Source organism: Ischnura elegans, chromosome 4 (genome assembly GCF_921293095.1).
Source record: "Ischnura elegans chromosome 4, ioIscEleg1.1, whole genome shotgun sequence".
NCBI lineage: Eukaryota > Metazoa > Arthropoda > Insecta > Odonata > Coenagrionidae > Ischnura > Ischnura elegans.
This window is the reverse complement of record NC_060249.1, coordinates 88,472,268-88,598,838: the sequence shown is the minus strand read 5'-3', so window position 1 is coordinate 88,598,838 and position 126,571 is coordinate 88,472,268. Positions and strand designations below refer to the sequence as shown.

The 126,571-nt window shown below is 36.7% G+C and overlaps 1 protein-coding gene across 2 annotated transcripts; it reads right to left on the bottom strand.

Moving 5' to 3' along the window:
• Nucleotides 1-5,081: 5,081 nt before the first annotated feature.
• Nucleotides 5,082-58,759, bottom strand: LOC124157749 (leucine-rich PPR motif-containing protein, mitochondrial). 2 transcript variants are annotated; one of them, XM_046532747.1, is made up of 23 exons: nucleotides 58,719-58,759; nucleotides 58,464-58,601; nucleotides 58,229-58,377; nucleotides 58,026-58,148; nucleotides 55,009-55,276; nucleotides 54,552-54,783; nucleotides 53,083-53,274; nucleotides 45,566-45,782; nucleotides 43,318-43,554; nucleotides 42,206-42,409; nucleotides 41,894-41,997; nucleotides 38,745-38,915; nucleotides 37,970-38,101; nucleotides 36,145-36,343; nucleotides 35,666-35,879; nucleotides 26,478-26,709; nucleotides 25,866-26,025; nucleotides 23,542-23,848; nucleotides 21,887-22,121; nucleotides 21,391-21,589; nucleotides 13,648-13,929; nucleotides 11,356-11,507; nucleotides 5,082-5,492 (listed from the first exon to the last, which is right to left on the bottom strand). In XM_046532747.1, exons 2-23 carry the CDS (start codon nucleotides 58,595-58,597, stop codon nucleotides 5,424-5,426), a joined length of 4,212 nt encoding a protein of 1,403 aa, XP_046388703.1. In that variant the 5' UTR covers nucleotides 58,598-58,601; nucleotides 58,719-58,759; the 3' UTR covers nucleotides 5,082-5,423. The 2 variants fall into 2 exon arrangements, with proteins under 2 accessions (XP_046388703.1, XP_046388704.1); XM_046532748.1 differs by having other exon boundaries at nucleotides 58,716-58,734.
• Between the last annotated feature and the right edge of the window lie 67,812 nt (nucleotides 58,760-126,571).

Sequence of the window (126,571 nt, the reverse complement as noted above, 5' to 3'; positions counted from 1 at the left end):
GTGAGAAAAATGCGAAATGACATTCCAGAATTAAATTTTATTGCTAGAAACAGAATTTCAGTCACATGCGAGAAAAATGCGAAACGACAACGGAGAATTAAATTTTTTTGCTAAAAAGAGAATTTCAGTCCGATGCGTGAAAAAAGCAAAATAACACTCCAGTATTAAATTGTTTTGCTAGAAACAGAATTTCAGTCCGATGTGAGAAAAATGCAAAATTACACTCTAGAATTATATTTTATTGCTAGAAAAAAAAATTTCAGTGCGATGTGAAAAAAATGCGAAATAATACTCCAGTATTAAATTTTATTGCTAGAAACAGAATTTCAGTCCGATGTGAGAAAAATGCGAAATAATACTGTAGTATTTTATTTTATTGCTAGAAACAGAATTTCAGTCTAATGCGAGAAAAATGCAAAATAACACTCCATAATTAAATTTAATTGCTAGAAACATAATTTCAGTCCGATGTAAGAAAAATTCGAAATACCATTCCAGAATTAAATTTTATTGCTAGAAACAGATTTTCAGGCCGATGTGAAAAAAATGAAAAATAACACTCCAGTATTTAATTTTATAGCTAGGATCAGAACTTCAGAGCGATTGTGAAAAAAATGCAAAATAACACATCAGTATTAAATTTTATTTTTAGAAACAGATTTTCAGTCCGATGTGAGAAAAATGCAAAATATCACTCCTTAATTAAATTTTATTCCTAGAAACAGAGTTTCAGTCCGATGCGAGAAAAATGCGAAATAACATTCAAGAATTAATTTTTATTGCTAGAAACAGAATTTCAGTCCGTTGTGAGAAAAAATCGAAATGACACAAGTATAAAATTTTATTGCTAGAAACAGAATGTCAGTCCGACCCGAGAAAAATGGAAAATAACACTCCATTTTTAAATTTTATTGCTAGAAACAGAATTTCAGTCTGATGCGAAAAAAATGAAAAATAACACTAGAATTATATTTTATTGCTAGAAACAGAATTTCAGTCCGATGCGAGAAAAATGCAAAATAGCACCTCAGTATTAAATTGTTTTGCTAGAAAAAGAATTTCAGTCTGATGCGAGATAAATGCAAAATAACACTCCTGTATTAAATTTTAATGCTAGAATCAAAATTTCAGTCCGATGTGAGAAAAATGTGAAATGATAACCCAGAATTAAATTTTATTGCTAGAAAGAGAATTTCAGTCCTATGCGAGAAAAATGCAAAATATAACTCCAGTATTTAATTTTATTCCTAGAAATAGAATTTCAGTCCGATGTGAGAAAAATGCGAAATAACATTCAAGAATTAATTTTTATTGCTAGAAACAGAATTTCAGTCTGATGCGAGAAAAATGCAAAATAACACTCTAGAATTAAATTTTATTGCTAGAAACAGAATTTCAGTCCAATGTGAAAAAAATGCAAAATAACACTCCCGTATTAAATTATATTGCTAGAAACAGAATTTCAGTCCGATGTGAGAAAAATGCGAAATAACACTCCTAAATTAAATTTTATTCCTAGAAACAGAATTACAGTCCGATGCGAGAAAAATGCAAAATTACTCTCTAGAATTATATTTTATTGCTAGAAACAGAATTTCAGTCCATTGTGAAAAAAATGCAAAATAACACTCCAGTATTAAATTTTATTGCTAGAAACAGAATTTCAGTCCGATGTGAGAAAAATGCGTACTGACATTCCAGAATTAAATTATATTGCTAGAAACAGAATTTCAGTCCGATGTGAAAAAAATGAAAAATAACACTCCAGTATTTAATTTTATTGCTAGAAACAAAATTTCAGTCCGATGTGAGAAAAATGCGAAAAAACATTGCAGAATGAAATCTTATTGCTAGAAACAGATTTTCAGTCCGATGTGAAAAAAATGAAAAATAACGCTCCAGTATTTAATTTTATTGCTAGGAACAGAATTTCAGTGCAATTGTGAAAAAAATGCAAAATAACACTCCAGTATTAAATTTTATTGCTAGAAACAGAATTTCAGTCCGTTGTGAAAAAAATGCAAAATGACAACCTAGTATTTAATTTTATTGCTTGAAAAAGAATTTCAGTCCAATGTGAAAAAAATGCAAAATAACACTCCAGCATTAAATTTTTTTGCTCGAAACAGAATTTCAGTCCGATGTGAGAAAAATGCAAAATAACACTCCATTATTAAACTTTATTGCTAGAAACAGAATTTCAGTCCGTTGTGAAAAAAATGCAAAATGACAACCTAGTATTAAATTTTATTGCTAGAAACAGAATTTCAGTCCGATGCAAGAAAAATGCAAAATAACACTCTGGAATTAAATTTTATTGCTAGAAACAAAATTTCAGTCCGATGCAAGAAAAATGCAAAATAACACTCTGGAATTAAATTTTATTGCTAGAAACAGAATTTCAGTCCGATGTGAGAAAAATGCGTAATAACACTCCTAAATTAAATTTTACTCTTAGAAACAGAATTTCAGACCGATGCGAGAAAAATGCAAAATTACACTCTAGAATTATATTTTATTGCTAGAAAAAAAAATTTCAGTCCGATGCGAAAAAAATGCAAAATAAAACTCCAGAATTAAATTTTATTGCTAGAAACAGAATTTCAGTCCGATGTGAGAAAAATGCGAAATAATACTGTAGTATTTTATTTTATTGCTAGAAACAGAATTTCAGCCTTATGTGAGAAAAATGCAAAATAACACTCTAGAATTAAATTTTATTGCTTAAATAAGAATTTCAGTCCAATGTGAAAAAAATGCAAAATAACACTTCAGTATTAAATTTTATTGCTAGAAAATAATTTTCAGTCCGATGTGAGAAAAATGTAAAATATCACTCCTTAATTAAATTTTATTCCTAGAAAGAGAATTTCAGTCCGATGCTAGAAAAATGCAAAATTACACTCTAGAATTATATTTTATTGCTAGAAAAAAATTTTCAGTCCAATGTGAGAAAAATGCTAAATGACACACAAGTATTAAATTTTATTGCTAGAAACAAAATATCAGCCTGATGCGAGAAACATGGAAATTAACACTCCTGTCTTAAATTTTATTGCTAGAAACAGAATTTCAGTCCGATGCGAGAAAAATGCAAAATAACACTCCAGTATTAAATTTTATTGCTAGAAACAGAATTTCAGTCCGATGTGAAAAACATGCGAAATGACACAAGTATTAAATTTTATTGCTAGAAACAGAATTTCAGTCACATGTGAGAAAAATGCAAAATAACACTCCTGTATTAAATTTTATTGCTAGAAACAAAATTTCAGTCCGATGTGAGAAAAATGTGAAATGACAACCCAGAATTAAATTTTATTGCTAGAAACAGAATTTCAGTCCAATTTTAGAAAAATGCGAAACGACAACCCAAAATAAAATTTTATTGCTAGAAGGAGAATTTTAGTCCTATGCGAGAAAAATGCAAAATATCACTCTTGTATTAAATTTTATTCCTAGAAATAGAATTTCAGTCCGATGTGAGAAAAATGCGAAATGACAACCTAGTATTAAATTTTATTCTAGAAATAGAATTTCAGTCCTATGCGAGAAAAATGCAAAATTACACTCTAGAATTATATTTTATTGCTAGAAACAGAATTTCAGTCCAATGTGAAAAAAATACAAAATAACACTCCAGTATTAAATTTTATTGCTAGACACAGAATTTCAGTCCGATGTGAGGAAAATGCGAAATATCACTCCTAAATTAAATTTTATTCCTAGAAACAGAATTTCAGTCCGATGTGAGAAAAATGCAAAATTACACTCTAGAATTATATTTTATTGCTAGAAACAGATTTTCAGTCTGATGTGAAAAAAATGCAAAATGACACTCCAAAAATTAGTTTTATTGCTAGGAACAGAATGTCAGGTCGATTGTGAAAAAAATGCAACATAACACTCTAGTATTAAATTTTATTGCTAGAAAAAGTACTTCAGTCCGATGTGAGAATAAATTGTAATGACACTCTTGAATTAAATGTTATTCGTATCGGTTACGCTTATTATTCTATTATTTTCAAGTAAAATAACTTTCTCACAATTTTCCTCAATTATCAATCCAAAATATTTTTTCCTCAAATCAAAAAAAATTAATAATAATCACAAGTATACCATACCTACCGGCCATGGTGATGGTGGGAATATTGGCTGCTCATCTGAACTGAAGGTCATGGGTTTGCATCCCACGGGGATAGTTGCAGTTCCAAAGATATTACATATATATATACTTGCCATAAATGTCCTAAGTCCCTCATTCCATAGCAGTTTTCTTTCAAAAGAACATTACTTTAACACATTCTACACAGAAGAATTATTAAGCAGTCAATCCACCTCCCAGTTCATGACTGCTTACACCTGGGAAAGGTGTCGTGATTTGGACTGGACATAGTGTATAATTTGATTTGAAATTCATGAATACCCTGATATTAACCCAATAATGGGAGGTTCCAGGGAAGAATATTACCTATACATTTGAAGAAAGGATAGAAAGGGGATAAAAATAATTTGGATAAAAAAAGTCGGGAAGGTAAAATAACCACAGAAGGGCAAACCCTAGAAGAAATGATTAAGAAAGGAAAAAAATTTGGATGAAAAATAATTAGCTGATTTTGCCTTCTTCCATTTTATTCCCAGGTTTTGCGACATTTTGTTATTACGTTATATTGTGGGTGAATTTCAAGTTCTCTAGTGACTAAACAATTTAATATAAAATTTCTAAGTCCTCTCTCTGTACATATGATGGATTTGCTATTAGAGTTGACTTATGACATCTTATAAACTGCAATGACTGCAATAAATCAGGGTTTTGAAGGAAATAGGATGATAGTTTTTCAAGTTAAAGTTGGAGATAAAAACTCAACTCAATCACTTTTTAAAGCATTGAATCAGTCAAATTGAGCTTTCAGATGTCTATGAGAGTTTCTGTGGAGTTGAGATTCCAATTTCTCCATCCTCCGAATACAAAAGACAGGTTTGTACTAACTTTCATAACATACCAGTGTTTGGATAGAAAAGGAAGGAGAATCTTTCAATATTTCCAAACATAAGCCATACCTTGAGTCATACCATATGAGTGAATAAGTAAAAAATATTCTTTTATTACAAAAACTACAATGCCATAATGAGAGAATCAACAATATTTTACATGCATGTGAAATATATTCATTGCTCATCCAAAACTGCTGCCATTCCATCTTAAGTAAGTGCCAACAGAGATGTGACAGGTCACGTTGAGTACTTTACACCTACACGAAATTCAAGTCCACAAATGTTTAAATGCAGCTTACAGAGCTTTCACTGAGGAAATACTTATAAAAAAACAACTCATTAACCAGCTGACTTATGACATCTTACAGACTTCCACTTTGTTCAACTGAAACTGTAATGACTAGCCTTAAATTGAAAATACATCTTCTTCACTGTTTTTTCTCCTTCTCCGGCTCGTCATCACTTGAACTTGAACTGGAACTACTGGAGGATGCTTTCTGCAAAAAGAAGAACAACATTTTAGAACAATGACTTTGATATTATACCACACACCATCCGCGTCAAAATGTCACTCTACTTCGAAAATTTATACCTGGACTTAATCCAGATTAAGTCTATATTTAAATCTATAAAAATATTGATATCTGTGAATGTTAATAACTACTATTAATGCCATGTTACCAAACGGGGTCGCGCCGATCCAGTGCCAGTTACCAGGAAGCAAAATTTTGCGAGCAAGACGTGGCATCGCAGCATTTGTTCTCTCCGGCGTATTTTTATAATGCCCATATATAATCTATACTACATAAAAATTTTATACATGTATTTTCAGATCATAGAAAAATTACTAATTAATTAAGAAGTGTTTCTATAAATTTTATTTTTTCTTTCAGGGTAAACTGTACGACTAGATAGTGTTTAAACATTTTCATTATTTTCCAACAAAATATGCATTCCAAAAATATGCAAAAGCCATTTTATTAATCTACATTAATGTTTGAAACTTATTGTGGTAGATAAATGTTGTAGACATAGCAGTTTTCCCTAGATTAAGTTACAAAGTTTATGAAGTTGACAAAACAGCTAATTTCATGGTGCGCGGACTCATTTATTGCACTTGCGTGTCTTGATTTTTAATTTTTTCATAAAACAAAAATTACATCAGTAAAGAAAATAAAATTTCCTTTAAAATGACTAATTATTTATTATTGTGGCATGCACTGAAGTCCAGATATAAATTTGCAAAGTACAGTGGCACATTTTGACGCCGACAGTAATGAACATTGCTTTAACACATTCAGTGCTGAAGACTTCTTAAGCAGTCATGCCACCTCCCAGCTCATGGCGAATGACTGCTTATACCGTCAAGGGGCCTATGACGGTTCTTTTGATTCCCCCACCCACTCACCGCTGGGTAGGGTTCTCCTTTGGCCCGTCGTCATCAATTGAATCCCTGATGTCATTAAGGAAGCAGTCGTTCTTGGATCCATCACTTTTTTTTTTGTTACATGTTTTAAAATTTAGAAGGGAACATTTCTTTACAATTTTTAATTGGCTCCAAAATACTCCATTTTTCAATTTTAATTTTCTGAGTACCTCTTAATTGCAAATTGTAATAAAATTAATATAAGTTGGTTATTAAATACGAAATTGACATTTTTAAACATATTACAAACATTGTAGCCACGGGTAAAGTGCGACTATTGTGCTGCTAAAGTTTTAGTCTTAAAGAGAAGGAAACTCATTTTCAAATAGTTGCAGATAAGCAGATGAATTTGAAGGCTTGTAGGGAGTAGGTAGTAACAAAAAATAGAGTCCATTGTAATTAAAGTTGGCCTAAGAATCTTTAGCGGTTGCTCTCAAATACTTTTTTGTAAATGAAATCAATAATATTCCACGAATAATAACTTAAGAGAAAAAAGTCTAATGGAATACATGTTGTGGGTTGCCTAAGTAATCACATAAGTTATGGTGAATGACTGCTTAAAAAGTCAAGAAATATTTTTAAAGAAAAATGTTTTTTTATGACTTATTATTTAATATATTGCAGAATATAAATGATAGAATAGAATAGAATATAAATATAAACAAGATACTTTGCATAGAATATAAATGCAGTTAAAATTTTTATGGCCCATGTGAAGATGTGATGATCATTTGGGGTCTCATTAGTAACTTGAAACTCAAGCCAAATTGGAGGAAAAAAAACTCAAGTCCATCAATTTAAAAATGCTGAGTCAGTCACTGAGATTTCAAATGCAAAACTTGATAGAAAACTTTGCATAAATAGATTATATTATGCTTAAATATCTATGAATAAATATAGAATACTCCTTAAAATTTAGCTATCCAACTAAGATATTCCTCTGTTTAGAAGGTAAATATTTTTTGACAAAATATAAAAGAAACAACAACATATACTCAAGTACAAAATGGCTAAACCCACTTGGACTTCGCCACCAGAATACTATATAAGGTACTAAATACAGGTATACAGTGGAACCTTAATCTATCATTTTTAAAGGGGATGGTTGACAAAAAACAAATGAGTGAAAGTTTGAAAAGGCCATCTATTGAGAGGAAAAACTGCATTTCAATATTTTAAACGCAATTTTCTCCATCTTTCCTCCTTCTGCTCATGCATTTGCCAGAAAAGTTATAATGAAGCATTTGTAAGCCGCCTTAAAACTAAGGTATTTTTCTGAATGGAAGGCAAATATATTTTTGGCAAAAAGAAGAATAACATTTTAGAACAACGACTTTGATATTATCATATAAATGAACTTGTAAAAAACTATATCCGTTGGAATGTGGATTTTGACAGTTATTTTGCTTTTTTTTCAACAATACATGGTGAAAGAACAGGAATTTACTTGAGAAATCCACAATTGTGAGCGATTCTAGAAGTTTCCTCAGTGGACACTATGTAGAGTAAGTCTTCACCGCCGTAATTAATTTTTTACATAACTCTTAATTTCTTCACATTAAAAAATACTAGAGATGTGCGAATAGTATCCGCGAATACTCGAATACTAGAAAGTATTCGATATTCGAGGTTTCGAATAGTTATGCGAAAAGTACCGCCTCGAATACCTCGAATACTTTGAATTTCGCGTCATACACTGTCGCACGCACGTCGTTGGTAGTTGACTCGGAAAAATGTAGAGAACTGTAGTCATTTAGTGCTCGCAGCGCCGTTTTACGCAAGTTGACGAATTACATCAAATTCGTGGATTTTAGCGAAAAGAGTTCGACGAGGGGAACCGAAAATGGTCGGGTGAAAAAATCCGAAAATCCCCGATTCCCCCCACCAGGAGAACCTCAGTGCCGTGGGATAGCAACCTTAGGGCATTTCCCACGATTCGCTATCCCCCTCCATTCAGCACTCGCCTCACCCACTCTGACGCTTTCTTCTTCTCCCAGGGATCGCATTACGAAGACCTTAGCTTCGAAAAAATACCAAGTTACACGAGAACAATAGAAACGTGTTTCGGGCCCTCCCTTTTCTCCCCCACTGACCTTTTTTTTCCTACCAGCTTCGAAGTTCCCCATTTCTGTGGGGGTCAACCGCTGCATGAGTCATCTATTAGCACAAAAGGTGTCTAAGAATGACTTTCGTCGATTGATGTTACACCTTTATTGAATTGAAATATTAGTAATGTGCGCGTAATTTCAAAAAGAATAAGACCAAACACGACGTATTTCTGAGTTTATTTAAGCATTTTACGAAAAGAAATAGATGTCAAAATACGACGGAGACTTAGCATTCTGGCGAAACTCGATATCCTCGCAACTGAGCTTCTCGGAAGTTGATGCGGTATTTTTTTTCGAAAACATATATCAAGTTACAATTTATGAGTGGTGCTATAAATCTTTATTGTTACAGTCCCAGACGAAGGGATATTTTCTCAGGATATTTGGTTTCTCCCTGATAGCAATTCCAATTTATCTTCTTATCTCGTGAGAACTCCCAAAGATGGACTGAAAATAATTGAAGAAAATCCGGTGGAAAAGAGCTTGTATTTTGCAAAATGCCTCAGATTGTCAGCTAGCACTTGGCAGCAGGAGTGGGGGTAGAGCGATGTTAGTTGAATTCATTATATGCCTAATTGTTTCCATAAAATTAAAATATTCATTAATCAGCTAAATTCCTGTTTGAATCCTTTCAAGGAAATCAAAATTACTCCCCAAAATCTTGTGTTGCCTGCTGCATAGGCAACCGAGTCAAACATTCCAGCATTCATCATTTAGTATTCGAGGTATTCGAATATTCGAGCAATGATTTAATATTCGAATTCGATATTCGAATTCGAGAAATCTGCTATTCGACCCATCTCTAAAAAATACCAGCAAACGATAAAAAATTAATACCGAAAGATAACTGGTAAACTCATTTGATCGATTCATAATGACCTTAGATAGATTCAGTATATGGATATGAAATATATGAACAAGTTTTTGAAAATCCTTCCTTGCCAAAAAGACAAAAACAAGGAGGCAGCAAATTCTGAAAAAGGATTATTGGCAGACTAGTTAAAAAAAAGACACCTCCCTGAAGAATATGATGGGCACGACGTAACAATTTCTTGTTAAAAGAAAATGCCTTTCTTTTCTGATAACATATACAAAGTCTATTTCAAACTGCAGTAGTTCATATTATCTCCTGTTTTTTATCCCAAGAGAGAAAAAAAAACAGCACAATTAAAGTAGCTTAACATCGCTAAAGTCATCAACACAGTGATTTTCTTCCTTTGACCTTATTATGCTGAAGTGAGACACTCACTGGTTTGAGGTCAACACATACTGGAAAGTACAGAACCACTCATAAGAGGTGAAGTTTGGAACTGACACCAGCATGTATGCTGAGCCACGGGTAAAGTGCGACTATTGTGCTGCTAAAGTTTTAGTCTTAAAGAGAAGGAAACTCATTTTCAAATAGTTGCAGATAAGCAGATGAATTTGAAGGCTTGTAGGGAGTAACAAAATATCCTGAGAAGATAGCCCTTAGCCAGTGACTCTAACAAGTGAGATATGCTGAATCAACTGCCAAGAAGTTCCACTGCGATAAAATCAAGTTTCTATAGAGTGCCACTCAGCATATCTCACTTGCTAGGGTATTGTGTTATATTAATTCTATCCATATCTCACTTGTATGACTAGATTTCATTTTTGTCAAAAAATGGATACAGGAAAATGATACTCAGAAGCACAGTTGATGTGGGAAAAAATTACATTGTCTGTATGGAACTTTATTTGGGACCAGGAAAGGCAAATGATAAATGCAGGAAAACAATCAATGTGGGAATGATAGATCGCCCATCCCTAGAATCTATAAAGTATGACTGTGATGTAATTCCATCCATAGGAAATATTCACTCAAACATACAATTTTCTTTGATCCCAATAACATTGTCTCTCCGCTGAAGAATAGGAAACCTACTTCTCCAATAAACTTAAGTGGCCATGAAAGTAGGCCACATATAATGCAGTTTTCGCATCAAAATCACAATCTGGACTCATACATCATACTATCCCATATACAGTAAAACCTCTATGTAGTGAACCTCTTTATATCATAAACCTCCATACATCATACCACCCCTACGGTCCCGTCTGATTTACATGTAAATTTATAGGCAAACCTCTATGTAGTGAACCTCTTTATATCGTAAAACCTCCACTTATCATGCCAAGGAGATACCCCCGAGACGGCATAACTATCTCTGCAAATCGTACCGAGACAACAAGAGGCCATTAATGCAGCCGCGATTACCTACATCGAATGACATTTTCAGCAATGAATGTTTCACTCTTTTTTTTCTTATATACCTTTAATATGCTGTAATTTTCACGTTAACCATTAGTTGTGGCCATTTTGTTCCATATGAGTTCCAAAGAGTAAATAAGAAAAAGATATCCAACTATCCTAACCATTTTAAGTGACTGTTGAATTGAGAAAGATCACATAATTTTCTCCCGAATCTTAGTAAAAATCATGCGATAGCACTCGCTTTCTGAAATTTTTAAATAGTAAATATATGTTCACTGATGTATGCATGCTTGTTTAAACACATAAATATAATGGTATAAAAGACAGTAGTGCCTTTCATTTCCAAAGGATATGAAAAAATGGTGCCTATCACTGAAACCTCTCTATAGTGAACCTCCATACATCAAATTGCTCAAATTTTGGTCCCCTCCATTACGATGTAAAGAGGTTTTACTGTATTCAATAGTGTAAATAACTTTAAGGCCTACTGAGGCTTACAGAGGCACTAACAGCAAAAATTAGCAGCAAATTGTCTTAGCATGTTTAACTAAAGCTGGAATGGAAAAAAAATTTAAATAAGTCATACCAACCTGCTTTGGAATGGTGTGAGGAAATGATTTCCCAGTTTTCTCCACTTCATTCTTCAGTTTAAACAACACACGCCTATTGATATTCACTAAACTAACATCTTTAAGGGCTTCATTAAGTGCGATGAGTCCTTCTTCATAGTTCTCATTAGCAACTGAAAATAAATTACCAATGGAGAGGTTATCTGAAGGAGAAAAACAATTCTGCCAACATAGCAAATTTGGTAAATTAAGTAAAATAGGGGGTATGTAAGCTTTTAAGTATTACTCAGTTCCACTTTTCGTCAGTTCATATTCCTGTTAAGTAGTTGATCTAAGTTCCAGTTCAAGTGATACATACAATGAATGCCAAAAGAAAAAAAGAGTGTATAGCTAGACCGACAGTATCAAGTACATATATCATTTTCATTGGTTACATTTCAAAAGCTATTCATGATTGCTCTCAGGGTATTGTGAAAACTACAAAAAATAATTGAGTTACCTCACAAAGATTGAGTCACCTTCAAATTACTCTAATTAAAGTGCGTAGTGTCACTTATGCACAAATATAGTTTTAAAACTGTTTTTTGCATAAATGTTTTCACTAACAATTTTTTTGGCATTGCTCTGACTCTGGTTCTCAGTGAAAGAATCAGTGAAACTTAAAACCAATGAACTAAACCAACTCATGCCAAGTATTTTACTAAAAACACATTTAAGATGTTACTCTCATTACTATGAACAACATTATTATTAAGTTCTTGTTTTTACAAAGAAAATCGTTGGTCCTGATAAAAAGGCTAATCCACTCTACAGTAAAAAGAGTCGTTAACACGAAATTACGAACCTCAGTTCCGGTACCGGCGGTTATAAAATGAACTTTACTATGAAGTTCCATGCGTAAGCAACGGCATTTACGTAGATATACACTACACTACGTCATTGCACAACATTTACGTTTTCCTCGCGCATTGTGCCCAAGAGCATCAATTGTGGTTCTTTCTTCAGTAGGAGATACTTCAGTATCCACACAACATCACATAATAAGCTTCATTCCTATGGAATCATGGTGACCCACTCATAAATAGGCCATATGATAAGTCCTCTTCTAACGAACATTCGCCTTCCAGAGATACGAACATTTAAAAAATTCAAGTGCCCAAAATTTCAAATTTGGTGCAATGCGACGCGGTGTGGAGTAGTGGAACTCGCATTAAGGGCATATTGTGAACAAAGTTTTAATTAATCCGTAGTGAAGTCAGCAAAATGTTCAGTGTTTTGCCCATTCTCCCTTCCCACAGACAGCAAATTTATTTCGGCTCAGCTGCGTCGCACGCACAGATCAGTTCGTCTCAATCATGGGTTTACGGAAAATTATAATGCAGCATTGCAATCTGCAGGATAAGCATACTTTTTGATGCCTTGCATAGGTTAACAGGCACGAAGTCTCGGAACGCATCTTGTTCATGCATCAAGGATTTACTGTATTTGTTCATAATAATCGCGATCATATACATGACTCTGAAGCTATTCCGAAGCGTGACCATAAGTATGGGAGATTGAAGAGACAAGGAATTTTGGCATAGTATATTTTTCTGGCAATGGTTCCAAAAAGAAACGATCCTACGAAGCTTGTTACTAATAACCTCACATTTTTTGATTCCCGTGAACTTCGTAGCATTGAGAGTTTACTGTAATACCATTTTAGGATTAACTTGGCGGAAAACCATTATTGCTTTAATGGCTATGGCATAAAAGTGCAACAAATACATATTTCTGTATGATGCAGTGTGCCATTATTTGGAAAATAAATTTTGATTAAAAGGCTAGGCAAGCCATGGCATTGTCATTTTGAATATGCTGTACAATCGTCGACATGGCAAAAATGCACTTATTAAAGACACGTTTCACCAGGCAGATACACCCAATTTTCAGTATTTCTGGATGGAAATGTATCATATATAAAATATTTGATCATGATTCCAAAAACAATCAGCATATCTGATTAAGTTTGCTTGTCCTTAGCTTATTGCATGCACATTGCAGCAATATTATGGCAGCTTTGAAAACATACATTCAATATTGCTGCACCCAGAAATTGCTACCGAGGTTTTAACTTAACATTTTAATGTACTTATCCATGTGGCCCTTGCAATGAATTGATAAACCTGATTTGAATAATTAACAATTTGTAGACCATTATTTAAGCAAATTTGTTCTTCCAAAGATTTGGTGACACTTAGCATTGAGCACTATAAACTTTTTTTTAACAAGTTACCTATAATCTAGGGCTAATATCTTACAGTAAATGCTTACCATGCACTCCAATTTTTGTGCTATAAACAGAACCCCTAGCTCCATCACTAACAGGTGAGTCCTTTATTTGGTCAAGTAACCTGTCAAGGATTGAAATGTCTTTATTGACCCTTGCAGTCTGACACACAAACTGGAACATAACCCTAGGATAGTCATGAAGATAGTCCTTCCAAAGAGTGTTTGCTTCGGTTGCTTTGGCTTCATTCAAGAAGTAAGATGCCCACAGCACATTTAGGGGAGATATAATTTTACGAGCAGCATACTTCTTAGCGATTCCTTCGTCTGAAATAAAAGAGAAATTATGAGCTCAGATATGGGATGTTTACTAAGGTAATTATAAAATATTACAGTTCAATTATTAAAGTGAGGAAAACCAAAAATAAAAAGAGAAGAGACTAAATGACACAGAAATCTGTTGGTCAAGGAATCCCTTATCAAGTTACATCATGGACAAAAGTTGAATTTTTATTGAGTTCATTTAGTGGGAAGAAACAGCAGGGTTATTACAAACTTAACATTTTCAATATCCCCGAATAATCCCAGATTTCTAGATGGAATTTATTAAATTTCCCAGACTTCATATGAATCGCAGAGTAGTTTTATAGTTGGGTATTCACACCAACCAGAGAAGTCATGATTACAAGCAAGATTGATACTTATCTGACACTGAATTGAATTACAAAAAGTGCGACTAATATTTCCGTATGAAGTAGCGTGAAATTATTTGGCCACTGCAATTTTGGTTAAAAGGTCAGGCAAGCCAGGATTGTCATTTTGAGTATGCTGCAGAATTGCCGGCAGGGCAGAAAGTCATCACATTAATTTATTTGGAAATTGAATTTGAATCCCTAGATACTTCCACCATACTGACAACTGTCTTGAATTGGAAGGCAGTGATAAATTCTGTACAAGTTATAAGTGGGGCTGTGCGAACAGGAATTTTTTTAGTCGTGCGAGACCGGGGCAGGGAAAAAAATCACCATTGGTATCATCAGGGAGTAAACAGTTCCACTGTTTACAATTTGATGCTAAAAACATTAAATGGTATGAAAAATATTCTAGTGTATCAACTTCGATCAAGAAAATAAGCTAAACAATGTCACTATGGTTAAAAATATAGATAAATAAGTTAACATAAATTTTCATGAAAAGTGGAGTCCTGCTAGTCCATACAAATTGGGACTGAACCCTGTTCACATCATTTCATTGTTTGGTCAAAATAGGAGAGAAAAATCTGTTTGAAATGAGAGAATGTATCACAAGTGTATACAAAGCACAGGGCTGAATAACTGGATAGGACTGTAATATCCCATCTTCTATGCACCACACCGCTGACCCAAAGGTGTGCCTGGCAGCAGCCTTCAGCAGTCATCATTCCACATTAATGTAATTTACCGTAAATAGAGTACATATTGAACATTGTAATTCGTTCGCAGTTTATATTATGTTCATAGTGCATACTCTGAGCAAAAAAGAATTGAGTTAAAGGCCTAAATATTAAAGAAAAGCGCTCTGTATGTACTGTAAATAACAAAGGTTAATTTTCTTTAAAAAAAATTGCCTCAGAGCTGTTCAGATTGGACGTCTTTAGATTAGCAGGACTCAACTATATTTAGGACATTCAAATAATACAACAAAATTCAAACATGATCCAACAGAACATAATTTCACAAGAAAAATTATTGTAATTGGATGTGGAATACTAATTTAGGAAGGGAAATTCAACTTCCACATTATTGGTATGAAAGGAAATAACTGTTCAATACTCCCAAAGGCTACGTGATACCAAAAATGCCCAATTAAGCCCTCTCCTTCAAGCTACTTACCTCATCCACTCTAACCCAGACCTTTTTTCTCAAAATTTTGCTTGAAACTTTGCCAAAATAAGACAAAGAATAAGGTTTTGATAAGATTTTGCCATTTCTTTGCCATTCAGACTACAGAAATTTTCCAGTAGCATTAATAGTTATATAATCCATAAGATTTTTCAAGAGAATTGAAAACTGCTTAACAAAAGGATCCTAAGGCACTCATGTGATACTTGATTGCCTGTATCTAGAAAACAAGTTGAAAACATACTGGGTTGTGGGTAAGGGTATCTCTTCGTGCTCTAGCATGTCTACTTTGTCCCCTGAATACATGTGTGCCAAAATATGCACATTGGCATTGAAATATGCAAGAGTTGGACCAGAATTTCAATCATAGAAATTGTGTTACGCAATGTTGACATTTAGATAAGGCCTAAGTTAATACATATGTGGAAATTTTGTGTGCCCATTGCTATTAGTTAGCCAAGACTCAGCCATCTTTTTGATTATAAGCCTGGAAGTAAGAAATTTTTCGATGATTTGTGGCAAGACATCATGAAATTGCCACAAAAATGTAAGGGAATTAATATTACTGTGTCACACAATAATGCAAGGCTCAGCATATTGTATTATGTGCACTTCAATGAAGATCTCAAACCATCTCAAAACAAGCTCATGGCTCAACTTTTTGAGCATATTAATCTCCAAATCAAGGGGGAGTTAAGCAGTAATTTTTTCTCGTTCAAACATCCAAAAGTCAAGAATCTCAATTCTCTATGTAGTAGGAAATGTATGGATCAAGTCATTAGGTACTCATAGAAAAATATCTTTATGGGAAGTGAAATAGGTATGTAACAAATTAGATGATTATGATTGGATTGACTTCAAGAGAATGCTTACATATTCATAAATAGGTAGAAGTAATTTAATTCAAAAAGCGTATACGTACATCAACACATACGTCTGTACAAACCATATCTGTTACTGGTATCCTGTAACTACTTGGTAGTTGCAAAAAGAGGAGAAAATAAAGAAGAAAGAACACAAAACTTTCCGGCCAAAATTGAACACGGACAACACACTGTAAGGCAGATGGGACATTAAGCCCTGGTTAACCCTATTGTTACAACTTGGCTAATTCCAACACAGGGTTTCTATCCTCCCTCCCTTATCTCATGGTGAAAATGACCTCGGCTGTCGGTTTCATCCCTCTAAATACCATGCCATAGAAAATACGGAGCACCCGGCAGTGGCGTAATTATGGTGGGGGGGATGAGGGAATAGATCCCCCTCCAAAGCCTCATAGAAATATAAAAAAACTGTCTAGCTTTGATATACAGCAACTGCATCTGCTTAAAGTTAAATTTTAGTGCCAAAATTATGTAAAACATATTTACAGGCATGCCTTTTTTTAATTTTCCGGGAATCCCAGTTGCCTCGGGGGGAGGAAAGCATATTCCTAGTTACGCCACTGGTACCCGAGATATTCTGGGACTAAGACTTTTCTGGTGCTTAGATCACTTCATTTAAGTGAGCATTTGAAATAACCACGCAACTGCCGTCAGTGATGAATGAACAAAAATAGATTGAGAGCCCGGAAAAATCTCCCCTCTCAATAATGTTAATGCACAAAAATGAATTTTCCCATGAAATTTTAGCAATAGTAGATTGAATTTACAGGGTGTGGCATTTTTTAGTGTTCCCCGCCCCCAAAATTTCTGGTACCCCCCCCACCCAGAAATTCCTCTGAACTTCTTCCTCTAAGGACTTTTCGTGCTAAGGTTTTTCGCGCAAAGGCTTTTTCGACTCAAAGGCTCGGAGACTCCTGTCTCCGGAAAATCCTGTCTCCGCAAACAGCCTCCGGAAACAGCCCCCGAAACAGCACCGAACCAGCCTACCTGCTATGCAAGACTTATATAGGACTACTGTGGAGGAATACTTACTCCTTGGCAATCAAGGGGAAATGGGTGATGAGTCTCTAGCATGCAGTTTGGAGTGAGAAGTATTACCATTGTCCTATCACAGCTCTCTCTCCCTCCAACACCTCACCCCACTATGTCTCTCCCCTCCTTGTGTTCCAATGAATATCCCTCTGATTCGACTGATGTCTCCAACCCAGAAGTTTGAGGGGAAAATTCTGGCTTGTATGCTGTTCACTCCAACCCAGGGATGATGTTTTGCAGAGCATCCTGTCAACAGGGGCAGTGATGCAGCTGATAGAACATTGCCCTCACTACCCCTCCGCTCCTTGGAAAAACCCCTCCCCTCAATCCTGTCTCGTGGTGGAATAGCCAAGCTCTCTTCTGCTTGGGCGCTCTTGTTGGACGGACGGCTAGTGGGACATGGCCGATTTTTAGAAAAAATATAGTGGGACATGGCTAGTGGGACATGGCCGATTTTTAGAAAAATTATACTGCTGGTATTTAGTTTGGTAATGTTTCCTATGGGACCATTAGTTATCATCGTCGTTTTCTGTAATAGTTCTGATTTTGAATACTCTATTTCGAATAGATATTGAACGAAAATAACTCGTAAATTATTTTTGGCAATTTTTTTCTTGTGTGCTGATTTCTTGTTTGTGGAGTTTTTCCCTGATCCAGCTTGTGACCGACGGTTGGAGTTTCCCTATGTCTGGGCTTACGTCAACAATCTCCTAGATTAAAGAAGTAATGCCACACGGGTATAGCATCTCTGTCGGCATTCTTCCCCAAATTCAGCACCAGGAACTTCGAATCACAAGCCGCCTGATTTGTCTTCACAGCATTATTTACTATCCCATTTCTGATAACAACACCGGACACTTTTTACTTTGATATAATGGTTACAAATCATTCCTGAGCTGAAAGGAACTGCCTTATCTTTTGCATTTTGAATTTGACTTTAATGATTATGATACGACTAATGACGTGAGTTATTCTCCGAGGGCATCCACACTAACTCTCGTTCAGTTAAAAAATAAACGCTTGCCACCAGGCAGACTGAAGCTAATAGCTACTCAAGGTCCAACTATGTTTCATTTAAACCCACTGAGATACAAGTTGGGTCAGTTTTGATCTGTGCGCTGTGTAAGCAACTTTGCCCTGGCTCACTTCATCCTGCGGATGTAGGATTAGCCCGCAGAATGAGACTTGTTTTTTCCATCATGTTGAATCACCATCGACTTACGTCCATACTGCAAATACGATAATCTTTTTGGATGACCTTGGAAGACAATATTTTGGTACGTGAGGATTTTTAAAAGCTCATTTTGGCGTCATTTCGCTGGGGTGACGGAAAACATAACCTTTGAAAATTCTAGACAATCTTTCGTTAGAGATAGATATGTATATATTAGTGATTCCTGATTAACGATCACCTACTGCAGTTAAAATGAATATCTAATAAACAGCATCTCTCATTATTAAAACTTATTATTCTTTAATGACATATCTATGCAATGAGCATATACTACTCCCGCTCCTGAGACTAAAATCGGCGCGCATACCGCAATCTTCTCTTAAGAGGAATTATCTGACAAGCCATATAAGTGAGGCATTTTATCTCATTGGACTGGAAAAATGCTTTCCGTAACCAAGGTCATCGTATAAGTGAAAAGTTTCATAACCGAGGTTGGAAATACATGGGTTTACATGGGATTGTTCACCGGACCAAAAAAAATTGGTGTATAAGTGAGGTCATTATATAACTGAGGGTCGCATAATTGAGGTTATACTGTATAAAGTAACAAATAAAATTTAGCTCCAGTAATCAGAAGATTGTGAGGTGAAATATAGCAGAGTATATTAAAGGACTTAAAAAATCTTAACTAGGCAAGAAGAAAGAAAAATATTGCAAAACCTTCAAAGATTAAATGTTAGACGCAGGAAAAAAGAAGGGAATTCTTAGAAGAAAGGAATAAAGGCAGGAGTAGAGATAGTAGCCCAACCTCCAGGTTGGATGCCTATTTCAAGTACAGTAAAACCTCTTTACATCGTAATGGAGGGGACCAAATTTTGGGCAATTTGATGTATGGAGGTTCACTATAGAGAGGTTTTAGTGGTAGGCACCATTTTTTCATATCCTTGGGAAATGAAAGGTGCTACTGTCTTTTAAGCCATTATATTAATATATTTAAATATATAGGTATGCATAAGTGAACATATATTTAAAATTTAATGGTTACACAAAGGTAAAAGTAAATTGTTCAAGAGGCTTTTTTAGAAAATAAATTAGTTAATGGATTTGCTTAAAATTTTTTTCAAACTCTTTCGAAATAATGTTTTCAATTCCACGAGCACTTTTTAATGCCATTTTCACTGTAAATAAATCACTGGCTGTTTTTGTTAATGCCTTTTGACCTAAGAAATAATTCCCTGGTCTAAGGATTGTAATTTACTAATAGTGTTCGGAGGAAAGAGCAATAGTTTTATATTTCTAAACATAATTTCTTCATCCTCGTATTTAACTGCCTAAGTTTATTTATTTGTGCAGCCTAGGTATACAATTTCTTCTGTTTTTCCTCGGTTGTTTAAAATAGATGTGAGGGTGAATGATGGTATTCCAAAGGTCACTGCCTTCTGCCTGTCCTCGTTGATGGCTTGGAAAATTGCTAATTATGTGGTAAAGTCAAGCAGTCGCCTTCTTTTATTTCTCGAATCCATCATCAGCCTATGATTAATTAAGTAATTTTCATATTTTTTCATATTTATGGCAAATAATTGAAAATATTACTTATTATATCTTTTAGAATTGATTTATCATTCTTATAACATGTGACTTGTTAAAGATTATAAAAAAATAAATAAACACGTGACTACCGCAAAAAAATAGACAAAAAATTGAGCGTAATTTTGAAAATTTTGTTGAATTCCCTCTCTCCAAAATACAATGCACGTAGCGTTCCGAAGAAAAACTCTGTCGAGGGCACACAGAAACGCTAGGTCTGCCAAAGGACGTGATTTCCCGGTGAGAATGCTGGGCGAACCACTTCAGAATGCGGCGGCGACGGTAAAAAATTTCTTTGCCCTACCGCATATCAGCTAATTAGCTGCCTCCTTCACCTAAAACTGCCGCGCATGGATTGATGTTCGTTCATATTGCTAGAAATTGACGTCCCGGACTCCCGATGGAATAGTCAGATTTCGCGGCATAAATACGCAGGCAAGACATATGACTGTCGCTAAGCGCAATAAATTTTAAACCACGATCGTTCACGAAAGCATCGAAAAAATTACCAAGGCGGTAGTAAGAAAGTGATACACCGGGAAATATGGGAATAAAATAATTGCGAAACTGTATTTGATTTATTTCAAGTCGCGGAAAATTCTCGAAATATTTTAATTTTAGAAGCGGAAGTAGCAATTCGGTCGAGTAATTCAGTCTCCATGGATGGGAGTGAAGTTAGTTGAAATATTTCCGTCAGCTAGTCGCTGAGCTGGTCGCCTCTTTTATTAACTGAACATAGTATGTAGGCACTTACAAGAAAATAAAGCCATCAGTAAAAGAAAGCGAGTGTTATCGCGTGATTTTGACCGTGATTCGAGAGAAAACGATGTGTTGTCTTCATTTACCGTCATTTAATATTATTAGGATAGTTGGATGCCCTAACTAATGGTTAACGTGAAAATTATTTAAGGCGTATAAGAAAAAAATAAGCGTGAAACTTTTATCGCTGAAAATGTCATTCCATGTAGGTAATCGCGGCTGCAGCTGGTCTCTAGTTGTCTCGGTACGATTTGCGGTGGTAGTTAGGCCGCCTCGGGGCTGTCTTGTTGGTACGATGTATGGAGGTTTTACGAGATAAAGAGGTTCACTATATAGAGGTTTTCCTATAAATTTACATGTAAATCTGACGGGACCAGAGGGTTGGTACGAAGTATGGAGGTTTACGATGTAAAGAGGTTCACTACATAGAGGTTTTACTGTAATATGAAAAAAATAAGCATATTCAACTCACACATTGGAACTAATTCAGGATGATTGTTCAACACTCCAAAAGCTCCACCTCTTGGAAATGCCTCCTCAATAAAGTCCAGGTCTTCATCTTTTGCCACTTCGATTTGTTTCTCAAGATTCTTCAGGTACTCTTCAGCCTTGCCAGAAACTACAAATGCATTACACAAACGATTGTCAAAAGATAACAATCGCTTTTCTTCCTGATAAAATAAGACAAAACAAGGCTTATTATAATCACTCTGAATGTATCACACAGTAGGGCTGGATTGGAACATTCAAACAAACATTTCTACAGATTTTGAACAAACATTAGTTGGCAGTGAGTTGGCCACGTATGATGCAAACTTTTAGATAAAAATAAATACAACGAGGGATCCTCAAAAAGCTTTATACAGAAAAGTATAAAATTTATTTTTCAATAAAGCTACCATGCTATTGTTCCTCAAAATGAAAAAAATAGCAAAAAAATTGTAATTGAAGGAATAGAAAAAACTTACTCGTGATATAAGATTGCCAATGTTGGTAATTGAGTCCACATCTCCCAAATTTGCTAAGCGATTCAGGAGGAAGCGAAGTACCCTTGGAGAAATCAGTCTCCCACCCTGTCTGATTTCAGGTGAAAGATAATTCTCAGTTATGGCTGTTGCTTCCCCAATCCTGTCATTTTTCACCAGTTGCTCCACAAGCAAAGACAACTCTGTGACAGGCATCTTCTTACCCTCTGCTTCAATCCTGCATTAATTACAAAAGAATGCTCTGAAATTTAAAGCATCAAAGATATTTGGAATGTATTTTTGATGGATGAAAGGATGGATGTAGGCAAGCTTAGTTTGGGGAACCAAAACAATACGCAAGAGAAACCGATTACCACATGAAAGAAATGCCCACAATCACACCTCCTTAACCCTTTCACTGCTGTGGACGTACCTAGTACGTCCGCACGGCAGACTGCGGTGGACGTACTTTTTCTTCCTCCTCGCCATGCGGTCAGCACTTTCGCCGAAGCACTTCGAAGGGACCCACTAATCAAGGACCCTTTCCTCGACGAACTCACCCACGCAGGACCGTCTCATCGGCCCTACCAGCTGGGGCCCTACCTCCGGAAAAGTGACCGCTCTGACTGCAATTTGAAAATCAATCAATCAATCCGATCATCACATAATGATTGTCTTCATCGCACTCCTGCCAATCAAGCAATCAAGTACGTCTTTGAAACGTGTTTCTGCGATGAAAAATAATGATTTTGTTAACTTTGATATAATGGCCGTTTTCCGGTGGTCCGCAGCCACGTTTTGTTGCAAAGTTAACAAAATCGTTATTTTTTATCGCAGAGACACGGTTGAAAGACGTACTTGATTGCTTGATTGGCAGGAGTGCGATAAAAACAATCATATTGTGATGATCGGATTGATTGATTGATTTTCAAATTGCAGTCAGAGCGGTCACTTTTCCGGAGGTAGGGCCCCTGCTGGTAGGGCCGATGAGACGGTCCTGCGAGGGTGAGTTCGTCGAGGATAGGGTCGGGATTAGCGACCCTTCGGCGGGTGTACCACACCCATCCTGGAAGTACCTGCTCCATGGGCCCAGGAAACGCATTTTAACATTTTCGCCGCATGTGAGGAGAAGGTTTCCGGAGATTGAACAGCAGTGAAAGGGTTAATACAAACTTATAGATAAGTTCTAATCTAATTTCTAAAATAATTTACCGTACTTCTCCAAATATATGGCCCCCCTAATTTTGAGGCCTCAGTTTTGGGAAAATATTTTTAAAAATATGCTTGAATATAGTCCCCCCTTTACTTTTACCACGGGAATTTTTGGAAAAAAGGGGGGGACTATATTCAGATAATTACGGTGACTATTATTGACCACCACGTGTACGATATGTTAAGAATGAGGGGGATTTCATGCATCAAAGATATTGAACGTGTAGATGAGGGAACGAGGAAAATCATTGATTGACTTTTGCCAAAAAATATTTTTTTCCAGACTAATTTTTCATTTTCCCTTACATTCGATACTTCCCAGAAGAGAAACCCTATCACTCCAGATTCAACAATAGAAAAGGAAAGATATCCCGAGAAATATCAGGAATGAATTCCTCTTTCTGGAACTTCTAACAGAACATTTACATGGTCGATCCCAAGCTTACTTTGCCTTGCACTGAAGAGCAGCATCTGCATCACCAATCCTGATAGCCTGACGGAATCTTTGGAGCAATGGAGATTTAGGCGTGCTACCAGCTTCAGGTTTTTGTAATTCAGGTTCTTTAGCTGGAGAAATAGCCTTGCCTCGGACAGAAAGAGTTGACTCAGCCTTAGGCTCGACAAAAGGAACCTTCATATTATTCTTCCTCAGGAGATTGGCTAGAGATTTCAGAAATTCATCAGAGGGTTGCACGTCCTCATCCTGCATCTGCATCCAGAGCCCCATTGCCTTTTCAGCATCATTAGATTTGCCTGCAAACAAATTCATTTAATGGCATAATCATATCAGATATTAACATACATATGTATTCAAGATAAATTATTTTTGTTTAAAAATGAAGATATTTGAACGTAAAAATTTCCTTTTATAACAAACTAATAGGCCACCTGGCATTACTTGGGAAATATAGTACCCAGAGAAGTGGGGAAATAGGAATTTATAGTCATATAGCAGGATTTATAGGCACGCTGAACACCAAATAAAGGAAAAAAACGATTTCCTTACAATAGGCACAGGATCAGCTTATATTGATTTCGACACCACACCACAACATTGATCGCTATATGAGCCAGTACCAGTGTAGACCAAAAATGTCTTGTGAACTAATACCCCACCAAAAAGGTTTGCACCAAGAGGAATAATAGATGAGAAAAGTATTATATGAGTTATGTTTTCCCTCTGAGCAAGTAAAGAGGTGTGCCTATGCGGTAGGATATCCAAACAGAAGTTGTTTGACGTGATGTTTGATGAAAAGGATGCATTGGACACAACCAAGAGTAGGACTTTGGGGTTTGGGAGCATTACATTCACTTATGTACCAACTACAGTGGAACCTCGTTAAAGCGAGTACGGGCTATAGCGACACCCCCGCTATTACGAGAGATAGCCGATGCACCGTCAATTGACCCTATAATAAGCGTGTTAAAGAATTCGTTTTTACGAGACCCTTTCGGTGTTGGCTCTCGCTATAGCGAGGGTTTTACCGCCGGAAGACTTTCATGAAGACTCCTTAACCTCTGTAATTGCTAGCGATCCGTTAGAAATGAAGTTAATGGAGTGCTCAGTCTCAAATTTATGTGGTAAACTGTCGTTCGATAAATATAATGATAACGAAACAATGCTTTGCATGATTTTTATTCAGTGCGGCGCTTATAAATTGTTTGAATAGTTAGTCGTTATTTGAGTAAGGAAATTTAGTGATGCAAAAAAACATCGCCTTTCGTCTGGATTTATGCTTACGTTTATCGGATAGATGTTTATCTGTCGCCGCACCACTCCTGTTCCTGTATATCTGTTCGCAACAGGTATATTGGCTACTATTTGCTCCACCTCCGGTAAAGCGACAATTCGCTATAGCGAGTGTTTATTAGTGCACCGTGGGGTGTCGTTATATCGAGGTTTTACTGTATGTGCAGTCGTATGGAAATGCATAGCGGACAGACAAACAGGCATCCCCTTTTATATTAACTCATAGACTACAACAGTTAATTTATTTTTGCTTAAAAATGAAGATATTTGACAACAAAAATCTCCTTTTATAACAAGTGGGCTATAAATATAATTCCCCACTGATATTCCCTAAGCAAGAAAGAGAGACAAAAACGTGATAAATATGTATGTATTGCACATTGAGGTTAAAGGGAGCCAAAATGAATAACACAGAGACTCGAAAAGAAATTTTTGTAAGATGATTTTTAAGTGTTCATGAGACCAAATTGGGAATGCAAAATGTATTATGACAAGAATATAACTTATAATCATGATATTACAGACAATTTAAAAAATTACTTTTAATACTCAGCATTTTTTTATGATTCCAACATAAGTACAATTAGGACATCAGATGAATAACCACAGTGCCACATCATTTAACCTATTTTCTCTACCAGTCCCACAAATGACCTAAACCACCATAATGATAAGAGATAGTTTTGAAAAGTCAAAACAGAAATACCTGCCAAAATTATTAAACAGATAGAAATTGATTTTATTTTTTACATATGATTCTGCAGATAAACAGCAGTAAGCAGGAAATCATAAAATATACTCGAGACGAAATGGATAACTCGAATATAGTATTCGGTAACTATCCCACCAAAACATACAAGTTGACATGACACCACCCTCAGGAATCATATCTCCATCCATCTCTTATTAAATGATAATGATAAAAAATTAAATAAATACCCCACTTTCCTAATAACATTAAAGTAAGGCACATGGGTGGATACAATAGCTTGTGAAAATATTAAGGAAGAATCAACTTACTGTGTAAATTCAACAGGTGAAGATAAATTTCAGCACGATCTATGTGCAAGAGATCTTTAGTTGCTTCCACCAGCCCTTCAAGAGGTGCTACCATTCCCTCTTCCAAGTATCGCCTACATGCCGCACTCAACCGAGATGGACGGCTTCGCAGTCCTGGAGTCTGGAAGGAAAAAATTCAACAGGTACATTGATTTGGTTAACTTCAGAAGGACAGCTCCAGTCTATACAGTGTGGAGAAAAATCATGTTAAGAAAATTTAACTCTGAATACCTGAAGTCAGTAGAACCTAAATTACTGATGATGTTTAGGTCAAAAACACACCATTTATTAACTACAGAAACTTTCAGTAATCAGACAAATCATGACTTCAAAAGCTTTGCTTGCCTGAGATTGCAATGCATCCAAGGCATCATGAAACAGGACAACCTCATGGCCAATAAGAGCATTTTGCTCAAAGTTTTGTAGTTTAAAAAATGGTGTTTTTTCGGCCAAACATTATCAGTAATTTCAGTTCATATTGACATCAGCTATTCAGGGTTAAAATTTCAGGACAAAATTTTTCTCCACCCTGTGCAGGGAAACATGCAAGCAATCACAGTATTTTTAACTAACCTCCAAAATTCGTCGAGCCTGTTTCAGTCGCCCACACTCAATGAAGGCAAAGACAAGATCATACAGACTGTTCACCTCACCATGGACACGGGTGCTGATGTCTGTTATTCTCTGCAAAGACACTGCATCTTCCGCTTCAATGAGTTTGCAGGCTAGCTGGTTCTTGAAGGGAGTCCCACCATACTTCTCACAACACCACTCAAACTTTTTCAATGCTCCTTCAATGTCATTTCTGCAGGAGAATAAAAGAGTTCTCAAAATACTGCACTTGTCTTAATTTATCCCTCCCCTAAATACCTATTTACTTCCATTCAATAAAAATAATTACAAGGCAGAAAGATAACCAAGAGCCTACAGCAGTTATATGTTATTTGCAAACTCATAAAGGTAGATTAATTACTGTGCAAACAGATACAAAGATGCTGGATGCCTAAAAGCATAATGTATAGCCAGGAATACCATGATTTCTCAGATTTCCTCCAAATTAATTGGCTAAAGTTACTTTGGAGTTACTTTCTGTTTCCATTACAAAGGAGCATTCAAACAACAAAATTTGTCCTAGTCAATAGCAATTAAGTTAAATGCCACTTGAGAAAAGAATAAAAGCTATACACAGCGTAAGGTAAAATTATAAACCTATATAAAGCAACTCAAGCAAGCAAGCTGACCAGGAACTTTTCCTGGGAATCATGTGCAGACGATTCCCACAAGGTGAGCTCGGCCATTTTCAGTAAATGAAATTCTCCACTTAATGAGGTCATATCAACCAGACTGATTGCATGGGAAAAATATCTCACAAAATTTCACTCTTGGATGAATTAACGAAGGTTGGACTAGTTAGGTTAGGCCCTGTCAGATTTAAAAGTCATCAGACACATGCAGTGGTAAGTATTGGCTCTCTTTCCTATTAGAGCAATGGCTTATCGAACCATGGCTGTAGCTGGCATATTATGTATACCAGCTAAAGGAGATTTCAGAACCAATTGCCCAAAAATTTGTTTTTTGAGAGCTCCCCATTCGATAGTAATGCTCTCCCATTTGGTAGACTCATTCCACAACCAGGGTTCATACCAACATTCCATTATCGATTTTCCAGACTTTTCCTTTACTTTTAGTCAGAAACTTTATATTTCCCTGACTCCATATCAATGGCAAAGCAGTCTTATAATATTTTTTTAATGCAGCAAGGTATGTTGTGAGATAAAGACAAGCAGTTAAAGTACCAGTAAAAATTAAGTAAAGTAGGGCAAAATGTACACTATCCCTTTCTGCCCAACCAGGGTGGCAACAAAAAAACCTACCTTACTCAAAAATCCTCTGTAAATTCAACCACGATTATCATATTTTTGCTTTTCTTCTGGTGTTCTACCCTGACCATAACATAATTTACACAATTTCCACAATTTTCCTGACTGGTACAAACTCTGCTCAACTCAACCACTATAAAAATACTTGACCATCCTCTGCTCAGAATCTCCTCTGGTGAGGAAACGCTTCTCTCACTTGGTCTCTCTCCTCCCAACAGCCCTCGATTCTCATCTGACCTCAGGCCTCTTCATGCCATTACTGATGGATCTTTCCACTGTTTTAATCTCCTTTCCTCCTTTAAACTCCACATGTAGAGAAGATTTGCACCAACTGAACTTCCATCATTCAATATCCTTGCACTACTAATTTCACCATTTATGTACCTTGCCTTTTAAGCACCCTCTGTCACTTCCTTCTCCTTGAAGTATCTGACTCTTGCAATAGTTTAAACTAGCAGTTACAGCACCTTTCCGTCTGACACCTTATTTTGTCCTATCATATAATATTTCCATCAAATATTGACTATTGAAGTGAAAACTTCTTTTGGCGCATTAGGCACTTTTTTCAGATGGGTAAAAAACTCTGAACTCGCGTGATCGTCACCTCAAAATCGTCATCGCCTCACTGTTAACGAAGGAGTGGGAAATAAAGAGAGAAAGATTTTTGAATTTGCTCATTCCTCATGTATAAAAATATATTCTGAAGCAGAAAGGGTCGCTACGTTTAGTGTTAACAATAGTTAGTCGATTTTATTCATAACAATAGTTATAAAAAATATTTTCTTGAATTTCAGCTAGTAACTTGGCTTTTTTGAGTTTATATTTCTAATGCGGTTGCCAGCAGACTGTTCTTAGCATTACGTTGAAACTTGCAGGAAATGCATATTTTACATTTTTTTCCATACTGGTCAACTTTAATTTGCTCTCAACTTAGTTTGAATGTTGTTATGTTTGTTTATATATACAGTAAAACCTCTATGTAGTGAACCTCTTTACATTGTAAACCTCTATACATCATACCAACCCTCTGGTCCCGTTAGATTTACATGTAAATTTATAGGCAAACCTCTCTATAGTGAACCTCTTTATATCGTAAAACCTCTATATATCATAGCAATGAGAGACCCCCGAGATGCACTAACTACCTCTGCATTTCGTACCGAGACAACTAGAGACCATTAATGCAGCCGCGATTACCTACATGGAATGACATTTTCAGAAATAAATGTTTCACGCTTATTCTTCTCTTTTACACCTTTACTTTACTGCAATTTTCATGTTAACCATTACCTAGGGCCATTTTGTTCCATACGAGAGCATACCTAACAGTAAATAAGAAAAAGGCAACGAACTATCATAATCATTTTAAGTGACAGTAAATGAAGACAGAACGCATCGTTTTCTCTCGAATCATGGTAAAAATTGCGCGATAGCACTCGCTTTCTATTACTTATGGCTTTATTTTCCTGTAAGTGCTTACATACTATGTTCAGTTAATAAAAGAGGCGATCAGCGCAGCCTATCTTGCCGGCGGAAATATTTCAACTAACTTCACTCCCATTTATGGAGACAGAATTACTCAACCGCATTGCTACTTCCGTTTCTAAAATGAAAATATTTCATGAATTTACTGCGACTCGAAATAAATCAAATACAATTTTGCAATTATTTTATTCCCATATTTCCCGGTGTAGCACTTTCTCACTGCCGCCTTTGTAATTTTTTCGATGCTTTCGTGTACGATCGTAGTGTACAATTTATTGCGCTTAGCGACGGTCATATGTCTTGCGTGCGTATTTATGCCGCGAAATCCGACTCTTCCATCGGGAGTCCGGGACGTCAATTTCTAGCAATATTGACGAACATCACTCCATGCGCGACAATGTTAGGTGAAGGAGACAGCTAATTAGTTGATACGCGGTAGAGTAATGAAATTTTTTACCGTCGCCGCCGCATTCTGAAGTAGTTCGCCCAGCATTCCCACTAGGAAATCACATAGTTTTGCAGACCTAGCGTTTCTTTGTGCCCTCAACAAAGTTTTTCTACGGAGCTCTACGAGCATTGTCTCTAAGAGAAAGGGAATTCAACGAAATTTTCAAAATTACGCTCAATTTCTTGTTTATTTTTTGCAATAGTCACGTGTTTATTTATTTTTTATAATCTTTAACAAGTCATACGTTATACGAATGATAAATCAATTTTCTAAAATATATTATAAGGAGTATTTTCAATTATTTGCCATAAAATATGAAAACATACGAAAATTACTTAATTAATTATAAGTTGATGATGGATTCGACAAATAAAACACGGCGGCTGCTTGACATTACCACATTCCGAGGAATTTTCCAAGCCATCGACAAGGGCAGGCAGAAGAAAGATGTAGCAGTGACCTTTGGAATACCATCTATTTTAAACAACCGAGGAAAAACAGAAGAAACTGTATATCTAGGCTGCACAAATAAAAAACACGGGCAGTGAAATAAGAGGATGAAGGAATTATCTTAAGAAATATAAAAGTTGTGTACTTCCCTCCAAACACTACTAGTAAATTACGACCCTTAGACCAGGGAATTATTTCTTTGGTCAAACGGCATTATCGAAAACAGCTAGTGATTTATTTTTTATGGAGAGTGAATAGAGAAAACGACATTAAAAGTGCTCATGGAACATCCTTCAGACCATGCACAGGCTGTGCCTTTCCTCAATTTTTGAGAAATGCTTCGTCAAGGCTGGGATTACGGGTGGTAGCAAACAGGAGGAAAGTGAGATATTTGAGAATGAACCTACAGAGTATGATAAAATCAACAAAATAGTTGACACAAATTCAACATTTGCAGACTTTGTAAATGTTGATAGTGATTTATTCATTTGTTCCCCGCATGAGTTGGAAGATAGTGGTGAAGGAGATGTATATATCTTGCAGGATACAGGAAGAGATGGATTTAGAGGAAGATGTTGGTAATGAGGAATCAGTTACAGTTCCCACCAAAACAGAGGTTGAGGATTTATTGAACATAATTAAATGGTTTTTATTAAGCATGGAGGAATGCGGTCATAATATGATTGTATTCAATAGAATTAAAAACATTATATCAAAAGAGTTTTAAAAAGGTTAAAGCAAACCCAATAACTAATTCCTAAAAAGCCCTCTTGAACAAGTTACTTTTACCTTTGTGTAATCATTAAATTGTTAATATATGTTCACTAATGCATGCATGTATGTTTAAATATATTAATATTATGGTTTATCAATAAAATGGTGCCTACCACTAAAACCTCTCTATAGTGAACCTCCATACATCAAAATGCCCAAATTTTGGTCCCCTTCATTACGATGTAAAGAGGTTTTACTTTTGGAATTTTGCAAGGTACAAATCAATCGCCTGCTAACTTTTGCATCTTAATTTATAGGTCCATTATGCTGTGTATGAAATTTGAAGAAAACTAAACATGTATTTTTGGTGAAAAAATTATAACTTTATCTTGAGTACAAAAGGAGTTATATATTTTTGATTTTCTCAAATATTTTTACCGCACCAGTATTTCAGCCGCTTGCAATTTCGCAGCAGTTTTCCGTGGATTTTTCATTCAACTGTTGGCTAACAGTTCTCAACATCATCCTAAAATCCGCATGGAAAGGTTTTGATGCCGAATTTCTTATAGAAGTAAACCTTTTTATGTTCTTATCTGAGTTTAGCACTTTCTTGAATAATTTATTTTCTATAAAGTTTCCAAGTAGGCATCCGCGGAGATTATGATGATATCTGGTGATTCTTCCGTGTTTATCCATTTTGTCGGACAATATTTTGCCAACGTTCAAGTTGGCTTCCTCAGGTCCACTGAAGTGTTGATGCAGAAACCCAACACCAATGGTGGCGGAACACCAATGGAGTGGACCGACACACAATATTGACTTTGACAACGCCTCTCTTCTGAACAAAGAAGGCCGCTACTACCCGAGAATAATCAGGGAGGCAATTGAAATCGTCACGACAAAGAACTTCAACCGTGAGGACAGCTACAATCTCACCAGCACGTGGAGACACGTCTTCAGAGATCCTGACCAATCAGGGCACACCTCCACAAAAAAGGCGGCAAACGGGGTGTATATAAGATGAACAACTTTCTGCATCAACACTTCGGTGGACCTGAGGAAGCCAACTGGAACGTTGGCGAAATATCGTCCTAAAAAATGGATAAACGCGGAAGAATACCCGGAAAATCACCAGATATCATTTATTTTCTATATTTTATTGGTTTGCATCCGGATTTTAATTCAATTTGAAATCCATTCCCCCCTTAAAAGGCTACTCATCATCATCACTGGTCAAAAATCCTAAGATTGGTTCGTCACATCTCTCCACTCAATTCTCCTATCAGCTAATCTTTTCACACCAACATATTTCTGCTCTTTCACATCCTTCTTCACCTGTTCCATATATTTTGTTTGAGGTCTTTCCATTCCTACCATCCACTTGTCCCTCGACGATTGTCTTCATCAGGCCATCATGTCTCAAGATGTGGCCTATAAGGTTGTTCCGTCTTCTTATTAAGGTTTTCATGAGGCTTCTCTTCTCCCCTACACTTCTTAAGACTTCCTCATTACTAGCTCGGTTGATCCATTTGATCCTCCTCATTCTTCTGTAGCACCACATTTCGAAGGCCGCTATCCTTGCTTTCTTAGTTGCTGTCATAGTCCATGCCTCACTTCCATATAGGAGCACACTCCAAATGTATGTTCTTATAAATTGTTTCCTTACTTCCATATTTAAGTTTCTCGCTGTAAGCAGGCCTCTCTTTTCATGGAACACTCTCTTTGCTTGGGCTACTCTGCTGATAATTTCTTTCTTGCTTCTCCTGTCACTAGTGATCCTGCTTCCCAAATAACAGAATTCATCCACCTTCACAGTGTTTGCTTCCCTATTTTAATGTTAGTCTTGATTTCTTCTCTTCTGCTGCAAACTAATACAGTAAAACCTCTTTACATCGTAATGGAGGTGACCAAAATTTGGGCAATTTGATGTATGGAGGTTCACTATAGAGAGGTTTTAGGGGTAGGCACCATTTTTTCATATCCTTGGGAAATGAAAGGTGCTACTGTCTTTTAAGCCATTATATTAATATATTTGAACATATAGGTATGCATAAGCAAACATATATTTACAATTTAATGATTACACAAAGGTAAAAGTAAATTGTTCAAGAGGCCTTTTTAGAAAATAAATTAGTTAATGGGTTTGCTTAAAATTTTTTTCAAACTCTTTCGAAATAATGTTTTCAATTCTATGAGCACTTTTTAATGTCATTTTCACTATAAATAAATCACTAGCTATTTTCGTTAATGCCTTTTGACCTAAGAAATAATTCGCTGGTCTACATTTTCTCCCAAAATTCGCTGGAATACATTTTATCCCAAACAAACTTTATAACCTTCTACCTGAACAGTTAAGAAATTTATCATCAATTCAACTCTTTAAATTGAATCTCAAAAGATACCTAATTAAAAATACCTTGTATAGTGTTGATGAATATATGAACTATTGTAAAGAAAACATTTGTAAACGTATTCTATGAGCAGTGCTTGTACTTAAAAATTTTATGCTGTGACAAATGTAACTTTCTAAATGTATACTTTTTTATGTGAATGTTACCCATGTTATTCATCAGTGTATTGTATTGACAAAGCCTATACCATTTACTAATCTGTATTGGTTCTCTTGGCTAATAAAACTATTATTATTATTATGAGTTGTAATTTACTAATAGTGTTCGGTGGAAAGAACAATAGTTTTATATTTCTAAACATAATTTCTTCATCCTCGTATTTAACTGCCTGAGTTTTTTTATTTGTGCAGCCTATATATACAGTTTCTTCTGTTTTTCCTCGGTTGTTTAAAATAAATGTGAGTGTGAATGAAGGTATTCGAAAGGTCACTGCCTTCTGCCTGTCCTCGTTGATGGCTAGGAAAATGGCTAATTATGTGGTAATGTCAAGCAGTCGCCTTCTTTTATTTCTCGAAACCATCATCAGCCTATGATTAATTAAGTAATTTTCATATTTTATGGCAAGCAATTGAAAATACTCATTATATCTTTAAGAATTGATTTATCATTCTTATAACATGCGACTTGTTAAAGAATATAAAAAAATAAGTAAACACGTGACTACTGCAAAAAATAGACAAAAAATTGAGCGTAAATTTGAAAATTTTGTTGCATTCCCTCTCTCCAAAATACAATGCACGTAGCGTTCCGAAGAAAAACTCTGTCGAGGGCACACAGAAACGCTAGGCCTACGAAAGGACGTAATTTCCTGGTGAGAATGCTGGGCGAACTACTTCAGAATGCGGCGGCGACGGTAAAAAATTTCATTGCCTTACCGCGTTTCAGCTAATTACCTGTCTCCTTCACCTAACACTGTCGCGCATGGATTGATGTTCGTTCAGTATTGCTAGAAATTGACGTCCCAGACTCCCGATGGAAGTCAGATTTCGCGGTATAAACACGCAGGCAAGACATATGACTGTCGCTAAGCGCAATAAATTTTAAACTACGATCGTTCACGAAAGCATCGAAAAAATTACCTATGCAGTAGTAAGAAAGTGCTACACCGGGAAATATGGGAATAAAATAATTGCGAAACTGAATTTGATTTATTTCTAGTCGCGGAAAATTCATGAAATGTTTTCATTTCAGAAGCGGAAGTAGCAATGCGGTCGAGTAATTCTGTCTCCATGGATGGAAGTGAAGTTAGTTGAAATATTTCCGTCAGTAAGTGATTATAGGCTGCGCTGGTCGCCTCTTTTATTAACTGAACATAGTATGTTGTAGGCACTTACAAGAAAATAAAGCCATCAGTAAAAGAAAGCGAGTGCTATCGCGCGATTTTGACCATGATTCGAGAGAAAACGATGTGTTCCGTCTTCATTTACCGTCACTTAATATATGATTAGGGTAGTTGGATGCCCTAACTAATGGTTAACGTGAAAATTATTAAAGGTGTATAAGAAAAAAATAAGCGTGAAACATTTATCGCTGAAAATCTCATTCCACGTAGGTAATCGCGGCTGCATTAATGGTCTCTAGTTGTCTTGGTACGATTTGCGGAGGTAGTTAGGCCGTCTCGGGGCTGTCTTGTTGGTACGATATATAGAGGTTTTACGAGATAAAGAGGTTCACTATATAGAGGTTTGCCTACAATTTACATGTAAATCTGACGGGACCGGAGGGTTGGTACGAAGTATGGAGGTTTACGATGTAAAGAGGTTCACTACATAGAGGTTTTACTGTATCTTGGTTTTCTTTGTGTTTATTTTCAGTTGATACATATTTACCCCTTACCTTATCCATATTAACCAGAATATTTTTCAAATCCTTCTGTTTCTGCTAAGATGGCTATGTAGTCAGCAAATCTTAGCATGGCAAATCATACTACCCCAGATAGAAGGAAAATGAGTCAAACATGTTCAGAAGTTCATGCTCATTCCATTTCAACATTCCCTGTTTATACCAATTTCCCATTTATTGCCTGCCTCTTCCATGCCTTGTGCTCTCTAAGGAAAACTTGGTGGACCACATTAATAAACCAATAATAATACCAATCAGGAAGAAGGAGGCCTTAAGCTCTCCTTTCATAAGCAAAGACTCTCTGACTATAAGATATGTAATGTAAGACATGCAGAGAATGCCCATATTGAATAGGAGTGTTGAGAATTGCTGACATAAGGCAAGATTTCAAAAGCGAACAAAATTAGGGTGCTTGATTTAAAGACAATCATTCTACCTCCAATTAAAATAAGTAACTTCTATTCTAAGGATTTATCAAGAAAACATTCGTATCTACTGCCTTGCAAGGCTAGAATTCTAAATATCACCAACCTTAGTAAATGAACGTTGACCAATGGACCCATAAGGATATTAGTTGGCTCAATGAAATTTTTCTGCAACAGAGCATCAAAGAGTTTATCTAACTCCTCAACATTCCCAGCTTCAGCAAGGTGATTCAAAATTCTCCAACTGGCAGAGTTATAACCAAAAGATCGCGATTCCATTTTTCTGTCAGAAGGTTGCTCAGAGATGACCTTAAGTGCATCTAAAAGGATCGACAAGAATATTTAAGGGAGCAAGATTAAATGAGTTCAGCAAAATACATTTTGACATGAGTTGTTGGGACTATAAAGTACTTCCGTATGTTTCAAAAACACTTGAGGATACTTAGGGCCACAGATGCATGAGTAAAATAACATATGAAAGTCAGAAGATAACTTGTCTCACTAGTGATTTCCTACATTTATTTTTACTTATGAAGAAATAAATATAAAGTACAGCGGGTAAGTAATATAGAAAATAATAATTACCTTCCAGTCTGTTGGCTTTAACGAGGCATTCAACCAATTTTATTAATTTAAAATCTTCAATTGCAGTCCCTGGAAATACTTCCAACAGTCTCTGATGATACATTAAAGCATCATCCGGCATACCTGATATGGCAAATAGCTCAAGTACCAGGGCATAAGTACCCTCATTGAAAACAAAATCTTTGTCTGCCTCCAGCTCCTGCCAAAGAGAAAATAAAGCTATAACTTACCTCTTCAAGTCACCCCTTTGAATGTAAGCACAAATACATATATATGTAGCTGGCATGGTTCACTGCATGTACATGAAAAGGCCACAACTCCATAACTTTCATCTTTTTGCACCTCAGATTTTTTTCATGATAATTCCCTCCTCACTTCCAGTCTCAATTTTTATTTGCCTGAATTCCCTGACTGTTATGACTAGTGAGGAAAATTAAAATCATCCTCCCCATTAACCAGTGGGTGTAGGGTGGTCTAATTAAGTGAAGGTGCACACATTTTATAAGCCATCCACTAATTTGATGAAAAATTGCTAGAAAAATATTTTTGTAAATTTTCAGATCAATATGGTCACTAGAAGCCATCCCCCATGCATTTTCATGTCTTGGCATGAATGGCCTTCGATTTTTATAGGTTGGGCAACACGAGTAGAAAGAATTTGGCAATAGAATAGCTGACAAAAATAATAGTGAAAGTGTGCACCATGTGTATTTAATTAAAATTCTGCATAGTTATGTACTATTAATACTCAGATGACCACAGCATCATCCAGTAGCTGGTACAACTATGTACCACAAGGGTTATAGTGGCATCAGAACATGATTTGGAAAAACTTTCTCTTTCCAGTTGCTTTGTTTAGCCATACTTTGCCATTATTTTTGGTGAAAGAAGAGAAATTAGGTAGATTATGACTCGAGAGGCCTACTTTACCAAATGTAATGTGGAAATTGATGAGTCTGTAACACAACTCCATATAAAAATTGAATGTATGCACTAGAAAGAAATATGTAGGTGAATTTCAGGAAAAAAATCCCGTTCAGGAAAAAAAAACATACATTGGAACTTGGTTATAACGTCATCAAAGGGACTAGAAGATTTTTAACGTTATATCCGAGTGACGTTATAAAAGAAGCAGCCTTAAATCTGTGTGACACCACAACTTGACATTGCACAAACAAAACACAACTAACGACGTAAAATACAACTGTCAACATACACGATGCTCACACGGAGGTAGGTAGTGATGTGACTGATGATCTACCGTAACTAACGAAACAAACAATACAATACAGTGTGTCTGTGTCAGTGACCTTGTAGAATGTACAGGTGGGAAGAGATAAGACCCAGGTTTGCGGGACAGCCCCCGCTCCCTCCAGACACCAATTAAACAAAAGAGTTGCATCCCGTCACCTGCTCAACGTCCAGCTTGTGATCTGTTTTTGCTTTTGATGTTTCTACACATGGTTTCTATGAACTTTGGGACAAAATACAATCATACTACCACTTTTGCAACCTAAGACCCGCAAAATTTTTGACGCTATACCCGAGCGTCGCAATATTTGTTGATGATATAAACTAGTTTTCATACAACATAAAATGTTCAATTTTGGCTGGTCTGTATAAAATGTGACATTAAACCCGAGTTGACGTTACAGCCAATGCCGTTATAACCAAGTTCCTCTGTATTCACCACCCCGTGGAAGACTGAGCAACACTAGGTTTTAAAAGTATAAACATTTAAGTCTAAAGATGATATGATTAATGATTCACCCAGCAAAATGCATATTAGTATAAAGACAACAAATCTACAGTACAACATAGTTACCTGAAGAATCTTTTTGGCCCCTTCCACATTTCGACTGCGGCAATAAGCTACCAATAACTGTCTTTTAAGCCCACGGGTAGGACTTCCTTTGGATTGTTGAACCATCAAGAGATTCTCCAGATCCTTCACCTCCTAAAATACATAATGGAGCATTAGTCAAAGGAAAATTTCATGACATACTATCCATTAAAAGCCATTAAAAAACAAAAGAATTTCAAATTAAGAAAACTTAAGCTAATAATTAGTGATGCTCAAGAAATGAAAATTTTTCTTAAGCAGCAGAGCATAATGCATATACAACAGATCAATGAAGCACCCCAAATTAACAAACATTTTTCATGCAGAGGAAACAACATAGCTGCCTTTAATGCAAAAATTAATGTTTTGGCATATTTTAACTTATTGCTGATGCAAATATGTATTAGTAGAAGACTCTACAGCATATAATGATCCTTCCAAGACTGCAATTGTCTTTCATTTAGATCACGACATCCAGGAAGGGTAACCTCCTTTTCCAAGGTAAGGCAGATCGTTTCATTATGCCTGTTAAGATTTATCAGAAATTAGGCCATAATTCTTCAATGCCATGCGGCCAGATGATGAATGTATCATTGACATAAAACAGCCATAGCTTGTGTTGTTTGTGGTAAGTAAGTGGCATACTCCATGCCCTTCTTTATTTCCTATTTTCATGTTGAATTACATACTCCTCATATCGCTAGATGATTTCATACCAGTAACATTTAAACTGAAAAATTAATGCTTCATGACTTACCATTGCTTGAGGACGAAAATCCTGCTCAGCTGAGAGATTAATAGGTGTAAGCTCCTCAGATGTAAGTTTTCCCAACAGAGTTGATATTTCTGGAGTAATCTCATTCCCAAGTCTCTCTTGGATCATTTCAGCATGACTTTTGCTGATGCCAAGCCCATAGTTCTGAAGCGCCTGAAATAGTTTTATAGCCCACAGATTGGTATTAGTCATTTTTCAGTCAATCAATATAATACAAAGAGAGCAAAACATTTTGGATACAGCGAAGAAGGAAAAAATTGTTATCCAGTGGTACAGCTCACGTGCAAAGAGATACTAATGAAGCAATTGTATTACACTAAGTCCACGTTTACTGCTTGATTCCAGTACATGAATGCACATGGGAGATACATTCGTGGTTAACTGTGGCAATCGTGAGAAACCCTTTAAATGTGAGAACATATGTATTATGCTTCATCTGTATAATTCAATGACCTAGCCCGACTCAAAGCCATCAACAGCAGGCAAACTCCAATCCCTTTAGACATAAGACGAAATAAAATAGGGCAAAAATCTCCATCTGCATCACTACTCTTGCCTATCAAGTCATCAATTTTTTACATTTTCAGCTCATGACATTATTGCATTTATATTATATATTTATATTATTACAGTGAGTCCTCGTATAACGCCACTTACCGTTCCTGAAAAATGTGACGATAAACGAAATGACGTTAATCGAAGCATAATATCCCATAAGAAACAATGTAAAATGTGAATATCGTCTCCTAGACCTCACAATTCCTACGCGAAAAAAATGTTAGCGTATCATATCTTTGGCATTTTTTACAGTGAGAATGCCAAACTATCGCATAAATACGAGTTCCTGTCTTCATCGACGACAATAGCAGCAGTGACGTAAATCCTTCTCCATTTTTGTATCTTCCAGCATTTGCTTTTCGGCTTCGCTATGGTGGTCGCCCGAGCGAGCGTCGCCTGGGCGTCATCCAAGGTTCTTAGAGTACAGTCTAAGAACCTTGGGCATCATCATCGCTGAAACATCGTTGCAGTTACAGGAACCAAAATTATTGTGAACTCGGCAAAAAAGTGACGGCAAAAACTCCGAGTTCTACACAGAAAAATGCCTTGAAATCACTTTTTATGTTCCTGAACACCATTATGTCAAGTAAAACCTTGCGCACCTACGCAAGAATTCATTTTGCAGAAATTTTTGCTAAAACCGTAATCGCAATTATCAATAAACAACACTGTTTTACACTTTGTATAGACTCTCATATTATAAGACCGAGGTATAGACTGACTATATTACCGCCCACAAAACGAACAACCTGCAACGCCCGCCGCTTCGCCTTTTTTTCGTGCGAAATTTGAAAGACGTGACGTTATCGCGAAGCGTAGGTGCGATAAACGAATGACGGTCTCAAAATTTTCGTGACGTTATCGCGAAATGACGTTAAACGGGGTGACGTAGAACGAGGACTCACTGTATATGCATTTATTTCCTCACAAATGCTAATTTTTGAAGAGAAGATAACAAAAAAGCAGATAAATAAGGCAGATGTATGGAATAAGACTGATAAATTCTATGAAAACATTTCAAATCTCTAAGGCTTCAAGCATTGAAAATCAAAATGTATCCTTTCTATATGAAAGGTTTTCTACTGGTTTTTTCATATCAATAAAAGTTCTTCCAAATACTACGGCAGTAATTGCCCAGCAGATTTAGAATTATCTTTATTGACCTAATAATGTAAATTATGGTCAGCTATACTCATGAAATACACAATAATGCACATACATAATTCATAAATCACCAAGTACACCATATTTTACCATTTACATTTCCTTCCATCACAAGTGGTTTCAAAATTTTTAACTATTACTAAGACTACTCTATACAACACATACATATAAGCAAAGATGGTTCAACATATACTGGAAGGCAACGAAAATAAAATATGGTTAAAAGATCAATACAGCAAAATTCAGTATTATAAGGATATCCCATTCTACATTGTCTCTGATACATGATGAATGAACAGCATCTTTTAATTTTTCATACTCCTTACAAGCACTAAAACAAATTGCAATTAGCACACCATATATCCACTTTCTGAAAGAATGAGTATGGCCAATGTGACATCCAGATGGGCCTTAATATGTAGGACCATGTCAAAAAATGATGACAAAGAAAAAAAAAAAATAGTCAGAGCCTGTACATCTCCAACATTGGCAACAGCTACTCCAAAGACACAACAATGAAGCCGTTCGCAAGCCTGCAACCAAGATTAAAGCCTGCATCTGAATATGAACTGGCCTTCAATGCCTCAGGAGTATACACCATCCTACATGTGGTCATGTCTATTTTGAGGAAACAGGCCATGTCATCGAAGAATGACTGACAGAGCACAAAAGATGAATCTGCTTGTTCTACCCACTGAAATCAGCAGTAGCAGAGCATTGACTGGATTTCAGGCACACAATGAATTCAAGGAACAACATATTCCTTCAGAGATAGGCTGTTAAAGAATTTATGAGGGCCATTTTAATGTAAGACTGTTCTGCTTCTCAAAGGGATTTAGTTTCCATTATTCCTTTTTTGTCTTTGGCCATCGCCATCGCACAGCACATCGCAAGCACATCGCAAAAATTTTGCATGTGCTTAAATATAAATGCACTCGATGGGAAATTTTACTTTTTAATTGCAAATACGTACATATATCATTCTGCTTCAATTTATATTGGATTTAATGATAATAATAATGAAAAATACGAAGATTCAATGCAGAATTAACAATTACTGGGATTGTATCATAAAAGAAGCAATACAAATTAGCCTAGAAGAAAAAACCATCAAAAGGGACAAGACTTCCAGTTAAGCAATAAGTGGAAGAGTATAATCAACCACAACATATGAAAACAAAACCTATCAAGAATCAACCAATCAGTGCTCAGTTGAACAGCTCTAGAGGGTATAAATATTGACAAAAACTTGACCCCATATCCCTTGATGATGATGGCAGATTTAGCCATTGAAACGCAGGAACCATGCACCCAAAAAAATACTTGGAGAGAAACCTGAGAATCATTCCTGTAAATGAAATTCGTATGCATGCAAACATAAATAGAAATAAATGAAAACTTGTACTAACCGGTAGCAGTGAAAGTAGAGTTTCAGAGCGGGTTTGGCGACTGCTAAAACATAAATCCAGTAAGAAACTTCCAACAACTTTACGTGGCAGCCCATCATCTTCACCTATGAAAATGTGAAGAGCAAGGACTTACTCACTTACTTAGGAGCAAAATAAACAAGGACTTATGTAGCAACTAAAGTACTTTTAAAAAAAATCCATAGTTGATGACTCTAATTATCATGATACATATGCTACTGTTTTACATAAATAGTGTGACAACCGAGGGATTTGAAAAATTAAAACAGTAATGACAAAACTAAGACGTTTTACCTGCATTCTCTGGAACTTGGGCAACTTCAACATCGATTTCTTCACCATCTTCATCTTGATTAGCAAATGTTCTCGACCGACCTAGTCCATTTACCACATGGCTCAAAATAGCAGCATAAGAATCATAATCCTTGGTAGAATCCAGAGCAATATTTAAAGGTCTCATCAGGGCTACAGGAGCGTATCGGGATCTATAGCGCTTGGCTGTTTACAAACAAAAAAACATGCGTGTCAGAAAAAATACAATCATATAAAATATACAATATATGGTGAGGCAAAGAAGTCCCTGTTATGGCGTGAGGCATAACTCTTCAGAGAAATGCACCACTAAATTAGGTACTGAAAAGCATTTGGCGTGAACTATTTTATCTGTGACTGCAAAGTAAAAACTGAGAAACAGGGGCCCAATTTAAGATTACCAACCCAATGAATGATGGAGCACCAGCGGAGGGGGCAGAAGGGGCACATGGGAAGATGTTTGCATACATTATTACTTATTATCTACAAAATTTATTGTTTCCTTCATAAAATGTCGGTGTGGCCCATAACTTTTACTTTCAATATTTGCATATTTAAGACTCAGATCAAACTACTTTGCCAAATGAATGCAGACATTCTAATGCAAACTTTAGCAGTAATTGAGTAGTTTTTAATCAATTTTTTTATAACAAATAGCATGGATATGTTTTCAATTTGGAAATCCAACATCCCTGAATTTTAAAGCATACCGGGACTGTGGTGATAACTTTTATGGAAGTCACCCGCAATTCGCAATCGTACCAAAGATCCACAGAGAAAAAATCATCCGCCATCCACAAATATCCACAGGGAAGAATGACGCCTTGGTAGCTTAACTGGCTAAAGCATTCACCTGGAAATCAGGGTTTAAATCCCGGTCAAGGCGGATGAGTTAAGTTAAGTGGAATTGCCAATCATCTTCAGCCTTCCCTCTGAACACAACTTCAGAATGACCAACGATTTCAGTTTTCAGAGTGAAAACAAAAATCCTTTGGAGTAAAATTCTCTCAAACGAATACAATACTGATGGAATGAAATTCAGGTTAACAAGTTTGGAAACCCAATGGTAGAGAAACTGGATGGAAGAGGCTTACCAACATCAACAGCATCTTTCAATTTCATTTTGGTAATCAGCACTCCAACTAGACCATTTGCTGATGATGCCAAGGATACACCCCACCCACGGAGAGTAGATATAATAGAATCAGCATTAAAACCTTTTCCATCCTTTTTAAGAGCATCCATTAGATATGGTATAACATAATCCCTTAAAGTTTCTGCACCAGGAACAAGCTTCATTTCCATCATCTTCATTATCACTTCCCCCATACCTGTAGGAAGCAATAACAATACAGTTTATCCTCTTCATAAAATCTGAGTAGAATATGTATATGTACTAATCAAGAAGTAATGAAAACAGAAGACTAGCAAGACCACATTAAACTATGTCGCTAGATAAGTAATTTGGGTTTGAGTACAGTACAGTATCATAAGGTGCTGCCTGTGGCAAAACTCTAAGTTTTCCTAAAAAAAAACTGCAACACTTGGCACCATGCTTTTTACTCGGAGAATTGGAGATAAAGAAAGAGAAATATTATATTATATTACTAATAAGTTAGCTCATAGAAGAGGCCATATTATTCCATAACGGGTACCAATTTATCAGTAATATACATAATGTGCTATACGTCATAGGTACATACCAACTTATTAGGCTAATTATCATGAAGCCCATTAGATAATTAGGAAGTAAGTTAAACATGAGAGTTCATGGACATTTTACAAGCTATTAATAAAGATGAAGGTCTTACACTAAATGATAAGCTTCAAGCATTAGATTCCCTGACTTTTCAGGTCTTACGAAAGACAGGTCAACCTGATTAAGCTCATGATCTAAATTATCTCTTGATCCTTTGATGGGGAAAAATTGGTTCCATTCATCAGTTCTACTAGTTCTTGAGCTCAGAACTGGTATCAAAACCAAAGCATAAACACTCAGAAGAGAACTGATTTGAGCAAAATCCAATTTCAAAACTTTTCTTGGCTATGATTTACATTTGATAATTTGGATAGAGATCTTTTATGAGATAAACTAATAAGTTTTGAATGTGGCAGAATATTACCCAAACGAAAATAATTAATTATTGTAAAAATAAAGCAATTCAAATAAAGTACTTGATACGGAACTGTAAGCAAGAACTGGAAACGAGAACCATTCTAGCAATGGATAGAGATATGGGATAGAATCAGAACTAACAGAAAAGTGGACTTTTCCAATTCTTACTTTTTGTGATCATGAGGGAGGAAAAGTATTTTCTTCACGACTTGGCATCTGAGTTCAGGAGCACATGTTCATTTAAAAACTCCATTTTGGTCAATTGACCATATTTTTACAGAAGTTGCAGAACAGTTCAAAATTCGCAGTTTGGTGATGGCTTGAAAAAGTAACTTCATTACTTTTGACAGCACAGAAATTATATGTTCATGTCTCCCAAAATATGAATCCAAAATCCAAAGGACATTTGTAAATGGATGGAAAGAAGTTTTACAGAAGAGATTGTGGCTAAATTTAACCGGTTAACATGAAATAAAGCTGCTCAAACTGGGTGTGTGGATATTCCTGAAGTGAATAAGAGAGTGAAAAAATGATACCTGAGAATATTTTAATACCTATCCAATTTCCCTCACTCACCAGAGAAAATAAAAAGCAGCCATCTACCTTCATATTCCACATAGTATGACATAAATGGCCTGATTTTTGCTTAATAAGGTATCGTTTGCATGCCAAAATAGTTTTCCAGAAACAAAAAAAAATTTTTTTAAATCCAGAAGTTAAATTCAGCTACATGTTCCGAGTAGGTCATGTCATATATGCGGCACCAAAGTAGCTGTGACCAGACCAGCTGAGTGCTTTGGGACGCTGAAAAAGTGACTCATTCTTTGTTCATAATGACTGAAGAGGTGTAAACATGAAGTACATAGTTTGGTCTTTATGGCCAAAGCGGCAGTGAATGTGTTAAATACCATTCAAAGCATTTGTCATTAGTGAATTAATCAGGGAACAAAATTGTAAACTTGTGTATTCTGCTTATTTTTTGAGCCTTAAGAGCTTGCACTTCTGATTCAACATATATTTATTTAGCTCTCATATATTTTGAAGGACAAAAGTCCAATCTTTACAATGTCAATGCAATAGTCTCTACCCATCATTTTGACAGGTCAAGTCCTTCAAGAAAGCAGAGTTTTAAAGTTGCATTTTCATTTTTTTTCAAAATTAAGAAGTGATAAAGCAAGAAATTTCAATAAATGATAAACATAACTTATGAATTGCACACTAAATACCGTTTATGTCGCCTTTTTGCCCCAAAGAGGCAAGGAGTGGCCAGTAAAAGTGAACCCTAGGAGGATATCCTTTCTTCATCAAGGCCTCCATCAATGAAAATGCTTGTCCCCGATCCTGGGTCATAGTTAGGCATGCTTCTAATGCAATAAGATGAGCCTTCGGATTCAAAGAATTTTTTTCCAACTCCTCACAGAAATACAGTATTTTTTCCTTGGGCTGAAAATTAAAAAAATACAAACTCAATGAAGTTTTCTTACAAATACCCAGCATTTAGTATCAAAATTTCTGATGCAGCAATGAATAATAAAATTATATACCCACAAAACATTTCATAAAGGGAACTTATATCCCATTCTAAATTAATGACATACATACATATTTAACATCACATAAAATATAAAATATTTTTTATTATAATACATATTATTTTTCCAAAACTTCTGAGGCCCTGAACAGAATACAGAACAATTTAATAATTTTTATACAATTCCAGCAACAAAATGTATTGCACAGCACAACAAGTAAGTTCATTCCAATTGAAAATGTTAAGTTTTTATTTTTATCGTCATTGCAAGGTAATGTAGTTCAGGTTTGTTTTATTCTTTATCAGTGCACATCCCTTCCCCTATGAAAAAATTGTATAAACCTGTATAAAATTTGTATACATTCTTATACATTGTCATTCTAAATTAATGACATACCTACATAATTACAATATAGACATATTTAACATCACATGAAAATATTTTCCAAAACTTCTGAGGCCCTGAGCAGAATACAGAACAATTTAATAATTTTTATACAATTCCAGCAACAAAATGTTTACAAGAATGTATACAAATTTTAAATAGCTTTATACAATTTTTTCATAGGGGTCAGCTGTATCAAATAACTATGCCATATACAAAATCTTACTGAATTCTATCTTATACATATGTATATGAATTTAAAAAGCAGAAGAATACATAACTAACAAGAATGTAACCACTTCAATTCAGGCCCACAAAATAATTCTAATGAGATATATAAACTTTATTTACTGTTAAAACTGAAAACCTAAATTGCTGACAGACGAAAACTTTTTTATTCATACTTAAAACATAGATGAAATTCTTAAATTTTTCATCAGCTAGCCTTCTTTTCCACCAATTTTATCCATATACTGACTCTATGATCCCAAGTAATTTGCTTTCCATGAAATTAACAAGTTCACTCATGACTTTTTTAGTTTCTCATTTGAAATATTACTCCCACCACTTTTAAAATATTGCTGAGGATAGTTTATTCACAGCATATATGAAAATGAGAAAATTAATGAGGTAGCAAAACATCATCAATTATCAACTTGAAAATTTGAATTGTTCTAAACTTTATTAAGGTTAAATGCTTAAGTGTGTCCATACAGACATGTGGAAAATACTCCACTCGACATACAAATAAATTAATAGGAAGGGAAAGAAAGGGATAGGAACACCCAATAGAAAAAGGACGAGGACAACAGTGATGTGGTAGATGGAAAAATCCTGAAATCAGCAGGTAAAAGTGTAGCCTGACTGGGGCTCGAACCCAGAACCTTTCTGTTGCCGGCTGGGTGTTCAACCAGTTGCGATACCAGGACCCTTCGATTTACCATGAAATAGATAAGAAGGCACATATCCATGCAAAGGGGAGAACATGACTGACAAATTTGTTGGAACACCACAACAGTCAATGTATAAAAGTATCAAGCACAACAGGAGTGAGCAGCAAAAGGCAATATCTATTAACTATTATAATAAACTTACTACTATACTACTTATACTACTATAACTTGTAATTTCTTTATTTTCATCTGAAATGTATAAAATATTAAATTACCATAGTTTAGTTTAAAAGCCCCTACAGTTGAAGTTGAAACTTGTAATATAAATGCTAAACTCTAAGGGCCGGTTTTATAATGTCTGGTTAAACTGGAGTTTAAGCTAAGCGTCGGTTAAGTCCCAGAATTCTGTTTTATAATCGATGGTTAAGCCAAATCTGAGCGTTAAAGTGGTAGTCAAGCTAAACCATGGATTTCCCTCGGGTAAAAAGTTAACGTGAAGTTTAAATAGTTGAAAATGGCGGATGTTTTGAAATGCTGAAGAACCCTACGATAATATACGGAAGAAATAATCGACCAAGCGCAGCATCCTCCGTTTTTATCCGTATCTACGATATCAGCAATCAATTTCCAATATTTTTAGCACCACAATAGCAATGTAATAAGTGAAATATTTCCATAAGACCGGTGATATATCCGGAACGGACCACTATTCTACGGTATTCGCTACGAAATCCTTACAAACATCTCAAGTTTGATAATAATCACCATCCAATAAATAATATTGTCTATTCTATGGACTGCAGTCGGAGATCGTGTGCTAAACCCCTGAAAATGTTGAAGTTATGCAATATTTGTGCCGGCGTAGGAGTTTGTTATGATTTGTGCCAGCCAAGTGAGTTGATGAAAAATACTAGAATTACATATCGGAGGGAAGGAAGGAGGCGTAACAGGAGTGTAGGTATAGAAATCTGTTATTACCTGGTTTTGCTGACTTCATCAACGATTTCAAAATGTGTCGGTGTTTACAAAGACAGTTTGAATTAGAAGAACAGCCAAGTTTCGTATTTGGCAATCGAAAGAGAGAAAAAGATCGTATCTACTGATTGCATTCTGATTTACTAGCATGTGATGTCACTATAGAATTCATAATTACTTCTGAGGATATATGTTATGAGGTGAAAGTATTTTCGTATTTCCTTTTCCAAAGGATGTTTGTCAAAGTACTACTATAAAAATTGTAGGTAAGTCCATTAACAATATTTGGTGTACGGCTTGGTATTTCTTGGAGATAAATATATAGGAATAAGTGAGGCAAGTGAAATATTGCGTGAAAAAGAAAGTATTTAGCACGTTTCGTACGTAATGTATACAAGATACTGTTTGAGTTTTCTTTGGAAGCTGAGAAAGGCAAATTGATACAACCAATACAGCTCGTGTGGGTAAAAAAGTAAGAATGACTGATTTGCTCATAAGATGGTATGATATATCAATGAATTTGTGAGGCAAATGAGCCTTTGGAGTGTGGAAAGGCACCTTAAGCAAGAAAAGTCTTCTCTTCTCTGAGCGTTCTAATGTGTAGCCTTCAACGGAAAAAATTGCGACTTTATTGCCTAAGTGCTGTTCGTAGCCAAACACAGGTTATGTACTATTAAAACCTCCTAGCAAATTATCTACCATCGAAAGTAGCTGCAGAGCTATAGAATCAGTGGTGCATCTGCCATCAAAAGTAGCTTCAGAGCCATAGAATCAGTGGTGCCCATCTAAATATCTCATGTTAAAATATAAGAGTGCCAATTTGGTTACCAATACTTATCTTATTTCAGGCTTGAATGTTTTAATATGGTGAAAATAAACAATTCGATACTTATCCTGAAAAAGTTTAATTTTATTCCATACATTTGAGCCTTAATTCAAGAGAATTTGGACCCTTGTACCTGAAGACTCATGGAAAATATGGAATATATGATATCAAAGCCAGATCAATCAAATAAATATTATTTTAAGGTTCTTAAGCATTGTCTGCTAAGGGAATATATTTATTGAGGTTCTCAAGCATTGTCTGCTAAGGGAATGTTTGAAACAATCAGAGTCAGTTGTATTTCTTACAATATTGAGCCAGCTGGGCTACTCTTGCTTGCTATTGGGGAAAGCTGTTGTCTGTGTACATATGTATTTGCTCATGAGGATGAATTTACAGGAAATGACTGCATTCACCACCATTCCATTCATTATTTTCTATGCTTATCAGTGACCACTGAAATTTTTTCATCGATAAGCTCTTTCAAAGTACCTTGTATGATATTGAGCAAGATATGGTGGAAGTTCTTCATATTAGTAAAATAAAACATTGCAGTATTTCCACTGATTTTTATTATAATAAAATCAGTGGAAGTATTGCAATGTCTAATTTTACTAATGACTCTATCAAAGTCTTAAGTGGGATCCTTGGTATGGTTTCTTCCTAAAATATTAACCCTCACTACTACTTGTCGACCTTTAATTAACTAATATGTTTAATAAGTCTTCAAAGGATAAGTGAAGACATATTCCTATAACAGCCAATTTACATCACATATCTGGTACACTCGTTAGTTTCTTGGGATTTCAATCCCATACGTAGCTTTTATTAATTTTTTCATGCTCCATCCATTGAACTGTCACTAATGAGTACATACGTTCAAAAAATCGATTAGGTATAACATCATCAACACTTATAATCATGCATGACTTGATATCTCATTCCATTCCTTACTGTTATAAGTGATTTACTCATTAAGGTTGACATATTTCTTAGTAACATACATGGTTATTCCATTTATTCCAGAACCATTGTCTCCCTGCCCTTGCTTGTTACTCAAAATCCTTACCTTAATCCCTGTTGTCGGCATTTCAAGCTTGATGAACACTTCACATTCATCTCCTGCATTAATTCCCTTGCCTCATTTATCTCGTCTAGCACTTCCTACTTCCTTTTCCTCTGTCAATCTTATCTATACATTCCTGTATCTATACATTCTTATCCTCCTTCTGGGTCAAAATATCCAGTTCCATAGCAAACCTTACTCCATATATCTTAACCAGACTTCTATTTGCACTTTGGTCCTGTGATTTTCCCATTAATTCTCCTCTTTTTATTTATTCCAAGGATTATCTCTGTCTCATCTGTCTCGCTGCGATCTGCATCACTAAAGATATATTTTAACATGCATAGCTGCAACGTATGTAATGAGAAACAGTCTATGTTCATGTCACATAGGCAAATTTTCTTAATAGATTTATGGAAGTGGAGTGGATGTAAGGGAAATTGCTTCTATGATCACTTCATAAATAGAACATGGTACGGTAAAATTCTGTGAGGAAGTCATACTATTGCATTTATGATAGTGGAAGCACATACATTAATTATAAGTGAGTGATGTCAGTGTGGTGCATTCAGAGATGACTTGGTACAGCAATCAAAAGGATTACCCCAGAAGTAGGTAGTAAAAAAAATTACTTACTGTGACTACATGTAACAACATAATTCTATTGAAAACTCATATCCCAAAAGACAGTTGCAATGAAGGAGTCATCATGATGGAGTCCTTATGCTTTGCATTTGATACAAATAAATTCTTTAAATGCTGTATAAATAACTGTATCTTTGTACCGTGACGGATCCATGGAGGGGGGGGCGGCTAAGGAGAGTATCCAATTTACTCCCCTTGGGTATCCACTTTACACTAGATAGAATGGTGGTTTATTTCCGACTCCCACTACAGCTGGAATTTTAACCTCACCTAGCCCACCCCCTTGTCCCTATCCTGGATCCACTACTGTCTTTGTATAATTTAGTAATCTGCTAAATATTTAAAACATGTTCAATGAAAGCTTCATATTTTGTGGGCTGAGAATAAAAGAAAATATCTATCACATATATAGTATAGTATTCATAAACACCACTGAGAGTTGAAATTTAATGCTTTCATTCTGATTAGATATGTTTTTTGACAGATTTTTTATAAATTGAACCCAGAAACTTTAATATCTTTGCACCCCATCTCTTTCCCTTGAATCTTAAATACAACACAAGCCTTTGCTGTTGATTAGATATGAAGTTAGTTATGTTAGCACTTAAAACTTATTCTTACACAAGGTTTGCAAAAATAGTATTAACATAAAGAATAGATCCCCCATCCCAAGCTATGAGCCAAAAAGAGTTGCAATATTTGTTACAGATGCATATTTTTATAACAACATGCAGCCTACTTGTAAAGTATGAAAGGTTTGCTGCAAACTGTACATTTATTTAATAATTGGATAGCAGGAGCCCTTGAAGTAACTGTGGTAGGGTTATGCATAAGTTATTCAAACTTTATTCATTCTTCTCTAATTATAATTTTTGACTGTGAAGCTATGTTCATAATCAGTGATTTCTGAACATCTATTCAATTTAAAATGGCAATGAATACATTCTCAATGGCATTACCATAAAGACTCACAGTCATCCCTATTACAATATCAACTACACTATTGACAGCCAGTATCAAAATATGTTTCACTTTATACTTCAATGGTAAGGGCTACTTGGTTTCATGCAATAGATTTTGGTATCTCTAATGAAGAAATTTAAACTTAGTTCTGTCCCTTATTGAAAATTTATTTGCCAGAGATTATGGATTTCATGAAACATATTGCTTCTTAACAGTATATGTATATATATAATCATAAAAAAGATGAGATAATTTAAAGTTATGAAATATCTGCTGCTAGCTGACAATTATATGGCTCAATTCTTTTCGTGTCTGTAACACGAGTGGCACATGGCTGAATATACCTCCTCATTGTGAAAATTTTAATAAAACTGAAAATGCTCTATAAAAACACAAAAATCATCAAAGGAATTGCCATGAATTGATCATAACAATGACATCATTGTGACAGAAGCCTCGTTATCGTTTTAATGAACACTGATGAATTTTTCTATTAGACGGTGGTTGGTTATAAATTCTGTTATTTAAATTATGGCCATGGTGAGTACTTTGAAAACGGGAAAGGCTTTGATTATTCACAACTTGCAGGCTGTTCCTAATTCCGTAGGGAACGCAGAGATGATAATAAATTAGCGTAACGGCCATACTAACGCTAAGAAGATATATCTTACTGCAAAAGTATGATTAAAATTTATCGTCATTATGATTAAATTGTAGCCTCAAAATGTTCCTAAAATCGCTCTGGTGGCGTACTCAATAGAAAACCATTTCAATTGGTTTCACAATACAAATGAGAATCTTCGTTCTCGAATAATAAGCACAAACAAGGTTAATCTACCACTATTTCTTGCAAAGGGACTCCACCTTGATTCAATCCATTAACAAATAGTAATTCATTATCTCCGTGTAATTTATGGTTTACACAATTAACACTTGTACATGCCAAATATTCACAGATCGAGGCGAGTATTTTTATTTTAACGACACACTGATGATTGACCATAAGATCGTCAACGATTAAAACCGAAAATATTGGCGTCATCTTCGTTTTCAAAGCTAACCATCACTTCAAAACAAACGTAAACAATTCTTTCACCACTCTCCAACTCGATTTTTTTCAATTTTGACTTTCGTCTGTTTCACTTTTCGCGATCAATTGTTGGTATGAGAATTACAGTAGCTGCGCTTTCCTCTCGTTAAAGTTCCCATCAGCCAACCGGCGGTAGGATTTGCTTTATAAAACACAACCTCTCGTTAAACTCCACGTTACCGTAATCTCCACGTCAACTTAACGTGAGGTTTAACCAGACATTATAAAACCGGCCCTAAATGTGCCACATGTTGTATTGAATAATTGGAACCTTCTGACAAGCCATATGGCTTAGAAGGACCAAGTTTGTACATGCAAATAAAGGCAAAAAGTAAAGAGAAAAGAACAAATACGGAAAAAAATATTACATACCCTTTCTGATTTAACCAAATGCTTTATGAAGAAGTTACCAATTGGTATCTCCTCTCCATCAGTACGTACTGGCCTGGGCATTGTTAGCAAGATCTTGTATGCAACATCCTCATTACCATCATTGACCAACTTCAAGATAAGGTTTACAGCATCTTGGTTATATCCAGCAACACGCCGCATTCGGCCAAGGAGCTGTTAATGAAGTTTAAAAATAAACAGAGTTAACTTTGAGAAATTAAAATGCATGGGTATTAACGATTGGCAAGGAAAAGATGCTACGAAAGGTAATGAGAAAAAAACAAATTCCAGAGCAGTGTTGAATAAAAATTCCTGAAAATAAATTTAATTTTCTTTTATTCAAATGAAAACCTCAACTCATTACCTAAAACAAATATTCTAATGACAGAGGTTTCAAGGTACTAAGCCATTTTCAAGTACATGTGTTGGACACAGGTTTCTGCAACAACATAATTCTACATGGTATCACAAAGTCCAGTATATACTTCATTTAAATCACATAATGACCCTATGAAGTAACATCTTATTCTTGACCAATTCCAAACTACATTTACTGATTGTCTACAGCAGCAGTTCCCCACCTTTTTTTCCTCCCTCTACTTCTATATAGCTAATTATACACCCCCAAATATGTAATGTGCAATGCATGTAAATTGTACATGTAATAATGAATTGTGAAATCAATTCAGACTGAGCAACTCAACAGGCATTGCAAATCAAATACAGTGGCACCACTTTAAAGTGAGTAAGGGCTATTGCGAGACCCCCGCCATTCTGATAGATAGCAGATGCACCGTCAATTGACCTGTTGATTAGGTAGTATGCAAAAAAAATTGCTTATACAAGGCCCATTTACAGTTGGCACACACAAGAGTGAGAATTCCCATCACCGGAAAACCTTCACCAAGAGTCCCTTATCTCTGTAGTTAATGGCAATCTAAGAAATGAAGTAATGAAGTTAACATGAAGTGCCCAGCCTTAAATTCATGAGGTAAACTGTTGCTTGATAAATATGTAGTTCATTTTGGTAAAAATATAGTGCCATTAACATTTGCAAACGCTCAATCTCCTTGTTTATTGGCTAGGATTTGCTCCACCTCCGGTAAAGCAAATTTGCTATAGCGAGTGTTTATTTGAGCACCATGGGGTCTCGTTTTATTGAGGTTGCACAATACACCTGCAAGAATATGGCTCAGCTGAGAAAAAATTACTCCATAAAAATAAACATACATTCTCCACAAGCACTCAAATGAGCACAAATTATCATCATCATCATCATTAGAATCACATATCCCTTTACCTGGTGGCGATGACTTCTCATTGAAACTTAGGTCTAGTTTCTATATTCTACTGAGTTCCTTTGCATAATAAATTACCAATCTTATTTTGAGAGGATATTATAGTCTGGCATTTAATTCAACACAAGTTAATGGCTAAATGATTATCCATACCTCATCAGCCAGCTCTGGATGATTATTTGCTACAGCAACATAGAGAATGTCCATATAATCTCTATCAATTATATCAATCTGCTTGGCATCACAGTCTTTCAGGGTGTTTGAGATAGACTCCTTATCACCCATCTTAGCAAAACCACACAACAGGGTAGCATATGTCTCAGCACTAGGGGGCAGTCCAGCTTGCTCCATTACTCCCAACATTCCTTTGGCACTTTCCATATCACTGGTTGAATAAAGTGAACTTCATTTAAAAATAAATGCTTCAATAAGCTACTGAAGCTTTGAAGTATGTATCAGGCAGATAGAGACTTATCAAAAAGTTTTAAATAAAAGAGAATTTAATGAACTTTTAACGCAACAAAAATACACCACTGGTAATAGGGGGAAATTCATCATAAAACATTGTAACTATAAGATACTTCAAGGGCAAATCTTAAGGTACACTGACCCACTGTTGGCATGTCCCATGATGAGAGAATTAAACACTCCCTCATTAACAGGTAACTGTTTCTCCTTCATGTGCTGCAGAATTCTTGTAGCCCCATCAATGTCACCTTTCTGACAGTAGTGGGCGATCAGTCTTTGAAAAGTAACTCGATTTGGCTCCACTCCTTTCTTTTCAAGTTCTGCCAAGAATTCAGCCGGCGAAAACTCATGCTTATTTTCTAAGTAAACTCGTAAAAGGGCATTATAATGGCTAATGTCCATTGGAATACCTGCAATAATGGTGCAGCAAAAATTTAATCGCAATATTCAAGTAATTACAAAATACATTAAAAAAGGAACATTTTCAATTCTACACAACGATTAAATACAAACTCACGACACAAAGACTTTAATTTCACAACAAAGCACACAGAAAAGGGGCAACATTTCAGAATATACCCTTATCTGCATTGAATCTTCTAATTTCACAAACATATACAATATTTTTGGACCGACTAAGGATGGCACGGCTGGAAATGGGCAATGTTGAGGGTTGCCTCTTAATAAGACGCTTACTAATACTGATTTATGCCTGTCGTACAAGGGCCAGGTCGACCTGAGATCGATAGAAATTTAACCTTGGTGATATTTAAATTCATAGCAGTTTATTTTATAATTAATCGTAGAGGGCGTAACTTGGTGGAAATCCATAATAGGATCAAGAAATAGCAAAGTTCTTGATCCTTGTATTCGAGTTTATTTTATATTATAAAACAAGCTCCGCTGAAGATCAGATCAGATGTCTGCCTTATATACCTACTCCTGTGGATTGGTTGATACTATGGATGAGGGAGTAGTACTTTTCGATCTCGAGCCAAGTATGGCAATTGTGAACCAGGCATTACAGCAATGCATGCTCCAACACATTCTCATATTTCCTATTCTGAATGATTGCTTGATAGTAAATAAAAATAGCTTGATGTAAAATGGAAAGGATAATAAGGAACGTTGGTGTAAATCGTGTCATAATTAGGTAAGTAAAGAAAGAAGGATAGGATACAAAAGTGTCTCATAAGACAATATGAGCGGTTCAATCCGATTACGCTGTTGAGTCAGAAGATGGTCGGCCGCCAAGTCTAACAATTGGCGCCCACGTAGACTACTATGGTGGTTGACTGCTATGTATACAAAAAGCTGAATCTCATCGGCTATAGAATTAGAATGACTTATTGTCCTTAAAAACGGTATTATAATATGAGTTTTATGATAGCGCCTCTTGTTGGCAGATTTCTGAACTTAATGGCCTCGACAACTTCGTAACCAAAACTACTCCACTCAACTTGACATACGTAATGGTACCCAAAACACTCGAGTACCAACTACTCGACTCAACTCAAATTTTCGAGTACTCGCACATTCCTAGCTGATACAATCATTAGACAACAAGGAGTTGTCCTCATAGGATCTTTCTATCGTTCATTCATGCTGTTTGATTACTCAAGGACAGTTTGCTGATAGGGTCTTGTGCGTTTTTAAGAGATTGAAGTAATATTCAAAGGAGAAGGACGATAGCTTAAAAATGACAAACAGAAGAGATACAAGATACCCCTCCACCCACACAGAGAATGAATTGTGATGTCGCGGTTCCTTAGGGACAGGGAACTTGGGGGATGGTGACCCCTTTTTGGCCCTGGTGGACCTCAGTCACCCCTCCAGGCTTCATGATGTTCATCATGACTACCCTCTGGCTCCACACAAGTTCAACCAAAGATTGTACCACATTTCCAGATAAGGACAATTACCTAGTGCACAGCAGAACAATTCAGTATTATGTTGATAATGTCTTGAATAATTAAAGCTGTCCACAGGGTCTTTGTTTTCAAGCATGATTATGTATTCAGATTTTGAGATAATGTGACACACAGCATTAAAATGAAAAAAAAAACACCAGTAAATGTTATTTGAATATGCTAAAGTTGGCTAATAATAGTTTACACACACAAGGACCCATTTAAATATAAAAGTTTCGCTGTCCTCGAGGAAAAGGGGAATCTGAGAACAGGGAGAACCGATTCTTTTCCGAAAAATTGTCTGGATTATATGCAGATAAAGGACAAATATTTTTGGGAACTCCAAAAAGAAGAATATTTTTAAAAATAAACCTGTGCAATTGGGCTTTACAATTCTAGAGCTGGAAAAAATTTGCTTGTATAATGTATATTATATTTCGTATTGTGTGCATAATGTGTATGGAGTTAATGCATCCTGTCTCTACTCAGATAATGATTGCCTAATGATGCATTTTACAAAATGCCAGCAGCATCTGGGAAAATTCATACTTATTTTCTAAGCAAATTCTTTACAGTGAATTATAATAGCTTATGTCCACTGGAATACCTGCAATAATGGTGCAGCAAAATTTTTTATTACTGTATTCCAGTAATCACAAAATACATTAAAAAAAGGAAAATTTTCATAGTTATAAAACCACTAAATGTATAGTAACTACAGAAATCGAATTTAATTTCACAACAAAACATACACAAAAGGGGCAATAATTCGAAATATAACCTAAATACATTGGATCTTCGAATGTCAAATACAAACAAGTAACATTAACCCAAGACCATGCATTTCAATGATTGCAGCATTCCAATATATCCTTTCACCACACACAAAATAAATATTTAGGGGTACTACCTACATAAAATTAGGCTACAATGCTCACAATTTACGAGCATCCGTGATTATTTACCATACCGAGTAATGAAAGACAATAGTAACTTAAAAATATTGCATCAGAAAACCAATTTCTCTAGAGAGATGAAAAAGATTGTAACCCAAAATGGAATTCCAAAACATATCTACCCTTAGATGTCTATGCAAAATATTTAAAGCAGCTAGAGCAAAGCTTCATTCGTCCATTTACATACAATTATATGTAATATTATATTTACATACATATAGTGAAGAAGTTTGCTGGCACAGAAGGTTTCAAAACGCTTACAATACTTCTGGAATATCTATTGTATTATTTACCCAATTGCTCGATAGTTTTCCAAATTTCTTGGACAAGCTTAGTCCTCACTTCCGGCCTCTCCTCAGGAACCAAATTACCGCAACAACGAATAAGAAGCAGCGACTGCGAACTAGTAGCAGAAGCTGAAAAGGACAAATGCAAGGAAATTCAAGGAAGGGGCTAGATAAAATAATTTTGTAAGGAATGTAATCGCAATACACACTTGACCGCTTCATTTCCTCGATAACTTCTTCCAGGTCTTTCCTTGATATTCGTCCAGAACGTCGCACATCCATATCAAGGCGTCGCAAGTTTCTTTCGAAGGAGTTTTCATTTTGCTTTCGGGATTCTACTCTTTGAGTGGCTAGAGCTCTGTAGAATAACGTTGGAATATGAGCAATTCGATAGTAACTCAAGAAGTACAAAACAACTATTAAGGAAATTATTTTATACACCACCTAAAGACATTGTTAAATTTCTGGTCACACTCTGCCTTGGTTAATATGCCTCTTCGAAGTGAGCTTCCTGTGACATTCCTAGAGATGCCGGCAAAAAGTTTTATGAACTTGGAAGTTCGAAGAATTGACGACATGTTGCTGGAAAGAGGCAAAGTAAATATTTCGAATGAACCCTTTTAAAATTCCGTACATTAACTACAAGAAATACAACAACATTAATGCACAAACTAGAAAGATATTATTTAGTCACACCACCTGGTTGAGAAGAGTGCCGTGAGACGCAGAGAGGATATCTTATTTCCTTTGTTTTAGCAACGGTTCGATATATTCGATACGATATACGTATGTCATATCGTATAGCGCGATGGCGGGAAGTTATCTATTATTCAAAAAGTATGTTTAAAAAATCGGATAATATACTGCGCATCAAAATAACCATTAAATGAGTACTAATTGTCAATATATATGTATTCAATGCAAATATTGAAGAATGATACCGTCTAAATGAATGATATACATCGTGTATAGGATATATTACGTATTTTCATTAGCAATGATTTAATCAAAGGCTACTTGCAGCCGGGTACTGCTATTTCATTCTTTGGTTTGCTATAAACTCTAATTACTCTAATAATAGTGATGCTTCATTAAAATATTATTGAATACAGTTGACAGAGTGTCAGTGAGCCCAAAAAAGAACTTGTTCAATGTTTTTAGGATTAGATAAAGACTAATTGTTAAATAATCATGAATTCACTGTTACTAGAGTGAATTTTCTTAGACCATTATAAATGGAACTTACAATAGGGTTGTTCACCATATTTTTTTTATTTAAGAAATCGAAAGATCGTGCTTCAGAAGGAGCAATGACAATAATATTATGCTATTTTCTTCATTGTACATGTTTAGAGAAGGCTTTAAACAGTGACAAATTTTACGTTACGCCAAAAAGCCCTACTTCCATCTTGAATTGATGTGTGACGTCACAAGCCTGTAGATGCCCTACTGCAGTGTTGTTTAATGCCTCATTCACATTACGATCGTCCGAGCCGTCGTCCTTACGATAGTTGACCGAACTAGCCGTGTGAATGCAAGTTCTGACTATAGTTGACGTAGTTCCGAACGTTGCCACTTTACTATGGTTAGGCGCTGGGAGACCGGAAACGGAAGCGACAAGAGAAAGACGAAATGCTCGTGAAGCTCTATTTTTTTCATGGACATTTCATGGATTTGTCCTAGGAAGGAAGAATATGGGCGGAAGAAAAATTATTCGGTAAATACACGTTGAAAACAGTAATATCTTGTCAATGCAAACCACAACAGCTTTGCTAATTATCAATTTCCCGTTCACTTTAGATGTCAGCACTAGAGAGCAGCACAGGTTTCAACCATAGTTGTGTGAATGCACGATAGTTCCGACGACGGCTCGGACTATCGTAATCTGAACGAGGCATAAGTGGCTCAGCAGGGTTATTCCACTTTTTTTCAAGATCTCCAGCGTCTGCCGCCAGATCAGTGTTTAAAGAAAATCCAAATTTATCCTTTAATAAGAGTAATAATAAGCAAAATTACCCTTACTTGTACATATTTATTGCTCATCATATCATAATAGCACTAAAACGTACACATTTCACGAGTTGTCTTTTTGATACATATAATCAATATATTCCGAATCAACTGTTTCAATGAAAAACTTGACTCACAATAAATATTAAACATGATAATCGGTTTTCCAATCACTCTGCACACGCTAAAAGAATTTGCACTCCTTGAAGTTCGAAAGATTCTCCACACCTCACTTCTCACTCATCACTAACGACTTAGAATCAGTTTACGTTATTTCACATTGACATTTCGAGGACAAGAAATGAATAGGCTGAAACAAATAGCTAAATCGGTTATTGTAACATCGAAAAACTTCGAATTTCACTATTACTCTTACCCGTACCACAGAGTAGGGATAACTCTGTGACCGTACTCTTACCGTAACCAAAATATGATCAAAAACAAACAACAGCGCAACGAAATTCGTGAAATGTAAACACTCGTGAATGCTCAAAATTAATAGGTAATAAAATCAAACGGAACTTAGAAGCGAACAAACGATTGGAAATTAATATGAGTTCGATGTATCCCTAAAGCACAACTAGATCAAATATGAAACATATCCCCTAGGCAATAGTTAGATACCTTAGATCGAAATGTATAGGGTTGATTGAACTAGCATGGAAGAAATAAATAATTTCGTCGAAGCAGTTACATTCACAACTCACTTCACCCTTTACTTCATCGTCTATATGCAATCATTCACTTAGGGGTACATTAAGGGCACAAATTGTGTTCACTTGCACTAGAGGCACAATGAAAGTTCACTGCACGTAGTTTCCTAGCAAATGCAGCTATACAAAACTTTCAATTCCTGTCAACGCTACATACGTTGCCTGCCTAACTTGAAGAATGGATTTCATGTCGCCTTGATCCATCCGGAAGCTTCATGCACAACATAGGCCATTTCAAAATAAGGAAAAACCTTGGCAAATGTCCAGTCGGCATGCAGAGTGCTCAGCTTGGCATCGAGCGATCGAGGGTACAGGCCAGCCGTACAGGCTTGTTTCGTCATCACCTCTATTTCAAGATGGCCGACCGTTTTTGGCGGCGTTTAAAATTGTTCGAATTTTGATTGCTAATAATTCCATCATTACTTTTTCAACGCATCTGTCATTCATCCCAATCAAAATGAAATTACATCAGAAGTGATATACATTCGTTTTTTTAGACCGTTCTGATAGGCTTGAACAACCCTATTGCTTAAAAATACATTCATTTCTTGACAAATTGGTCATCTCTTCCGTCTAACTAAATATCATACTGTCCATTGAAACTCATGTTTAAATTATTCTCTCAGGCAATAAAACTACAGATTGTTCATTGAACATTGCCAATTATAAAACCACAGAAAAGTATATTTTACGTCACAGAGGAGAGAAAAATATGCAATACGCTACATATATTAGAAAAATACTCAAAGGAAATTAAGTAACAATGAAAATTTCCTGTTTGAAATGAGTTTTCACCGGTGCACACTGTAATAAAAAATGATGGAAAGAATAATTTCACGCCATAGTTCCACGAATTGATGCGAGAGAAAGCTTGAAAAAAAACTAAAGTTCAAAATACAACAAAGCCATAGGCAATAAGCCCTCCGTGGTGGATTATATTTATTCAAACATTACCAACACTATATTACATTCAAACATTTCCAACCATATGAACGGTGTAGTTGAACCTTCTTCCATAGTATATAATCAGATATAATTCATAGGTGGATTCAAGGGCGGGACACGGGGGCACATGCGCAAACTGTAATAAAATAATTCAAGACGCCTCACCCCCCCCCCTCAGACGCATAGAAAATGGACCAAATTTTAATATGGGGTAATCTTCGCGTTCATTTTATTTAGTGTATTACGGAGCCTCAATCGTTTAATTTAATATTAATAAACTTCATACCAAAATAAATAGAATATTTTCTAGTGTAATTGTTGTACTTTGTTTTTAATCTCAAATATGAGAAGACCTGTCAGACCCCTGTGCCCCCCTAGAAAAAATCCCGTCCCGAATCCATGGGAATGTATATCATCAGATCCCCACATGATGTTAGTAGCTCTCTTTAGCGCTAGATGGTGTGAAGTTCTCCGAAGGGAAGTTGCACGTCGGCGCCGATTTTCAAAAATGCCGCGGAGAGGTGGCTGTGTCCAATGCAGCAGTAAAATCATGAAATGCAGAACGGTGTAGCTAATTTAATGAACTTGTTATGTTGAGATCAAATGTAGACTCTCCAATATTCAGCTGACAAGAGGAAAATCTTTTTAATCGGAAGAAAACCATTTCCGTGACTTTATGACGCATGATAAGATTATCAATTGGTACAAATTTTGTAATGACATTCAAACATTTCCAACCATATTGACAAAATTAATGATCTTTTAACTACGTTGATTACAAACACAGAAACATTCATTTTTTTTTACAAATTTCAAAGTTTAAATTAACATAATTGCTCAGTTGGCCATTAATACTTTTTTTTTATATTTAGTAATTGATATTATTAACACCCAAAGAATATTACTCCAATCGATTTTTTCCCCACTTCCATTTTCTCCTTTGGATATTTTTCACACAGCTAAAATTCGTTTTCTCTTTTTTTGCTTATTTTAAGGGATTTCCTTATGTTTTAAGAATTAAAATGGGAAGTTGCGCAGCGCGTAAAGTGCACCTGATTTTAGTTTCGTTTTGTCTTCAAATATTCAGCTAAAATATCCAAATTTTTCTAATAACAATAACCGATTATTAACCGTTGGCAACGAAGTACTTGAATGTCAACTGCGCAGAACATTCATTCGCCTATTTTTTCCAAACGAATTAACGCGATCAGCACTGCTTTCAATCAATTTCAATATGATGATATGTCTTAATCTCTGCACTGTACACTGTCGTAATTACATTTATATAATTTTCTATTTGTGCTCGTATCAGCTGATCGGTGTTGAAGTTGATGTGCACTTGGGCACGAAAAGGCATTAAATGACGCATCAATTCACAATTATTGTGATTGTGATAAATATGTGGATAGGAATGTTTCAAATTATCAATGAGGAAAATATGGCTTCTAAAAAAGGCAGAAAAAACCTTCGCATGGATTTGTATGAAGACTGTATGGAGGGCGTTCAACCATATGCAAGAAAAAAGGCCATCTTTGAAAATCGTGTAAAGCTAAACAGAGCTGAGGAAAAGTTGTGCGTTGGTCAGCAGTCCTTTAAATGGGATTTTGACCTGCTGGATAGCTTTCCATGATCGGTCCTTCACGTTTCGAGGAATGTAGCAACGTCCAAGAGGAAGGGGGTAACGAAAAAGTCACTCCAACGTCGGGCTTCACACAGGGGCGGATTCAGCATCAAATTTGGGGGGGGGTTCATGACCTGGGTCTGGGTAGTATGGAATATCCCCAATATATTCCCAGAGGGACGTTCCCACGGTTAAAATTTTAAAAAATACCCACTTTTTACGCATTTTGGAGCCTAAAATTTCATTTAAATTCTTAAAAACAGATAAAACTGAACAATTTTATGCATTTAAGGAGTTTAGAAATGTGAAATGATTGTGAAGCTGAGATTCCTTAAATTGCATTAAAATGAAATTGTTTCATCGGTTCTCCAACAAATTGCTCAAGAAAATTTGCAAGAGAATAACTGTCTCTATAGTCTCTAATTATCACCAATAGCTATGTCCCAAAAATTAATGAGTAACATGGGAATAGGTTAAGCGACACTCTAGCTGGAAAAACCACCCCATCCATCTTTGAATCATGAAAATTTACAAGAGGACAACTGTCTCATCTGAGTGCCTGCTGGTGAACATACTCTTTGACCAACAACGACCAAAGCCATAATGTAATGTCACTGTAACATGAGTGATAGCCAAAAGAATAGTATAATTTTTGATAAAATTTGGGGGGGAGGGACCATGACCCCAACGACCCCACCTAAATCCGTCACTGGCTGCACATATGGAATAAGGCGAATACGTATGTGAATAAAAACGTCTCTCGTGACGCCGTATTAACACTCAAGTAAACCCAATACCAACCTCCCCCCTCCTCCATTCCTATCTACTTATCCTTTACCAGTAACCCTGCCCCTTGGTCTCCGCGCCCCCGGCCCAAGGGACCATTCCAGCAGATTCTGCACAGGCCCAAAACCCCTCCCCTCTCCCCCTGGCTCCAGCCATGCTTCTTTCGCTCGGTCTAGTTTATGGCCCGATGAGAAGGAAGTTTAGTGCCACTAAAAACCAGTCCTCTTCCCATCCCCAAAGGGAGGCTTAACCCACACCTCCAATCTTACCGAAGCACCAGACGAGTCCCCCATACTCTTATTACCAACCACCGTACCCCTTACTCGTGGATACCCCATCCCACGGGCGAGTAAGTGCATAAACCTTTCGCCCCACCCCCTCCCCTGAAAAAAAACCTCGTCATCCTTCGGTGATCCTTGCAGCACCCCCAGCGCATTCACTACTGCCACTCATTATTTCCCCCACTTCTCGTCCTCATCACGTCCAGTCATATACGCACATGTATGTATCCCAGGGATCGCTTCCGCTACGTGTCTCCGCGACGCCGTGATGCGAATGCTTTTATTCGCCGACCCCCCCGATATTAATCTTCTCCTTTCGCCGGCAGTCGGGAGCGGCGGACGATAAATAATCGTCCGAGACGCAATTGGCTCGGTGGCACTCTATCTATGATGTGCGTTTTGTGCACGCCTTTAAGTCGTTCAGGGAACCGGAAATTTTGCGCGTACTCCATTCCGTGTTCCTCGGATGTCATTCGCTCGGCTGCAAGAACAGCTATGCTAAATCTGGGGACAAAAATATTCCGATTTCCGGATAGAGGTTGAATCAAAATAGCTAAACAGCTTATCATACAGATAATATCTGGTCATATAAGAGCGTAGGTTGACCTACGCATTTTTTTCATTTTTGACACCAATTTTTGACGTTCCTGGGACACCTGCTATACTGATCTATAGTAAAAAGGTGCGTTTGATTCTTTAAACTGCTTGAAATTTAAATTACATAATAAGTCTGAAATGTGTAGAGCCTATACAGCCTGTTCTTCAATTGCTTGAACTTTCAAATATCGACTCATATTTTATCAAAATGACCTCTCAAACAGTTTCACTGCTTTCAAACTCAGAACCTTAATTGAGAATAAGGCGTACATAAAAATTATCATGTGTTTTCCCGGCCTATTGTGTCACGGAAGGCTATTTGGGTTCTCCTTCGGATTCTTTATGATATTGCTGCCGACTTTACGGACACCAAGTCAGCCCTGAGTTTGGAAACCGGCAGCACTTACGCGGCGGTAAACCCGAATAGCCTTCTACGCAGTGGCGTAACTGTTGGGGGGATGAGGGGATATCTCCCCCCCAAAAGCCTCAGAGAAATAAAAAAAAATTAAACTATTGTCTAGTTTTGACACATAATGACTGCATCTGCTTTAATCAAAATTTTTTAGTGTCAAAATCATGTAAAATGTATTTCCAGGCATCTCATTTTTCAACAAAATTTTCCCGTTGCCTGAGGGGGGGGGGGGGGGAAGGGGTCGCCACTTCAGGCCATCTCATCTCCCCCAAAAGCATATTCCTAGTTACGCTTCTACGAATGCGTGCCTACCTTACTTCGTAATTCAATCTGAATGTTTGTTTTGATAAATGAAAAAATAGCTCACTCCAGACTAAGTTGTAAGCGGGTCACTGTCACCCAACGCAGGGGATCAATTCCTTTCTCTGAGTAATCTCACACCGCGAGAAATTTTGGAGGGGTTCCCAAAAGCTTCGGAATGTGAATTTGGAACGAGACATAAATATCTGTTAGCATAGGCGGATTTAGGGGGGGACGAGGGCACGTGCCCTACCCCCAGACGCTTAAAAAATGTACAAATTTTTTGATACGGTTATCATTGCGCTAGTTTTGTTTGGTGTATTACTGAGCCTCAACCATTTAATTGCATATTAATAACTTTCACATTAAAATAGATAGAATAGGTATCATGTGCATTAATCGTTCCATCTTGTTTCATCCACAAACCAAGACACTCCCCAAATACAAAAATACTACAAATACACCTGGTGGACACACTCAGTGAATTAAGTAACAAAAATATTAAGTATTCTGTTATAATCATGTTTCCACTCTTCATTTGATGGTAAAATTAAATGAAAGTTCTAATGAAAGAATGGAGTAATCCATGAGCTTACTCTAATAACCAATGACCACCAGTATGGATTTAATATATCAAAATTGTACATTTGTTCAGTCAGAAGCTAATCATGTGGCTATACATGTGGCTATCACGTTTTCCCATTGATTCAATCAATTCGTAAATATTACAAATTATTATCTAGGGGTAATTTAGTAGAAATGAGCGGAAGAAAAATGGAGACCTATCATCATCATATACTGTAATTCTGAAATGATTCATTTGGGAAGCCTAATTTTTAACCTCTTCGGCATTCGCACTTGCTCCAACTCATAGTAATTATATTTATGTCCTGCATAGAGTTTTGTAGCATCATGAGCAAAATTAAAAAATAATGACAATTCCTGATGGAAATTTCCCAATAAATAAATCTACGCAAAGAGGCTACAAAGTTTTGAAATTTATATTAATGGTTGTAACAAAATATGGGAATTGGATTATTTCAGGAGAATCTATCAAGAGATGAAGTGGCTAGCTATACGTTAAAAGAAAAAATAAAGTCTTCAGAAGATGCGAGAAAAATATGACTACTAGAGAGGAGTGGTCTATTATCAGATAAAAGATGGGATTCAAGTTTATGAGAATTCATCAAAAATTTAGTGATCCATGGCAGATAGAAGTTTCAATTACCTCCATACGCATCCGTAATGATGCTGGCTTTAAAAGGTTATTAGACCCTTTTGAAAACAGGAAAATTATTGAAGAAATTAACTCCACGAGCTCAGGGGCCTAATCTACTGCATTTTATGACCGTCCGAAAGGTTTATCACCCAATAAATCTCTGAAATACTTTTATGACCAACGCAGAGGAGGATGCACCAACGGACACCATTATCGGAAGGATGGTCTGGGGCAGTTTCCCTCTTTCAATTACTACACTCCTTTATTATGGAGGCGCTGCTAGATGCATTTTATCGCGCATCAAATGCTGCCACTCAAGGGATTCTGCAATCTAGATAGCACTCTCCTAAAAACGCATGGGTCATCATTTACGTTTTGATTGGATATCGGAACAAAATTTCTTTAACAAAAATATTTTTCAAGAAATGGAGGAATTTTATGAAGAAAATAGGAGAAAAGGAAGAAATTGAGTCACATCAGCTGTAAATATCACTGATCGATTGAAAGAAATAATTTTAAAACACCCGTAGAATTCTTCGTCTAAAGTAATGCTCGAAAAGTATTCTAAAATTATGAACGAGGGAGACCCACAACCCCTTCTAGTCATTGTTTTCTTTTCGACAAGGATCGAATGGAAAACATCCGTATCATTTCACTTATTTGATAGAAATAATAGAGTTTATTTTTAAAAAACTCCTTACAACGCAAATAGCGGTTTTTTTTAGAAGTAGAGGAGTTACATAGTGCAAATAAGAGGAAGACAAAACTGGAGTCACATCAGCTTTGCCAATAACGGATTTATTGAAATGTAAAAACACCAATAGTAATTTACTATGATAAACATATCACTCTGAAACAATTCATGAAATTTTTAAATAAATTCTTGGAGCACCAAATAAATTTCCAAAAAAACTGAATATAAAAATCATGCTATTTGTAACCGGACAATACTTATATATTGCATTTATAACTATTTATAATACAGAGTACTACGCTTATGAATTTAAAAATTTTCAATTCATACATTATAGAAATAAAAATATTATTCAATGGGAATTGTGGTAAGGGATGAGGTAAAATCGAAAGCATGCATTTTTATTCCAACCTTCTATTTTCACACCATTTAATTAAAATTAAATGGAGAGCACTGATCATGAAAATTCGCTACACAGCCAATAGATTCATTTCACTGGAAACACATGTGCTCCATTCAACACTATTTTCTCATAACTTAATGTCGAAATGATTTAGAACTAAATCATCGACGAAAAAATATAAGAGAAAATTAACAAATGCACCGTTATGCTCTCTTCTTTAAGGGGCAACGTACTTCCTAGGTTACAACGAATTAGCGGATTGCGCCCGCCCATTGGCACACTGATAATATTGGAAAATCTTTTCACCGGCTTACGCTCAAATATGACTGATACGATAATGTGAGCTCGATACACGACAAAAAATATCGTAGGAGATCAGTAAATTCATTAAAAGTAATGACAATTAGAATTTGGCCATTTATCTAAACTCTGTCATGAAATAGTCCTTTTTCACAGAAAGTGGAAACCACTTATCTTGACCGTTATTTCTACCTGAGATTCACGCATTATTTGAGGCATAGGTCATCATGTCACGTTTCACGAGATTATACGGCTACAAAAATCGTCTACGCTTCCCCACTATCCATTCCTGTGGGACCAGGTGTCAGAACGGACCGGGTTGAATTTCTGGCGCTGACGTGGGAAACCTAGGTTTTATCAAAAGTTACAAAAATTGGACAGTCCCACAGACGACATTATGATGGTACGGCTATTTTTAACACTTATTTAACTTCAATTTGGGGCATTTTTATTTCTGACAGGCGAGGAACAACTGCGGTTTTCGTGATATTTCACGCAAAAGAACAGATTTGACATTCAAAGATTGTGCTCTAATTTTTTCCAGAGACTACTGTTGAATTTAAATTCTAGGGGATTTTATAATTTCCAGATTGCGAGCGTGAAAGAACTTTGCCAGTTTTTCTATTCCTGTTTGAAACTAAATTATTCTATTTACACGAAACAGAGAAAGACTTTAGGCCTTTTGGGACAAATGTTGAGAGGCAATCGCTGTTTTAACCAAGGGTATTAACAGTGGATGCGTGCTTGAATGGCCCATATTCATGTCTCTGAACTGTATTATGCATATGAATTCATAAGGTTGGATTTCATGTTCTAACTAGAAGCAAATCTTTTAAATGCTTAGGGGCTGATTTTTATGATGTTAAGGATAAGAGGGACTCGCATGCTGTTTTAACTTGTGAGACGATAACCAGCTACCAGCAGCAGCAAGGCCAGGCACCACGACACACAGTGGCCTAATGAACGTTTGAACGCCGCAGTACAGAAATGTGGGCTCATAGTTCAAATCCATGTGAGCCCACTGCACGCCCCACTCGCCATGAAATACTTCTCTCGCAATGTCATACATTTTAATATTTCGCATTAAGTCACACATAGATAAGGGAAAGATTTTACTACCATGAACGGGTGATTTGCTCGTGCCAATGGCCGAGATCAAGGTGGGCTCCATACCGATCTATCGAACGCCTACATTTTTTAGGGGCAATGCGTAATCCAGTCAGTCCAATCAGGATAAAGAATAGCCTCGACAACAGCCAACCTTTTAGGAGGAGACGGCACTTAAAAGAAAATGATTCTGTATTGATTAACCACCAAAAATCGGGTTTCACTTTTGGCGTTTTTATCTTCAAAATATCTCCGTTTGCAAGCTTTAATTTGATGCAGTTGCAGTGTAAACTTGTTTCAGCTTTTCTTGAAACAATTACAGGTTTCTATTATAGGTGTTTTCTCCCTTATTGGTAAGGCTGTATTCAGTTAAAATCCACATCCATATCCATTCTAATATCCATAAATATTGGAAAACTATGACTAAGAGTATTAATAGGGAAATTGGTCCAAGTATAGCAATTTCCGGGCTAAAAAAAACAAATATTTTGAGCAAGAGAGTTGCCATATTACGATCCTCACCATCTTGTTAACGATGGCTTAGGGATAATTCGCATTCATTAAAAAAAGCGAAGTTTTTCGTATGATTAATGAGTGACTTGTTTAAATACATTTTCGTTAGTATTATGATATAAAAATTATAAAAGCATGGCACATAAAGTCGCAACTTAATTGGATTCATTAGCGCGCAATGTAATAAAGTTGACTCTGATGTCAGAATAAAAAAACGCAAAGTAAGTTAATCACTTTTATCGCTTAGTTTATTTATATTAAACAAACAGCAAAGGTAATCTTCTTGCACCTTAATTATCCATAATTTTGGATTAATGCGACCAGGGTTTAAGTTTTCTATTTTTTGAGGGACAAATGTGATTACATAAGTTAATGTATTTCTACATTTCATTCACTGATCCCTTGAAACATCATTTCCATAAAGAGAATGAAACAAAATTTCTAAAACAATTTCTACCTTTATCATGGACTTCCCCAGCATGGGGCAAGGGGGGGGGAGCTGCCCCCCTAGAAGCAAAATTCGCAAAAGTCTTTGAGCAAAATCAGTACGGAATTGAAACGAAAGTATTCGACAAATTTTCTTTAAACCCACGAAAAATGATATGTATTAGTTTACGATATATAACTATGATAAAACAATTTTTTCAAGGATATAGTCTCATAAAATAATAAATCGTTGTCATAATTTTCTAAAATGTTGGTTTCATTCACCTTTTTCATGCTAAAATGCTACAACTTGGCTTGCACCCCCCATTCTCCCCTACATCCTGGGTACGCCCTTGACATTTATAACAGTCAATAACGGATATTATTGAAGTGGAACATAAATAGCAAGATATGAAACAACTACTTAGATTTTACGGCATGAGTGATTTATTAAGGAAACCAAATTGCTACATAATGGACCCCACATTTCCTCCTCCACTTGTCGAGATGTCGGCATTAGAGCAAAGCATAGGATTAGTTAAATTTTATAGGCCATTATCAATAGGCTTTTGTTTGCAGAGGCCACTGGCCTTTAATGGTGAATATTTCCGAATGCAATACTAGTTCCATACGGTAATAAAACGTTATTTGTGAATTACATAGTTTTATTCCTTATGTCTCTGGTTCTAAAATCACTGGTGACATTACTTGATGACGTATTCGAGAAAATAGATGAAAACAGGATCAAAACTTCATCAGTGACGTTTTAGAGATTAAAGAAGAACCTTAGAGTCTATTGATAAGTAAGAAATATCAAGAGAAGATAAGATAAGTCAAAATTCATTAGGCGCCATTTATATGTATGCGCAGAAATTTCATGAAAATTTGTTCTGTAAACTCTGTAATTAAATTCATTCTAGAAGGTAGCACGAAGATCATAGGCAGCCTTAAAGCAATAATTTTGAGGACAATTCAAAACTGAGATTTATATGTTTTGTTATATCACAGGATGATTTACAAAATCAAATTTTATAATTCGAATCTTTTTTGAATGCCAATTGAGCTTTCTTTCTTATAAAACTAAGCCCTTTTTGCCAATGATTGATCAAATATAGTATGCGTCAGCCAATAAAAGTGCGAAAACTATTTTAATTCGAACGCTAAAACCATGATCTTCTGCATCCGAATTTTAACGTTGAATGAAATTTAATGGGCGAAAATGTCAAAGTAAAATCGCACTTCCCTTATAAATAGTAACTGCTATTGGTAAATGAACAATGAAGTACATATAAATAAACCATCGCCATTGAAATTTCAAGGTGAATTTGAAAGTTTCTTTGTAAAGTTCTACACAGGATTATCAATTTATCCTGCCTAAGGAACCATTGACATTTAAAGCAATGGTGAAAATATTTTTGAAAACTAACTTTGAAAACTAATTTTTGAAAAGCACAAAGGTGCCAATGCTTTGAGCAATCTCAAGAATATACGAATAAAATTTTATAAGTAATTAGAATAACTGAATAAAAGCTATAAATCATAATTAATATGTATCAAGCACTGGTAACTTATATATTTAAAATGAATATTTATTTTACTCGTTTAGATATGAATGAAATTCACAGAATAAAATCAGAAAACTTTTAGAGCAAAAATATCTTGAAAAAGATATCATTTCATTATTCTCCATAGAAATTTTATTTTGCGGCCCAGATTTTGGCTGTTTTGCAATTTCCATGGTATTAAAAATGGATTTAAAGTAATTGAAACCTTGTTAGGAAAATGACATTTACCAATAATATTATTACAAAAGTGATTTCATTTGCAATTTATGAAAAGCACAAAGGTGCCAATGCTTTGAGCAATCTCAAGAATATACGAATAAAATTTTATAATTTAAATAACAGCCTGAACACGTTACATCAATTTGTGATATGCATTCCGTTGTCCACATCCCTTAACTTTCCTGAATTGGTTTTTACAAGGTTCAAATATCCATCACTTTAATTAGGAGAAAACGTGTTTGAATTCTCTCAGTTGTGTATTCAATACGCTATCAAGTCGAATTACATATTTTTAGATAATCAGTTCCTTTTTTTTCAACCAAAGTGCAGGGTGGGCCGTTTCACATTACGATCGTATTTATTATGGGCAAAATATAAGTGTATCACGCATAACTTTTGGGAAATTAGTTATAACTATGTCAAAATTAAAAAACAAAAGAATTTTTCCCCACAATGTCAATTGCTATTGCTGCCAGTGCTTTAGTAGTGTGAGGTAAAATGACTCTAAAGGTGCCAAAATTAATTTTTGTTGGAAAGTCGTGATTACTTTTTGGTTATTTTGCCAAATTGATTCTTAACCTTTTCTAACCCAGAGCTGCTTCTGTGAGATGTTAAATTTCAAGATTTCTCATTTTTTAAATGAGAAAATTTTCTACTCAGTCATTATTATTATGTCAGATACATATTATGCCATTAAACTTTACAGCACAAAAGAACACGTAGTTTAAATCTTTCCTGAATAGACCTGAAAATGCATTCATTTTTTATGTTTCTCAGAAGCAGCATTGGGTTATAATAGGTTAAAATGGGAGTTTGACCTCGTAGGGTAAAAAATTTCAGTCTGAACCTTTTCAAACCAATTCAACGGATTGTTACCTTTCATGCACGCATTATAAATGCCACACGCAAGATTAGGTAGGGAAAAAGTATCTCATTGTTAGCACAAATACGGCTCCGGGAATATGAGATGGATCCCTTGGCGAAGTTGGATACTGGGCTCTTCACCGTGGTTTTGAGTTACGTGCGATAGGGAGAGGTCTTCCACCCTTCCCTTTGGATCCGCCGTCCCTCCATTATACTGCTCTATCCTTCCACGCAAGGGGACTGTATGCGACGGAGATTCTCACTTCACGCGAATCGGGGAATCACGTACCGAAAGTCTCGCCTGTCGCCACTTTGCGCCCATTGAGATTTCTCCGTTCCCCGGAGGAGATCAACGGCTGGAAAATTTCGTGTCGCGGGAAGTCCCGGAAGCGAGTCACGTGGTATTCGCCGGCGCTCGAATTTTATTTTACTGTTGCAAAATCTGTGCAAAAATCGTGTCTGCGGCGGAGAGGAGAAGGGATGCTGCGTCACACTCGGATGGAAGGTAAAATTCGTTTGCACTCCACGAAATCTCTCTCACATAACCACCAGTGATTCTCCTCTTCGTCACAATGACGAGATACTACATCTCCTTTCGCTTTTGCTCTGTTGCTTCATGGTAATAGTAATAGAACAGATTTTACTGTTTATTAAAGTGATTATTAGCAATGGAAGAGCAACATTTTTCATCAGAGTTTGACAAATATGCACTTCTTAGTGAGGATAATAGTATTTTAGCAATGAATGAGATGATTTGTGTGGTGGGTGTTTAATACAGAAGTGCTTTAAACAAACTACTAGGATTCTGTGGAGAACACTGCCTGTTCCTAATTATTTTCTGGTAATTAAAATTTATAATTTTTTACCCCTCCTTGAGATGAGAATTTTTCCAATTAATGAAATGATTTGTGTGTAAGGTGTCTTATATATTTTCGCGACCAAAAGTCGTAATTTTTTGGGAATGTATACATAAAGTTAGCCCTAATAGTTTGAGTGAAATATGCCTTGGGTGTTATTAATAACAACCGCAGAGAGCAAAACGTACTGTTTCAAGATCGGTTGTACGACGTACCTACAACCGATCTTGGTACGTACGGTCAGAGAGGAGTACGGTACGGTGTACGGTCATACTGGTACCACCACCACAATGCTGGTTCAACCTTTTTCAACATATGCACCATGCTGGAAATTCTATACTGGAACATTATACGAATATTACTTGTTAATGATTTTTGGAAGACTCCGGTAAAGACTCTTCATGTCAACTTCAGAGATTAGAACAGTATTCAGATGCAAGATAGAGCTGAAATTAAGGCATGAGAGTTGCGCTGAAAAGTCAAGGGCAGAAGAAATTAAATTTGGGGTCGCTGAAGCAGGAAGAATCTCTTATAACCCATACAAATAACTGAACCCATAAATTCTAGGCCCAACCGACATGGAAGGGTTTATAAGTAGAAAATGTGACTCAATGATGTCCCCGTACATTCACGAATGAATTTTATTTAACATTTTGTCCGGTTAAATGTTTCATTGGAGATGACACTGATCATTAAAATCAGCAAAATTAATGAGAAAACAATGATATTTTTTGATAAATGGAATCTGTAAGGCTCTTTCATTTTTCTCGAGATCCATTTTCATCCTATTTTAGGTTATATATATTTCTTATGTTAGAAGAAGACCTTAAGGTACAAAAAATGATTTTACGATTATTTATATCGTGCTTCATTAAGCTGCATGTATAACTGCAATGCATAGAAAAAAACTGACTCAGTGAAACAAAGCGATTAATTTATGGCAATTTCCAATTAATTTAATTCGTTGAATGATAGAGAAATATGTATATCTGCCGTAAATTTTATATAAAAAATTATCCATAGAAAGAAGCAGTATAACAGTGCGGTGGAAGTCAGCTTTCGAATACTTTATTCACAACAACACTTATATGTATTATAAATACTCTATCACTAAGGATGCCAGTACATTCTGTTGTACTATAACCATGTTAATGTGGCATAATTTCACTCATACCTCCTGGATTCAGCATACCACTACATTTACGGAAAGGAGTACATCTAAAACTAATCTAGTAATCTCAATTCTGCTTTTCTCTCAAAGAGAATTAGAGCTGTGATTCAAGGCCATTGTTAATAAACTGCAATAATAGAACATATTTCAAAGTCACCATTCAATTTTTAGTAAAAAAAATTCTCTCTCATTTGCTATTAATATAAGGTAATGTAATCATTTATTCATACAGCGTGTTGAGATATATTTTCAAGTAAAACATTCGCTCAGCCGTGTTAAGTGCTCAATAAAGCATAAACCTGCCTTAAACGAAATACATGTATGCCTGTGCCTATGTACAATACCATTTCATTGCTCCATCTTACGGTCATTGCTCGAAGGATTTAATACGCGTCGAATAATATAATGCCAGACATTTCTATGTGGATAAAAATACTACCACAATGGTGAACCACATTAAAATAAAACGCATGAAATAAGCAATGCATCGGCTTTGATTAGGTAAGTAGTTATGTGGACATACTTCTTTTTCCAAACAAATGCATGATTTACATATTTACGTGCACAGAGCACACGTTTTTGCTCTTTATTTAATAGGGAAAAACTTCGATATCTGTTTGATATTTTTTTAGAACGGAACGCAAAGCATTAATAGAAGCCATGCGATAGCACTAGAATTCAGAATAGCCGAGTTCCTCCCGTTTAGGGTGAAGTGGGGTATAGACCGTAGCGACGGCAAATTTGTTCCTCAGCAAACTAAATTCATTCGTTTGCGTTTCAAAGTTTCTGCCACTCCAAGGAACATTTTCAGAGCAGTTTCTAGGTAGTTCCAAGGGGATACTGTGGCAAACACAATACGAGAGAATGACAATCGTCACCTCAGAGCAAACAATTACACTTTCAACCGCTTGCTATTACAACACCGAAAGGGTTCACATTTGTGGAAAAGACGCTTACTACAGAGAATCCAAACATTCACGCCGGACGAAAGGCCACCCATTGTTTTGTTTCCAGTCGAGCTTCTAGGTTGGAAATGGACATTAAGTTTACCCTAGTTCGCTAAGAGGGGCCCTTAAGAAGTTTGCCATGTGACTGGAGGTCTGGAAGGTTGTAGACCTTAAGTAGAGATAGTAAAGAAAATATTCCATTTCAAGTAGGTATACAGTTATTCTCGAGGAGTTCTGACATTCATGACTCAAAACACATAATAGTTAACAACTTCTTGACTATATTAAAAAATACGGCTTTATGGGTGACTTTTTTGACACCAAAATCAAAACGAAGTACTTTATAACAAGCAAAAAAGAAAAAATCCTTTTTATGCCTTCGGAAACATCAATCCCAAAATCCAGAAAGCGTGAGGTGGCCTAAAGGAAGAAAATGTCTCTGACTCTGACAGATAGACACACAGATCAGGCTAATGCTGGAGTGAGCTCTACCCTCACCTAACCATAGAAAACTTGGGTTTTGGATCATGAGAGAGTGATGACAGTTAGCATACTCAATAAATGTATTTTTTTCTCTGCATGCTATCACTCATTCAGTGATTCAAACGGATATTTGCTTGCAGATACCATTCTCAATAAATGTTTTTTAAATGAGCAATACGAGCAAATAAGCGAAAAAATACCACCGAATTCAACAAAAGAAATTTATTTGTCATTTATTGACAGCACCAGTCCTGTATAAACAGTGTATGATGGTAGCTTCAAAACGATTTCACAAGGAGTACTTTTACATTCCACCATTCTTAAAGGGTTTTCTGTTGTATTGTAATTGCATACGAGTGGAATAAAGTTATATTATTATTAACAAAATATTCTTGGTGTTCGATCCGACTGTAGCAAACATGACAAATATACGTCCTAGTAATTCGAAAGAAGTGCTTATGATGAGTTGTGAGATAATAACGGAATATAGCAATACGGGGAAACAAAAGTAAACGAGTATTAGTATACTAAAAAAAGTTTTATTCCCATTTATAGCAAACCGAATCGTATCTTCATGAAAAAATTGAATAGAAATTATTTCTGTTTGGAATTAGTTCACGTGAAACAGAAAAGATTCAATTGGAAGCTGAAAATATATCAATTCCTCCGATGAATGAAATGCTCTGAAATTGAATTAAATAACTAGAAAACATTTGAATGGATTCGCAGAACTACCAGAGCTCTATTAAATGACAGGAATTGAGGCCGTTCATTTTTTGTGGTGAATAGCTGAAGAAGTAGCAGAGGATTGGGGGAGAGGCAACTGATGATATATAAATAAATATACCAATTTAGAGTTGCGAAAACTTGATATGCAGTTTCAGTATATGCTCTACCATGGAAGGGAAGTTTTCTTGAGTAAGTCAATGCCACCGAGATCTTCGATAAAAGCACAGATAGGTACAATAAAGCGCTCTAATATTCACAATAGGGTGGTTTCCTATTATTTTTTATTGCCTTAATCGAAAGATTATTACTCCTGGAGTACGTATTTCACGCTTTTAGATTTTTAAATGACAATATCTATTTTTCGCGATTAAATGAAAAGTGAAAATTTTCAAGCGCGCGAAAACGCGACGCTCAAGTATGAATGCCGGGAAATATCTCCGTACGTCGTATTTCTGGTTCCCCCTCCCGCCCGGTGAGGTGACCTTGAGGCGAGGCTTAGCGCTGATACGTCGCAGGCTGCCAGCGGGTAGCCGAGTACCTTGCTGAATGGTAGCGCTTGGCTTAAAAAAGGTTTATTAATACCTTATCAAACGAAGAAAACTTTCCGACCTTAGCCAGTTTTAGTAGGTGATTATTAAGACATGTTTCCCTGAGCTCTGTGCCTCATGCATGCATTGGTAACCTCAGACGATGTATAACTCCTATCCTCTCGTGTAGAATCTAGGTCCCTGTGACGTCACGTGGAGTGGAATCGCATGGGCGCCAATCTGGCCTTTTTCAAATGAGGATAAAATTTGATCCTTGCCATTCGTCTAAACCGGTATTTCAAAAACCAAATAATTTGTGTATTATGAATACACTAATGGTGGGTAACGAATCGCAATCAATGCCTTTCGTTTTCTTTGATGAAGGAAACTACCCTATTACAACTATGCTAAGTAACATAAGCATGGACCGGATGATTAAGCGAAAGCTTTGAGACACGTATAGTCAAGACATTAACACTTTGAGTGCGGACCGCTAATTTCTAAGCCCTACTGAAAAATCCAGCCATTTCTACTAAATTCGCATTTTTTTTTTAAACATTAGCATCAAAAATATATTTATATCAATGTGTATTTCAATAAAAATGGACTTTGCTCTCCTTTATGAATAAGCTGAATAATATGTATTGCTATCTTTTAATTATATATTTTAATAATGAAAACCTACCTCATTTTGAAAAATAAAAAAGTTGCAACAAACAATGTACCGCCATAAAATGCATGATCTTTTTTATTACGCTCCATTTGAACTATTTAAACCGTGCAAATCATAAAAAAAGCATTGTTCCAAGCAAATCATTCAAAATCCTGGATGACAAAAAGGGTCACTGCACCCTCAACGAACGGTTCTTTCCGCGAAAGAATTTTCACACAAAGTAGGCTGAGAAAAGGGTGTCGGTAGCCAGAGAGGACTTTTCGTCCTCAAGACATTGAAAGAACTCTTTCTCCGTCGAGCAGTTGATTTTTGAAATAACAGAACCGCTATGAAGTAAACTGGAAAAGTACCACGGGCGAAATATTACAGCTTCACGCAAACAAAGTCATTAAAATAGAAAGACGTAACATTACGTCCATGGCAATCTTCAGAAAGATTAACAGGACGTAATATTACGCCCATGGCACGCAAAGTGTTAATAAATTGTAGACAGTGCAAAATAATTTTTATTACTATATTCTATTTGCCCTGACATGCGATTACAAAACGAATCCTTACGATAAGTACACTTTCGAATGGATTACAAGAATTTTCAGAGCTCTGTGTAATGTCAAAAATACAGTATTTCGAGAAGCCACCTCTTGCTCGGTATGAGTTTGTGACGTCATTAACTTATGTGCGAAAGGGTTGAGGCCGTCGCTTATTTCGCAGCGAATAACACGAGAAGTAGGCGTTAGAACGAAAAAAATCGGAAAAATATGGGTGCATGTATTATTCAAGCTCTATCACTATGAGAAATAAAAGACAATCGGAATATAAGGCCATTGGTTCCCGACGCAACAATCAACGAAAAGAAATATTCCATCGCTAGTAGGCAGTTATTTTCGAGGATTCTGACATTTATGAATCAAAGAAAATATTAGATAACAACTTTTTGGCCATATTAAAAAAATACGGCTTTATTAGTAACATATTTCGACTCGGAAATACAAAACATCTGATAGGATGCGAAACAGAAAAAAATATCACGCGTTATGCCTTCGGACAGCTCAATCACAAAATCCTCGAAACGTGAGATGGCCCACGGAAAGAAAACGGCTCTGACTCTGAGAGATATTCACACGCCTTAGGTTATTGCTGGAGTGAGCTCTACCCTAACATAACTAGAACAAACTTTGTTTTGAATCACTGAGTGAGCGATAGTATACAGAGAAGAAAAACATTTATTGAGCATGCAAATAGCAAACTCAATAAATATTTTTCAAATTAGCAATTATTCTTGGCGTTGACGCAAATAGCAAATACATTAATATAAGTCCTAATAATTCAAGAAAAAGTGCTTATTATAAGTGGTGAGACAACAAAAGAATTTAGAAAAATGAGGAATTAAAGTATACGAATATTAATATTATTAAAAGATGAGAATTTTCTCGATGCCACCGAGGACTGATATAAGCACAGATAGGTATAATGCAACGTTCTATGATTTTTCGGGTGAAACTATATTTGGTCCCATATCCCTTATGATGAAGCGAAAGCATTAAGTCAAGTTCTGTCATGACGTTAATAAATTGTACGACAGTACAAATTCAAAAAGTTTTACTATATTCTGTTTGCCCAGTTATGAAATAGCAAAACTAATCCTAACAATAACAAAACATTTAAATGGATTTTAAGAAACTTCAAAGATCCATGCTATGATTAATTACAGTATTTGCATTTTGTAAGGCCGACTCCTGCTCGGTATGAGGTCGTGACGTCATCAACTTTTCTGCGAAAGTGACGACGGATTTTTTAAACTCTATCACAATGAACAACAAAAGACAATCGGTTTACGAGACCATTGCTTCCCGACGCTACAACGAACGGTACCAGATTTTTGGACACCTCTTCCCCGACCGCGAGGAAAGTTAAAGCAACGGACTCATTAGGAAGTGGCAGTGAAGGAGTGGGAGGGAAGGATGAAGCAACATGGAGGGGGGTGTGGAGGATGACTTAGAAGAACAGGGGCGTTGACTCACGGTAGAGAGAGAGAGAGAGAGAGAGAGAGAGAGAGGTCGCGAGGAAGGAAGGGAGGAAATTAATAATTAATAGGGCTTCAAGTGCACGTCCTCGGAACCATTTTGGGAACGTTTTGGGAGAGTTTAAACTTAATGAAACGGCCCGCCTCACGCGGTATAAAATATGGAAACGATTTTTTTCCTCAAAGGAAGGCTGCAAGGAAGAGAAGGACGTGGTGGAAGGGTTACGCGGGGAGAAGGAAAAGGGGTTGGTCGAGAGAGAAAGATAGAAAAAAAGGTGGGAACAAAAGAGGGGGAGGATGCGTCCTTATTAAAAAGGGGGCGAGGGAGTTTTAGGGTCCGGATTCTGGGGGATGAGGGTATGGGTGGAGGGGAGTGAGAAATATTCGCGACGCAGTCCATAGGGAGCCTGTTATTTGAAAAGGGGTCTTACGGAGGGGCGTCTGTATTTGGGCGGATATTATTTAGACAGTGAGGGGTTATCCCACCGCCGACTCAGTTGGTTTAATAAATTTAAAATTGAGCCCAGAACCTAGAGTTTATTTTTTTAACGTTGACCAAAGTGACGGCTTGAGTAGGAATATAAATTCATAGTCGGCCCCGCTGCAAGTGCAACGTCGCGGTGAACCTCGCAGTTTGACGTTCTATCATAAAACTACGAGACTAGACTCGCGGTAATATTGACGGTATTACTACAGAGTGCAGCAAGACCTCAGTAGTATTACCCGTTTCAGCCTACAATGATACGCTAAGATAAATTTAGACTGGGAATTTCATTTGTCAGGGAAGGAGTTCCATTTGCTTTAAGACCCGTGGTTATACAGCCACGGGTGCTTTTTGGTATGAAAAGAACTGGGCATTGCTACCCAGTCTACATACCCAATTTTGGATCATGAATAATTCACCTTATGACACAGGGCCTTGTCAACGTAGCCAACTGCTTTGAACACATTGTGCTATTTCGTAGAAAAAAATTCCTGGTGAAAATATTTTTCCAAAAAAACCAACAATCTGCCAGAAAACGATGCTTCAGTTCTACCAGGCAAAACTCTGGTACGAACAGTCACCTTTTACATAAGTTAGAATGATGGAATGCAAAGAATTTCTTGGGAGGTTAAGAATATGTGAATCATGTGAATGAACTTTATGAAACCTTATCGCATGCTTCCCGCCGGGTCAGAGTCAAATTTTAATAAAGACGGCAAACTGCCACAAAAATGCTAATATTAAATCGATGAACCGCTAAGAGACTTAAAATCAAAAGGAACGAACCCCAATGACGTTGTACTCAATATCTACGGAAGTAAAACCCTATTCTCTGTGATTCTGGATCACCATCTCCATCTCCTGATTCTTGCCTTATTAATCACTCTATATTCGCATTATTTCACTTCATTCTTGTTCAAATAGCGCTTAAAATGGGTTGGTGGTTCCCGAATGAGTTGCGCGCAATTTATAATTACGTAGGAAAAAATTTGGGAATACTCAAGAGAAAGATTCTTTTCCACCGCAAAATTGCCTTTACGTATGATTCTCATGATAGAATCTTAAAGAAAATGTAAGCTCAACAACACTGATTTTGCTTTATGTCGTATATGAAAGAACATAAAAGCAATGCCAGCCTGGATAAAGCTAGGATGTCCTTTCAGCTACCAGCCGTATTTCGAGGTTTAAGCAACTGGATCCTACAATGCAGTGTATTACTCGAATATGTAAACTCTTCCCATTATATAAAATCTCGCCTGGTTGCAGAAACCGTGTTTTAGTAAAATTGGCCAAAATAAAACACTTCAAACAGTTCAAATTCTATATGAAATTTCCATAGAACTCCTCGCGCAAAAGTATAACTGGAAGAGAACGCCGAAAGATTTTCATAAATCAGCTAGAGCATAAAAAAAAACATTTTTTGACTGTATATTCCACATAATGGTGACATAAAGTTTGATATAAAAACAGCAAAAAATTATACCTCTTCCTGAACAAAAATGGGATCCACCAACCAAGGCGGTTTTGGAGACTTGGCAAGTAGAACAGGTGAATGGGATGAAGGCGTGCGTTGGAAGAGTTGGAGAATTTTGATTGACCGAAACAGGCGAGAACTGTTTGAATGCGAGACAGTTTTTTTCCATGCAAAATGGTTGAATACCTCGCTATTTAACGTCACGGCGAGAAATGAAAAAAAAACAAGAGAAATTTGAAGTGGAGACCGAGAAAGAAGAGTATTGGCGCGAGAGAAGTAGACAAATGCATTGGTGCGGAAAAAGTGGTAGCTTGGGACAAAAAAAAACCAACAGAAATTGAGAAGGAAAAAACCGGGAAGAGATGGGTGGAAGGGAGTTTGGGCCTTGTAGCGCTTCGCCATGAAAACAATGAAAGCGCGATAAAAGGATGGGCGTATTGGAGGGACAGCGTTGGCAGAGATTTTATCACATCTCAGGCTGTAGAGGGCTTGATGAAGGGGGTAGGAGTGGAGGACGGAGAAATAGTGTGGTATGGGGTAGCAGCGCCCTCCGGGCGAATAAATTGGACTCATTATCGGGAAAAGTGCTGAAGTTTTCGTTAATGTGACGACTGTGAAAAGGATTTTTCACCACTCTGGCTCTTGAATGAGGAGCGACGCAGAATTATCTCGCAGGAGCGCTTTATTTCTTGACATTTCGAGGGTTTCAAAAATCTTCATTGTCAAGCTACGCGGTCGCAGTTGAAAATAGTGCCTCCAGTGAGCGAATGAAACCTTACTTTTTTTGGCCAATCTCCGAATTGAAAAAAATTGCAAGCTTTATGTTCTGTGACCACTTCAGGAACAAAAGCATACCAACGGTTCTTTTCACCATTACAGCTCATTTTTATAACAATAAAAATACTATAAGGAGCCATCAAGTAAAAATACTTAGCGAAAGACATGATCAGGATTTAAAAAAATCACTTTTTCTGTAAATTGATAATTATATTTTCCAAACTGTACAAAGTGATTCTTGCATGCATATCAATAAAAAAATGACTGGGTCTTTAAATAAAAGTACTAAGTGAAAGACATTGAAAAGGATAGAAAACAAGTATTATAGAAGATGGTGAAGTATATTTTGAAACCGTTAGAGAGTGATCCAAACATGCAATATAGAGTCAAAATGGAAAAAAATCCAGTTCAGCTAACTAAGTTAAGTAGTAAGAGTCCATTGAAAAACCTCATAGAAAACCAAGGACATGACAAATTATGTCAGATTATAATTAGCTGCATTTAATAATCTTTAGTTTACTATATTTTAATATTTAATAGTTTTTTAGTTTGAGATTAATTTGATCAAATAAATAAAACTTATTACTCATATAATTTGACCATCATGTGGTCACTGAATCGTAAAATAAATGTCGTTCGTTTTTGTACTACTATTTTGTTAACTGGAAATGTGGTTATTATTATGGTCATTGTTATAAATAGGGTAAAGCGCGGTATTAACGTTATTATTATTACTAGAATTTTATTTTTTATTACCGATTTTTTACACTAAATTATTATATAAAGAAGTGCATGAAATCGACCGAAGAATTTTCTCATATTTTTATGTGATAATTTTATATAATAGTACGGAAAAAATAGTAAATCAAGATTGAGAGGGTAGCTATATTCATTACAAATTTTAATTGAAAAACTGATATCTATAGGAAAAAAGTGAGAACGAGAAGCAGAAAGTTGCCATTGTCTTATTTTTTAACTGAAAATGAATGCGTTCAAATTTAACGCAGGCTCTTAATAAAATAAAACTCATAATAAATTAAGCAAATTTTGTGCGCAATTAGTATATCCATCGCTTGTAAAAATAAAGGCTTCAATGTATCAATAATACTAGATAAGTTCTATTTCATCTGTTTTTATCGTTATTTTTTTGTCTAATACCGTGGCAGTTAGATAGAGATGCACTCTATTTGCCAGCGAATTTATATAGCTTAAGGCAAATTTCTACCTATATTATAGACATATTATTTCAATTTACTATTCCCATTTTATCATCAAGCACTATATTCTGCAATTTTCAGAGTGAACCCTTACACTAGTTTTGACAGCCATTCTAATATCCCAACGCCACCGTACGTTATTTTACCAAATTTCGGGCTTGATAAAGCCTGAAGAGGTTCAGCATAGACTGTACAATACACTTAATTTATTCAAAATGTATAAAGTAACTGCTATAAAGAACAAGCTGAGAGATATTAATTATCCTGAGATTCGAACGTAAAATATAGGTTCAAAGTTAAATATCACTTTTAATTGCATGGATGTTCTGAAATGATGGAGAGTGAATACATTTTCGATAAAATGGACCTCACTCATGAGTTTTCTTTGATGTAAAGATGAAAATGACCATAGAATTTAATACATACGAATAGTAATGTCAAGATGCTTCATCTTCTAGTTCGAGGAGGTCATTCATCCGAATTGAGAAATATGTCCACATTTCATAACGCTTCAGCCGACCGTACAATTGTATAGCGGTAAAGCCGGCGTCATAGACCATCAAAGACGGACATAATACTGCTCAATTGAAGTAGAAGCTAATTCAGAGAAGGGGCAAAGGCATTCGCTGCGACGTCCATGGGATGAACGTACTTTTCCCTTTTGGTCTAACGCACTGGTCTACTCCTCTCCCTTTGGGGGCAGGACGCATGGCATCCCTTTGAACCCAATCTATTGAATCACGTCCCTATCATATTCACTGAGGGAGGCGGGGGATTACCGATCTGAGCGATATTTCCATCGATTATTGATGCAACATGCGCTAAGCTAAGACTCGCGATTTTATTGTATGCCCTCTTGTCCAAGGTATATTTAAAGTGATTATAATGATGATTTCTTTCATATAAATGACAGAAATTTCTGATATAATGATTGATAAAAAAAAATTACCAATCTGAAACCAAAGTTTCCTAATTTTACGTGCAAATATTTTTATTTCACAACGATTTTTAACGGAAAAAAATACATATTGATCCCTTATAGCATATATTATATTTTCGATTTCCTTCGAATGTGTATTTATTATTAGGATTTTTTCAGATTAGTTGTGGATGCATTTTAGGCACAAATAGCGTTGTAATTTATGACATAGGTATTCATGTAACTAACCCTTGCGATAACGACTTCAAGAGGTCAAAGTTTATCAATAATATTTTTTCTAAAAGCAACAAAAAACCGACATAAATGACATACTTAGACAAAAATAAACTGTTCCAATCCTCCTCTTTGTTCGGTATCTCAGGAACCACCTCACACTTCTTAGCATTCCTTATTATTCTTTTTTACAATTCATTCCAGTGTAAGATTTGCGTGAGCTATATCACTGCATTCCTACTAATTATTATCCTATCATTCACCAGGATGACTTACGTAATCCTAAATTGTCATGCAAAAAGTATTTTATTATTAGGAAAAAACAAACTAACCACTAAGAGACACTAAATTATCCTGAGTTTCGAACGTAAAAATAGGCTCAACGGTTATTACTAGAACCGCTGAACTTTCCAACCCCACCAAAACCGCGGCATGGGACTTTTTTGTCCCATTGACAAAATACGTTGATCCTGTCATGTTTAAGTATAATTGACGGTTTATTTGTGGTTTGCGTGAACAAAACACGTGTTTAGGTAATGTTTAAAACGTTTTATTAAGTATAACTAGTTATACAGTAAACTTATTTCGACGTGTTGGTTGCAAGCTCAGACCTGCAGACGCGCCGGGCAGAGGTGACGCGGCCGGCGCTGCGTGAGTAGACGGCCGGCGTAGCGCACAGATTATTCCCTTCTGCGCTTCTAACTGGCAGAATAACGGTATCTGTGCATCGATCCCCTTCGTAATAAACTGTTATTATGCTAAATACAAAATAAGTGTACAAAAAAACTGAAATTGTATGTTTTCCCCATATGGGAACAAAAAGTCCCATCCCGCGGTTCTAGGTAAATCGTAGTTTTTCTCGCGAACCAAACATTGTACAATATTTTCAATATGACCATTTGAAAGAGCATAAAAAATGAGCAAATTTCAGTACATTTCAAAGGGATCAAACCACTAGTACATGAATGGCAAACATTTGCAAAGGGCAATGGGACAAATAAGTCCCGTCCGCGGTTCTAGTGTTAAATATCCCTTTAAACTAAATGGATTTCCAGAAATGATAGATTGAAAATATATTTTCAAGGGAATTGTTAGTAATGGACCGCATAGTTCATCCGTGACCCTCGATAACATCCTAATGGATACTATAGCCATAGTTTTGTGCAAAAAAATGCGATGAGCAAATTACTTCTCATCTTCTAATTCCTTAAAATATGTATTTATTATTAGGATTATTTCGCATTAGTTATGGATGCGTTTTAGACCTTACCATTAACACAGGTGATTTTTCCGTATCTACCCCCAAGCACATGACTGTATGTTTCATCCGCGATAACATCCTCATGGGGACAGCATAACCCGTATATCCGCCATTCAGATTCCAATGTCGCAAACACGACCGTAACGAAGGCAGATGACCGACCCTCATCCTTACACTTCGCGCACGCAGTCTTGTCGACCGGCAGGAACGGAAGGGGGAGGGGAAGGAAACAGACAGGCGAGGGGGGGGGGGAGTAGTTCGAAAGCTCACCGGGGAAGAGATTTGCAATCAGCGTCACGTGAGATGCATAGGTTTGCTTTGGGAGTGGGGGGGGGGGGGGGGGGGAAGGGAGGCAAGAGATTGCGCTCATAGCGGTGTCAAATCTGGGCTGGAAGGGGGAGACGCTGTCTGTGTGTAATCGCATTCAAGAACCTCCCTCCCTCTCGCCCCACGGGACATCGTCGCCGAGCGCTGATGTAATCCTTGTCCGTCAGCGGTCCACTTAATCGGCCTGATGGCTGCTTGCGCGGTGGCCGGTCGTGGATCAGCCTTCCCTCCACTGGACGTAATCCAGTGTCGGCGGATAGTCGTCCCACCGTACGCCGCCAACCATCTCCCGTTACACTCCACCATGTCTAGTCCACAGTTGTAGTTATTTTCACTTCTAGCCTCCACTCAGTACTTGAAGCATGAGTTAAGTTTTGTAACTCATGTAACAGAGTTACAAAAACTCCTGCGTACTGCTGAAATAGAAACATCATGACCAGAATGGCCAATGGCTGTTGGAGTAATATAATAGTTATAGGAGTACATTAATTGAAAGTGTAATGTAGTATTATTTCAAAACTAGAATTTTTGTGAGTACAGCAGCTTTTTATGCCATCAATAGCTTTTTTAGAATTTCACGTTACATAGATAAACATGAAAAAAGTGGTATTCAAAGAAAATCATTAAAATTTCCTAGTAGGTATACAAAAGTGACATGACCAGGACTCTCCGAAAAAATGAATCGTTCAAACTTTTCCTGTCGTCTCTCAGTTACATTACTTCGTTCATCGGTAAATGCGGTTCCTCTTAGCAACATGGTTCGGAATAAGGTTCGATGCAACAGCACTCTTGGAATAAATTACAAAAATTTATAACATTGCTGCTTTAGAACACCAAGAACAACAGAAAACTGTTTACGCATTCCAAATTAATGAGTGAATAGAAAAAATAGGTATTCATTTCACCTGTACTGAACATAACCAATTATTAAATTTGTATTTAACTTCATGTAACCGTAAATGCACCTCTTTCTTTAATTTTTCGATCCAATTAAGATGTAGGCATGAGGTTTTATATACTTTCAATTAAGTGTATTAAACAAAATATTATTCTAAAATTTTAACATAAAGACCTTATTTCCTGTAAATTACTAATAAGTAGGACTTATAGCACTTAACCGTGCATAAAAATAAATTGACACTTACTAGAAAACTAGTTTTGATCATTATTAGCTCAATGGATCAGCTACAATCTGTGTATCAAACGTGTTTGAGCCGCATAGTTATTTTTCTTTGAATCCCACAGGGTAGTTGACACGGATGGGAAGGCTTTCTTTTTCATCCACCGCGCCCCCTGCTGGATGTATTTCATTGTCGGCGGTTAGGATTCCTTCACAGCAGTGGCGGACACAGAAAAAACTCAAGGGGGGGCGCAACACATCTTGAGTTGTCTTTACTTTTATCGTAATAAAAGATGATCAAGTCACAGGCAAAGTATATGAAAATTTTATTTAAAGTGATTATAAACATGTAAAAGACAATGCCATCTTGATATAAAAAGTTACAATTGTGGTTTTGCAATGTTCGGCTATACAGGCGGACCCGCAAGGGGGGGGGGGGCGCGCGCCCCCTGCGCCCCCCATCTGTATCCGCCACTGCTTCACAGCTCTGCGTTTCGAAAGCAAATGAAAGGCGAAAAGCGTCAGCTACTAAAAATCGTCCCGCCAGAATATCTTCTTATGATTTCGAGCCAAACGCACAATGCATATGTTGTTTTGGGAATTTTCACGATATTTCATTTCTCAAAATATTCCTCTTAACTATTAAGCACATTGTAAGTTTATGTGGCGGCCATAGAGCCGCTCATGTATATGGTGATGGCACTTACTTAGGCATTATTATGACCTTTAAGTTTTATTACCTAACTCGTGATATATGAAAAAAATACACCCAGTGAATATAAGTAAAGTGAAAAGTAATCAGGAGCATTTATTTATGATAACTGTTATTCAAACAGATTGTCTCTGCCAAGTTATCTAAATAGCTTCAACTGAGCAGATCATGAGGGCCCAATTATAAATTATAAATTGGCATTTAAACGACCGTAGTCACCAGCAAGGAGCTCTCACACTGTATTTAGCTTGTGAAACAATTGGTTTCTATATGTTATGCTAATCTATGCTCCTCAGTGATTGTAATCTAATCTATGGTTTACATTTGTCTTATGTTTACGAAAGATATGAAATATTTATGTTTAAACTTCAAAATAATGGTGAATACTGAAATCAATAGCATTTTTTACTCCCATTAGAGCTAATCTTGCATATTTGTATGCCTAAGCTTCCCATAAACAGACACCAATTCGAAATCGTCGGCGCACTGCCGCCTTCACGCAGAGAAAATCCGACATGTTCAATTTTTCTTCGACGACGCAGAGAGCTGGTGACATGACGTCATCAATGCTCTATGATGAGCTGTGATTGGCTCGCGAGCCGCGTCGTCAACGCAACGCCGAACTGTGAAGGCTCTCTTAAGCGTACCACAACACTCACTTACCCATCTTCCGTTGAATTCTTCCTCCGTAGTTTCACTTCCAGGCTCCTTACTAGAATGCTAAAAAAATGGCGATCCTCATATTTTACATGTCTCCTATCAATTCAATGGCCAATGGCAAGAAGAATAATTTGATTAATATTAGCTATAGCCATGCCCCAATTATTTTGAGAATTATTGCGATTTTTATGTAATACCTTCATGGTAAGCGACGGATGGGCAGTAGGTACTTCTTTTTCATTTGACCTCTGCTGGACACTATCCCCTGTCGGTGGTAAGGCGTACCAATAACCTCCCTCTCCTATGTTTTATAATTTTAAGTAGCCTCGTGATAATAAGGTACCGCACGACAAAACTCCCATTTTTCATTGAAATAATGACATTTTCCTATCCCACACTGCCATGAATTTAAATTTACGGTAAAATTCATAAATTTGTGATCCTACATTTTGTGTTTCTAAATCAGATTGCTCTTTCAAGATGAAAATTAGGGAGATATTGCAATGCGACTCGATTCCCGGCGATAAACAGTATTTTGTATCTAATATTTTGTGCGTAGAAAAAGATAAAACAATTCCCAAAAAATCGGAACACAAATTAGCACCAGTCTTAGTATACATTGACTCATTTAGCGCCTTCTCGAACATGAGCACGTCTCATTAATCTGGAACATGCTGCGGCTAAAGCTGTCTCCACACCCCTTTACCCGTCGGTGAACCGACGAGCGCCCACGGCCTTATCAGCAAAAAATGTTACCAAAAAGAAAAAAAAAACACCATTTCCCTCAGCGGCGGGTGACATGTGACAGAGAACCGGCGAGAAGACTTGTCTAAGGGGTGGAGAAGCGTGGGGGGCTAATTTAAGTCGCCTTTAGTTCAGGGCACATCGAGGAAATATGTGCGGGGAAAAAGAGACTAGGAATAGAGAAGCGATGGAACAAAAGATGAAAGAAAAATCTAGTCAACGAAAGTAATATATTAGATAGGTCACTCATTTTTATACCATGTCATTGAGTCAGGCTTTCAAAAGCCGAAATTTGTTGGACGCGCTGAGATTCAAAACACATAATATGAAATTCAATTTTATCAGAAGTGTTAGCTTAAAAACAATTTTTTCGATGTGATGCAGAAATTGTTTAAGTATTTGATCAAGGTACACGCCACGAGAATAAGTCAGAGGAATTACTTCTTACACTATTTTCATCACTCAGTTATTCAAAGGTAGCGTAAATTTCATCCGAGCAGATTATTTTGGCTTGCGTTAGTAACTAAATATGCCTCATAATGTAGTAAGTAACGATGGCAAGTTTCATTTTTATCCTGATAACTTTCACGATTATCTCACATATGTTCTTATACAAATTACACTCATCTTTAAGCTACAAGATTTGTACACAAGTATGCACACATGAACATCTCCATGATATCCATTTAAAAAATCGGATTAAAAAAATAATAATTTACACTTTAAGTAGAATCGATTATTTGATTGAAAGGTGATAAATAACAATGAGAGGAGCATACTCTGTAATTTTCAATTAAATGGCAATTGTAGAAATATGAAAACGACTGCTTCGAATGCTTGATATTCCCTGGTTTTATACACGACTATGTTGGTGATAGCACAGTCTACATTGGCAAATTTTTTTTCAATTCAGAAACGTTACTTATTGCTGTTCTGCCGGATTCTTCGGGCATAATAAGAAACACAACATATTATAACAAAAGCTTCTTCTTTCCTAAATATTAAGAACATGTTCTTTTAATAATAGCCATATGAAGCTGGTACTGGCTGAGGTTATTTTAAAAATCAGTGAAGAAGAACGGCTATATTTATTTAAAATAATTGCGAGCTTAAACAAAGCATTGTCATGTACTTTTTGGTATAATTCGTTGTCTGCCTTGTGATTTCGTGGAACCGACTTAGTATAATGAAAGTAAAAAACTATGTAATTACACATGAATTTACTAAAGAACGGCCTAGGTTTCAACGTGCGACGCGTTTCACGGAGCCATAAGACTAATATGAAATGTTTAATGCATGCAATTGTAGAAAACTGTAATTTCGTCTTACTTTTATCGAATTTTCCTCGACCAGTCTGAACAAATGTTCGCATCTAACCTCCGTGTGGGGCGATTGGACATTCACGCACATAACTTAATAAAGGAGAAACGGGGTGGAAAATTGGGGTAGGATGTTTCATTGGAGAATTAATGTTAACAATTTTTTTTATAATGTGGTACAAAACACTTTGTGAAGCAAAGTGAAAAACATTAAGTTTTCCTCTACACTATTTTAAAAACACGTGAAAAATAGGACATTTTAATTAATAGTCAACTAGAACTTATAAAAATTATCATTTGAATTAAAACTTTCGCTTCATCGTATTTTTAGAATGATAATTTTTATTATAGAATGATTTAAATTCAGGCATTTTAAAACAATAACGCGACAGTAGCAAAAAACTTCAGTCAATTTGTCAAAAGATGGGAAAATGTTTTGAGACCGTTTTATATTAAATTGGCAAACGTCTCCAGCATTAAATAAGTTATTTAGAAATAAAATTAATTCTGTATTTTTGATACTGCTTATTCTATATATGGAAATGTAGTCATTATTTCCACATTTAAATGTGAAAAAATATTATTTTTGGCCTGCTCTTTTCGATTTCAGCCTGCTGTGCCACGTGCGTCGTGCGACGTCGAAATTCAGGTCGTACTTTAATAAATTCATGTGGAATAACAAATTTTTATTTAAAATTTCATTATGTATACTATTTAGATATATTCATAGGAAACGATTAGCTTATTTGTATTTGAATTGAGCACTCTAAGCCCTCGTAGCGGTATAACGGGAAATTCCATCGCTACCTCAAGGCTACTAAATAAAGTAGTAGGCCACGGATTTTAGCCATGAAGCGAGGCTAATTGCGTCATGGCCATATTTAGAGTAAAGGCTGAGATTCCGTCTCCCGTCGTGAGGGAAACGTCTGCCGGTTGATGGAAAAGTGTTGTCGGTCTCTTCAGAGGCCGGCAGAATCTTTCCTTTCTTTCCCCGAAACGGATTTATCTATTCTCGCACCTCCCTCTGTTGCCGACAGCTCCTTCGCCCGACACACGCAGGAAACCATTTCCCCGAAATCACATCAGCGAGGCGATCCCTTTTCCCGCCCGTCGACCCTGGAATTGCGCGTGACACTTCGCCGGCCGCACTTTTATCCTCCCGACTCTATCTCTACGTCCGTCGTGAAAGCGGCCATCGCCATGGCTTTCCTCAATGAACCCGCATCCCCGGTGGAGCGCGGAAATCATTTGGGAGCAGTCACTCCATTCTCGGGTACGCCACGATTATTATCCGAGATCGTTTATGGATATAAGTATCATTAGTCGTTCCGATTCACGGCCGGATTGCGGAGCCCAGAGGGGTCGAGAATGTGACAATTCAGAGTCATTCAGACGGACGTTTTCATAAAAACGGGCGGATGTGAAGGCTGGCGTACGACGTCCTTCATTGTGTATAAAGATAAAACCTCTAATATCTCTTTCTGCACCTCTAATATCTCTTTAGAATGTGTATTTGCGTATACTTGGTGGGAAAAATACTTCGTTCTATATTTATTTGTAATACGAACCTATTACATATTACGCATAAAATTATTTGATGATAATCTTGCATAAAATTATTTGAGGAATGAGCTTAACGAGGGATAGTAGAAGAAAGACAACTGTGGAGCTCTATGTTTCATAGATGGACACAGAGGACACATATAATCTTGCTGTCATGTCATAAGACGTAAGAATTAAGTAGCGAATATCATGGAGTAATTGAAGGATAAGTCGCCCAAGAACGGCCAAGAGTTAAGTACTTTGAGCCGAGAAAGGAGTGCACAATGAAGAACTCATGCGGACTGAGAAGAGCAATATTATTAAAAATACCGTAAAATGTATACGTTTAGCAATCACTGTCGAGGCATCACATACATTTAACTTTGATGTGCTATATGTTGTTGACAGTTTATTCCCCTTGACCAGGATTCGAACCTGCATCCCCCGGTTTCTGGTCGAGTGCTAACTACATAATAAGCAACCGAGGCATCATTGCTTCCTGTGGATATTTGTGGAAACTACCGGACAAGGTGGTGTGGACTGCTAAGCATATGATGCGTCAAGCAGTCCAATTCGTGCGCACAGCGCTACAGCCGGGGATCAAGGCCCGGACTTGGGACACATAGAGGCGTTCGCTCTTGATTAGTTTAAGAAAACCACCTCTAAATTTAAGTAATAACGCCTTGGTAGCTTAACTGGCTAAAGCACTTGACCGGCAATCGGAGGATCTGGTTTCGAGTCCCGGTCAAGGGGGATGATATTTTTCTCCGTGGATTTTCTGCACAATTTGTGCATTGTGGGTAACTCCCGTAAAGTTATCATCGTGGCTAGTCCCGGTATGCTTAAACTAATGAAGGAGTAGTCCTAGGCTTCGTGCTCTTAACTGACATGCATTTGGCAAATATCGTTCACCTTTGTGCACAATGAATGACCTTCGTGCTTCAAAAAACAACAAAACCATTAACCTATTTTAACTTATAATCGATAAAAAATATGATAAGTACGATTCAAATTAAAATTAATATCATAATATTATGCTAGTTGAACGACTAAAAATTTCTAAATAATGTAAATACTACATCAGAGTGCAGATGCTTATGAAATAATTATTCTTATTCATCTCCATATATCACAATTTCAAACATATTAATCTTGTATTGACCAGCAGGATTGATGTCCGCGTGAAATGTATGAAATTTAACTGTAATATTTCAAAAGGCACGTGTGACTACCAATTTTTTTAAAATGCCTCAGTTCTTCGCGCAGTAACTTTTGAATCAAAACAGTTCGGCAAATAGCTTAGTGCAAAATGAGAAAATATGAATCCGAACGGACATTTGTCACTTGAAAAAAAAGGACCTCCCATTGAATCCATTGCAGAAATCGTTTCGATTGGCTGCGAAAAAAAATATGCACAACGTTATCAGTCAAACGCAAAGTGCTCTTTTTCTACTCGCCCACGGTACTCAAGCGGGAATGTAGAAGGCAAACAATTTTTCCGCTTTTCCCCACCACGGCGGCTCCCGTCCAATCCTACAATTCAATTTGTGCGGGCAAAAACGTCACGCGTATCTCCAACCCTTCCCACAATCCCCCCGTAATACTCGGAGCCGACCATCACCTCCCTCGGGCGGTAACTAGTTTCGGCCACTCCAAAACGCAGCCGTGCTCAAAGCCGAGGGATGGACATTCAATGTATCGCTTGAATATGCATGATCCCTCTCCTACTCCTCCGTCCTGTCACCGTCCGAGCGGGGAAAACTGATGACCATCACCCTATTAAAGATAAAGGGTCGTTACGAGCCCCTAACCCCTCCAAATTCCTCCATCCTTCCCTCATAACTTCCTCTCTCTCTTCTCTTTGCGATTCTACCTTCATTTCGCCTCCCTTTCATCTATCCATCGTTCCCATGATTTCTCTCCTTTACACCACACGTCGATCAAGCACTATTCGTTCCCCTATGTTTCATTTGCCTATCTCATCCTTTTTCTCGGTCTCTTCCATGCCCTATTCCCGCTTGAACACGCCACAGATTTGCCTCTCCTCATTTCGCCTTCCACCACATGGTATCTACGGTATTACTTGCTGGCCAGCTGGGGTTGTAATAGCATTATCCCGTTTAGGGACAAGGATTCGTATACCAATCCTATCCACCATAATGCACCTAGAAGAGATATCATTTCCTGATTCCTTTCCGCTTGTCGATATTGCGTATCGGTTTAAGAATGGTTACGAGGGATCACTCGTGGAAAATTTTGAGGCAGTATGATGAATAAACATATCGTTTACATATATGAGATGCATAATAGCTATCATCTAGAGAAATTCGCAACTGGTAAACTACTTTTATCGATTGAAGCACTCGGGCGGTATCTTTACTCAATAAAAAATGATTATATTAACTTTCTTATTAATGTTATATCAATGGAAAAATTATTTTAAACTGGTCATTTTATTTTCTCGAAGAAATAATAGTACAAAAAGTTATGCTGCTTGACATGATACACAACCTTACCAACAAATATAATGGCCACCTAATAATAGATACCTTTTGCCAACAAATATAATGGATTTTTTACTTCATTGAGAGTAAAGATTACCCATGCACTTTAACAGCCTTGATTGTCAGTTCTTATACCGAATTTCAATAGGTGAATTACTAATGTGTGGCTTAGCACCTGAGAGCAGAAGCAGAAGTTAGCGTGCAGTTGAAGTGCCAGCTGTCACAAAGAGACTTAGAGGAACAGTACTTGACCTGACAAATATTGATTTTTAATGAGACCAATATGAGAGAAATATTTTGGAAAGATTTGTAGATATAGCTGTATTGAGTGCTAGGTTAGTTTTTCTAGCGTCCAGAATATGGGTTACAAATCTTGTCGAAATGAAAATGTTTTTGTTTTTTTTTCTGAATCACAAAGTCTTCATTAGTGAATGCCTACTGAATGTATTTCGGCCAAGGATAAAATTTTTTTCCCAGTGAAGGTTTTGCACCGTCACTTCACTAGCGGGTAACTTTGTAAAGGTACACATTTGGCCAGCCAACGGTTACTTATTTAACTGTCTATCAAATACGTTAATGAACAGTTGCTCTGCTGTAAACTTTTAACCATATTGTGACTACTGTATTTACTTCATACAGTATTATGGTGTATCAGAGGCTATTCATAGAATAAACTAAATAAAAAATATTAAGCGAATAAACTCACAACACAGAAAGATATCTTAAATAATAAGTATCCAAAATGTATCTTTATCAACCATAGCTTAGAGCATGAGACAATGCGACCAAATGATTGGAGTCAAGAGTTAACCAAGTAAATTAATCTCATGCCTTTGATTTGAAGCATGTTGATATATGAACTTCAGTTACTTATCAAAACAATAGCAGTAAAATATAAAAGGCATGATCTCATCGGAAAAAATGCTATACACATACATATATCCAATTTCGTAAGAAAACAACCTTTTCTCTGTTTATCTTTGCCTCAAATTTGCTTCCTCAATTATATCTCGGGTAATGTATATCAAGAATTTTTGATCCACCTTCCTTCAATTCGCTTGCTTTCATAAGATTTGAGAACGTAACCTCACTTAATATATTTCCTTCCGTGTTTTCCCTCAGTGGCATATTGAAACTGTTTTCAACATGCCAAATTTATGTTCATTTTTACCCCTACATTACGTGAAAAAATTTGGAAAAGAAAATATTTGTGGTAAATAAAAATTCAACGGCAACTTCATAATAATTCGTACCAAAAGAAAAACAAAAAAGGATCGCAGAGCAAAAATTGAATGAATTAGTGTCGATGTGGTGGAAACAAGATAAATACAAACATCTTAATCATTAGCATCTTTAATTTATAGCACTCAGACAGATTCGGGTTGGAATATCATTTTAATTCTATCGTTATAATTCTTCAATGGGGCCGATAAATATAATTGATATATTATTCTGCGCCATTCAGGGAGAAGTTTTCTGAAAACATAATGAATGAAATTTAATTTTGGCAACTAGAGATTCGGCAACACTCCTAGACATTATCTTCCTTAATGATGTGCCAAATACAATTTTGTATAGATCCTGTATTTATTTGAAGCCTCATTCGTTTTCATGTGAGTTTAAGAGCAATATAAATGTAGATTTGAGGCATTTTCTCTGTTACCCACGTAATACACTTACAGCTCTTTTTAAAGTTATCACGTAATAAACTTTTTAGACTCCTAAAAGCCTTTTAGGCTTAAGTTTGTGAGTTACAGATATACCTTTGAAATTATAATTACAATCAACTCAAAACAGTTTTGATGTATTTTATCCTTTTGAACGGCGTAAAAACAGTCTTGGAAGTATGTAGTCATTCTAATGACAGTGACTCTTCGCTCCGGGGAATCCGCCAGGGGCTATAAGAATTTCATCGAGTAAAATCCTCTCCGCTCAAGTATTTACTGTAATGCCTTCCAGTAAAATCCGAACAGCTAGTACCCAGTGCATTAATCCGTCATTAACATAGTTATGAGATTATAAGTTTTTATATTGTAAGGACTCTTGAGGGTTGCACATTTTTTCAGCAGTCCTCTAATCAGGATTAATGAAGAAAAGACTTTGCAATGTCCATTTGGGCTTGAACACAGCGTGTTTTTCAACGCTACTGCGTCATCATCTTGTACACTGGCGTACATGAATTACATGGGAAAAATACCCTGGACGGGGAATCGAACCACGGACCTTCGACTTTCCGCCAAATACATTTGGTTGGTTCAAATAATGGCTACTTATGTGCATTAAGGAACCTGGATTGCGTAGTGGTACGCGCTGAAAGCCAAAGGTTCGCGATTCGATTCCCGGTCCAGGGGAATTTTTTCTCAGGGCAATTATTGTAGTATCGTGCTGTTCGTATATTTCACCACCGTTCATGTGGCAGGATTTAAAATATTACATGGTACACTTGTTTTTAAAAGGTAGGATTTTCCTATACATGGTCTGCGGACATTGCATAAGCTTATCTTTATTAATACTCGTAACATCTTTCACAACATCTCGTCTATCACCGTTGAATCTAGTCCTCTAATCGCTCTCCAGTGCGCCCAGAATGCGGGAGTATCTGCTACAGAGCGTAAGGATTTTTATGCAGGGTTTGCAAGCCGTATCGAGGCAGTGGAAACGAGACTCCAGGGCGGGCTGGCAAGGTTACACTCCTTGGGCAGGGACTGTAAGCGTGAGCTTTTCTCCTCTGCAACCAGAAGGGAAGGACGGGAAGGAACAAGGAAGGAGGCGCCGCCGCGATAGGAGCCCGACGACGCCTCCTGGGAGAGGATAGGGAAGGAAGGGAAGGGACGAGGAATCCCGCACCGTCACAAAGGCGGGCGGGTCCTACTATTAGCGAAATCAAGCATAAGCAATTTATGTGCCAGCGATTTTAGTGCGTTTTCCTATGAGGAAGAAAAATCCATCGATCATATCGCAAGATACCGTATCGAGGCAGTCACATTCTGACCTCCCGTCCCGATTCTCAGGAATCATTTTTCGCTTGAAAATCTCCTAAAACTCGTCAGCCCAAAGCTAAAACCGCGGAGTGACAGCAACCACAAGGTTTCAATTTCACCCCACTCCGAGAGTTAAAAGGGTTTCGCAGTGATCCTGCATAAAGCACATGGACCAGTTTTAAATCATCTCTGACCCTGGATTCTGCCACCCTTCCCCCCCTCTCTTTTCATCCAGGACAGACATTCCAAAGCGTAAGGGACGGACAATGACCGGTGTCAAAAGGTAGGCATATCAATCAAACTGGCACTAGTGCCTCAGTGAATATTTCGAAACTCTCCCTTCCCTGTAATAATCTGCAGTGTCGTCACTTTTGGCCATTCAGTGCGGCTTTCAGACGTTTAATCACATCTAATGGTCACATTATATCTTCGATTTTGTAGTTGAAACTCACACAGTAAAAATTCACAGATAACAAGGCCACTTTTTAAATTTTATTTTGGATTTGTACTTAATGTACCTAAATTAGTATACTCAGTTAGTTTTGTTTCTAGCAAACCACATGTCAAATGTATTGGTACTCACTATAGGTGGGATCAAAATTCAATGCGTTCTTAACGAACTACACTGATTTAAAATCATTGCGTAAGGCTGTAAGGCTGCTTTCTCATAAGTCATACCCATTCCCATACCGTAAGCTATTCCATTTTTTTCTTCCTTCATCGGTAACACTGAAACAATACTATGAAATCGAGAATAAGGAAAAGCTTGGGAGGACTTTTCTAACCACAGTCTCAAATTTGAATATTTACAGTGAAACCGACGCACTCATGCTTAGAATACTTTCACTTTCGGTCCCCGCCACGGTGAAGACCTCTAAAGAAGTCCATTATTACTGGTAATTGTCTTTCTCAACTCAGTCTGCATCCTAACAATGTATATAAGGAGGCTCGAAAAGAAACATGGTAACCCTGAGAATGACTTCTGAAGAGTTGAAAACTAGGTCGGCATTTAAAACAAACTTTCTGTGGATATTTCTAAGCGCAATTTTCGCAAATATAGCAATGTGGTTACATTACTAGATGCCTGAAAATGTATTACCTCGGAATGATAATCGAAATATTCCACCTATTAAGTATTATGTTTTATTTGTTTCTACAAACACTTCATATTTTCACACAATTCACACTCTTTTCGTTGCGTTTATAGTTTTTCTTCTGCAGCATCACACAAACAACATTTTAACACAGTCACTTTTTTTTACAAAATGCCACTTAAACTGCTCATGTCAAAAGGCTGGTTGTGGTGAGGTTGACTCACCGGTACAGCCCAAGTATTCGCGCCTTCGGCGCGACCATTAATGAGATTTCATAATTTACATGTTCGGAAAATATTGTTTGTTTTATGATATTTGTGAGGATAGAGATCTTACGGGAAAAATCACTTAGCTATATAATGATGTCTCCAAGAGCAAATGATTGAAGTAAAAGCATAAATTATGACCTTGACATGAAAACTGCGGCGTAGAATTAATTGAGAATCGGGTATAGCCCAGTAGTTTATATAACAACCGAGAACTATCAATCCCTACAGCTTGATTACTGATCCTGTATCATAACAGCTCAAAATTATCGAGAGCGAGAAAAATTGGAGATACTGGTGCCAAATGCATTGCTTGAAATTTTTAGGCGCTTTAAATAATGCACTTTAGTCCTCCAGGTCGAATTTTATTCTTCGTACCACTATCGATAGGTTCACACAAAATACTGCAGGGGAATGTTTTCTCACGTCAAATTATGTATATTTTACAGAAATTCCCGTGGCTGGTTTGAAATTAGCTAAATTTACATAGGCAATTTAACTAACTTTTAATTTCCATCTTGAGTAAAGCACTTCCGAAAATTTCACTCCATTTCAGAGCGTCATTCGAAGCAGTAAATTTTTCATCTATTAGGTGTCTACTATGGAAATTATTAGATTTTTATCAGTAGTTTTCGAGTGCTAAGCTGCCTCTCACACGCTCTTATGCCTATCTTCTCGCCACGAGAGCGAGCAGGATGACACGCGGTCCGTCAAAAATGAACTCAACAATGTGTACACGATATGCAAAGCGAGAGAGGGATGTTTCAAGCCGTGGGTAGTTGCTCTGAGTGGGGTGAGGAGTGTTTGAAATGCACGTGGTTTTTTATGGCGACCAGAGGGGCTGATGGGTGAAATGACGCTCAAGTGTTTGAGGAGGGGGTTGGAGGGAGTTGGCCAACGGGAGAGGGGCCGGTGACAAGGGCTTCGAGTGGCACCCTCTGCCATCCATCGTCCGTGGTGGTGGCAGGACACGGGAAACCGTGCGAAGCATCGCGGTTAAACAAATTTGCCCACGAGGCGGTGTTGGAGTGGAAAATAATGGATCCGTAACGAGGTAACCCAGGGTATGAGAGGCTTAAGTAAAATACAATATCAATTTCAAGGGTACATTCCCATCTATTCCCAATTTCACGATGGCAGTATCATTTTTAGCACACACACAGCTTTTTTTATCGGAACTTGATCAAATCTTTTTTGCACACTAGTGATTTTAGTTTTTTAGGCACGTTTCAGGTGGACACGGAAATTCAAATATTTATTTAGTATACCGAAATTACTTCTGTGTCTCTTCTAAGACTTACTTCTAAAACCTGTTAAGTTACCCCTCTTTTACTCGCACTCAGTGAATCAACCCGAAAGTTGGTTTAGATAGATGAGATTAGAGCTCACCTTGAACTGAGCCACCAGCGTGTAAGTTTTACATATTCAGAGTAAGGGGGAAAGATCTTTTTGTGGGTCACCCTGCACTTCGACCACTTTGTTTGGGGGTACAAGATTTGTTTTTTTTTTCTCGGCGAGAATTATATTAGGCTATTAGGCTAGAGCACTCTTCCCAAGTTACATCTGATGGTATGGTATTGGAGGAGGCGACCGACAGCTGAGGTCATTTGCGCCATGAGGGATGGGGCAGGTAAGGAACTTAACGAAAGGCGACAAGGGGACTACGGCTTAACGTCCCATCCGACGGACGGAGTGCTGCACTAGAAATGTCCTCCACACAGCATTCAAGCAGGGATCGGGCAGTCCCTGAAAATCTCTGCCACCGCCGGGATTTGAACCCGAGCCCGTTGGGTGGGAAGCCACCACATCAACCCGATCCCCTTACGTCTGATTTAATACAGTTTGAATGTAAGTAATCACAATATAATGTATGTATATAGTCCACCAACCATCAGAAAACCACAAAATATGGTATATGATTCAGATATCGTTGGTTCCTCCATTAAGACCCGCTCCTTTTCTTAACACCTGAATTTCGGACCTCGTGTTCATGTATCTACAGACCGAGATACTTAATCTATCACCAACTTTCAATAATTATTTTCTGTTCCAACTTAACTTCTAATTTAATATTTTTGGTATATTTAAATATTTCCCACGGAAAAACAGATGTAAACGAGTTGATTCAGTACCTAGTAATCGGTTCTATCATTCCACGGAAAATTCCTTTGGTATTTTACGTAACAGCCTGAGTTCAATGGCGCCCTCAAATGAAACTGGAAGGGTTAAGAGTAGCCTAAAAGTGCTTACCATACTTGGATGATGAAAAAGAATATAGATACTCTAATTTAGATTTATTGCTTTGGTAATTCCACTACATTCCACGCAAAATGACAGCAAGGTGTCTAAAATGAAATATCGTCATTACTACATCACCAATATGGCGAAAAAAGTTTGATCGTTAACTTCACCACGGTTCTGATGACTATCAAATAACTTATTTTACTATTTGACGGATTTTCCTCCTATCTACATAAAAATGGCTTACCTTTTGACAGTTGAGGCTGGCGAAGGTTATTAAGAACATTGTGGTGTAATGATGGGTGATCAATCCATAATTTAACACATTTTTATCAAAAAAATATTTTTGTATCATGATATTTATATGTATTGTTGGGGATGAAGTAAGATTAAAACACAAAACGCAAACAATATGAGAAGGAAATAGGTAGACCTTGAAGAAACCTGAAGTGATCGTACAGTTAATGTGAGAGGTGCGGCGGAGATACGATAAGGAGAGCAAGAAGTGTTTTGGGGAAGATCCGCATTGGCTTGCTCGTGTAGCACTTAAGGAAGATTGACATGCCAATCGATATAGTTACTACCCCTACTATCATGAGATGAGTAAAGTGAGGAGATTTCGAAATTAATTTGTTATATACCTCTTTTTTTCTTTCTTTTCGGCCGCACTTTTATGACATGTGGCGATTAATGAGGAAGTTAATATTATTTTGAAGCCGGAAAGCAATTATTCCACCTGGATTCCGAAGTAACTGAAGAGGTTAGAGAGGAAGTTTTTGCAGTAGGATCAACTAATCTATTACGTAAAAATAAAAACTTTTGCCATTCATTGACGACTTCACCGTATTACGTCTTCAAAAGAATTTTAGTGCTACCTTTCATATTTAAACTATGGCTTTTGTTTCCACAAAAAAAGCAAATTGCTAATTGCCTGAAATTCTTGAATTAAAACTGCGATCCATCGAAGAAAAGTCTATTACTACTCACTGAAAAAGTTTAATACCTATTTGGTAAGTATGGTGCCAGAAAAATTGTAAAAAACAATTCATTTTACTCAATAATTTACTGTTTGCATCAAAGATTAACAATAAATGACTAAGTTTGGTCATACGCTTGATTCATCGTACTAACGACGCAATTCGCATATACAACCGCTAGTTCAAGCGATGGAATAAAATTATTTGTGAATTAACCAAAATAATACCGTACAATACACTTAACTTTTGTACGGAAGAGGAGAAACATATATAGACTTGGGCTGGCATAAGTAAATTCTTATTTAAACTAGAATTAATACTATGAAGTGGAAAACTCACTACAGCAAGTAAAACACTTTCTTCGTGATGAAATCGAACTGGGAAAAGAATTATCCAAACATTGCCTGGAGCCGTGCTTAGCGGCGTGCTCAATCTTGGTCTCTTTGGCAGTGGGGTAACGAGAAAAATATTTGCATTTTAAACCCACGTAGCACAAAAATGAACCTTTTTGAATTAAAGTTTCCACCAGTAAAGGAAAGTAAACAAAGAGGGGGACGTACAAGTCATTGTATACGAGAAAACACGCATACTCTGACAAATATTTATTCACGAGGTTCACTTCATTTTAATACAAATTGGTATACTCAGGATCATAGGAGGATTTAGGGGGGCAGGGGGGACTCCCCCCCAGAATCTTAAACAATAGACAAGATTTAAAATATGGTTATCAATACGTTCGTTTTGTTTTGTGTACTGCGGAGCCTCAATCATTTAATTGCATATTGAGCAATTAATTTCATGTTAAAATATGGGGAATATTTCGTAAAGTAATCGCTGTGTGCCATTTTTTTAGCCTCAAATATGAAAAGATCATTTGCGTGTCCGTTATGCACCCCTAAAAAAACCTATATCAGCCCCAGCTCAGGATTCATTTAAAATTTGTAACCAATGAGTTTAAAATTAGACAATACATAGTAATTTTATTCCTCTGAAGCATGTTTAAGACTTTAAGCTATCATAGAAATTACTTTTTTCTTTCTCATTTCCTATTTTTTCTACTTTTTGGTGTCTCATTGAGAAATCTTGAGTTTCGGTGTTTAATGTTCTGTGTTTGCTTTTTTGTTTTTGGTGTTTAAGCCAATTTGAGATAAGTCGTCATATTTTCATGCACCCAAACGGTGCTGAGGAATTCAAATCTTCGTGCAGGTATTAGGCTGCAAAATTCATATTGTTTGGTCAGAAGTGCAGGAGTAAATTAAATAGATTTTGACTCCACAAGTAAAATATTATTTTACGAGACTAATGCGCTGATTACATATTACAACTAACTTTACCAATTAATGAAGATGACAGAAATACAGTCATATAGATCTCCTGGCAAAAATAATTTAGCGTATATTACTGAAAATTACGACAAGTATTGGCCCTTTATCCTAGTTTCTTAATATTAACAGAAGTTTAATTAATAAACAAGAATGCGAGAGCACTTCAAGTTAATGAAAAAAGGAATAAGAAATAATGGAATGATTCATACGCTCCTTTAAGCGTCCACACCTAAATAATGTCTATTCATTCATTTCAAGCGTACGCTCTGAACGAATAAATAATTATTTAACAAAATAAATACCAGTATAAGACTGCAGGCATTTTGCTCGTAATGAAGAAGGTAATGAGACATTAGTTTCGAGCATCAGATTTGAATCTGCAATAAAGTAAATGAATCCTCAGAAAAAATATTTGCAAAGACTCACAACTCAGTGCGATGGTCTGTGAACATGAACCTATCTATGAATCTATCATCCTCTAAGGCACTGGAATTTTCCAATGGACCTATAATACGTCATTTTTTGAGAAAATAAACAAACTCTTCGTATCTAAGCATTGAATAATACCACAGAGTATACTTACTCTATGATGATACGTAATATTTCAAAAGTGTACAAGAAAAAGCGAGATGAATTTAAAAAATACGATAAAAGTTATAACCATTTTATTCGTATTTTAACCTGATTACCTCCCACTGCAATTTACATATTCAGTGGGAACAACACACACATTTGAGATAGTTTTTAGCCGTGGTTGTTTAAAAATTTTTGGGCTACGTCGCCCCGTCAATATTCGGGTGGCCCCAACGTTTCAAAGTTTGGGTCACACGAAAATTGACGCGGCGAAATAACCCAAAAAGTTTTTAATTACCATGACGAGCACCTGCGAAAGTTTTAACGAAAAGTTTTCAGTGGGTTTAAAACCATTAAATATGAAAGAAAGTCCGTCACAGAGAAGTATATTTGTACAAAGGAGGGCTGCGCGGTTTGTTAAAAACCGCTACGGGCGTACAGGCAGCGGTACCCAGATGTTAAGCGAATTAGGCTGGGAGCCGCTGGAGACTCGGAGGCTGCGCTCTAGGCTTAGATTGCTTGAACAATTGAGAAGGGATATCTTTAAGAGCGGCACGGAGAACATAATATTAGAGCCGCACTATATTTCGAGATCCGACAGAAGCGATAAATTAAGAGCGATGTTTTGCCGAACCCATAGATATGGGAATTCGTTTTTCCCTCGAACCATAAGGGATTTCAATGTAGGCTATACGTAATTTCCTTAGAGCACTTCCTTTTTATTTGTAAACAGCTGGTGTCCTACCACCCCTTGTCACATGCCTTTTAGGCGGCTTGCGGGGAATTATGTAGGTGTATATTGTAACCTTATACGTCAGCTGCCGGTGGTGTATATTGAAGACATATTCTAGCTAAGGATATGTTGTGAAGAATTTCCCGATAGCAAGTGATAAGAGGTATGCATCGGGCATAAGGGTAGGTGCAAACAGAAAAATTGCTCGGAGGATGAGTTATGGATGAAAATCGGTTAATGAAAGGGGTGGACAGAGGGAAGATAGGTGAGGGGGGGGGGGACATGCGTTTTGATGGATGAAAGATCCTGAAGGGTTGCGAGAGCGTTTAATTTGAAATGGGTGTACGCAACTCGATGAGAGTTCTCTTTATTCTTCCTCCAGTCGGCAAATATCAGTTTCCTGCTGATTCCATGCACACACTGGCCGAGCACCCCACAAAAATCCGGCCTTTTCGCAATTGTTTTTTACAATCACTGGAGGAAAGTAAATGGTTTCATTGTTTCAAATTGACAAGTAGTTTTTTCTCACCAACTTCCATCTCTCCCTAAAAAAATTTTTTTCTCCCTTCACCAAATAGGGGATCCGATGGTAACCCCTCGCTGAAAGTTGAAGGTTTGTTCGGAACAGCGGCGATTGGATATGTGATTAATGGATAAGAGGTGAGAATACTTTTTGGAAGATGCGGAGCGTGATAATTGGCGATTCTGATATACTGGACTTTTTTTGGTGAAAGTGGAAGGTAAAAGAGTTATGTCAAGAAAATTGAGTGATGCTAGAGCTAATATCAGAAAATATTTATCTCTCAAAAGCTGTAAGGGCTAGAAAAATAGCGTTATGAAATTTTTTTCACAACATGTAAGTTATTATACGTTGTTCAATTAATGAATTGCCGTTAAAATCGGTGAAAAGCTTCAGTGTACTCTCAAAGTTTAAAGAAAGAAAGATTGATATCGGGTAACCGAAAAAAATATGAGTAGGAGATCAATATGAATAAATTCACGGAAAAATATTTTTTACCGGGCCAATTGCCACGGTTGAAGAGTTATATATGTATGTTAAAAATAAAATGGATTTATAGAAAAATCTATGTAGCTTAACAGTACTCTACCAACTACATCTAAATATATCGAGTAGTGTTATTTAATTGTAATTATTCTGCTCCCACTTTTTCTCCCATCTATGCAGTTGACAGCCTTAAATAGCAAAAAAAAACAACTGTAGCTTTGCTATTAAAATTTTATGAAATCACGATTAATCAAAATAAATATGTTGACGATATGACGAGAAGCGAAACAATGATGAAACAAAATCTATACATATAAAAAAAAGTCGAAAATCGTGTCAGTTAGAACACTTGTAACTCGAGAAAGGCCTCTGATTTTAATGATATTAGGTTCTTTGGATTCGTCTAAGCCCCGGATAGCATATAGAACATTAAAAAAATAGGAAAGTTCACAAAAAAAATTCACCTTTTTCCTAGAGATATTTTTCTTATTCTACTTTTTAGGGGTGAGTAACACAACAACAATTCGGTCAAAACTACAAATTAATTTTTTTTGTTTTTACCAATTTAATGACCGAACTTCGTAACAATATAACGTTTCAATTACTAAATATATTCAAAATATTGAAATTGTGTGTAAAAATTTAATTAGAGCTAATTGTAAGCCCAGCTGGAGTTGACACTTCATTACCGTGTTTATAAATATATCTCCAAGCAATTGATAACAATCGGTAATGTCCGTGTTCCTGTATACGAATCGAGAAGTTTGATTTCACTTCCACGGAATGTTTGCAAATTAGTTTCATCGGAAGGTGAGCTCATCAACCAAGTGTTCCAGAATATGATTGGTCACAATAAAAATCAAAAACGGTTGATTGAGCGAGCAATTTTGACGACCTAGAAGGAAGATGTGGATGGCTCCAACGAAGTGAATCAGGATCAAATAGTTGGTACTCTGTATGAATTCGAATCTTTTAACTGTGTAACAAACGAAGACGAAATTGCCAACTATCTATCTGAAGGTTTTAGGCGCAGCTAATACTGGCGGGTCTGTAGGGTATAGAAAATCCGCCAAGGTAAGCGAAAGATGTGGAGGCCCTCTCCCAGGCATTTTTTAAGATAAATTGTCCAAAATGGTGGGTTTTGCGGCTGTGTGAATAGTTAAATATGTTTTGTTCGTGACTCATCCGTCCCCCTAATATTAGTAACAAAAGTTTTTATAAAAAATTTTCTGAGCTCTTGTGGGGTTTTATCCCCCAAAAAAACCCCTCGCTGCGTCACTGCTTCGCTTTGCTATATTTATTTAGCTTCATCCACTTTATCTTGCACCTGATAACAAAACAAAAAGTGTTTTTTATCAGAAGGTGCTTGACGCAAGAAATTTAACCCGAATGTGTAGGGCACACAGTGGTGCGTTCACGCATGCAGCACGTTTACGCAGTGCATTTTTTCCAAAAGGAGATACTATAACGGGCGCGCATAGAGTCATTTGATACGAATGCTGCTTCATAGGGGCTTTTCTTACACGATTTTGAGCACCAATCAAGCGTCGGTCTAGCGTTTCGTTAACCTGCCCCGTGAACAGGCCTAGTTTACGCAACAGACTTAGACCTAAAAACATTTTTTTACATTTAATAACACAAATAGCCAACAACTGAATGTGTGTAATTTTATTTCATTAACTGAATTATAAAACCGCAGTGCCCAAAATTTCTTAAGTCAAAACGTAAGAAAATTCATTAAAAAAAATCTGCGTAAACGTGCTCCGATCCACCCTATGTAGGTTCATAAAGAAAATGTCTTTCTGACAAGCAATTTTGATACTTATTTACGTAGTTTTATTGAATTTGTATCCTTATTTTATTATAAAAAATCAAATACGATTAAAAACGATAAAGCCGCTCTTGGTTAAGAATGGTTTAACTAAACTTTAAGTTCACTGATTGTTAGGTGGTACGAAGTTCGCCGGGTCAGCTAGTTTAATATATAAGCCCTTATTTCTGATAGTTCAAATATCAAATTTGCCTGAGAACGTTGTCATACAAGAAAAGAGACGCGTAATTTAGCATACAGTGTATGATTAATTTATAAACCGCTGTTTTATAGGAAGTTAATAATTATTTTTGAGATTTCTCAAGAGGAAAACAACAACATGTTATTCTCAAAAAAAGCACCTCAATCATAAAGAAAAGATTAGATGTTGACAAGAGGGTTAATTTTTGTGTCCTCAGCTTGATTAACGAATGAGAAAATTTGATAAAAAATGAATTTTGTAAATTTGTAGTTGACCCTGTTAAGGCAAATACTGTATAAAGGTTTTGATAAGGAATTGGTTTCAAGGAAAATATTTTCAGTACCGTTTTGCAAAACATGTTGTAATTAAGAAAAATATTATGCTTGAAAAGGGAAAGTATGAATAATTTCGTTATCTTTCCTTACTCAATGTATATCAAATTATTTCGCGGTTAATTTACGAGTTCTCATCAAAGTCATTTCATTTTCATAATAGGATGCCCGAGAGTATCTTATGTTAATCTACTATCTTTAATATTTATAAATCTAAATGTTTGCTGGGCTCCTAGAGAGTGATAGAAAACGCATTTTTTCCAATTCCAATGAATTCATAAAAATAAATAAGTTGTTGTAAACTATGAACACAATGACATATTAGTGTAGAAAATAATTTCTCGATTATTTTAGATGGCGTATTCATATTGATTAATTATGGAAACATAACTTTTTCATGCTTGTCTACATCTAATTGTCTCATTCTCTCTTCCATTTGTTTTCATAGATATATTTCCTTTGGTCATATTTGGATAAGAATGTTCTTCTAAATTTCCGATTTAATTTCAATTGAGTGATATGCTGTTACCATAAAAATCTTTTGATCCATATTGCATGATATTTTCATAAATTAGTGACTCATCAAAAGGGGAAGGGCTAAAATAACTCTAATTATGGGACGAGCAAAACGCGCGTTGTTCAGTATGTACGTACTTTGACTGGAGAGAAAAGCCTGCAGACTTAAAGGTAGATATTAAATTAGGATTTTGGAACTTTTTGAAAACGTTGGTTTGCAGCTGCATTATTCTTGGCAACAACTGGGAAAATACTGCATGTTTTCTCCAATTGCAATGTGATTGCATTTGCAAATTTTGATGAAACATATTTTATTGTAAACAATTGTCTGCAAACATTTTTTTTCACCATTTTCAACAGCTATTACCCATTAAATTAGAAAAATCCCGCACAAAACCTGTATAACACTTTCAAAACAAATGAAACCACTCCACCTCTGATAGCTACTTGGCAATCCTTCATACCTCTCTTTCAGTAAATTTTTAGCAAATTTTTTATTAAAGTAATTTTTAATAAAAGCGAATGATTTAAAACAACGTCTGGAGTAAACATTTTATTTTTTAAGTAAAACAGTTAAAAATCAGTTAGAAAATAATTTTATTCTCACGTGATTTCTTGATCAGTTTCTTTTATTTTTTTAACCATTTTAATGCCATGAGGCATAATAATTAATGGATGTTTTAGATGAAAATTAATATTTTGATGCAATAATGTGGAAAAACATTTAGTTTCATCTCGTTTAAAATATTCTAAATACATGGATCCTTATAACTCATATCTTTATGAGGTTATTTACCATCCGGTTCAGAAAGAAAATCCTTGATTCTCCTAGCTCTAAGAGTTGGAAAATAAACAAAGATATCGAAGTAATGCGGCGGAGCATGGATGAGAGAGAAAGTGATTAAAATAGGAAATTTGGCGAAAGCAGAAAAAAGGAAAGAGGTGATATAAAGCGGATGAGGGAGAAAGAAGAGACCGCGACGAGTATGGCTGAGGAAATTAATGTGCGTGTTGAAGGGGAGGAGTATGGGGGGATTGCTGGAGGAAGTGGAGAAAGGGGAGGTGTTTTCGGCAAGAGATAGAGAGAACGAAAGAATGAGACGGTGTAGTAGTAGTGGAGCGGCCCCGAAAATTTCATTGGAAAGAGAAAATTGCATGGAAGAATGCCAATATAATTCCTTCAACAAGCTGCTCAACTTGTCCGCCCGACTATATTCCTTTCCCACTTTCCCCTTCCAATGAGAGAATCCTCGTACAGCGAACCCTCCTCATCCTCTCTCCTCCAGCTTACATCTCCTCTCACACTCTCTCCCACCATTCCAATTCTTCCGGCTCTAATCGCCGCGGAAGAAGGAACACAATGCTCTGCCAACTTTGGCCCTGACTGCCATCCCTTCCCGCTTTCCCTTCCACGCTGTTCATCCTCTCTCTCTCTCTCTCTCCCTCGCACACATACAATCTTCCTCCTTCCAGTTATTGCGGTAATTGAGACTTCTCCTCTCTTCGGAGAGTTCGGAAGATGGGAAGCAGCGCTTGGGCTCCACCAAAGCAATCAGCTTTCCGAAGAATGCGGGGAACGAAATGAACCCCTTGAGGAAGGAGATGGGTTATTGGTGGTTTGGAGAGAGAGAGGGAGGGAGGGGATGCGAAAATGAAGCAAACAAACAGTATCTTTGATTAAGGTGTTACACTTGGCAATGGAGTGGTGTGGAGACGGTGTGATTAAAGGATAGGGGTAGGGTGAAATTCTGGGTTGGTTTACTTACGGAATCGCGCGGTAGGGTTCTCAACCCTTTGGCACAGTGCATGAAACTTAAATCAGCAATGATGGCTTGTCAAGGAAAATACTTGCCACATTTATCTTCGTATATAACTAGAGAAGGTTTTGAATGTTAATTATTTGACGTTTCGCAGCTTTAGAGCTTATTTAGTTAGTAATTTCCAATTCAAATTTAGAAATTTACCTACAAACTTTACGTCAATTAGCGAAGCAAGATATTATTGTTCGAAAAATTATTTTATACATCGTTGATGACGGTAGATAGATTAAATTACAGGTAAGAAGTGTATTAGATTACATCACAACTATTATAAGCCAAAATATTTTCGTTACATACGCTAATACCTCTCTTTATGGTTGATACCATATATCAGGTAGGATTTCAGATGACAAAACAACATGCATGACAAAAAATGTTTTTGACATTCAACCATGTTCACGGTCTTCAAAATTCATTAAAAAAGCCCTAATTTGAAATCCATGCGCCACAGTTGTCCATAAAATTCATTGGTAGATGTTATCGACACAAGGATCAATGTCAATATTTATTTTTGGATATCGGCGTTCAAAGGCGGGTGGCCATTTGTGACAGAAGAAAGTTTCCTCGAATTAGACTCCCGAACGTTTATTAAATACTTTCATTTGAAATTAATTTCTATTTTTATATCGTAATAACTCATTTTAAGAGTAACATTAATTTTCTTACGAAAAGAAGACCAAAGCAGGTGAAAAGTGAATATAGTTACCAGCTGCATAGTAGGGCGGATCGAAAAAATTAATAAAATTCGAGGAAATATGTCCTATTAAAAATTTGTGAAATTGGCTCATTATGAAGTTCATAACAGTTAAGATCTCTATGTCGACCCTAAGCCCTCATTCTGAGGAAATTGATGGGGAGGGGGTTCAAAAATAAATAAATGAAAATGACTTTTTTGGACGTTCCCAGGAATTATTAACAATTATAAAAATGACCCTGACCATAGCCTAATTTCCCTGACATTACATAACTTCTCAGATTTGTGCGAACCGTGCCAAAAGCTATAAAATACCTGATCATCATCCTCCCAGACTCACCTCTTGTGAGGAAATACTTCTCTCACATGATCTCTCTCCACCCAACAGCCACCGTTTCTCAGCCAATCTCAATAGAGTCGTTGTTACGACAAAATGGACGAAATTTATCTATGACTGGCAAGGCACTGATTAACAATAATTTGTGTGGATGTGCGCCTTTAGGCAAGCTAGACGCAGCCTAGCGTCGCGGCGCGGACAGACGGGTTGCCGACCAGGCCCCTCCTGCCCGCTCGCCGCGGACAAGCCGTCTTGAGCATGAGTCGTCTTTTGCCATGAATTATAAGAGGGCAGTTTATTTTTCAACCTCTGATCGCTCGAAAAAAACACCATACAAGCGACAGGCGGGTACTGCGAGGATAGGGCAACTACGTGTCCTCCGCACCACACGCTCAAGTGATTTCTGACCGTAAGATGTTAGTTTAAGGTAAGTGGCAATCTTATTAACTACACTGCCTCAATTAATTATCCCACCAAGTGTGTACTATGGAGCGGCAGCCAGTAAACTCGCCGAATGGCTTCAGAATTGACATGCCTTTATGCAGATTAAAGAGAATCTTTCTATGTGGCTTGAGTGTGAAGCATTGTGAAACATTACGTCCACTGCCATTCAAAACAAAAGAAGAGTAATGGAAGTATTCTGACTCTTGGAAGTATTCTGATCAATGAAAACGCCCATCATCTCACTACTTATGCAGCCGAACTGCTCCTTGAGCAATTTCAATGGGACATTTACGATCACCCGCCGTGCAATACCGATCTAGTGCCGCATGCTTCCATCTTTACGCTGAAATGAAGATGTGGCTTACAATTAGAGGGAAGCTTTTTCAAAGGGGCGATGAGCTTCAGGACAACGGCAAAATTCATTGGAAGTAATTGGTGGCAACATCTTATGAAGACGGTATAGTAAAGCTTGCCCATAGGCTCGACCAATTCCTAAATCGCTGCGGCCATTATGTCGCAAGGACACCACAATTGTGCTATATGTTTGTCAATGAAATGATTTTCAATCAATCACTTCGTCTTCTGTTCATAACCCATCGGAGGTTGAAAAAAATAGCCCTCACATCAATAAGAAACAAACAAAAGTGAATACCAATTAATAAAGAAGACTGAAATGCGTTGGAAAAACAATTGAAATCCATAGAGAGCCGGTCAACTGCATTGGATGTCTCCCGCTGCTACTTTATAAAGATTCCGTTTCCTCACTGCGATCAAGGCACAAGGTTATAACTATCTCTTAAGACGTAAATTAGTATGGCATAACTGTACGGTGCTTATCCTAGATTTATACTGAGCGATTGCAAAAGAATTAATTGGTTACAAATACCTGTATTTTTCAGATGGTACGATCTAGCAATTACGAGCTGCGCGAGCTCTTTAAATAATGATCGATGCATAACTTAGTTTCTCGAAGAAGCCCATTGGAGATTTTGTACAATTTATGCGACTGCTGACATGGTTCCAGAATATTTCGTGTATGTTATGTGCTTATTTTGCCGTCATTTTTCCATATTTTTCGACTCGGATATTTTCCAAAAGGCACAGTGATTGTGAGTAAAAGAAAAGAAATCGTCATTGCTTGTAATTAAGGCATGTCCCAAGGAGAGTTTGAGCACCGATATAGCCGCAATGGATGCGCTTTGAGGTCAAAAACTTGATATTTCGCGTTCATTCTCATGAACACATTTACATTCTCTATGCACGCCTTCGCGACTAATTGTTCTACACATCTAGATGACATAAACGCTATACACTCGAATTTTTACTGTTGGCTCACACGCCTAAATCAAACGGAACCCCTCCACATCCACTAGATACAGTACTGAAAACGGAATGGAAAAATAAGTAGTGTGGGAACGAGAAATAAATAATTAGGGTAAAATATCAAGTAGAGAGTGAAGGAAGTAAAATCAAAGAAGCCTGAGGAGTACGGTTCAGCCCGACAGTTGAAGTAGCAAGCCGCACCAACAGTGGGGAGAGGTAAATGGAAAGGTTATGGTGAAGGAAGAAAAAAGCCCCGTGCGCGTATATGTGAAAAGTGGGGATCTGTAAAGAGAGAGAGAGAGAGAAGGATGGATCCTGGAGTAAAGCGTGTCCCAAATCGGAAGGCGGTGCCCACGGACGCAAGAGTGGCGAGGGAAGCGGAAAGTAGGAGGAGAATGGATGGTCACGGGGCAAAGTGGAGAGGAGATGTCTTTTAAGGGGAGAGTAATCGCGGGTTTGGACCCGATATACTCCCGTCCTCATGGCCACGTACACTCGGAAAAACGCGCAAGTATAGTGTGTGGTGGGGGAGGAAAAGACGTGGGAACTGTCCGTTTCCCTACCCTTATCCCATCTTTCTCTCCATAACATCCTCCTCCACCCTACCATCTCGTCCAGGAACTTGTTCCCTGTTTGCTAGGAGTGTTTCGAAACATTCTCTCGGACAGGGAGAGTTCTGCTACCGGGAAATGGGACCATGGGCGTAATGGAAAGAGGTGATTGGGACATTGTAGAAACGGAAAAAAAAGAGAGTCGAATGTGTGGGTGGGGCGAGGGAAAGACGACGGTCGGATAAACGACTCTATTTGAGGCTGGGGGAAAAATATATATCCTTTTTCGCCGAGAGTAGTCGGATAGAGTGGGAGCATTAAGAGGAGGCGGGCGTTGTCGTCCGCCGATAGGGAGATAAGTGAAAGTAATTTTACCACGATACTCTCGTTTCTCCGCAAAACATCTCAGCTATTTGAAAGAGTGATAAATAAGGGCATATGCCGAGCAACGTCGTAAGTTCAAAACGGATTTAGTCTAAAAATGAATGAAGGAGCGCGATAATGGTTAACGAATAATATTTTTATTTGTTAGCTATTTTAATAATGTTAATTTTACCACGATACTCTCGTTTCTACGCAAAACAGCTCCGCTAATACAAAGTGTGATAAATCAGGGAATATGCCGAGCTTCATTGCAAGTTCAAAACGGCTTTAGTCTAAACATAAATTAATGAGCAAGAGAATCACTAATGAATTGAATAAATTAAAGATTGGCTGAAAAAAATAATTTAAAGAATAGAATTTCGTTACATTTAACTGTGCAATACCACTAATATTGATTATTAGGAGGAAATGTGATCATTCATGATGAAATAACCGAAATTTGCATTTTCCGCAGAAATGTTTTAAATATCCCACATCACGATGCACCGCTCTGTCCTAGAATAATATGTATTATCCTCTCGCAAATGAAGAATAAAACTTTTTTTTAGAGACGAAAGTACTAATTATTGTCATTCACAGAATATGGCTATGTACGTAAATAAACTTGTTAAGGGCAGCCACTAAAACATAGGCACAGATCTAGTTTGATTCATGGCTGTTGCTGTCTCTTCCACTCCCTAAATATTGGAGGATAAGTTTGTTATTCTAGGCATTAACCCCCAAAATGATCGAAAGAAATTGAAAGCATAGGGTATACACTTTTTAAACTATAAAAAAAAATTAATAGAATAATTTAAAACTATTCCCATAGCCCATGTTCTATATCTATTTCCTCCAGAGAAGGTGGAGATCAATGAACACGTGGCTGACCTCATCTGGATTCGCACGTATTATTTGTATGTCCCTTACAGGCTACAAAATAGTTATGGGTCAGCGACCTGTTGAGATAATATTATATTATTCTTATCATTTCAAAGGAAGTCTAGAAGATATGAAGAAATAGGAGAAATGCAATATTTTCGCCACGAATAAAAGTCATTTGGGAAAAATAACCAGCAAAAAGAAGTATATATTCCTTCACATAGTATATCAAATTATGTGGCTAATACAGTTATACATAGATTAGTTAACTATATAAGTAACTAACCTAAGAGTTCTCAGATCAAGCCTCTATAATGCCCTAGTTTCGACCCTGAGTGGAAAGGGACGGCCCAAGAAACAAAAGTAGGGCACTGTTAGGAAATTTTCCGCTCTAAATGTCCAGCCGATCTTTCCTGTGCCCTTCTGAGTGTGTGAAGGAACTCGCCCAAGAGGAAGAGGAGGGAGTGTATGAAATTAGGAGGGGAATGGTATAGTGAGGAAACGAAAAGGAAAGGGTTGTAAAGTGCCGTTGAATGCCGGTGAGTCGAATTCCGCAAGCGGACGAAAATAGGAGCGGTCCCTTCACCTCCGCTCTCAGCGAAGGAAATGCAGCCGGCGAAAGCTTTGGCCTCACCTCAATGGCCCAACCCTTCCCCTTCACCAACCCTCGCTGATGTTCAGATCTGCTAATTTCCTAAGCCCGTTGACACAGTGGATCACCGGCATATTTGAACCCAGTACTACAAAGTGCTATGAAATAAACTAGCAACAATACTATAAAAAAGTTACATTTTTGGATGAATTTATTTCCTTGATATTGTCCAAGTAGAAATTGGAGGAAAGTAAGCAGGTGGCAGCATTAATCTTAATTTGCACGTAGAATTTTGAATAGATATAGAATTTTGTGCCTCTGACAAGACACAGATTTGCTTAAAGTCTGTTTATATCATATTAATTTTACCATGCCAAAGGGAGACGTATAGCTATGAAAATATTTTACCACGATACTCTCGTTTCTCCACAAAACAGCTGATTTGGGGAAAGTTGGCATAGGATGGAACAAGGAAATAATCCAAAGAAACAATCTAAGGAATCCCTTCGATGACAGATAGCGGGAGGGTAGTCTTTTTGCTAGTCTCAGACCTCTCCCACATGTATTACAAAATCCAGGATTAAATCCCTCAATCAAAAAATATTTTCTCAATTTTTCTGGGAGTTTATTATTAGAGGAATCAGACTGATTTTCGACGAGTTTACTTTGTAAAAGTCCAGGAATAGTATTAATTGAAACAGCTGAAGTAATTTTCACTCTATTATAAATCTGTCTCGAACGGTTTCAATGCTTACGCATCATTGACAAGGAAGCTTTTGAAAATGATGCGTCAGCATTGAAACAAGTCGAGAAAGATTAGAAAAGGGTGGGAAATTACTACAGCTGTTTAAATTATTACTATCATTAGAGGAAGGTAAAGGCAAGAAAAATAAACATCCAACAACTCCTTCCTCATGTTATGTTCAGCAGCAATACTTACGTGATGTTGACGAGTACGAAATACTAACGAGCGTATCACAACAGCTAAGTTACTTAAAGGAAAAATCTACCCATTGTTACCAACCGCGGTGAGTTTTAGACGATAATTTACCTACAAAAGTAAATAAGATACTTCAGAATGCACGACCCTGCATTCTAAATACGTAGTTCGATTGCTCTCGGAAACAAAGAAACACCACAGTTTCGGAAATGGACCAGGATGAAGGTTCGTTCGAATGACCTTTCGAGCTCATGGTGATTAGTGAGAGTGGACCAAAGTGAGCTAAGAGCTGTGACGGGCTTGATATGGCCTTATGTAGTATCAAGGCTAAACAAAGAGATTGTAAGAAAGAGCTGAATTCGGTAGAAGTAGGAATTTTTGGAGATCTGTAAGTCCAATGATGTAGTGCCATCTTTTCTTCAAGTAGTAGTAGTATGATTTTATCTCAAAATAACTTCGCCATAAAAGTAGTCATTTCTTTCTTATGCTTCAATCCTTGTCCACCAGCTGTGTAGGGAAGATCAATACTTGACTTAATCTCAAATATAAAAAATAGATCCCAGGAAATACTAAGACAAAATATTCAAATTAGAGATAGAGTTGTTGACAACTCTAGGTGATCGGATGTTTTCGAGAATACACCGTAAGTGTTAAAGAAATAGTTCGTGTCACGAAAAAATGTCGGTCTCTTGTGAGTGACATGTCCTCTTAACCCTTTTTATGAGTTAATTCAGAACAAGCACAGTCAACGCTGCCAAGACAACCACTCAAAATCCGGGTTTTTCCTGATTCCCTCAAGTAATGTCAACTAACTTCACCGTACATTATATCCTTGGGTGATTTTGTACGGTTTTATCCCTCAAGTCAATTTGACCCTCTTTTACTTTGAATCAGTTTTACTTAACCATTTCCATACCTGATGAGGTTGAATAGTTCTTTTACGTGGTAAAATTGTCAAACTGACATTCATATACGGAAAAAATATAGGTTCACTACGTGCATTCCTGCATTCGCCAAGATTTGCATGCAACATTATTTTTAATCAGGTTCAATATCAGTGAATGTTAAGGTGATAAGGTTAAAATTTTTATCCGGATTCTATTAAAAACCAAAATGTTCTGATAAAATCGTGCACGAAAAAAAATATGTTCACTCACTTTAGATAAGAATCATTTGTTGCCTCGGGCGTTACTTCATGGAACTGACACAACATAATGAAATATTAAATAAGTAATTACAAAGTTTTTAATTTAAATATTAGGGGTAAAAACACCAAATGAATCCTTTTTCATATTAGATTCAGCAGCAATATTTACGTGATGCTGACGAGCAAGAAATGTTAGCGAGTATATCACAACAGCAACGTTGCCTTGAGAAAACATCTACCCATTGTCAGGGGCTCAGTTAAGAAATAGGACAATGGCGCAATTAGGCGCAGCTAATACTCGTGGGTTGGGGAGTATGGAGTACCCGCCAGGGTAAGCAGGAGGTACGGGGACACTGCTCCCGAAAATGTTTAAGATAAATTGTTCAAAGTGGTGACTTTTACGGCTTTCTGAGGGATATTTAATGAATCCTTACACTATTCTCTAAGTAATATTAATCCAATTACGTGAAATGGATTAAACTTAAAAATTTGTCAGAGTTCTTGGGGTGGGGTTAATCTCCCAAACCCCTCCTTCGCTGCACCAATACCCATTGCTACCATCCGTTATGACTTTAGTATAAAGTTAATAATCCCTTGGCTCGAAGGTAGAACGCGAAAATAGAATGTGGAGGCTTGAACGAAATCTTCCGACGGGCGAGAAACGAAAGAGAGACAAAAGGCCGACACTCTTGCTCTACCATCGGTATCTTACCATCCGAACGACTCAGGAAGGACACTTATCGCAAGAGTGACGACGATCCGAAGGCAGGCAGCAGAAGAAGCGATCCTCCATTGTTTAGGTCTGCTCGTCCGAGACTCCTCTCCTGGGCGGAGCGGACCGAACGACGTGGGGAAGTGTGGTGCTCTCCTCCTGATAAGGAGCGGGAGGAGAAGAAGAAAAAAAACAGGAAGGAAATGGTTAGTCAAAGTAAATGCAACCGTGAAAAAGAGGAGGGAGGGAGCCCAGTAGCGTGGTCCAGCGCGGATGCTGGACGTGGAACGGAGGAGGCGAGGAGAGGATAAGAGCAAATGGGTCCGGGAGGAAATGGAAGCACTTGAACCGGACTAACAAGCGAGAGGCCCCGGCGAAATTGGCTCGGCTTAGCCTTTTCCTTCCCATTTATCCTTCCTTTCCCTCCTTCCCCCCTTTTCACAATCTTTTCTTTCGCATGGGGTGGTCCCTTTTTTCCCGGAGACTTTGAGCGCACACCCCGGCATCTCTCGACCTCTAATATACCTCAGGGCTTCCCACTTTCATTTCGCCCCTCATCATTCCATCCTCCGATAAACCTTTATCATTCCGACCGCTCACCATCAATTAGCCGGCTAACGTCAGCAAAAATTCGAGTCGATTTTCGGGCAATTATTTGCCCGGTCGAAAGAAATATATTTCGGAATTTGAAAAAGGAAACCAATTTAGCGGATTAATTAGGGAGCATGCTCTCCTACTTTATATGAATCTCGTGAGGTATTAATCGTAGCCGTGAATTCCAAAACAGCGCTATTCCACCAAGTAGAAAATAATTATTTTTACGATTTGGGGGTTACTGGAGCTGTTTCATGGATTTTTATGCTGACAGATATTACATACTTATCGTGTGCACTACTAATCTATTCATGAGGAAAATTGAAAGTGATTTCTTAAGTAGCTTTGAAGATGTAAGGTAGTAGGATTTTGATCCAAGCAGAATCGAGCAATTATTCTGGAATTCACGCCAAAAAATTTCTGTTGAACATAATGAACTTGTTGTCTTATATAATCTACCAATAAAAAATGTATATGCGTAAAATATAATTTGGTAAATTGAATGGATGAAAAATATTCTCCTTCAGAAGTAGGTAATATTTTGCAAACTTTTCGATACTTCGATCGCAAGGAACCACTAATGGCTTTCGTTATATCGAGTTCATTGAATTCATGGACGACTGAATTAAAAACTTGAAACTTGAATGATATTTAGCATATGAGGGGGTGAGAAGCTGAGGGGTACAAGTGGTTTTTTTTCTAAACAGAGTTAGGTACAGAAATTGGGTCAAGAAAACAAACGAGATCAATAAGGTACTTAGTAGTGCATTTGATTTTCCACTCGATGTTAGCACAGAAGAAAGGGTTTGTTGAATTACTTGGCCACCATGTTTTTGTTTGTGTATTCCAACAATTTCTGCACTTAACTCTGTTTAGAAGAAAAATCACTTGTGCCCCTTGGCTCCTCACCCACTCACATTAAAATCAACAGCAAATAAAAATATTCCTTAAATATATAATTGATTAATTTCATGATTTTAATTCTTATCATTTTTCCATACTGAAGGAGGTAAATAACTTCATTTTACGCAAGAAATCATCCAATGTATGGTGAACTGTTGGAATTCCGGAGCCAACAGCGATTTCTGACAGAATTTTGCATCGAGTTAGTGTTAGAAGAGGATTTCTACTGTCGCATTCATCGGATTGGAACTCAAAAACGCTCTATCGAGAGGTGAGGGCTTCACTACTTCACCCATTTGACGCTACTTTAGGAATGAGGTAATTAGCTTATAATGAAAGTAATTTAATGGTCCCCTTGGCTCCTATCGTTCAGAGTAGGGTAATGGTGATGCCGTGTTTCTGTCAATCCTTCTCTCTCTACCCTTTCCTGATAGATCAAATGACCTTCTCAACGAAGCCACTTTAGGAACGAGATAATTTAACTCTGCCGGAAGTTTTTTCTTTCACACGAAGTATTTAACTACATTAGTTGCAATTTATTTAGTTCTAAAAAAATTGATTGCAATGCGTATTAAGATTAACTGCGGTTTTAATTTGTTGAGATGGTTGCACGCGAATACAAAACACCTCAATGAAATAAAATTTCGTCCTTAGTTGCGTGTTACTTCTGTGCCAATTTTCCAGCCAAAAATATCACACAACACAGTGCTACAGCTTTGAACTGTGCAACTTTGGAGAACATAGTATTAGAGCCACACTATATTTCCAGGTCCAATAGAAGCGATAAATTAAGAGAGATGTTTTGCCGAACGGATAGATATGGGAATTCGTTTTTCCCCCGAACCATAAAGGACTTAAATAAACGCTAGTCCCAACTTCGTTAGAGAACTAAGTTTTTTTTTAGCTGGTGTCCTTACACCCCCTGCCACACGCATTTTAGGCGGCTTGCGGGGTATTATGTAGATGTTAATGAACTTTAAAAGATCAATGAGTGAATGAAATAAAAACACCGTAGCAGTATCATCTTAAGGCATATTTTATAATCAACGGCTGTACATTAGGTTGTTATCTAATGAGCTTCTTTAAAAAATTTGGTTTAATATCGATTTAGACAGAGTTTGAAAAATAAATAATCATATATTTTTCCGCTTTCCGATCCTTTGCCTATTTCTCGAGCTACTAGATAAGAAAAAATGACGGCTTTCCGCAGATAAGCGTATGACGGTACGAACATATGTCAGGTAGGACACCACTTCAAAGCTACTCTGATGCCTTGCGCATCACTCTGACATGGTTTATTCCTGCTTAAAATCCTGTGAGCGTCCTATTACCTCAATATCAGGTTCTTAATGAACGAGTCGATTAACCAGAAATCTAATTACGTCACCAACTCTTAGGAAGTGAGCGGCAAGTTTGGCATCATTTCGTTTAAAAATTATAAGTAAAAGTCTTAATGAGGATTTTTTTTATTTTCGCGTTACATTTTACACGCCTTAGTAAAATTACACCATTAATTCTTCCATCAGCTCTTACCGTGCTCATTGTGGTTACTAAGAATTGGCTACAAAATCAAATAAAAAAATGATAGAACGTGTGACGGCAGATATAATGAAATGCATGGCTACCGTTATTGACATTCGGTTGTACATTTACTATTTGGCACAAATATTTTCTGATCATTTTTCCGAGAGGCATAACATCTTTTACGATAAAATATCGACTGAAAGAGGCCGTTCGTCATCCAACAAGTCGAGTGAAATTGAGCGTGTAGCAATCAATTGGATAGATTATTGGTTCACTTGAGTGCCCATAAAAATTTTATCAGTGGCAGGAAATGAGTCCTAACTAATGTTCTGAGTATGCCGTAAATCTGTAGTGAGTATAGAAGATGCGCTACTATCAATTTAGTGCGCATTGTATGAGGACCAGCATCGAAATTTTATCGTAAGAAACTATATTGCAGCTATCATCATTTCTGATTCTATCCCAACCGATATCGTATTTATTTCCCCAATAATACTTGGTTAAGGTCCTCCGCCAATGATAAAACCCAATGAAACTAAGTTTATCCTCAGAAGCGGGTAGGAACATAAAAAAGATAATTTGAAAAACTTCACTTCAGCGTAGATTCGAACAAGAAGACAGCATTTAACCTGCTCCTCTTAGAATTACACTGAAAGTGAGTCAACTTCGGCAAATGAACCGAAAGCCCCTTATGCATACGGATGATATCATGCGCAAGTGTACCCTTTTTTATCCTCTAGTTCACGTTTTACTGACATACAGCAGATAACGTGTGAACGCCGTAGTCCCTTGCCCTAAGAAGTTGAATCCCTGTTAAATCATTCCAGCCATTTCACCAAAAGCAAGGGAAGACATTTTGCTAGTTGCCACGTTCACAAAGGTAGGATCTTATGGGTTACACCTCGAAATACAATTAGTTTGGAACATTTATTTCAAGAACAGCATATCATTATAATTTCTGGAAAATCAAAACCTGTACACTTAGAGCGATTACAAGAGAAAAATGAATTTATAGGAGAAATGATATGACAATATACACGAAGAACGAGGGGCTCTATACAAATTTATGTCGAAAAATGAAAGAAAAATAAAATAAATTCTCTTGTCATACGACCCGCTGCGCTGAAAATTTTAAGTCACGGGGAGGGAGCGGCTGATAGACAACACTCAGGTAGTTCGAAGTAATCCACGTTATGCAGCAGAATCAGTGTACATATGAGGCAATGAGAAGCAAAGGGGTGTTACTGACAACAATCAAAATCTAGATTTAACTACGTCACATAATAAGGGAAAGTCTACCCATAGACTTTCATATAATGAAGTAATGTCCGACGATTCTCTGGCGAACAATGTATGGAAGATTTTTCGGGTTTTATACCGGGTGATGGAAAACTTCACCTAGTGTGAAACCAAATCATAAATCACATATCTCCAATAAATGAAGTAAAAAAATGTCATCAAGATGCTTTTACATATCGCCTACTAACCATAACTTCTGTCTTCATCTATAGTTTAGTATCATCAACCTGCATAGTGGATAAAGGCTAATAGTACCTATTTCTGACATCACTATTAGAAAGATATCACTGCGTGGCAATGCCTGTATCCCTCTCCCTGTTTTGCTTTTGTTTTTGTTAATTAATTCCCAGGACCTTGATGAGCTCGCTGGACGGGTCGGGATTTAGTTCGGAGAGCTCGAGGTAGGTGGGGTGAGTAGAGTTGGCGGGACGATTTCAAATTGAACGGCGCGTGGGGGAGGGGGGAATTCAACCGAAACGGAATGGGGGAGCGGGTGGGGATCTTTGTTTTCTGCAAGGGCCTGCGGAGGACAGGGGATCGGTTGGGGAATGTGGGCGGATCATCGCGACCACACGCCACGTCCACTTGATTAGCCAGGCCTTTTTCTTTCGTACGGATTTCCTCTCCATCCCCCTCCGCTTCTAACAACCCCGCACCCTGGAAAATCATTTCCTCATGCCTCTTTTCACGCTTAATTTTCTCTCCATCACCTCATTTTTTTTTTCTAACTTTCCCAAACGGGATGGCAACACTTTGTAATTGTAGCTAATAAATTTTATGACAGTAAAAATTATTTAGTTTATTGATACTTTGAGGTGTAACTTCGTGAAATGGCTTTATGTTGAATCAAAAACAAATTATTATTATTATTACATAAATTGTTACAAGTCGACCATGAAATTGGGTGGTAACATAAAATCAGGAAGTATATAAAGACAAAAATATAAAATGCATAGTACCAGCATGATTGATAGGTTTCATAAAACACAAAAAATATAAAAAAACCAAAATACAAAACATGAAATACTAAGTCCAAAAACATTGTGGAAAAGCCCTCAAAAACCAATTTTTACACGAAACATGTCTCCATTTGCATCGCACCAAATCAGCAAAAAACAATACATGTCTACATTTACATTGTCCTCAAAATTTTCGCATAAATAACATTAATATCGACCAGTTTCGTCGCCGTGCGACATCATGACGATGGACGATACAAAAATTTAATTTTATGAAATCAGCTAGGTATTTGATTCAACATTCTAGTCTTTTCTAATCAATCGGCCCCCTAAATAGCAGGCGAACAATAAATCCCGCCGACACCTCGGTCGAAGTTAACACCAACCGAAGGTCTCGAGTTCGAATCTTGAGGATTTTAAGTGGGCTTCTCCGAAATAAAACTCTACCGAGGCGAGGTTGTTCGTTTTCAAGGAAAATAAATCATAGATACCGAGAAAAGTGAATGTTGTGCAAAGTGAAAAGGGCTTTTGGACATAGCTTCGGCTGAAGCAGAGCTTATATTTCGTCATCCTTTCCACCTGAATATTCCTATGGAATTAATACTTTTTCTAATCATAATTATAATGTCAGCGAGAGAATCTTACTAGCTGTGCATATTCTAGCTAAATTTTACCTTTATAAGGAGTTAAAGTATTTTATTGATATCACAAGGGATCCCATTAAAACATGATAAAATACCTGTTTAAAGCAATTTTGTATCTTATAAAATCAAATTAGTAGGAAAATTTTTATATTCACTATAATCAAGGCACGCACCAACACCAACATCATTAAAAATGTAAACTAAAATAATGCATGAAACGAGTTGGTGCGAGATCAGCACATTATAACGGTCAGGTAAGTACTCAATAGCTGCTTCTTTTTTATTGCTTATTTTCCTCGTGAGTATCATATTAATATAAATTTGGAGTGAGATATGTAAGCTTTGAGTTATATTTGAGGAATCAAATCTCTGCAAGGTTTGTAATTTGAACGAATTGTGATATAATTGAATAAATGATTTATCCTCTAAATATATTTCCACAGAATTTTATCTTAAATAAAATTTGTGTTTTCGTTTCATTATCTCATTCCGTATTTAGTTCTGTTTGGCGAATAATGTACACGTCTGAATAACCATTCGGAAATAAGTATATAATATCAAATGGTTTCTAATGCGGTTCAATGCATAAAAAGATCCTCAGGATTTTCTCTGTGAAGCCTTCCATTATTGAAAATAAAAGAATTACACCAAACGAAATGTGGCAAGTCAAATTATCCGCAGTTCACTCGATTATTCGCAATTCTCTCAAAATTTTACTTTTCAGATACCGGTCCACTTTTAATTAATGTATGGTGGATTTCATAACAGGCCAAAATAATATAGAAAGTTTTCTTTTCGTTTTTATTTTCCCTAACGAAGAACTAAATGGAAATTCATTTTAAAAAAACTCATTCTAACGCAAAACACTCGCATACGTTACATTTGAACAGTACTCATTTAAACAGACTATTTTACTGCAGAAAAGTTTCTCGGGTTTTCCACCGGTAAATATTCTCCATGTCTCCTGTCGTTTCGAGCAGCGACTTCCTGTTCGTCCTCAGGGGATCTTCTGATCGCCGTTTCTCAAAATTTGACATCAACAGAGACACTGGTTTCCGAATCAGCAATGCTTTGAGACCAATAATGAAA

Excerpts from the sequence above, each read along its gene's own strand:
- LOC124157749 (XM_046532747.1), bottom strand. The coding sequence starts at position 58,597 with ATGTCGTCAATTCTTCGAACTTCCAAGTTCATAAAACTTTTTGCCGGC. Across the intron at positions 55,277-58,025 it reads GAAAACTATCGAGCAATTGG|GTATTCCAATGGACATTAGC; the intron begins GTAAATAATACA and ends CCATTATTGCAG. Across the intron at positions 5,493-11,355 it reads CTCACACCATTCCAAAGCAG|AAAGCATCCTCCAGTAGTTC; the intron begins GTTGGTATGACT and ends TTCTTTTTGCAG.